The sequence below is a fragment of the Numenius arquata genome, chromosome 2 (assembly GCF_964106895.1).
Source record: "Numenius arquata chromosome 2, bNumArq3.hap1.1, whole genome shotgun sequence".
NCBI classification, from domain to species: domain Eukaryota; kingdom Metazoa; phylum Chordata; class Aves; order Charadriiformes; family Scolopacidae; genus Numenius; species Numenius arquata.
In genome coordinates this window covers 88,737,168-88,864,972 of record NC_133577.1, presented here as the reverse complement: position 1 = coordinate 88,864,972, position 127,805 = coordinate 88,737,168, and the positions used below count along the sequence as shown (strand labels likewise).

At 36.8% G+C, this 127,805-nt stretch overlaps 1 protein-coding gene across 1 annotated transcript; it reads left to right on the top strand.

Moving 5' to 3' along the window:
* The first annotated feature begins 17,204 nt into the window (after positions 1–17,204).
* Positions 17,205–126,182, top strand: PTPRQ (protein tyrosine phosphatase receptor type Q). Its single transcript, XM_074167564.1, has 45 exons — positions 17,205–17,258; positions 17,726–17,837; positions 18,659–18,885; positions 22,869–22,938; positions 25,022–25,221; positions 26,660–26,909; positions 28,893–29,021; positions 29,805–29,951; positions 31,664–31,836; positions 34,256–34,466; positions 36,192–36,344; positions 36,456–36,635; positions 37,409–37,516; positions 40,001–40,282; positions 43,165–43,347; positions 44,422–44,523; positions 46,921–47,041; positions 50,804–50,964; positions 52,486–52,631; positions 59,282–59,447; positions 59,913–60,203; positions 60,483–60,758; positions 61,542–61,693; positions 63,273–63,414; positions 65,365–65,634; positions 75,505–75,837; positions 82,380–82,501; positions 85,803–85,989; positions 88,180–88,424; positions 89,064–89,130; positions 89,722–89,880; positions 91,046–91,268; positions 91,664–91,737; positions 96,586–96,685; positions 97,519–97,647; positions 107,962–107,988; positions 108,661–108,742; positions 113,823–113,913; positions 115,334–115,410; positions 117,913–118,047; positions 118,160–118,285; positions 120,483–120,631; positions 122,456–122,591; positions 125,735–125,858; positions 126,145–126,182. The coding sequence occupies exons 1-45, from the start codon at positions 17,205–17,207 to the stop codon at positions 126,180–126,182; spliced, it is 6,930 nt and encodes a 2,309-aa protein (XP_074023665.1).
* Positions 126,183–127,805: the final 1,623 nt, after the last annotated feature.

Sequence of the window (127,805 nt, the reverse complement as noted above, 5' to 3'; positions counted from 1 at the left end):
ACAGAATGTAGCAGAAAAAGGAACTCTAAGCTGCCATGAGAAGCCTATATTAATCACAACAGGTGATGTATCCATTTTCTGGAGGTTTTATTTTACTAGAAAGAGATTACATTGAAAATACAAGGCACAAAAGTATTTTTAAGGTCATGTACAGATTGTGGTTTGTTGGGATGTATTGGGGGAAAGTCAGGGGAATTCTTTTCTATATTCTCTGTTTACTGATTCTAACCTTCACAACCTTCTAAAAAAGTGCATGTACCTATCCCCGTATTTATTCACTTACTTACAGCACATTAATATGTGCTAAAGAAGCAACATTCTATTTGATAAATAATTATGATTTGTATATTTAATTTTAGCAAAGTAGAAACTTTACCATGATATCTCAAATTATGTAGGTGAAGACAGATTAATTCATTTTTCTAATCATGATGCTGTGACTCAGATTGTGTCATCTTTGTTACTCTGTATATATCCGATGGAATGGAATATGCTTGTAAAATAAGTCCCTGTTATGAGAAAACAGGAAGCAGAATCTGCCTGTAACAGGTGGTTGTCTACAAACTATTTTAAGAAATAACTAAATGAATTAGTAGTTTTAAAATAATGAAATTTTTAGAAGAAGAAAATAAACCAAAAGGCATCATTGGTAACCGATTGTAAATTGATAGTAAGTTTGATCTATGGTTTTATACTGACATCTTTTTCTTTGTTCAAGCTGTGAGTCCACCTACAGCTGTTTATATTCGCCCAGAGGATGTACAAGAAGAGAGTGTGATCCTTCACTGGAAGCTGCCACAAGAGAGTCAGGAATCCTACATTCAAGTGAAACCTAATGCAGATATAGGTGACACTATGAAGTTTTTAGTAAACGATATAGAAGAATTTAAGATTGATCTCCTGATTCCTGGAATGGCTTATGAAATATCTGTGGCAAGTGTGAATAATGGAAATATGAGCGAACTGAAGACCATTCAATGCACATTAAGTAAGATATCTTTTACCAGTGGAAACTTCAGACTATAATACACACAACATCAGTCTTGTTATCACTACTATCATCTAACAGATTTGGTAGATCAAGTTGATTTACTTAATAGCCAAGGATCAAAACTATAATGTGAGATGTGCCGATCCGATGCCAGCTGTTAACAGTCAAGCAGATGCTGGTAACTTTCAAGGAGGTACAGCTTTGGGAAACACATTGGTAGCACTGAATGTTGTTTAACTGTGATGAGGACCATAGCAGGGAATACTGTTCCTACTGACAGAAGAAATCTAGTGAATTGTTGATTTGCAGTGAAATAACAAAATATTGGAATGGTTGAAAAAATGTTCATTTTTGGAGATGCATTAGGTGTTTTGTGAACCATGAGAGACAAATTAGCCTGCTATTGGTGAGAGAGTGCTGGAAGAAGATTCTCAAAGGTAGAAGTAGTAGTAGCTGAAAGGTAGAAGCTTTACATTGTTTATCAAAGGGTCTTTCCTGTTGGTCATATTTTATGAAGATAGTGAAATGCTTTTGGCACAGTATACATTTTTTGCATATATGAAAGGAATGGGCAGGATCCACTTACACATGTGGTATATAAAGGCTGCAGCTGTCAGGTTATAGATATATGGAATGCCGCGTTGTCATTTTTTCTAAGTGATTTCAGTATTTTGGAGGTTAGCAGGCTTAGTCTTTCCAGAATTTTTTATACAGAATTAGATTTAATACCTCATTCAAGACATGGATGACAGAAAATTCTAGATGAGATTTTTCATAGCTGTCAGAGCCAGCTGTAAGGGAAGAAAATGAAATACATCAATATTGCATCCATCAAATGCATCTCATTCTCCCTGCTTATGTCCCTGTCCACATGTACCTTTCTCTATACATTTTCAGTTATCCTGACTTACCTTCTTGGTGCAGTTGTGGTTGAAAAAGTAATCCACTGATACCTTTGGAAGGCTAACTTGCTTTAATTCCTAAATCATTTGTCAATATCTTTTAGGATTCCAGTACTAAACACCTAAAAAGATTGGATTGTTTATTATTTCTGAGCAATGACTTGTTTTAATATGGTAGCTATTGGTTTGCACTGGGCAAGCTTTTTTCTCAGATTTATTGTGTTGTTCTCACTGAATTTATTTTCAACTGATTTAACATATGGATTTTTGTATTCTTCTTTTAGAACCCAAGCCTGTTCAAATTGTAGTTCCTTATGTGCTATATAGCAATGCTGTGGTATTATTTGTTCGCATGCCTGATATTGGAGTATTTGATGGCATATATGTTGCAAGTAAAGGAGGATCTAATGCAACATTCATTTTAAAAAGTGACGGTAAAATAACATTTGAGAACCTTACTGCAGGAACAGAATATGATTTCTACGTCTCCACAAAAAGTGGAAAAATGTTGAGCTCCTTTTACCATGTATCTGGTGTAAAAACATGTGAGTATTTTAAGTTTATTTCTGTAAAATTGCACCATATTGAATTTTGATTTGTAAACTCTTTTAACATTTTTTTAATTTCAGTGCAGTAGAAAAGACAGCCTATTTAAAAATCACCTTGATATAGCTGTGTAAGGAATTAATAGTTAGACTAACACTAGCTGGTTTTTAAACAAGACTATAAGTATCCCTTATAATTTCTAAACTTTCTAAACTGTGGGTTTTTTTATATCAAGTCTATAAAAATGTCTTGCAAGTATTTCAGGAATTTAGGCTGTATTAAATTGTTGTCCTTGTGGGAGACAAAACACATTTTTACCATTTATTTTAGTTAAGAAGATTAGTATCAATTGAATTATTTCTGTGTCTTGAAATTAGGAAGTTTCTTCCTCCTGGTGCATCTTTAAGCAAATAATAAAAGCAGTGAGGTTCCCGTTTTTCAAGATAATAAATTCAGTAACAAAGACATTTTAAAAAGTATCATGGGACAGGGACTCCTTCTAGCAAGGACTTTAAAAAATGAATTTTAGTAAGAACTTAAAAAGTGTTTAAAACTTGCTGCTGAAACTCTGTGTTTTAACTTTTCTATTTTTTATTATAATTATGCTTCCAGAAGTTTTTATTTTCCTTTGAAATTCTTTTCTACTTTATTTCTTTCAAAGTAGAAAATTTATAAAAGGAAAAATAAGAAAGGATGAAAAGCAAAGAAGAAAGAAGAAGAGAATGAGGGCAAGACAGAAAAATTGGTCCCCAAATAGTGAAAATGTTGAAAGCTGCTTTTCTTAAATATAGTTTTAATAAAAATTTTGATCAATCTTATGAAAGCATTTCCTAAATTTAGCATGAAACTGCCTTAGAGAGCTTAGTTTTGTTCTGTCTCTCCTGGGTCCCCAGAAACACGGAAGAAGAAAATCGCTGACCCCTCATATGTATACAGTTTTTCTTAGAAAAAGTGTGAATTTTGGTACATTCTAGCCAGAAACAGCTGTAGTGGGATGAAAGATATGCAGAGAAGAATGGAAGGTCCTCAGTAATCCGAATTGTATCATACGAGGCCATACTTCTTAGGGATAAAAAGTATTTTTCTTGCCTGGTCTACCCAGTTTTGCTAACCAGTTTGACAAAATTTAGATGCGTTTGAGCACTATGGTGATGATATTGGAAGGATTTAACTTAATTCAGGAGGATTTTTCTTCCTAGGTGTGCCACCTCTAGCCTCAGGGAGAACTGCATGTTAAGCCCTATGTGAGTTTAAAATAAGCAAGCAAGCTATTTTCTTTGATTAGTCACAATATTATCTATTTGTTCTTTCTCCATTTTCCTATTTTGAAATGTCTGTGCGTTTGCATTCCTGAGATGAGATTTTCCCCTCTATTTGTTTGAAACTGTTACTGATTGTCTTTACTTTTCTGTCTCTGCAGGAGATCTGCAAAGTGTTGGATTGAACAAGGTCTTGGACTGAACAGTAGCGTTTTTTATGTTCTTCTGTAGGTCTGGCAGCTCCACTCAATGTACGAGAAGGTAACATTACGGACACTTCGATAGAGATTGCTTGGGACCGTGCTGATGGAGATTTTCATCAATACGAAGTCACATGTATAAATTGTGCAAGTGCTTTCAGGGTATGTTTTTTAAAAGACCACTTGTGTATAGGCAATGCAGTTACTTTTAAAAGTCTTCTATTAAGTAATCAGAGGTTTAATTAAGCGCTATGTCTCCTATTAGAATAAACAGTGTTACCATTTACATAATATAAGTAAATTTTGCAAATAGTTCTGTGAAAGCTGTATTTTTCTAGGTCCAGAAAGTCAAGCAAGAGATAGCAACGTTTTCCAGCCTTACTCCTGGTAAGCTGTACAACTTTACAATTCGAACAGAAAAGGAAGGTTTCAGAGACAGCATTTCTGTGACAAAGGCAATAGAGACAGGTGAGACCACAATGTTGTCAAACGCAGCATTTATTTTACTCCACATATATGTCTTGCTTTCTTCTACTGTTTCTTGAATTTTATTTTTGTCTCAAATAGAGAAAAGTAATTCAGTCATCTTCATAATTTCCCCCTTATTCTCTTTCATTTTTATTTTCCTTATTCTTTGACTGCTTGTGTTCTTTAAAAGTGCGAATTTGAATACGGTTACAGTGTACAATGAACTACCAATGTTAACTTCGTAATGATTCAAGCAGGTGTGCCCTCTGGTAACTGATACTTGCACAATGTCTGGCTACCAACGTTACAGAAAAGAAAATATTTTTGCTGTGGCTTCTGTTTATTTCTTTACTTGATTTCTTCACTTCACTTCTTGATTTCTTCACTTCAGCGAGTTTGAACACACTTAAGTGTTCAGAGCTAAATGACTTTTATGTTGTTCTCTCATTGGTCTCTCGTTACATCAGCACTAAATTTGGGGGTTTCTATGTGTAGTTTACTTTGGGTTAGTAAACCCATTTTATTCTCAGCAGCATAGTTCTGTTCTAGTTCTTCTCCTAGCTGCTAATAGCTTCCTTCCGTTATACATTTGAAAACCATTTTTTCCTTGTTATTTTTTTCCTTTCTAAATTAACATCCCTTGAAGTCAGATTTTTCTTCTCCTTTTTCTCACACCAGCAAGTATGTTCATTTTGAACGGTTCTCTCATTTTTGGTATTATGTTTCTCCGCTCTGTCCATATCAGGCTTTCACTCGTAACACGATTATGTTGCTTCTTTCTGATGGCACTGTGGATAAGTCTGTTCAGATACCACCAATGGCTCAGGAAATCCTTGGGCTGCAAACTGCATTCTGGGACATTACTGAAGGGGATTATCCCTCTATGCAAGTCTTGCGTTTCTATAGACATGCGCCTTTGGCCACTCTTTGAATACAAGATACTGTGCTAGTGGGGGCTTTGGTCTCAGCCCAGTATGTTACCTCTTATACTGACATTTCTTTTCTTGAGCAATTGTCCGTTTTTGAGGAACTCCACATCAGTGGTGTCAGAAGTGCATTAAGTAGCATTACAGAGCAGGAAGCAGTTTGGCTCTGGATCTTGTGGATAACGGAAGTCCCTGTACACATTACTGCAGTGCTATTAGTTTGTGTGTCCTTGAGATAAGCAAGGACATGACATAATTTTTTTGGCATTTTCATTGCATTCTGATGACATGAGTCCTATCATAAAGCAATGTATTTAAAATGTATTTTTAAAATAATGCATTTTTTATTGTTACACAGTACCAAGTGCAGTTAAATATTTGAACTATAGCAGAGACTCTGAATCAATAACTGTTACCTGGCCACCAGCCCAAAATATGTTTGATGGATATGTTATTTCAATAAACAGTAAGATCTTCAATGAGGAGAAAATGTTACCATCTGGTGTGAGGTATGCGGATTACATTTAAAAAATAACTGACATGAACTTAAAATTGATGTTTCTCTGTATATTTAAAATAAGTATCCTGCAGTGTTACTTATATGTGATATGTACTTGGTGTTTTAGTTGGTATACATTGCTATATGTATGTGAAAAAAGATTATTTTAAGAATTGCATTTTTTAACAAATTACAAATCTCATATGATATGTTTGTGCAAAGATGAGCAAACAAAATACTGCACTGGAGTGAGCAACAGTAGAACCTATTTCATTCTGGATGTTTAATTTAATCTTTTAAGACTTTCTACTTGAACTTGCTGTGAACCATAGTGTAATGCATCATATTTAAGATTTTCTCATACTAAAATAGTTTTTAACTAACAACATATACACATGTATACACACATCATGTGTAAATAACATCCAAAATACTTGAAAGAATTAACATATGAGGATAACATGCATTTGTAAAATCCTAAAGAATATGATCTCTTTTTTTAATCTTTGTAGAATGTACAAATTTGAGTGTCTTCTCCCAGGCACCGATTTCTTAATCAGTATTGTGACAACCAATGGATTGAAAAGAAGTCACCTCACTATCCTCAAGATTAGCACCTGTAGGTTCACAGTTTATTAATAACTTTTCATTATTTCATGTAATTAGAGTTGTTACATTTTAAGGTATTGTTTAAGAAAAGTTATTCCTTTTTAAATCAGTGCATTTTAACAATGTCTGGGTTAATATTTATGTCTTTCTTTTCAATTTAAACATCCTTGAAAGTTACTAAGTAAATAAAAGCTTTTAAAACACAAACAAGTTTTTTTATTGTGGAATTCTTCCAGTAACTGGAAGAATTATGAGAATTATACAACTTTTTGTACATATATAAAATATTAAAATTATACAACTTTTCCATAAAAATTTACAAACGTTCATTTTATTTCTAATAATATGCTATATTGCTAATAGCTAATATGTAGAGGTGCTAATATGTAGAGGTGAATTCAATTTATTTTATATTCTTCTTAAGTACAAAATGAAAGCTGTTTCTACGCTGAACTATAAAATAATGTATTACAGCGGTATCTTCTGTAGATGTTAATTTCCTTCAAATTAATACAGATTATTTTATATTTAATTTTGCATTAATTTTTCCTTTACCCCAGATCCCGATCCACCATCAGATTTACAGGTGTTTGGGCAAGAAGAAAATACAGTCTATTTTTCTTGGAAACTACCAAGAGGAGGATTTGATATGTTTCAGGTGAGATAAGAATGGGAAGAAACCAGTGCAATCCTTTACATCTTTTTTTTTTTTTTTTCTGTTAATTTCTCAATGAAATTATCATCCTGTATGTACTGCAAACCCAAGAATAAATATTTGTCTTTATAACCCAAATAAGTATGGGAGAGAAATCCTGCTATGGGAGAAGATCAGCTAAATACATACTTCATATTACATTACATTTTTTAAAAGATTACAAAATTATTCTTTTGGAAGCTTTCAAAAACTGTTTTTTCAGCTAGTGTGCAATAAAAAAGAAGATTGCAGGTCAACAATTGAATGCAACTGCAACGTAATCTTTTTTCTTAGCTTTCCAAATTTGTAATACAAATTAATTTCATTAAACTGCAAAATAAAAATTCATTATTTGTAGAAGGATGTAAATGTTTTGTTTAGAAAGTTCCAGGATAAAACCTTTTTTTTTTCTTTTTTTTTAAAAAAATGTAGTAATTTACAGGATAAGACTGCAAATATTTGACACCTCCCACATGCTTCTGGCTTGGGCACTAAGTAGTTTAGGGATTTCCTGAGTGATAGGTTGAAACTGGACATACATAAAAAAAAACAGCGATTGTTTCTCCTGAATTTGTTTAATCCTTTATACTTCACAATTTCTTTTTGCCCTGTTTGAAAGAGTACACTTTTTAAATTTTAAACCTGTTATTCTTTAGGTTCTTGGGGTATTCGAAATAGCTAACACTTCCCTATTCACCATACCCATACCTTTCATGATTTTATAAGCTTTAATTTCTCAGTTGCCTTTTGTGCAGCATTCTTATGTGGAAGTTGTTCTACATCTCTTTTTTTTTTTTTTAATTTTTCTATGCCTTTGATCTCCTTCTTGAGATTGGGTGCATAATAGAGTTTTCACAAGATAAATACTGTTTTCTGTTTTGCTTCCTATTCCTTTCCTACGCTATAGCATTCTGTCTACCTTTCTGAGTCCTGTCAGACTTTCTTAAAAACCTCTCCTGTGGACATTTCAATTTGAGACAACTCAATTTGACTCAAAATTCATAGTTCATTAATAATGATTCTGGTGTGGGATCATCCTTGGCCATTGAAACAATTCTGTTACTATTTCTCATATGGGCTTGTCTATATTGAGTGTTGCCTTTGTACTTTAGTCAGCCAGTGGCCTCCCCAGCACCCAGATAAGCTTACTGTGTTTAAATTATTGTTTTCATTAGCTGATATACCATTTTCAACTTGTTCTTCAGTGTCTCTCTTGGCCTGCTGACCTGTGTTTCAGCCCTGCCCTGTTTTCCTGTGCTTCTTAAGCTAGCTTGCATGAATTAAACAAGTTTATAGTTTTTATTTTTCTTGTTTTGAAATGACCTCCATTTTTTTAAGGATATATTTTTTTAAAGTAATCCTCTTTGCTGTTCAAATGTTTTTGCTATTTCTACATTTCCTCTACAAACTTTTTGAGTGGTATATTATGTATTGAAGTTACATTTCAATGTTTTTCATACCATGACACTTTTGGGTGCTCCTCATAATTTCCTTTTAATTTGTTTGTTCATTTTTAGTTATTTCTACTTTTCTAATTAAATGTCACTATGCTGGACTTCCTGTTCTTATAAAGAAGCTGAGTACTTCTTTTCTTACTTACAATATTTCATGGTTGCTATTATGGAGTGGCTCTTCAGCGTTTGTAGTTTGAACCATATCCTTTGCAACTCTTAGCACAAAACCTAGAATTATTTTTGTTCTTTCAGTTCTCTGGTCTGAAACAGCCTAAATACTTGGTCTGTGGATCATCTTTCACCGTGCATTCAACCAGTCTCTCTTCTGTATCCTGTCTTTTGCAGTCTGTCTGGTATTATCCTTTGGATTTTGCAGTCGCTGTATGAACATGGTCATGCAGTCACTAAAACTTTGTGAAAGTAAACTGGTCTTTTAACATGTCTTCTGTATCAATAAAGATTTCAAGGTATAGCCTTGTACAGTTAACTTACTTGACTAGGGTTGTCTTTAGTATGTAGCACTACCATAAGACAAAGTGCTTTGCTTTAATGGTCTTACACAGTTTATACTACAGTATTATAGCATCCAATTTTTTTCCTTCTCCTTTCCCATGACTTCAATTATATCCTGATGCAAAACTTGAAATCAGAATATCATTCCAGCTTTGGAGTCCTCAACACAGAAAGGACATGGACCTGTTGGAACGGGTCCAGCGGAGGGCCACGAGGATGATCAGAGGGATGGAGCACCTCTCCTATGAAGACAGACTGAGAGAGCTGGGGTTGTTCAGCCTGGAGAAGAGAAGGCTCCGGGGAGACCTTATAACAGCCTATCAATACCTGAAGGGAGCCTACAGAAGAGCTGAAGAGGGACTCTTTGTCAGGAAGAGTGGTGACAGGACAAGGGGCAATGGTTTTAAATTGGAAGAGAAGAGATTTAGATTAGATATAAGGAAGAAATTCTTTACAGTGAGGGTGGTGAGGCACTGGAACAGGTTGCCCAGGGAAGTTGTGGATGCCCCATCCCTGGAAGTGTTCAAGGCCAGGCTGGATGGGGCTTTGAGAAACCTGCTCTAGTGAGAGGTGTCCCTGCCCATGGCAGGGGGGTTGGAACTAGATGATCTTTAAGGTCCTTTCCAACTCTAGCCATTCTATGATTCTATTCTATGATTCTATTAGTATAGTTTCTTGACATTTCTTCTCTCTTCATTAGTGTAAAGCTGCATTGATCTGAATGAGTAAGAGTAGCCTGTTAACCTATCACAGCACAATTTGTTGATGTAGCCTGGAGTATTTTTTCCAAATTTTAAAATTGAATTCAGTTCTCTCGTTCATGTTTTGAACCAATTCTGATACACTTTTGCATGTGGTCAGGTTATTTTTACCATCCTGTGGAAAGTAATTGTCATCTGTAATATTGATCTTTATGGCACAGTATTATTGTTCAGCATCTCATAGAGCAAGCAGCCACATTAGACAGTTCTTTGTCTGAATAAATGAGCTTATCTTTAAATGTTTAATGAGAAAGGCTTCGGTAGACTGGTTGCTTAGTAAGGTGCACCTGCATAAAAGGGATCATTTTACTAATCATTTAAATTTAATTATCCCAGGTCACCAACTTTCTGTGCAATATATTGTAGTTTGTAGAGCAAAAAAGCACACAAAAGGTACTTTCCAAACTTGTTTATACTAGATGTAAATCTTTAATCTATAGCTCTGCTTCTAGCATTTTGCAGTGCTGTAATTCTAATAAGGTGATGACAGTCTTCAAGATTTAGCATGTATTAACAGGTACTGTGCTGGTAAAATACACAGAGGGGAATAGCAGCTGAACCAAAGTGCTTTCAGGTCACTGCCATGTGTAGAATATCCCTTTTCTGTCGGAGGAAATAACGGGTGGCAGGACAGGACAGACTGATGTAGGCAGTTGCAAACCATCTTGATCTCTTAGAAACCCATGTGTGTGTGCTAGAGATGCTTGTCTAGAGCCCTTCTCTGCAGGGCAGACACAGTGTGCATCTTGCCTTTCACTAGTCCGGGTATGAAACAGTCTGCAGCAACAGTTTTCTATGTCCACAGAAAGGACTATCTCAGGAATTATTATTTTTTTTTCTCACCTTAGAGTTATCTTGGAGGTCAGAAGGAATCCTCACAGCCTCTACGAGTAGGTGCCCAAAATTCAATTACTTGGTGTCTCCAGCACTTTTATTTTCTGCAGTGGCTCTAAACAAGTGAGTTTCCAAGATATACCAGTGAGCAGACCTAAGTGGCTTGGGACTCTTCTCAGAATCTCAGCTCTGAAAAGTGCATGGGTGCTTTTTGGTTGGTTGGTTGGTTTTGTTTTGATTTTGTTTGGGTTTTTGTATTTTGGTTGATTTTTTTTTTTCCTCAGAAAGGTACAGAGATTTCAGAAGTGTCTCCATTTTAGAATTAAAAAAAAAATAATAATTATCTCATCCTGTTGATTAATCCTTAGGCTGCTTTTCTCTGCCTTGTCTATTCTCATTCTTTCTATCTCATAGTTAATTGCACAGCTAATCAGTACAGCTGTGTGACTGAGCAGTCAGAGTACACTTTATTATCCTTCCTCCAAGAGCACAAATATGTCACCTGGAAGCCATGACCTAACTTCATTTCCTCCAACTGCTTTTAAAGGTTAAAGTCACTGCTTTCACCTCTGGGCTATTGAGGAATCTTAGAGTAAGCAGGAGATAACCATATGGTCGATCAACATAATGTAAAGCATAAGCCATGTTCTTGATTTATTTTTTTTGTCTTTAAAATGTGGAAAATATTGTGAATATTTTTATACAAACAGGTAGTTGGAATCTCTGAACATTACTTTTATGAAGTGAAATAGTCTGACAAAAGACATTATTTTTCTTCCATAGCTCTCGTATTGTCTGATGAATAATGAAAAGGTACTTACCAGAACTGTTAATGACAGCAGAGCTGTAGTGAAAAATTTGGCCCCTGGGACAGAATACTTTTTTGAGTTAAGGACAGTTAAAGGCTTGGATTCCTCTGTGGCTGTGGAGAAAAAAGTCATCACAAGTAAGGAAATAACTTATAAGTTGTCTTTATTTCTTTTTGAAGAACAGTAAATGTTCAGAGGCATTTAAATCGTTGCGTGTAAGTGACTCAAAAAGGTTACAAAGCTCAAAATGAAACTTAAACTTTGGGGGACAAGTTCCACTTTCTCTTATGATATTTTTTTAAACAGGTGCCTTGTATATAACTCGCAGGGTTGAAGTTGAGGAGTCTAGACAAAGTTGCAGATACTCGTTTGAAAAAAGAAGTGCACTCAGAAAATTCTTCCAGCTCTAGCAGAATAAGATCTTGATCCTATACTTTAAGAATTACCTTGCATTTTGTTTAAAATTGTTTCTGCATCTCTTAAATTCTTGCACGCCCATGGTCTAAGATTGGAGGATTGCTCCTGTACAAGGCTAAAGAATGCTTAAAAGAGTAACAGGAATTGTGCTTCAGGTGGTTTAACAAGGTCCAGAAAATTAACCTGTTCTTGCACTCATTTTTTGTCTCTGAGCAAACATGGATTTTCCAATGCTCCTGTTATAGAGCATAAAAAGAGGAGAGTTTGTTTGCAGCAGAGATTTGAAGGAATAGATTTATACTGGATTCTTGACTGCCAAAGCAGATAAAGAGCAGCTAAGTGTAATCAGGATATATATAATCTTCCAGATTTATACACATGCATATCATAGACCTCCTCCCTTCTTTGATGGATTTTATGTGGTTTATTTGGACTATAACTCCTTAAGCCAGTTAATAGTTAGGGAGGCTCTGCACTTAGTTGTTCAAAGATGAGTGAACCTCAAAAAAACCCACAGATCTAGTCCTGCAGATTATTGTTAATGAAAAGTGCAGCAGAATAACCATCATCATGGTCCTGAAGGTGCTTTTTATCCTCAAGAAAATATCTTCAAGAGTATTGTGGATGAGTCCAGTGTATGGCTAGATTATGGAGAGATTATCGTTTTAATAGCAAACCTTTAGGATTTTTTTTTCATCCTGAATAATCCAGCCCATAATGGGATTATGCTAATTAATATTTTTCAGAAAGCTTCAAGAAAGATAACTCAATAATCTGGAAGATTCATTTTTTAGGGGGAATGGAAACATTTTTATTTTCTAACCACAGCTGTGCTGTACAGATTAATGGCAGTGCTACTTGTAAATAACTATCTATGATTTCAGGAATCTTAATAAAACAAGAAGGAATATTTGAAAAGGAAAAAGGAGATGATCACTGAGACTGTGCATTTTACTGTATCCCTTGGTGAACAGTTTTCTAAGAATATATGGCCTATGATGTGTTTTAGAAAACTTTTAACTGAATGAAATCTCTACTTCTGTTTACAAAGTGTTCCATTCTCATTCTGTTTCACCAGTGAGTAATGTTACTGTTCTTACAGAAGACCTGATAAGTCTGGAATTTTCTTCCATAAATTACATAGTGCACGCAGGAGGTACATCTCTAGGTTTTACCCTGTCAGCATAATGGCACTGTTTACTATATATCCATACAAACTTCTAAAATTTGTGTGAATATTTCATGATGCTGTGACCTCTCAAATAATTTAAATAAAAAACATTTCTTTTTGAAAGATGGTACTTTTCTTATAGTTTAAGGACTATGCATTAATTTTTTCTTTATTAATCTGAATAATTTTCACTCTAGAACCAGCTGGGATATGCGGTCTGGCATTAAAAATGGTAAATACATCCTCTGCAACTTTAACGTGGAATCCAACCAAGAGTAACTTCACTTCTTATAAAGCATCTTTATCAAACAGCACCTTTATAAACAAGTTCAGGATTCCAGGAGCACTGACTGACTTCACTGTTACACACCTGACTGCTGGGGGCATTTATAATTTCACACTGCAAAGATTAAGAGGAAATATCAAAGGAGCTTCTGCTTTCATTGAACTTGTAACAGGTCTGTGTTGTTTCTTGCTTTCTCTCTTGCCAGCGAATGGTAACTGCCAATAACAGTGCACATTTAACTTTGTACATCTCACTTTGTAGAATAACGTTGGAATTTCAAGAAATCTTGCATGTAACGGTTTGCTGTGGTTGTGGACGTACATTACTTGTACCCTATTAAACCTGCATCTAGTGATATGTTACCAGAAACATAATTTCTTTGGCTCTGCTGCATTTCTTTTGACCATTTTTAGTATTTTCATTATTTTTCAGGTGTTATCCTGCAAAGATTTATGCACAAGCTGAGTTTAACCTCACCTAATTCCAGTAGGTTTTTTGCAGTGAGTGAAGTTAAACAGGTTTACAAAGGTTTGTAGAGTTAAGGCTTTAGGTTCTAAACTACTCCATTCAAGGACTGTTTCTTATTAGATTTGTGATTAAAACTTGGGGTAGAATCTCAATCTTGACACGTGTGTCTGCAGTTACGTAATAATGTAAAATACAGATGGAATTTAAAAAGCAGAAAGATGCACCAGAACTACCTCAACCAATTTCTCTTACTACTTCCTTGCACTACTTTTTATAGGAGTTTTTGTGGCAATGATATGGTTGTATGACAGAGACCTGAGCAGCATTGGAAGTTGTCGGTGATTGACTACTTTGACCAAATGTCATGACATTTGTATGTCTGCTTTTGGGATCAGTGCTTGACAAACTGTTGGTGCTTCTGCCTGAGTCAGGGGGACTGAAGCAAGAGGGCAAAGAGAACCTTTAAAATAAAGTGACATAGGGGTGAAAATCCTTACATATGTTCTGAGGTAATGTCTTGAGGGTAAAATTAATAAGACAAAATCTTGCTTGTCTTTTAGTGTTCAAACTATGACCGCAATGCTACAATACTTTAATTGCAATTAATATTTTTTTCTAATGCAAGGAAGATTTAAGTCAGTTTGGTTGACCTAATTGGGCTTCACTTAAATGTATTGAGATTACGTTGTGATGCTGACCCTGCTGGTTTACAATGGTTAATTTTTGGAAAAATTAACATGTTGTCATGTTTTGCACTCTGTATTCACTGATGTATCTACTCAACCTCAACTAAGTTTCAGTCCACTCACTCAGAATATATATTGCAGATTCAAATAGTATTTTTGTAGGTGAAATTGTGAAATTAACAGCAAATTATTCTGACTATGCTTTACACAAATATACTGGCTATATACTTTATACAGATATGCTGACCACTGATGGTGCGTGGGTATGAAACAGAGAGGAGGACTGTAGAAGGGCAGGTGCAATGAGGCTCGAGTGAACCGCACTCAGATACGCATTCCCACATACATGGTTAAATCTGCAGAAGGGTAGAACTGAGGCTTTTTTTCATCATCAGTGGGAAGAGTAATTCTCAGTCCTGGGATACTAGTAGAGAGAGCATTATCTTCATGGGACCAAATTTCTCCTTCTATGAGGACGTTTTTATGCTGTCTTCTTTATGCTGAGTCAGAAGTGATTCAGCTGAGGTAAAGAGGTGACTTAAGAATTGTGATAACTGTACACTCAGTGATTAAGCACAGTTCTGTATAAAAAGATCCATGGAAATAATAGTGCTGATTATTATAAGTCCTAACAGTAGGACTTAAAATTTATAAAAGTATACTAAAAGGAAGAAATTATGCTCTCAGTTACACTTGCACACCTCGACATGTATTATTATTTTTTCCTGTTCTGTTAAAATAAAGCATCAATTTAAAAATTATACAGATTAGCAAATTGCAGACTGAATGTAAAATCTAAGATAATATTTGGATATATTAATATTTCAGATTATTTTATGGCAAAGCTGGAGTGATCTGAAACGATTCTGCAATTTTAGATAGTCAATGGAAACAGTTCATGAAAGATATATAATCTAAGCAGATTTACGGTAAATAAGAAAGGAATGGAAATCTTTCAGGACAGAAGTTATATGATATTCAGGACAGAAGTTATATGATAGTTATATGATAAAAAAATTCTTTACCATGAGGGTGGTGGAACACTGGAACAGGTTGCCCAGGGAGGTGGTTGAGGCCCCTTCCCTTGAGATATTCAAGGTGAAGCTCAATGAGGCCCTGGGCAACCTCGTCTAGTTGGGGGTGTCCCTGCTGACGGCGGGGAGGTCGGACTAGATGACCTTTGGAGGTCCCTTCCGGCCTGGACCAATCTATGAATCTATGAATATTCAGATTGCATAGTATGATATTAGTGTATAAACAGTACTGGAAGATTTAGTTTGAATTCTGAAGAACCATGTTAGTAAGGGAGTCAGAGGACTGAATGCAAGGATAGTGGCAAATCTCAGATGTGACAAATAGCATCACTGACTGGGCTTGCTCTGGGAGATGAGCATAGGGACCGTAGTTAGCTGTGTGTACTTTCCAAAGTAGAAAGGAGACAGGTGTGCATGGCTATGGGTTAGACAGGTGGATAAATTATACAATATTAAAGGTAGATAATGTTTTAATGAGCTATTGAAGAAGCTAAAATCTGGTTCATTATGAGGCTTCTAGTGGATAATACAGATTTAAAGGTGCATTTAAGAAAAGAAGAAAGTGAGATGGTTTCAGAGGGGTAGGGTGAAAACTTGGCTTTAATAAAAGGAGGAAAAAAATCCAAATTTGGGGGACTTAATTCACCAGACTTCATGGAAGTACTGGGATTCCAATTACAGGAAAAGTGTAAAAGAGTTAACTACCCTGTGGTTAGCCACAGAACAGGCACCAGCTATACCTTGAATTTTAACAGTAGCACTAGTTATGACAGTAGTAGTGCTAGCCTTAAGGTTGAGGACAGCAGAAACACCAGGACTGTGCAGAGATTCTTTGTTAACTGAACACTGGGCAGAGATACTTGAGCTCACCCTCTGCGAATGGGGATGTCTGCACCGCATAGCTCGGAGATTATCCACCAAGTCTCAGAGGTAGTATAGCAACTATAGTATAATATACTGCTGTATCCAGGCTAATTAGCAATTTTCCTTCTTGTAGCAAGTAAACTATTCTTGGACACTTTTATATTCAGTTGTAATTACTAATATATTTGTAAAGAGGGTTATTTAAGTTAATGTCTTTTATTCCACAATTCTCTTTCAGAACCTGCAAAGCCAGAAGGCCTTAAATTCTTCAATGTTTCATCATACTCTTTTTCACTGTATTGGAGACTACCGTATGGACATGTAGACAGATTTCACGTGGATCTTATTCCTGATCATGGTTCTGTTGTTATCCTAGATCTTGGAGTTAGGGAGTATCAAGTATGTGCTTTTATTACAGGACTTGCAATGGCCAGCTTTTCCTTATGCACTGTGCTGATGAGGAATTCAAGCTTGCCTCTTTAGCTATTTAATGCAGGTGTGAATTTGAAAGTATTAATGAAAAATTGGTGAGAGCAAATTTCAGCATCCAGAGTTTGTTACCTAACAGCAGGTAGTGAATTTACTTTTTTTTAAAGTCTGCTAGAAGGATACAGCCAGTCACCCGAGGGTTCATGAATATTTTAAGAAAGGAAGGGCAGAGCTGTTGAGTAATACAGACTCATTAATTGCGTACTTGCCAGGAAGATCTGTGCTTAAATCATTAATGCAGGCAACACTGCTAAGCCATCAAAAAGAAATAGGAGCACTTTTTGATTCTGCTTTCTGGAAAATATAATAATATTAACAGAAATAATGGTTGTTCCGGTTCTTTTGCTTTTGTTTTTCATTGGAACTGCAAATATACAGGTATTTTATATAAATGCTTGCTAAAAGGTTGTTAAATATGTTTATTTCAAAAGATAGGCTAGCTTAAGGGTCAGAAACTTGTGTTTCAGGTTGCTTTTTTGTTTATTCTTTCAAAAAGGAGTTTTATAATGCTTTGCATGTACTTTGATAATAATAACAGAATAATCTCTATAGATACACTGATAGGTGATTCTGTGATAAAATTAATAGTTAATTTTGTTGTTCTTTAATATTGAATGTTATACAAATCTTACGGAGGGTAGTTAAATAAGATGGCAAAATACTGTACTGTAGATAACATGTAACCTGCTATTTTTACTGTCGTAAATACTGTTGTATTTCTAAAAGCTTATTGACAGATAACTTTCAGTAATAAAATGCTTAAACTTTTAGGTTTGGGGTTGGTTGTTTTTTTGATATTCATGATTTTTGGTAAAAGACTTAAATGAATCTATGTCCTATCTCAGGCTGATTTTTCTAATACTATTCCTGGAACAACATACAATGTTACAGTTTCTGCAGTTTCTTCTTCACTATACAGTTCACCTGCAAGTAGAACAGTGACAACAAATGTGACAAGTGAGTTAATGATGACTGCTGAAATTTTTTGGTTTTCTTTTTTTAAACCATGCTTTTTTGTATTTATTATATGCACAATAGTATCTGAGAAATTATAATCAGTTTTGAACACTCGTTAGAATTTTTCATCTCCTTTAACCATAAAAAAAAAATACACTGAATCTGAGGTGTTTTATAAAAGCATGAGATTTTCTCTCTCAGATACTTTTAAGAAGCATCCCTGGATATGCATTGTAGTTGTATTCATCCATTAGACTGGCTATTAAAGAAAAAAGAAAAAGGGAAAAAAAAAGCATAAAGGACAACAATATATAAGCTTTTGAAAAATTTACTATTGTGTCATGTAGTAATAACTATATCCCAATTTGTATGTATAGTGGTAGAATTCAGAGATGTTTCAGAAAAATGTGGCTATATCAGACATGTTTTGTAAGAAAGTGCAGTTTGGTTTGGAGTGGTTTCAGGGAAAGGGACTGAAATTAAGCATGCTGGACTATCTCAAATATTAAATTGGCATTAAACTTTGTTTTGTCCATGAAGATCTTGAGCATTCCATTTTTTTACATTCTTACAGAAGAATGTTCCTGGTGTTCCAAAATTCATTTAATCATTTTTGTACCAGGACTCTAGCCAGAAAAAAACCCTTTTATTCAACAGTACATTAATTTTCAGTAGTTTTACTGGTTTATGGTGGCAGATGATTTAATTTCTTTATAAAAGCTGTGAAGGTGTCTCTCTCATATGGAAACAACTAAAAACTGCTTTATGTATGTGTGTGTGTATATATATAAAACAATTACTTTTATTTTTTTTTTTCATAGATCCTGGACCCCCTGTGTTCCTTGCAGGTGAAAGGGTGGGCTCTGCTGGGATTCTACTGTCATGGAATACGCCACTGCATCCGAATGGGAGAATTCTCTCCTATATTGTTAAATATAAAGAGGTCTGCCCATGGATGCAAACAGCGTATACACAGGTCACAACAAAGCCAGATAGTTTGGAAGTTCTTCTTACCAGTCTTAACCCTGGAACAACTTATGAAATTACGGTAAAAACTTTATGAGTGCCTTTTAGTATTTTGAATTCTGATTTATTGTACATTGTGTGAGTTCGTGGTAGATGCATATAGTGATTTCTGAAGGACCTTGCTAATTACTATCACCATATAAAAAAATATATCAGCCAGGTATTTGTTTGCAATAGTGGGTTTTAAATCTACTTGAAATAATTTCCAACCAAAACTATACTAAACCGTAGTTTCTTGTATTGATATTCTGACATATGGCATTATGTGGTAGAAAGTTAAAAGCAGAGGATAGAATTTTCAAACACATCTAAATCCTTCCTCATCTTCATTGAGATGTAATCTTTCGAATCACTGATGCACTTTGGATATTATGCATAGATTTCTACATCATCTACGCCAGATCCAGTAGTTATGTACTTCTTTCTTTGATTTTAAACTTAATTAGTTTAAGAATGAGTTTTCTTACCTGAATATCTGTTTATATCTAGCTTGTAAATACCTTAGCCCGGTTTCCCTAAACCTAGGAGTTTTACCTAGTGTTATATCTCCTAAAATAAAAAGTGTCATACTTTTCCATTCCCTTCCCATAGATTTTATTGCCTAGATATCCACAGTGAGTATCTGCTGCCAAAATCAGTACATGTATTCTCAAGACTTCTATATGTGGAATTTGTTTACATTGAGATTAGGCACTCCTGATCCATCTCTGAACTCTTCAACAATAAATGACTCCAGGTGGACAGAAATGAATATATTTGCCAAGCGGTTCTCCACCTGACTTAGTCTTTCATAAGAACCTTGGAGAGGTACTTCTTTTCAATATCAAAAATGAAACAAAATAATGTATTTGATTTGCTTCATTCCATGTCATGTAAATTCATACAGTTCAAAGCTATAGTGAAGCAGTGAATAGTGAAGCTGACCGGATTAGGAATAGGGCTGTGCAGTGATTCTTTGTAAATGTTATGTCTGTGTGTGTGTGTGTATAAGAAAGGAAAAATGTAATTATGCCTGCCATTGTGGGAAAGTTGTTCACTGTGAATGTAGTTGTGATGACCATGCTGATAAAAGCCAGTATATCCACAGCTGCAGAAATGTTTATCCTTTGATCTCCTGCCTCCAGTCATCTGCTAAAAAAAACCCCAAAATACCAAAAAAAAAAAAAAAAAACCCACAAAAAAAAGTTCAGCTACTCTTTGAGAAAAATATTATCACTTAGACTCTAAACAGATAAATGTCCTCAGACAAATTAAATTATTAAGAGATTTCAGTTTGCAGTTCTGAGTACCTCAGTAGCACTTGTGTGGAATTCGGTATTAAGGGGTTTGCAAATTCCATTCTTTATGAGCCTTCCCCAGGAAAACCTTGGGCTATTTTAAATCATTTGTTTTACCAGTAATTTTCCTGTTGTTGCTATGTATGGGAGGCAATCCTTCCTATTGCTGGTGTTTCAGGCACGTTGATCTTAGAGCAGAATTTGACTCAGGACAGTGACTTGTGACCCAACAACCTCTGTCTAGCAGGGACCACACGGCTTTTCTCCTGAGTGAATAAAAGTCTGTTGGCAAGCTGAGCCCTGTTATGTTACCTACGGCTTTGGTGGGCACCCTGACTGCCTGACCCACAAGCAACCTCCCGGATTCAGTAACGATTCAGGTGGAAACACTTTTTCTACCTCACAGATGTGGCCAAAAAGAAACATTACGTGTTTTCCTTCTCTTGAGCAATTTCCTGTGGTTCTTTGGTTAATTTTTGGAGTCTGTTATGTCATTTAAAAGTAGCTCTTGGTTTTTGCATAGGTGAAAATTCTCTGTTGTTTTAAGGTACCTGACTGAGTCTTGTTGTTAAATTCTTTCTGGTAAATACTGTGACAGTAGAGTTCAACAAAGCTTGTAAGCTTTGAATATGGGGTTCCAGTCTGTTTGTAACAGCCCAGTCTTAATTTCTTACATCTAATGAAAAAAACATTTTGAACAAAATAGCAGTTACAGGTGATAATCTGTTAAGTGTTGGAGAGCCATGGATAATTTTGGACATATGATCATTGATAATTTTGTAAAGATATGCACTCCAGAGTTTTTTCTAAACTTAAGTAATGAGTGGCAATATTATATTTCAAAGCATAAAAATTAATACTCCTGAATGTGAACTGCAGCTACTTGAACTTTGGATAGTACTTAATCATCTGCATAGTAAATTTGTCCTTTTTAAATGTTTCCAAGCTTTTATTCTATAATATCTCTTGGTGGCAGTGATATCTAGAAGCTAACGGTACATTGTGTAAGTGCTTATTTTGATTTCTCTTCAAAGCTAAGCGGTGCATGTAGCTGACAACTTTACCATACCAATTTTTGCATACTTATCTCATAGTAACTTTGAGTTCTCTTGAAACTACACATGTGAAATGGGATTTTCCATGTCTATCTTAATGCTAGTTTTCCTTTCTGGGCCCTTTCTTCAATACCTGCTTTGAGATGAGATAAAAAATCAGTGTTCAGGTGAGGACATATCTTTAGATTTATATTATGTAATTTTAATACTGTCAGAATTTTCCGATTGCCTGTCAGTCCCCGGAAGATCTCCAGGTAGTTTCCTCAGCTGTTGCAATTACTGCAGAATTCATCAATGCTTAAGGACGTTTCAAGTCATTCTGTCTGTGAGGCAAAAGCAGGTAGGGTTGGCTGGAGGCATGAGATATGTGTGCATGGAGAGGGGGGTGTTTGTACAGCTTAAGAAGGAGCCGGCCAGTGATACACATTCTCTTTCACCAAGCAGAGCATACACTGCTTTGGGAAGTGGTCTTAAACATATACGTCCCTTTGCATCCTAGGTTAATAATGTCTTCCATGTTACCTCATATTTCTTTGCTGTAATTTGTCTGTCCTAGCTTAGTGCTTTTGTTTAAATAGCTTTACACTCTTCTGAAAGATGCACAGTTTAGTCCTAAGAAGTGATTAGAAGAGTTTTCCTTTCTGACCTGCTGGCTCCTTCCACACCCTTTGCCTTTCCTTACCTGTCTGTGTTGTCTGTCACTTCTACTATGACCCACACATAGTTTTGCACATCTGCCCCTTCTCCCCGGAATTTCCCCGCAGTCTGCACTGTCAGCTCCCTCAGCACCACTGCCATACCTTTATTACCTGACACTGGCAGGAGGGAATGAATGGCTCTGACAGCTTTAACCTTGCTGGAGAGCTTTTCACTTTGCTGCTTCTTTCACACGCTTCTCACCATCACTGATGGAATTTTGCTCATGTTTTACCTTTTGCTATCTCTGTCACTTTGCAAAATAAGGAGTCAGACCTCATTCCTCTTTCTAAGTATTGCATGCCATGGCCCATCACTGAGTTGAATTATCAGTAAGTCCTATATCGCAGAGCAAATAGCATCATTGTTGTGTTTATCTCCGTAAATTCTACGAAAGTCATAACGTACTGCCTTTCTGTGGAAAGACTCTGCTATAATCGTGAGCATTGAGGCCCAACCACCATAAAGTGCACTCACAGTTCCCTGACTGTTGTCTTTCTGCCAAAAGACATTATTTCCTTGAGTTTCTGCTATGAGGGAGGTTGGCCTGCTTTTGCTGTCCTTCAGGTCTTCAAGAAAAAAGAGAACCTATTTTCCTTTTTACTCTCTTAAGTTATAATATGAGTAAAATAGAAATAAGGAAGCTGCTTTAAGTGAATTGTGATAAGGAAAAGGAGTGTTACTGATGTAATTCTTGCTGTTGACTTTAGGAAGAATAGGGACTAAGGACTTTGGAAGTGTGGCTATTCACACATGGGTTTCTCAATTTCTTATACTGTTTCATATTTTTTCCACTTTATTTTTTCACATCTAAATGTTGAGTATAAATTAAGGAGTACAGCTATAAAAGGCATGTTCATTTCTGTATTTATCGTTTAAAAGCTAGAAGGTGGATCTCTGCATATCCTTAAGATTTTCATTGGCCCTGAAACTATATATCCCATAGATTCTCTAATGTGGCTTTTTTTTTTCTGTAGGTGGCTGCTGAGAACAGTGCTGGTGTTGGAGTATTTAGCGATCCTTTTCTTTTTCAGACTGCAGAAAGTGGTAATTTTAATAAAACTGCTAATTTTTAATTAAAGCTGCTCTAATTTGTTCAAATAAAGTATCCATAGCACATTTTATACTTGAACAAATTCTGATGCATTTAGAACAAAAATCTAATTATTTTCTTATTCTCTCACTCAGTGGAAAAGGTGCATTTTGTCTTATTTGCTAGTAACAGCAATTAAGGTGTGCACATTTTTTCTTATACATAGTTTCTTACATGCAGTCTGTTTCTGTTGGGCTTTTCCTATGCCAGTCTTGAGGTGGGCTGCCTCCAGAAAGCAAGGTCACAGGAGACTAGAGCTACCTATCAAATGGACCCATCTGCTGATGCCTGCAGCAGTAGCAGGAGACAGACATTGTTGTGGGGTCAGCTCTGACATTGCCTACTTATGTCAAGCTGTATTTGTTTAGTTCTGGAGTCAAGTGCCTTCTCTAGAAAGTCCAGTACAGAATGTATTTTACTAAGTTTTTGTTTCTTAATTCTGAAGAAAAAAAAAAAAGATTATTATAATACATGACTGAAATGAAAATGACTTCATGGTTTTGAAGATTAAAAAAGTACAATTATAGTCTGAATTTGCATAATCTTTATCAATTTAGTGTTTGTAGTCTTACTCATACTCCATGAGCAGTAGAGCGTTGGCTGAAGAGCTGGCACCAGGCCAGTTACGTTGGGGTGAAGAAATCTTAGTGGAATATAGAATTTGTGCTGCCTTGGCGGTGACCATCCCTCTGTGTTTAGGAGTTCTGGTTGGTTTCTGTAGCTGTGCAAACTGCCGAGTGCTGCATCTCAGTCAATGTCAGGAAATCATCACTCTGCACCAGATTTCTGGGATAATGCAATGAATTATGAAACAAAATATGAGAAAGGGTAGTAAATTGGCCATGTGGAGCTGTGCAAAATCATTATTTTTAGCTGTCCTTTGTATTGTGTTGTTAGTAGAAAACCTTATTTCTGTGAGTTTTATTTTTGACAGAGGCATCAGTGTTTCTTCATATGATAACATTAGCATTTTAATGCATTTCTGCTTACATTTTATTAAAGCTGAAATCCCTTATTATAAATGTAATTGGAAGGTTTCTTCAAATTCTAGGTGAGAGTTCTGTCACTGATACTACATTTATACTTTCACCTTCTCAACATCTGTTTTTTTTTTTTTTAATCTTGCTTTGATGGTTAAAGAAACCCCAACATCTTGATCAAAATGAAGAGGTACAGTTTAAAGTAGGGAAGTTAGACAGGAGATATAATTATATAATTATAAAGGCTGTAGTCTAGGAGGAGGAGGACGGGGGTGAAAGATGTGCAAAAGATTCAGCAGGGCCTAAGCAAGAGCTGAATATGAGGCTTGGAGGATCTGTCTCAATTCAGCTATGGAAGATCTGTAATTGTTGACACTTGTTTATGCGTATATTTTTAAGGCAGCATATCCCTTTTTTCCTTAGGACTAAGGCTAGCTATTGCAGAAACTGCTACTGCCCACGCTGTGCAGGCAGGACTAAGAGAGAGCTGCAGTGCTCTGACTCTCAGGAAAGTTCATATAGCTTGTAAAATCTTGTTTACATGCTGCATCCCCTTCCTTTGTGCTTTAATTAATACAGATGCTCTGACAAAAGGGCCTGGAAACTGTCAGTTAAACAAAGAACACCATTTCTGTTGTAATACTAAATATTCAAATTAAGTTAAGCTATTTAAAGCTACCAAAAATCTATATCCAGCTGAAAAAATGACACAGGTAAAATGAAATAAAACACCCAGTGCTGTCATATGCTCTTAAACAAACAAAGGTGGGCAAAAATTTGCTATTGATGAGTAGATGAGTTGCTTCTAGGAAGAAGTTGACCAAACCAATCACTATATTGCTATGAGACTGAAAGAATTATATTTCTTACTCAAACTAGATTGGAAAAGAGCTGGTTGTATATCAGCTACTTTACATGTGTTTGTGAATGGTGGTTGTTTATTTGCCTCAGAGTTTGGAAGCTAGAAATGGCATTAAAAAAAAAGTAGGTGGGATTTTTTTTTCCAGTGCTGAGAAGGAAAGTATGTCTCACTGCTTTTGTTTGTTTTGTTTTCAAGCTCCAGGTAAAGTAGTGAATCTCACAGTTGAAGCCTTAAATTATTCAGCTGTAAATCTGATCTGGTTTCTCCCTCGGCAACCAAATGGAAAGATAACTAGTTTCAAGATTAGTGTGAAACATGCAAGAAGTGGAATTGTAGTGAAAGATGTCTTGGTTAAAGTAGAGGACCTTCTGTCTGGGAGGTTGCCAGAATGTAATGTAAGTGCTATAAACCTTTTAAATTAGAAATAAACTCAAGCCGTAGAATGTAGTTTTACATTTGAATTTTGAAACATAAAAAATTTGAAGACTTGCTTTTCAGAACAATACCAAATACTTTACAAACTCAGGCCCAAGGCAGGATATACTGGTTGAACAAAAACCTTTCTGTCTAAAATAGTTTAAATGGAATACTTTTCCTTGAAAAGCTCAGTTTAATCAAAGTAAAAATGTTGAGAAAGAGTCAATTTGGTGTCCTTTTAGCAGAAAGTGATGAAATAGATAACTTAGATTTTTTTCAGCTATCTTTTTTTTGGCTGTTTTTTTTTTTTTTTTTTCATTTTAACAGCATTCAGTTAGAAAAGGCAAGAATTTCTCTTTTTTGGTCAATGCAGACATAGTGTAATGTTAGTATATTATTTTTATATATAGTATCAAAATGCTGTTTATGTTTTAAATGTATGCTTTATTCTGTGTATCACATTTTAACATTATTTAAATACTTTTCATATGAAAATAAAAAGACCCACTTGTAGCAGAGGGATTTTTTTTTTTTAGAAGTTTGTAGTCTGAGTTTTCTTAAAGCAAGCATTCATTGAAAAGTTTCTGAATTTTGACTATTCATTGGATTCAGACCTGTAACGAATGTATACCTTAAATAATTTCTTGAAGAAAATTCTCTTTTCCAGTGTTTATTCCCCCTTTCCTCTTTATTCTGAGCAGAGTGTTGTGACTCTTGGATGACAAGTTACCTAACTTTTTTTTTTTTTTTTTTTTTTTTTAAAGGATGGTAGGCTTAGTAATTGAATAAAAGTGCAGTTTTAAATGATAAAAGATATTGGGACTTTGGTTTCAGATTTTGTTTGGAAGACCATTTTGAGCATTGTGAAGGTTCCCAACATTGGGCTAATTTAATTCAGCACTGAGAAGGGAGACTGCCACCTACTGAATCATAAGCATTGGTTATTGTAATGCCTAGCAGTTTTTCAGAGGCGTCTCCTGACAGTATGGATTAGGAAACCCCTGTCTAGTTTTATCCATTATATATGGATATATGTATGCTATATATGTATATATACATACATACAACACACGTGACGTAGAAGGACCTCACTAGGGGACTTATTTTTGTTAAGAGAGAGACTGAACGCTGAGAATAGAATCTGGGAATAATTAAATGGATCCTAGAGAGTTGCTTCTGTTCAGTCAGATTTGAGAACTTTTGGGATAAAAGGAAACTATAATACTGTAATTAACAGGATGGACTAGCAATGTCAACTAATGAAATGATAGCCCAGATTTGGAGATTGAAGGATAAAAAGGAGAACCAATTTTGGGTGATTTTATTTCAAAGGTAGTCTGCTTTTTTTGATCTACATATATTTAAAATTATAAGTTGTAGATGCAGCTTATCATATTTCATATTTTGTCTTTACAGGATAAGAGTGAATCATTTTTGTGGAGTACTACCACTCCTTCAACGACTTTTGGCAAATCCACAATTCCATCAAGGACTACAGTTACACCAAGTACAGAGGCACCAAATCAAATGAGCTCTGTTTGGAGTGAACCAATTAGTTTTATTGTAACTAACCTCAGGCCATATACCACCTATCTTTTCGAAGTCTCTGCAGTTACCACTGAAGCAGGTTACATTGACAGTGCAATTGTCCGGACACCGGAATCAGGTATATACTGCTTTCAAATGGAAATAAAATTCTCAGATTTATATGAAAACTTCAAAATATCAGTTTGAAGTTATGTTGCAAGATACTTCAGTCTTAATCTGTCTTTGTATCACGCTCTTGTACTTACATGATTACTTAATTTTACCTGATATAATCAACTTAAAGTGTAATGTATCTAATGTATCTTATACGTAACCTAACATGTATCTAGTATTAATAATATTAATATAGAAATTATCAATAATAATATTAATCTGATAATGTATATAATATGTAATTATAATGTATCTAATGTTTAGGATGATTTAGGAGTGTTGCTTTGTAACAAGTCCCCCCTCCAATATCAAGCACCATCATCCAGTCTCTATGTAATTACTGAAATCCACTTCCTGTTTTCCAAATGTCTTTGTCTTCTTACAAGAATCCCTTTAGTGTCACATTAGCCACCCCTCCGAGTTACCAGTATTTGAATGGCCAAAACCACACATTTCAGTCCTCCACTGGAGTCTCTGAGATGAGGCTTGATGGAGAGGAATTGATAGTTTGTGACAACAGGTGGGATGATGGAGAGTGCGTTTATTTCAAATATCACATTCCAGCTCACACAGGAGCATGACACAGAGTTGTTGTCATGCCCATTTTGCCACACAGAGGAAGGTGATATATGTATCTGCTGTATAGCTCATTGGTGTTCCATTTTAAAATGCTGAAAATTATTTCTGCCCCTCCAACCAGAATTTTCTGAGCTGTGCTGAAGGTCTCCTCTGTTCTTGAAAAAGATGAAATTTTTCTTGCTATGATTTTTGAAAAAGAGGCTACTTCTTTAGAGCACTTTAAAATGCTTCATTATAAATATTTTTTGAAAACCCAGCATACAAATATTTCCTTTGCTGGGATGGCTGTCAAGGTGAGGATACTTTTACAAAGAGAAAAAGATTTAAACCTTGAGAAAAAGAAAAAAGTGGACTCTTAAGATGATACTTCAGAATTATGTGGAATTGTAGCTGATGCAATTTGCATAACTCAGAATGATTAAGTGGTCACTGCTGACCAATCTAGAGTATATCTTTTAGGAACGACAGGATTTTTCATTTCTTTCGTTTGTACATTAGTTTTTCCAAAAGACGATAGTACTTTTTGAGTATGTTGGTTAAATTGCATATTTGTTTACAGGAACAGTGTATATCTCCACATTAGCTTAAATCTCACACATGACATATTAAGACCTGATTTTCATAGAAATGTATACAAGTAGTTTCCATAAGTTTACTTGGATATGCAGCACTTCTGAAAATCAGGTTTGTTTTTACTCTATATGGATGTAAAAAAATTCCACCTCCTTTAGTTGTCTTTCAGATCTTCATCTCAATAGTAATCTCATTAATTTATCAGTACAGTAAGGTATACTTTAGAAAGGACAGGGATCAGATTCCATAATCACTTGAGTACAGGATTCATTTAATTTATGTGAATAGTTTCATGAAAATGGAAAACTGCTCACATATGCAATGTTTTTGCAAGATTAATTGTTTCCTACTCTATCTTTTTGGATACTAATGTATATCACTAGTGCTGTCAGAAATCTTCAATTTGAAGTATTTTCTACACGATAAAAGAACCTGTTCAAAGAAGAAAAATTAACCCGATGTGAGCTCTGTATCGCTGAGCATCACAGTCGTATTTGAGCATCTTCTGTATGTAATCTATATCATGATGAAGTCCCTGCTATACTTGGTATAATCTCTGCCGCCTTTGTCTTTTAAGGGTTATTTGCATACCACCAGCTCTCTTGATACCTTTTGCAAACATTACCTTAGAAAAGAAATTAAAGTAGTAATTGAAGTAATTTTTATGAGATGTGCTTAATAATGTAGCTTCCCTTCAGAATACTTTATGTTTACAGGGAGTTGTCTGATATGTGGTTCTTGGAAATCCTAATATAAATTATTTTATGTTCAAAGACTTTTTCCAATATTGTTTAAGTTCCAGAAGATCCACCACAAAATTTTGCCAAGAGCAACATTACAGCAAAGTCTTTCTCAGTGAGGTGGGACCCACCAACCATAGTAACAGGGAAGTTTAGTTACAGAGTTGAGCTGTATGGACCATCTGGTAAGTCTGAATTGATGTTTTTATTTATTTTTCCCTTTTGTTATTATTTCCTTACACTTGCATTATTAGTGTCCCTGCAAATCAAGAATGAATATTTGAAAGCAGTGCTATGTATCCTTTTTACTATTAGACTTTTTAATAGATTTTAGATTACTTTTAAGAGAAAAGGCTGTCCATCATGAGGAAGATTACACAATGAAGTTCACATTAGATATTCTTAGGAGTGGAGGAAACCAACTTTCCTCACTCTTAGAGAGATGATGGACTGAGCTCGCAGCTCAATTAGGGTGCTTATGTATCCAAATCATTCTGTATCTTACCTTTAGTCTTTTCTTGTCCTGTTAAAGATTTCTGGATTATTTTCATTCCTGTGTAGTATACAATCAACTGTATGAGTCTGTTTTGATAGTTTTTTCATTTTTTTAACTCGCACAATTTTTAACTCTGAAATTATATAACTGCCTGTAGTTAAGTAAGAAGTTAATGAGCTGTATACTAATGTTTTTATGGGACCACGCAGGGGAAGCAATATAAATTAATTTATATAAGAAAAATCCCCACCTCTTAAGACCCAGATCTTCTTGAGATGGTTTTGGAGGATTTTTTCAGGTATTCAGTATTATTTCAGGTATTCAGTATTATTTCCAATGAGGTTGATGCCAAACTAGCTTTTTCACAAATAAATTTGGCTTTTCATTGTTCTGGAATGTAGCTGTATTTAGTATAAGCAACTAATGGACTGTTTTTATTTTTGAGCTAGGATCTCTTAATTTTCCATTCCAGGTCATATTCTGGATAACAGCACAAAAGATCATAAGTTTGTATTTAGTAACCTTGTGCCGTTTACAACATACGACGTCTATGTTGGTGCTGAGACAAGTGCTGGGGCGGGGCCAAAGACGAACCTTACAGTTTTCACTCCTGCAGATGGTAAGTAAGCATAAAGAAGTGAAGTAAATGGGCTGTACGTGATAACTGGTTTCAGTTTTCCCTTCAAAGCCTTTTAGGTAGTTTGCAAAGGAAAGGATGGGTGTGTTATAACAGTCTTACAAGAGAGGGATAATAAGCTAATGAAAGAAATTACCTGAACATTTATTGTGTAGATTTATTTATCCATTTTTTTTCGAGTTCATACACTCTCACTAAATTTACTTGCTATCAGAAGCCTTCAGAGATTGTGAAAGAAACGTAGTTTCTGCCTCAATTAAATTAGTTATTTTTAGATACGGTAATTAAGATGCAGGCTTCCCATCTCTCCGTTAGATGGCAGCAAGTAGAAGAGAAAGAACAATGCAGGATTTCTGCCTCCACACCCCCACTACCCCTCCTCTGACTGGTTTCTTCAGCCCTGAATGTTTCTTATTAAAAGTCTCGTTTTACTTGATTTTCACCAAATCCAAGGCCCCATGCCAGTTTCTAATGGAGCCATCTTTACCAGGGACCATAGCTCTGAGGCAGACCCAATATCGAGATCTTGTCCTGGGGCTGTCAAGTGGTTTTGCCCCTGAGCTGTCTACTCTGTCGTTTGGGAGTTTGGCTCCTAATAGTCCCCTCACCAGGTGAGAGTACTTTGCTCTATGGAAAAGCAGTTTTATCTTACACGCGTGTGAGATTGTGCAGGATTATTAGTCTGCAGCTGAGGATGCAACCATAAAAACCTGAGAATCAGTGTGTAACAGGCAGGCAGTTTCAAGATAAGTTATTTTTGTGTTGTGTTTACGCCACACGGTACAAATCTGGAAAACCTTTCTCTCAGTGATTGCTGCAATGCTTGCTGTCAAGGTGTAACAGCAGGAGGAACACCCGTCCTTATTTATCGTATTCTTTCCTGAAGTATCCAAAGTATCTACTTTTGTCAGCTCTCAGAGACAATTTCCAGAGATGGGTTGCCTTAGTACAGCCATGCTCATCTTCTGTCTAAACTCACCGGCAGAAGCCAAAGGGGATTTTGGTGTTGGGTTAGGTATTTTGGGGGGTTTTTTTAAGAGTGATACAGAATGTCTCATTTTAACACCAAATCTACAAACCTTCATTATGCAAGTAATTTCAAGTTTGTATTTTTCTGTGGTGTATTAGAAAAAAATATTTTTCATATTAAATCTGAATATCATTCTATGGAATATAAGCATTTCTGATCTCTGGCAGTCCTATGTAAAGTACGGTATCATTAATGTGTAGTTAAAGGAGAAATTGAACCAAAGCATATTATAAAAGTAAAATGAATATGTATCATGTTCAAATTATTTTTCAGCTTTTTACTTCATTCTTATATGGATTTGATTAATTTAGAATTCAGCTTTCATTTTCAGTATACTTGAGGTTCAATATGGTAAGCTAGCAAAAGCCGCCTTGCTTCCATTGCACTGACTTCAGTAGAACTATGCTGATTTACATCATCTCAGGATTTGACCATATTCGTAGATATGTCATATATGTCAAAAAAGCATGTACTTATTTTCAGAACTGTGACTTGTTTGCTAAAAAAACACGTGTGAAATAACTCTGTACTTGAACAGGAGCAACTCAAAAGATAAGGATGTGAAATTTGATTAAACGCCTACTGTATTTTGCACACAGTGCTGAAAAAAGCTTGTAATAATCAGAGATCTTTAATTAAATCAAGTTTCTTCTTGAATATTTAGTCCCAGGTGCTGTGTCAGATTTACATCTAGCAGAAGTGGGAGCCACATATATAAAAATTGTTTGGAGGAAGCCACAGCAACCAAATGGAATCATTACCCAGTATAGAGTTAAAGTCCACATGCAGGAAACAGAGGTGACTCTGGAAAACACTATTCTCAGAGGAAACAATAAGGTATTTAGGTTTTTTTAATATGTATTTCTTTGCTAGATTAAATTTGCTTCTCTGCCTTATCCAATAGGTACAGAATGTGGAATTAGCCACCACAGAAGTGTTGTCAATGCTTCTAAAAGCCACCTTCCTCACCTCACCCTCTTTGGCTGGGTTTTAAAGAGATTCCTATAATGCTATTTCCACAACGCGGAAACAATAAATAATTCTGATTAAATGATCCAGAATTTCTTAGCTACTAAAGGCAGGAAGCTATAGCCCATAATCTCACTACCTCTTCTACCCCTGAGTTCTTTGCAGCATCGGGTGACCTAACAGTAACAGTACAGATTTAGGTGCCTAGATCGATCCATAGCCATTGAGGAAAACTCCTTGAAGATGTGGATAAGAATCCTATGGAGAAGGGAATCCAACATAAGTCTTCCAAGGCTGGTCAAGTGCTCTGCTTGCAATGAGAACACCCCTAGACTTTCTGCCCCCGTTTGTATCCTTGAATGTACATGTCTGATACTACATGCTGAGCTCCATACAATGGTTGTATATTAAGGATATCTGCACACTGGATCAAATCTTTTGGGAGACTTATGCTGTCAGTGAGTCTAGCTTCTGGATTTTGGGTGCTGATGTGCTCTACATGCTTAGATAGAGCAGCTCAGAGCGTGCAGCACTGGACTCTGGACCTCTAACACACATTCAGCTCAGGATTGAGTACTTTCTGAGGTAGGGCTTTTTGGTCTTAATTATGATCATAGGAGCCCAAAGTTTGAATAATTCCTTTTTTTTAAGACAATGATGTCTTTCTCTAGATCTGACACAGAATCTAAGTTTTTGATGAAGTGGTCAATGAAGGAGTTTGCTTTCAAGTTGAATGGTACACATTAAATAGAGCCCTGGAGCCAAACATTAAATAAGGAGTAAGTGGAAAAAAAACTGAGGATAAGCATCCATTCATTAAATCAAGTAGGAGTCTTTGGAAATTGAAAGTATATAACTCTATAATTAAAGATTGTATCATAGTGCAGACACAGAAAAAATCAAAATTGTCTGCACAGACATGTTTTAATGATGGGATTTCCTAATTTTTGAGTTCGTAGTTTAACATCACTGCTGCTTCATTGTAGTTTATTGAATGTAATTTTCTAATTAAAAACCAAAACAAACAATAACAAACATTACTTTAGGTAGAACCCCACTGACCCAAGCTTGGAGCATCTACAGGGTTTGAACTGTCGGATCCACTGTGCTAACAGTACTCAATAACTAGTACCAATAAAAAGGCTGTTATCTTGTAAGTGGAAAATCCCTAGGGGCAAAAAGTGTTTCCATGTGGGTTGCTCTTTTGCTATAAAATGGTGAAGATGAAGCATATATAGCTTTTACCTGTTGGTGCTTAGGTGAGATTGGTGCTGCGTGTCTCTGCCTGTGGTTGATGCCCCCGAGTTACAGCAGTAAAAAAGCTGCTTTGCCCTCTCTGCACCCAGAGTCTGTAGGGAGAGAGCTAATGTGTATTAGTTACATCACTGTAAAAGCATCTCTTTCTGGCAGTGAAGTGGGCCATATGTGTGAGTGGGGAGTGTTCACAGATGACAGCAGAACAATTTAGAGGCACTGGAGTCCTGGATTGGGTCCCAGATTCTGAAGGGGCATAATGATCTAGTGCTTACATACCATTTTGTACCTCTGCTCTAGGCTGTCTCTCTCTTTTGCTTTTGTTGTTCCTCTCTTTGTGGTTCTTGCTCCCTCTATATCTACTGCCATCCCCTTCCAACATTTATCTTTTGCCCCTTCTGTCCTGTGGACCTCTCTATCCCTTTCCTCCCTTTCCTTCTCCCTTTTCACGTACATCCTCCCTTATTTTCCCTTTCCTCTTTATTTCATTAGCTTCTGTTTTTCTCAAACTCCCCTTATTCCCTCTCAGGGATCTAGTCAACCTGTTAGTCCTTTTCTTCAGGTCCTAGTAGGATCATCTGAAGCTGTCCTGCTTTCAGTGCCTGCAACCTGTTTCAGAACATGCTTAGTGCAAATGGAATCTCCCAAGCTCAAATATGTGCTATTCAATATAATTCCAAGGATGTAGCATTGTATTATATGAAGTTAAAGGCCTTGCTCTGAAATTTCGACTTTACTATAAACCTCATATTTTAAGAAACTGTAAAAAAAAGAATGTGGTGTTTGTTTAAACAATAAAAATGAATAAAAGGTTGTAGGCTATTGGAAGCTGAGCTTTTTCATGAGAAATATTGTATTTTGTAAAGTAATTATTGTTGTAATGAAAGATAACGTTTGTATGCCAACATTTGTATATTGTGTGTGTATATATATCCACAAATATAAAACACTATTTATATATTTTATATAAATTTAATTAAATAATTTAGTGATGATGAGGTTTGTGATTTATTTTTATATTTTTATTTTCTAGTATTTGATTGATTCTTTGGAACCATATATGATAACTGAAAACATCAAACCTTCTCCCACTTGGAACTCAATGGAAATGGCCAATGAATTAGATGAAGGTTCAGGTGAAATGGTTTCCAGCGTTCAGACAGCTTCCCCAGTAATACTTACAAGTGTTTCTGGTGATAATTTGCCTGCTATACATGAAGCTGCAGAATTACATTCTGCTTCGGGTAAGATATTTTAGGATATTTTTCTACCTGCTCCTTTGTTCTGAAGGACCCTCCTCACTGTCCCAGATATGATCTTTAGCACATGGTTCAAGCAAATTATGAATGGGTCATTTGCTGGAGTCGGATTTTTTTACTACCAAATAACCTTCTGAAGCAAATGGGAATGCCACACATGCAGGAACCAGCCCCTTGTCACCCAGCTGACCTTCTTCCTAGTGAAAGGAGCACCCGAAAGCCATCAGCCAAGCTGCATAGACAATCAGTTATTACAGTTGCCAAAGCAGGTGTGATTGTCAGGGATTAACATATCTCCAGGCCCTTCAGAGACCTTGATTTCTCTAAGCCTTTTGACTAATAGGTTTTCAAATGTCAGTGAAGGTAAATAGGTCAAAAAGTTACAACTTTGCTATATGGGTGACAAACAGGTGGAGGTGACCCCATGACACGGTGATGTCATTAGTGTGTACACTTGTTCTGTATTATCAATGGAGCAGTGTTTCTTTACCAAGTATGGATATTTACAAATCATTAAGCAGGCCTCAGTTGACAGGCAGGGACTTAAAATACCACTCTAAATTTTTACAGTGAGACTTTTGAGCAGCAGGCAGAAAGTCAAGTTTTTACTTTTTAATTTCTTTTTTAATTAAAGTCACTGAATTCCTCCATATAAACCAGTATCTAAGACCAGAATTTAATCCATTGGTTTAAACTACAGTGGATCTTTTCTGTGCTATATTAATCCTGAAGAATCTTCTTTTTCATACAGAGAAATGTACAGTGCTTTAAATGTGAATGTTATTTTTACATCCTCATTCAGCTTGAGGTATTGAGTTGCTAAAAGATGTCTGTGTTGCTGAAAAAATTATTTCAGACAGGGTATGTTGTAATCTAGCACGTTTATTATTTTATAGTAGTTATTATAGTAGCTAAAGTTGTTCATGGCCAAATTTTCAAGAAGACCTGCTGATTTTTACATGCCTCCATTTTAATGCTAGTGTTGAAAAACTCAGCCTGATACTCGGTTATGTGAAGGACCCACACTTTTTCATATTGCAGTGGCATAATGGCAGTTTTGTAACAGTTGTGTTGCTGCTGACTTTGAACTTTATTCTGCTGACCACAAATCTTCTGCTAAGAAAGACCTGTGTGAAAGGTTCTATGAGGGGAGCCATTTCAAATACAGTCATTATAGCACAGTTAGGAGGGCAAGGAAGAGGGAATCTGTCTTTCTGAATTGAAAAAAAAATAAAAATAAAACAAACCCAGAAGTCCAAATAACGTAGGAGCCACAGTTCTGAAGTCACTGGGGAAACTAGGCCATCTACAAGCCTTTTCTGAGTTCCTAGGACATTTCTCTCAAATTTTTTTTGGAGATAGCTGTCAGTATATACCTCATGTTTTTAGTTCTCACCCCTTCATTCTTTCACCTAGGCCAATCTATCCATTATTCCTATTGACTGAATTCCATACTACGTACAAGACTTCGGAAAAGCAGAGAGGATTGTACACATGCAAGTGGATCTATAATAGCCTCTCCTATAATGGACCTCTCTTTGATTGAGTTAAAAGATGAAGTGTAAACTTTTCTTTATATTTTTGTAATTGCTGGAAAATTAATTCTTTTGCAATAAAATAGTTCTAGGCTACCATGTCAAAGTTAGTTTAGAATGCAAAAGAAAAAAAGAGTTTCTGAGTAAGTAGCTATTTCTCTCCATTTAATCCCAGGTAATCGGTATGCCATTAACATTTTGGCAGAAGAACTGTCATATGTTATAAAGGGCCTTGTACCTTTCACAGACTACATAATCAGTGTGTCTGCTTTCACTGCTGTTGGCGAAGGGCCTCTATCAGTTCTCATGGTCAGGACATGCGAACAAGGTAAAATGTAACTCTAATGTAAGTTAACGTAGATGACATCTTTCTCTCAACATTTTAAATTTTTTTAATCATTTATTTGCTTATTGACATATTTTTCTGTTTTCCTTTAAGTTCCAAGCTCAGTACAAAATATATCTTACAAGAATATTAGCTCCTCCTCTGTTTTGCTATATTGGGATCCTCCAGCAAATCCCAATGGGAAAATCATTCATTATACTGTTTATGCGATGGAACTGGATACAAAAAGAGCATTCCACACAATAACTTCAAACAACAGCTTACTTATGACAGGTACAGTGTCATTTGATTAAAAAAAATAATATTACAAGTATGTTATACAAAATTATTTTTTCCAGCTTTATGTACATTTGCAAGGTAGGTGGGCTGCAAAAAAGCAAAGTTGGGACACTACTGCCAGACTTGTCTACTGGGGATGGGTATGTAGGGAATGTGAGATGGGAGGAGAGGACTAGGTAAGACAAGTAGTAATTGGTGAAATGTGCCAAGTAGTAATTTGTGAAATGTACTGAGTAGTAAGTTGTGAAATTGATTTCTCCTTGGAATTTTTTCCACAGCCTCTTTTTTCCACGTAGAAAGATGTTCCTAAATTGTCAATTCTTTTTCAGCTTAAATTTTTTTCACAGTATTTGTCTGACGTTAATAATAATTTTATTCTTTTAAGGTGATAATTTTGATAGTAATTGAAGAAAATGCATTCCTCATGAGGTTTCAGGCATTTATTTATGCTATTTGGAGTAATGCATATAGAATAAAAACATGTATTTGGATGTACACATATGCATCCTTTGTTTTGAAAAATAAATTCCTAAAGCTATTTACAGGGTTGAAGCTGGTTGACTTATTTCAAAATCTATTGATTTGACTGAGTGCCTGTTTGTCTCTCCCCAGATAAATAGTATTATACATATTCTGTCTTTTAGGTGACAAATGTGCATCAAACCCTCTAGAAACAGTAACCACTTTTATAGTTTTGTAAGTAGCTATGAGGGAAAAAATATGTTTAGGAAGTCAATAATCAAGATTTTTTTACATAATCTTTTTAGGTTTAAAAAAGTACACGAATTATAAAATGAGAGTCGCAGCCTCTACAACAGTTGGAGAAAGTGCTTTGTCTGAAGAGAATGATGTTTTTGTGAGAACCCCTGAAGATGGTAAATATGTTGTTTGCAATGATGATTTGATTTCTGTATTGAAGTTTGTGCTTCTTCAGAAGACTCATCACATACATAAGGAGGGGAAGAAAGTGTACAAATAAAATCAATGTTGAAATTATTAGTCTTCAATCAGTCAGTGACTTCATTGAGCCCAATTTTAGGTAGGTGCTAGAAATAATGATGAAAGCTGCAGCGTGATCAGCAATCAACTAATTTCAACTCTGATAGGCAAATGGGAAGAAAGCTGCAGAACTGAGGTTCCTGCACTGAAAATAATGTGTTCCTAGACACCATGTAAACCGTAATCAGATATCTTTTTTTTTTTTTAATGTTATCATATGGAAATTAGGTTGGTTTTAAAGCATCTGGAAATAGCAGCTTTCAACAGTTCAGAAGCTATATTGGTCTCTATAAGCAGAGCTGCTGATAAAGTGAGGTTCTTTATAGGGTATGATAATCATATGCAGTTGTTTTTATACAGGTTTGGGGCTTTATTCATTTTAAGACTGAGTTTAAAACATTAAAACTGACTTAAGTTTTAATGTAGGGTATAATGCTACTTTATGAAGATTTCTACCTTTCTTGCTTGCAAGGTAGTCTCCACCCAGGGACAGTACCTGGATTTTGCCTTCACAAAGAGAGCAGAGGATTTTGATTTACAAAGCAGAGTTATGAGTGTTAAACACCAATCTTTCTCATTTACATCAGGTTTTTATTTTCACTGGTTTCAGAAAGCTGTTTACAATTTTTGCCAAAATAATAAAGAAGGTAATTGTCCAGTTGACATTTATCTCTCTCATTTCCAAATATGCTACAATACAGGAAGAGTAATTAAGTGGGAATAAAAGGATTACAGGATTAAAAATTGTGCTGATTTATGAAGCTTAGATGATTTGAATAACCAACCAACCAAAATATCAAATTAAACAGTTAAACTCCAAGTGCTTGTAAATTTTTTTAAAAGTTGCATGCTTCTATGCTGTTAGGTTTTTTGCAGAGGAAAGGCATATCACAAGAACAGAAAATTACCTATCTTTTTCTCTGAAAGCTTACAGTTTGCTACCTCTGAGCATGGTAGAAATTTGTTCAGACGGAAGTTTCGGTCCATTGGTATGAGATGCCCTCAAGCCTAGATGAAACTATTGAGAAAGCCACCTGTAATTCCTACTTTTTTACACGGCTATGTATAGTTAGTCTTGTCTTGATATTCTTGTTCCTTAATTTTCACATGGTAATTCAAGTTGAGATTCATGTCTCCTAACTCTAGCCAATCTAGGAGTGAAAACTTGTTTGATTCTTGATTAGTTGAAAAGAGAGAGGCCTCCAAATAAAAGATTCACTACATATATATAACTTATGTTAGTTATGTTAGTTATGTTAGTTATAAGTTATCATAACATGTTAGGATGGAAGATACTAGGCTGTGGCAGTCAAATATTGTTCCATGTCAGATAAACTGCAAAATGCTTTTAAATTGAAAATTAAGCTTCTTCACATGGGAAATATCCATGTGGGCATTCCTGCCATCCAGAGTAGTGATCTGATACAGTTAACACTTCTCATTCATGGGCTCAGAAATCAGGAAGGAAAATGGTTTGTGAAACCTTTAGGCCAAAAAAAATTCAAGATAAATTCCGAAAGATCTGCATATAGGTATTTGTACACAAACTGAATTGCATAATCCTGGGTTCTTATTACATTCTTTTAAAATTTTATAGAGAAGTTATTTCAGGGGTGAAGTGATGAAGGTTTTCAAGGAATCAGGGTTTAAAGTCAGAGCTGATTTTAATCCTAAGTGCAGCCCATTTACTCCTTCAACACTTCCATGTGGTTTTGGCTCACTGGAGTCACATGAAATCATGTGTTGCCAGTAGATTTTGCCAACACAATACCCCAGAACTAGACTTGTTTTGTGTGTGACCTTCCCACCAGTGCATGCGAGATTTACACTGGGGTCTTCATGGTCATCAATTAGCAGCTGTATCAGTAAACTAAAGGGAGTTTAGTTGCAGTGTGTACAGTCCGTTTCCTGGTTCAGTGGTTGGTTGGGTGAAACAGTAGGGGTGCTTATTTAAGTAGAAACCAGTAAGACAGCATTCAGACAAGGTTAAAGAACTTAAATTTGAGGAAGCCAGTTAGAGGATTTGAAGGATCAGCCTGCATGAGAGGAGTAGACAGAAGAGATTTTTTTCTTAATAGATGCAGTTTTGGATAGATTTGTAAGTGGATGAGAAAAGAAATTCCAGAAAAGGTAAAGTGTCTGGGATGCAAAAAGATGTTGGCTAGTTTTATTAGTGAAAAAGAAGAAATACAGAAATTAACCAAGATAAAAAGTGGTAAAGCTTTGAGAAGGATAGTGGGTGTGCATAGCCCTTCCTTCACGATATCTAAAAGTTAGGATCCAATAGGTTTATGAGATCAGTCCTATAGTCAATTAATTGAAAGTCTCAAAACGTTTTTTCTTTGATTTCTGTATTGCAGAACCAGATTCCCCACCCCAAAATGTGGAGTTAATAAACGTAACTGCAACAGAAATAAACCTGAGATGGTTACCACCTGAGCAGCCTAATGGTCTCATAACTCACTATGAAGTTCTGTACAGTGATTCCAATGATTTATTTATCAAAAATGCCTCATCTACAAGTATATCACTAAGTGAAATGAAGCCATATACTCTCTACAACATCTCAGTAAGGGCGTTCACCAGACTGGGCCATGGGAATCAGTCATCTTTCCCACTTCTGGTGAGAACTTCTGAAACTGGTGAGTATAAAAATGTAAATTTTCCACAATCAGCTGCTTTGTGGTGACATTTAATGCCCAGGAAATCAGTGTAATTAATTTTAAAGGTATGTGTTTGCTTTGCAAAGCAGTAAGTTTGAACCCTGTTTTTTCTTTTATATAGAAAATAAAAGTAAGGAAATAGTAAGGAAAATTAAGAAGTAAAGAAACCAGTGGGAAGTTGTATGCCTGATGGCTTTCATGTATTTTACTGTTTGTCCTTGAAGATTCCTTGTGTCTTGGAGGAAAATAATTTTTTGTAGGAAAGGAAGGGTTTCAAAAAGCAAGTGTGACTTGGAATTCAAGTTACGAACTAAAATTTTATAAGAATTCAATCCTAACGTGCTATTTTGTAGCAGACAAAGTTGTTTATATTACTACAAGTATTTTGGAGAGGTACAGATAGACCAATATAGCAGAGAATTAGGTAAAGTTTTTCCAAGAAAGGAAAGTAAATTTGCAAGTGAGGGTTGGAAAGGGTGAGCATTAAAGAGGTGTAATAAGGCACAGGAAGAGACTTGAAATAAGTAAGCAGCTGTAAGGTAGGACAATGTAGGGAAAGGGATATAAAATACAGGCAGAGGATCATTAAATTTTCAGTGGAGTTAAACAGGAGAAAAAAACCTGAGGGTAATGGTTTCCATGGAGGAATAGATATTTGGGTTATGTTGTAGGCTTGGGAATGAAAGGTGACTGGGGAGACAGACATGAAGGTTAGTTTCTTTTAGGTCTCAGTCATATGCAGGTAGCACTCATATGATGATCATCTGTTTTTTGGGGTCTTTTGCCATCTGCATCAATTTACTAACTCAGACAACTGCCTACTTTCTCTACACCTTGAGCTAGCCCTGGAGATAAGCATGCTCCGGTTGGCACATTTTTCTCAGTAAGGAAAGACATGCACATTCTGATGTCTCTCAGAACGGGCAGGGAGATTCTCTGGCTCCTTGATTCTTAAGACACAGTAGAATTGCTATGAGCTCCTTCTCACTGTTTCTGAAATGAACTTTGATTTTTTTTCCTGTGTGAAGTAGTTGTGGTTCAGGCCTGCCTAACAAATCAAGCTCTTAAGGAATGAGGTCACAAACACCTAGTTCTTAGATTGCATGAAACAGTAGTCAAAATAGAAGCACCAAGCTAGCTCTGCCAAGACGTTGTACTACTTTTGAGGACTTTTTTTTTGGTCAGATACCATCGGTATGTAGGCATTTACATAATAGATACAATGTCCTTAGATATAACCTTTTTTATTGCTGTCCATCTTTTGTCTAAGTTGTATGTTAAGGTGGTTAGTTCTTTCTGAGTGCCTAGCTCCCCTGATGCTCAAAACAAAAATTTGAATTCCAGCTGCCTGTGATAGAGATGAGAAGCTGCAGATACATCTTCTGAGATAAGAAGAATAAAAACAAGGCAGGATCTGGAGGACAGAGCATTTTGAGTGAAACAACCTGTTAATGGGCTGGTGTGTTTGAAGAGCTCTTGGGAGTTCTCTGTTACCATTCTACCATGAAATTAGACAGAATTGTGCGTTGATTTCACTGCCTTTCATGGCATTTATTCCCTTTTTGGATGATGCTTAAGCAGAAATTGTTTATACTTTTGAATGTGGAGTTTCATCAAATGTCAGTACATTTATAAGAATGTTTAGGGCATCCTAAAGCGTACCCATGCCTTACTTGACCTTTTGAGCAAATTGTGCTGTCATCGTATGGTTATGATTTTCTGGAACAAGATATATTATACTATCAGAAGAATTTTGGATAATGAAAAACATACTTGTGTATTTTTTGGGGGACAGACACACCCACACAAAACCCGGTTGTGATGACAGAGCAAGGACCGGCTGCTCTGTAAGGGATGGGGAGCCGAGAGCCGAGGGGTCCCTGGGCCAGTGGGGTGGGGGCCTCACTAGCCAGGAGTTGTCCCACCAACCTTCAGTGAAGGGAGCAGGGAAGGTCTGGGGGTGACAGCCAGGTGCAGCCCAGAGTCCAGATTGACAAACACTCCACGGTGATGAGTCAAGTCTGAGGTCAAGCCAGCAAAGTGAGTTAGCAGGTTCAGTGATACTAACCAAGTCAGACATAGCCCACCGGCAGCTGGGCAGGTCTGTAGTGATGGGGCCAAGCTGAGGTCAGGCGGCGACATCAGGCTGCAAGTCAGGGACTAGTGGGTCCATGGCCAAGCACAACCATGGCAATGGTGTAGCAGGAGATGTAGCTCAGACAGGGACAAATCACGAAAGCCCCAGCTGAAAGCAGCTCCCAGAGGCCAGTGGTCAACCCTGGCTGCAGCCTCACTGCAGCATTGCCTGGGAGCGTGTCACCACCGAGGAGGAGGAGGCAGCCCTTGGCTACACTATTGCTATGATGGCCCTGAGCCCCAGCAGGAGGGGAGATGCTCTCAGGGCCCTTACGACAATATATTATGCTCCCTTTGTTTTTCCATACTTTCCATACTTTGTTTTTCCAAGTATTCATACAGTTTGTACAGATAATGCAGGGAAAAGGAAGAAAATGTGGATTGCTGATAAAAAGTGTAAATTATGGCAGTACAGTATGGAAAATAACAAGAGCTAACTTGGAAGATTGCAGTAATAGCTATCGGGTGTTAGAAGGAAAATACAGTGCCATGCTCCAGATTTTTTTATCTGTCATGTTAAGGTGATTTTCATTAATATTTTTTACTTTGTTGCAGTGTACATCTGTCATGTGTTTTTGATCTTCCAATTCAGCCTATTTCAAAATTTATTTTGTACAAGAATCAAAATGTTTGCAGTGTGTTTCATTTAAACCAGTTTAAGAAAATGCTTAACAAATCAATGAAACTGACTGGAATCTTCTATAACTCTAAATTTTGTCTTCTAGTTCCTGATTCTGCACCAGAAAATATAACCTATAGGAACATCTCATCCATGGAAATTGAATTATCATTTTTTCCACCATCCATTCCGAATGGAATCATACAGACCTACACAATATATCTCAAGAGGACTAATGGAACTGAGCAAAGAATCATAAACACTACACTTCTGACGCTACGTATTTCAGGCCAGTATATAATGATTTGGAACTTATGGCAACTGTAAATTGTTCCTTATTGCTCTCTACAACTACCTGAAAGGAGGGTGTAGAGAGGCAGGGGTCGGTCTCTTCTCCCAAGTCACGGGCGACAGGACTAGAGGAAACGGCCTCAAGTTGTGCCAGGGGAGGTTCAGGCTGGATATTGGGAAAAATTTTTTCACTGAGGGGGTTGTCAAACATTGGAATGGGCTGCCCAGGGAGGTGGTTGAGGCACCATCCCTGGAAGTGTTCAAAAGACAGGTTGACGTGGTGCTGGGAGACATGGTTTAATGATGGTGTTGCATTTTGTTGTTTTGTGGGTGTTTATTTTTGTCAGTTAGGTTGATGGTTGGACAAGATGATTTTGAAGGTCCCTTCCAACCTAGAAGATACTGTGATTCTGTGATTCTGTGATTCTGAGAAGGGATCAGCAGACTGAGGCAGATCAATTAGTTTATTGGTTGGACATGATGCTTCTTGTCCTTACATAAAGTTATGTGTCCTGAGAAGTAGCCTGTTGTGTCCTGCAGTAACGTGGTGGAATGGGCCACGATCAGTATACAGTCTAACATTGTATTTTAGATGTTTAAAGTACAGTTAACCTCAATAGATTTCTTTGCATATCTATCATCGCAACAAAGTAAACACTGAAGTGACCTACGTGTCTTTCTGGTCTTATTCTGGATAAAAATAAATACTTCACTTTCCACTCACCTTTGCATCTTTTTCTATGTTCTGTCATTATTACTGAGGGATGATACAGCAGTTAACGCTGGGAGCTTGGTACCTTAACCAGTAAATTTTCAGGGTACAGCCAAGGGCAATATGTAAAGTATTCTAGGATTATTAAGTATAAACTGCAAATTAGGGCTTTGCCCCTTCTTTTATTCATGAAGAATACTTTGTGTTCAAGTTTTCCTAATGCTTGTTTCAACCTCTAAAGTCACAGATCATTGAAAGTGATGGGCCTGTCCAGCACTTCAAAACTACTTATGGTCCATTAAAAAAACCTAATTTGGCCCACTGAATGGTTGATTTACTGAATTATTCTTCTTTGTTTAGATTTAAAGAAATATACAGAATATACAGTAGAAGTGTCTGCTAGCACCACAATGGGAGAAGGCCTTCGTAGTCTGCCTCTGCATATACTGACTGATGAAGATGGTAAGTCAGAACAGAAGTTGCAATGTGTTATTGTCTGCCTGTAGTCTTAAACTAATCTTATACTTCATGACAGATATGTGTAGGTTTTATATACTTTTTTTTTCAATTATATCTCTGTATTGATATCTGTATCTATCTACACACAAACATACACATCTATCTATCTATCTGTTATTTAATATATTTATCAGTACATCCTAAGTGAAACAGCATAATTGCTGTGCATGGACATTTGGTCTTACCAATATCTTATGAATTTAAAGAATCTTAATTTACTAATATTATTTTAATCTAATACACCACATGGTAGAATTAAATATTGCATCTGGTTCTGCAGATATGTGAGAACTGGAAAAAGGGAAAACCACTAAAAGGCAGCTTGAGTGGTCCAGGGACATTTCTGGTTCGGAGATTTTGTTTGGAGATTTTTTGATTCTTCTAAACAGATGCATGTATAGATACACATATATAAATGTAAAATTATTAATGTTATGAAAATCCTCTAAGTCCATCAACTGTAACTGGACTTCCAAATTGAGCAGGGGAGTGTTCTGCACTGCAGGGTGAGGGTAGAACACACTCTTTGCATCCTCTGCTAATTAGTATAGCAGGTCACAAAACAGCAGAAGAACCTTAAAATTATATTTGTACCCAATTCAGTTGTAGGAAGTTGTAGGAATTGGCCTCCTCTATATAGTTTCTGGAGGAGGAATCCTGGAAAAAATTCAACGCAGAATCTTAACTTAGTTGCTGTGAATCACAGTTTGGAGGAAGCTGTGCCTGTCCCTCTCCATTGCGTAGGGAAGAAGTCTCTGGGAACCTAGACTAAAGTGGTATTGACAGAAACATCCCACCAGCCATTCTAAAATTAAGTCTCTTTTCATGTCTTAGGGAGCACTGACTTGCCTAAGATCTGGCTTTTGATGATAATGGATCTTTGCAAATCTCCAAGGTGTTGATGGTCTTACATTCACACTGTCAGTAATAAACCTTTGCTCAAGAGCAATGTTGCTGGAGCACACCGGGAACAGCTAATTTGGATAAATCCATCTTTTGCATAGAGTATTTTTATTTAAAGCAACATAAATTGTATTCTTCAGCAAAAAATATCCTCTGAACAAGAACTGTAGAATGAACCAGACATGCCAAAAAGACATGACATTTACAGTATGACAGATCTTTTATTATATAGCCACTGAGGATAATATAACAAGTAAAACACTAAATACAGCTGTCACCATTTTTCGCTAGTAAATACAGACATTCACTGAATTCAGTGAACCTTTGTTCATGAAAAATATTGTTTTTCTTAAATGTAGAGTTCTAAAACCTTTATGCCAACTTTTGAGATGGTGAAAGAAGGAACAACAACTGAAAAACAACAATATTTATAATACACCACATGTTCTTTATTCACAGGAACACAGTGTTCCAAAGTTCAGACCAAATGTTTCGTAGATTTGCTAATAGCTATGCTCATATTCTCAATTTTCATGCATGACTACAGCTATGACCTGAATTTTTAGTGCATGATGCTCTTTGGTTTAATTTGAGAAAAACAAAAGTAATTCTAATATTACTTCATAGTCATACATATATCTGTGAGTCAAGATGAAGAAAAATATTTGCTTCTCAAAAACATGATAACACAAACCAGTATCACTTATGCATACCTGGGTATATTTTTCCTCAGCAATATTTATACAAACTTTAGAATGAAATCAGACATGGTCTACTATTTTCATTTACTCATGTTGTTTCCCTACACAATTGTGATATGGTGTCATGTAGGCTTCATCCTAAACTGGATTTTAAGGCTCTCGGTCAATGCCTATCTTTATATTTGCCTTTGTGACATGTTAAATATATGAATGTGGTGCTTATTTGATGGAGTGGATAGATTTTACCACTGCCTAGTATCCCACATTTTTATCATTTCTCAATGCCGTGCTTATCCATTTTTCCACCCTTTGGTGCTTTGTAAAATTCTTTACACCACCTCTTTTTCCTCAGGGGAACTATTTTGCTATATTTTACATGTGTTCATACCTATAAAGCTCTTGCTTTTATTAGAAGGGGAAAAAAATCCCTACAGCAATGTACTTGGACAGTAGGTGAATCAGTGTGACGTATCCGTTGCTCTGTTTTCTCATGAAGTACTTTTTCCATTGAATCACAGAAACAGATGTTCTAACACCACCATGCAAAATCTTCTTTTATCATCTGTCAGAAAAAGGAAAAGAAGCTGCGCCTCAACATTAGTTGATGGATACTGTCCTGTTGTAGTACAAAGTTCACTTTCCTCACAAATAATTAAAAACCTATTTAAGGATGCTGCGTATCCCATCGATCTTAGCTGATTAACAAGATGTTGTGTCCTGTTCTCTCATTTTATAGCTCCGAGTTCTCCTCCAGAATCCCTCTCCGTAAAACAGTTGTCGGGTGTCACTGTGAAGTTGTCATGGAAACCTCCGCTGGAGCCAAATGGAATTATCCTCTATTACACAGTTTACGTCTGGTAAGATTTTCTGGAAGTAGTTCTGAGGATAAATATTAATCTGTAACCTATCAGGAATGTTAGGTTTTTCTTACACAATGTGTTGATTGCACATTTTTGGAGAATGAATATTCATCCAGCACTTAAAATACTAGCCCTTTGTATCTACAAATTCAGGTATAATGTAGTAGCTGAAAATTGAGATATTAAATATTTTGTAAGCTTTTTCAGATTTTTCTCAAGGTTATGTTATGGTAAATGAATTCAAATTTAAATTAGAACATGGTGGCTATTTTCATTATATACTGATTAGGCCTATTTGAAGACAGGGCACAAGCCTATGCTAAATTGTCAAGGAGATTTGAAATAGGCTTAAAATAGAGAAATATTGCTTCCTTTTGTAGAAAGCGTGTGAAAGCAGTGTTAAGAGTCTTAACTGATGTGCTATCAGTTATGTCTGGTGTTATATTTTGTATTATATTCATTGCAAATCAGTATTTTTTTTTAACAGATATTTCTCATTTGCTGTATTGGAGATTTTTCCATCTAGCCTTTCTTTTTATGTTTTTTTATTTTTTTCTGTCATTCCTCGTGGGATCTTTTTTCACCTTTAAAAAAGAGTTTTGTCACCTTAAAACTTGCATCTTCTGTCCTGTTCTCTGCATAATATAGTTGGGTCTAGGGATGTGGCATCTTTTCAAAGATCTGTGTATAACTTCTACTGGGAGTGAAAATATTTTTTTGTTGATCTCTTTTAATATACTGTATTTATGCTGTACCATTTTATTGCCACTATTAAGATGCTGGAATCAAATGCTAACGTTCACCTTAAGAGATGTGAAACAGATGTGCAAATCAGCAGTTCTTATAAACACACTGCTACTGAGCTTACATTTATTATTTTAATGTTACTTGACATGAAAATAACTACCTACTCCGAGGTAGGGTTTGGCCTCAATTCCTAGTGAATTTTTTTTAAATTATAGCTTTTAGTTAAGTTGGTGATAAAGTGAACAGCAGTGAGCTCTTCTTTCCAGAAAACTTAAATTTGGCTTATCTTGTTGGTTCTACTATATTCGCAAGCTCTGGTTCCCCTTAAACACAATAAAAACCATTAAATTAAAGACTATCCTCTTGCTAGGAAAGAGTTACTTCGAGATAAGGATTATGGTTTTGATACAGGCTGTGTTCACAGACTTGAGGTTATAGAACCTTTCATCCTTATATTGCCTTAAAGTTCCACTTTTGTTATTTTGATAAATTAATTAGTAAGAGTTATTTTTTAAAACCTGTTAATTGATCTATCTTTCTAAATATTTGAATTAAGCAACCACATAATTTTTGAATTGTCTTGTCCTTTTTCTTTCCACATTCTGCTTGTTCTCTCTCATCTGACCTTACTGTGCCATATCTAAAATTAGAGAGGCATTAGGTATCATCTTGAGGCAAGGACACTGGATAAAAGCTCCCGTTGCCTTCAAAGGGGCCACAAATTCACTCCTTCCTTGGAGGGTTTTTTTTTCTGGGGAAGGGAAGAGGGGAAGGAGGGGAATTTTCAATATTTAACAGAATTGTCTATACAATTTCATGAAATGCATTGCAAGGTGAGATTTGACAAGGCAAACTGCTGTGCCATAGTTGCTGCTTTTGGGAGGCATTCAATATATTTTGGGAAAGATTGTTAATCCTAGAGCTTCTCAGTAAAGCAGAAAGAGGAAGGTTAATACAGATGTCAAATAATTGTTCCTTCTCTTAGATATATTGCAACAGTTATAGTTGGTAACTTAATTTGGTAACCTTTCTTTAATGGATTGGGAAAAAGAATCCACAACTACTAGAGCAGAAATCTGTAATGTTTTCATTGTTATTGTCTTTCATGGAATTTGCTACAGGACAGGGTGGGTTTGGGTGCTAGCAGGTAACAAAGCCTGAGTCTGCAATTCTAGAGTATTAAAGGCATACAAACAAAATTGCTGAACTTGTATATATAACTACTGGCTTTGGCATTGTCCTCTTCAGCAAATTTTTGTGAGATTATTACTGACTAGATCTACTTTGAGGTACAGATTTTTAAGAAAATATGGTACCTGTCTTTTTCAAGGGAAAGTATGCAATTTTTTAGAACCTCCTTTGTCTGCGTTTCTGAAAGTTCTCATTTAAAATTTAATATTATTATTCTTCATTAAAATTCCTTGGCTTAGATTATGCTGCTAGGTACTTTCTTTCTTGTTGTCTGTGAAGGCTGCACTCACTTTGATCAGTGTTTTCTTATTATTTTGATTGCAATCTCAGTTGTTTCTAAACAGAAAATCAACTTTTCTTGAAACACCCCAAGCTTTTGTTCTTCTTCCTAACTATGCCTGATTATGGAAATGTTTTTGGCAAATAAGATGCTATCAGAATGCAATTACTCAGACTAGAAGTGTTTGCGGCACTAAACTGTGGATTTTCTTCTTACTTAAATTATAACCAGCTATGTTTTTCCATACTAAGAATATATCAGGCAAAGATCCAGGAAAAGATGTCTTTTCTTTGTGTAGAATTTGATAACTGCAGCTGCAACCTGTTGTATCCTATTACAGACTATTCAAAATGTCAGAAGTTTGGGAAAAATGAAAATGTTGTTAACTTTCTCTGTTACCAAGGGTGTTTCCCATATCAAGAGACATTCCACTCAAAATCTGAAAGGGATAGGGAGAATTCGGTTTTTTCATTCTCATACATTTTCTTATTCCAATTGTTTGTTAATATAACAATTTCAGGAGCATCAGATGGTGATCTTTGCTAATGGGACATTCATTCATTATCAAAGGATGAAAATTCAGCCCATCTAATAACTTTCAATCAGCCTTTCCCTTTTTTTTTTAGAATTAGAACTCATTCTCTTTTTTTGTGAAGAGCTCCACAGTGACTCCTGGAGCAAGATATTCGGTTTTACTTGTGAAATTATCATCCCTGTATGAAATCCCATTAAAAACACAGGGCACCCAGTCATACAGAAACCTTTGCAGGAATGGAACGTTGGGTAGCTTATTTTTTCTTCTCTCTTTTTTTTTTTTCATAAAAGATTAAAGTAATTTAATGAGGAATAGCAGACTTTTTGAATTCAAGTTAGTTATTTCTGTATCTTATTTTACTTTCTGATAATCATTTCATACCTATGCTAATACCAGCGCTTTATTAATGTTACATCTCACAGTCTTTCTAGGCGGGTTTTGACCTGACTGGAGTTCCATTCTGATCCCCTGCTACATTCCACCAGAATTAACTCAGCACCAGCTAATTCCTGTTCCATATCATCTTCTATTATTCCATTTATAACTTCAGCCTTCTGACCAATTTCACAGAGTCACAGTAGGGCATGCTCCCTGCTATAATCTTTTTATATTTCGCTATTCCTGTCCAGGGAGACAGTTTAGTTATGCCCTACTGTGTCCTTCCCAAGGGTACCACATAACCATTTGATAGCAGTTACTAGATGGACATGCTCCTCCTTGATATTCCATATAGCCATTGTCTTTGCTGATGTAACTAAAAAATATATTTCTGTGGTTTTTTTGATTTTTTTTTTTTTTTAAAGCAAAATTAAGAGCCCTATTGTGATACAACAGTACAAAAGTCGGCTTTTCAGCATATAAGACAAAAGTTACCCCAGTCTTTTCTAAAGCCAAAAATATTTTTATTTACCACAATATTACATTTTTCAATTTTATATTGTGTGCCACAATTGTAAGCATACAGAAATAGTGTATACATATAATTAATAAAATACTTTTTCTTTAGGAATAAAATGTCAAAAAGGAGTGTAAATGTAACAGAAACATCACTGCAGTTCACAGACCTGGAAAATAACTGTGACTATAGTGCTTACCTAACAGCAAGTACAAGATTTGGAGATGGCAACATAAAAAGTGATACTATAATATTCAGAACTTCTGAAGGAGGTAAGCTTATATATAGTATGAATCTTCAGTTTCATTCAGGCTTACATTTTCATCAGCCTTATTTAACTTAATAAAGCTACTGAAGTAGAAGTGGCATTTGACTGGTCGAGAACACACATTCTAGCTGTTTATTTGTGTGTGTCTCTGTCTTTGTATGTACACATATCTATGGCTCTATAAAATTATGGCGGGTATTTCTGTTAATTTACTGAGCAAAACTTTGCATTTCCCTTCAAGACAGGTAAGGCAATTTAATTTTAAATTTGGAAATAAATCAAATTATTTTTATAATATATTTTAATAGCTCTTTGCTTTATCTTACTGTGACACAAGTTCTAAGGGGAAATACACTTCAGAGTCTGACATGGTTTTAATTTGAAAATGTAATCTGTAAGTGTACACTGATTTGTTTATTCTATTTGAATGATTTTACTTCCAACATGGTAGATGACTTTTATAAATGATCGTGCTATGTACTGTGCTTTGAGAGTCATTCAGTTTATTGTATCTGATTTTCCCATCAATTATATTGCTATAATCTGTTCCAAAATGGGCAGTATGCAGGCATATTTCAGAATCATCCTGCATAGATGAACTGACTTCCCAACACACAATTACTGGCAGGATTGGTGTATATCCAAGCCATCTCTCAAAAGACTGTCTAAATCACCAGGTTATAGATATTCCCAATCTTTGCTATTGAAGCAGTTATGGAAACATGAACTGACTTTTTAGGGCAGGATTTTTAGGAACTGATCCCGGAGTTCCCTCTCCAATTAATATTTGAGTATTATATTACAAACTAGAACATCACAAAGCAGGAGAGATAAGTTACAGTGTTCAGGACTCTATTGTGTGTTGTGTAGAGCACTTTCTTGGATGGCGAGAAATGTGGATTTAAATTCTCTTAAGCTGACTTAAGAAACTGAATTTGAGTCTCCTACATCACTGTGCTACTGAGAAGGACCTTATGCTGCTTAGGAGGAGAGGCTAATTGAAGACGACTTACGGAGTCCTTCTGGCACAAGTAATAGACTGAGGAAAGAGGAAAAAATAGAAATGATCATACTGTCCAAGCTTAAGTACCTGGTTTTCCTACATAAATTGGGAGCCTGAATTCTACTTATCATGAGCAAAGAGAGAACAAGGCTTTAATTTAGGTTGTCTGAAGCAAATCCTTTTTTTTCCTATTAACTATATATGGAGCATGGAGGCCTAACTCAGTCAACTTCTGTGTCTGCAAATTAGACTTTCCATGTGCCCAAACCAGTAAATACAGGACAAATTCTATGAGAAAAGAGTATCTGTTTACAAATGCAGCTAAATACAAATGTGTCTGAAAAAACAAGGTTTTAAAAAATTATTTATATCTACTATTTTATTTCACCAATTCCAGAAGTAGTTTTTATACCATAATCAGAAATGCATTTCACTTGACATAGGATGTTGTCAAATCTGTAATGGATGTTTCTTGGGCACTAAAATGTACAAATCCTGTGCTAAAACTTAACATTTTTCCAGCACCGAGTGATCCACCGAAAGATGTTGTGTACAGAAACCTTACTTCCACATCAATAATGCTATTCTGGTCCCCTCCTCAAAAGCCTAATGGAAATATACTGTACTACTCAGTTTATTTCAAAAATAATTCGGGAATATTCATACAGGTAAGCTTATTTTTGTATATTTCTTTTGTAGAATTCAACAAAGTGTTCTAATAATCGAGTAAAGATTAAACCAATGTTATATTTATCGGTATATTGCTTTTTCATATTTCCTTCATCACAAGTCAGTTTTTTAACTTATGAAGACAGAAGCGCATCTTGAAATCATATGTGTTGCATTTTGCATCTCATTGGACATTCATAGCATTAAGCATTAAAGAAAATAACATTTGTGTAACATTGCACATTGCAAAGTTTATATGTACATGTATATACACACGCTTACATGTAATACATATGTAGATAAATAAACACAAGACCCATTACATTCATTTTACATCCTTAAGACTATTTATTTTAGTCTAATTTATCAATTTGAATAGTTCTGGTGTTACATTTTTAATCCATGCTTATACAGTACTGAAAATAAGAAGACAATATCAAATTAGTGAGTACATTATTATTTCATGTTTTTGTTACTCTCTAAAGGAAGTTACTGTTTAGTATGTTGAAACAAAGACATTGAGATTCCTAAGTTAAAGCACAAAAGACAAATAAAATTTTATTTATATTTTTTGGTGATCCACACATTTCCATGTAGGGATTTTTGGTGCTACTTTGATCCTTAATTGTGCACCACATTTATAAACTGTATAGTTTTTCTGTTCTCCTTTCTAAGAATATTTTACAATACAGAAATATAATAAGAAGAAATAAGGTTCCTTTACAGTTTTTTGGTTACAAGCTTTACACATGTGGAAGAAAAGAAAGAAATATCAATTAATGAAGAAACTAATGCATGAAAAATTACCTCTGCTGTATAACTTTATACTCGATATGTCTAGTGCAAGGTACATATGTGTTTGAGGATAACGAGTAAAACAGATTCACAAATTTTACAAATACCTGTGCCTGAATAATGCTGACATACTTCAGTGTATACACTCTCTGACTTCTGTGAAGCTGTGTGGCTGCCAGGCTCTGTCTGCATAGTTTCAGATGCAAGGAGGACTGTGCCATGAATTCCCATTCTGATGAGACTATCAGAGCTTCAGCCTCTGCTTGCACACAGTGCTGTACCAGTAGCCTTTTTCTTAGCCTAACAAGTCCCTGGAGAAACATTTACACCAGTCCATTACCTGAACGAGCTCATCCTATGAAGAGTGTCTACATTTATCTAATTCCTGGACAACTCAAGCAACTTTAAGAGAGGACTGCGGACTTGGGCTATTCCTGCCTTTAGGAAGGTGGAACTCTGAGGTCAATGAATATGGTGAAACTGTTACACTGAGAGCTATAATCCCTCTGGATGTGCCCAGGACTCTGGAAATGAAGGAGCAAGATAGGGAAGATGGAGCACAGTAGCATTGGCCCAGGAAGGTGAGGGTCCAGTTTCATTATCGTGTGACGCAGTTGGGCAAGGACACGATGGTGGCATGGGTGGAAGTTGCTGCTGTTTTGGCATATTATGTGGTGGATGGCAGAAAAGTGCTGACAGTAGCTCTACTTCTAGGTGTGGAAACTACCATTTTCACCCTTTCAGCTTGGATTATTAACCCATTCCACTGCAGAAAGCTACAAGAAGACGGGTTTCAGATGCTGTTGCATCTGTCTCTTGGGAGATCACCGTTAATCTCTCAAATCATGATCCACTCCTAATCTGTCTGCTTCCCTTAACTCCCTCTGCCCTTCACAGGCCCCTCCATTCACTATTTGGCATGGCAACTACTGTATCTACATTGCACTCCTATTCTGTACCTTGGCATTCCTGTAGGTGCAAGACAGGTTTCAAACACGAGAAGAAAACATCTCTCCCCTTCTCCCTCCTATCAGATATTTTATATTAATCTTTTCACAACAGAGAAATGCATGTGTGGAAGCCAGCCTGATGTGTAGATATATTATGTATATATGACATTTACAGACAGTTGTAAGCTCTATGAGTGTGGTTAACATACAACTATCTGTAACTTAGAAGTATAACCATGTAGTTGCAGTATCTGTTGATAAATTTTGTATTTCACACATTTAGAAATAAATACTCCTGGGCTGGAATATTCTACACCTTGGTCACCATTCTGCTTATGTTTGTCCAAACTGTATTTTGAATTTGAGAAACCATACAGGAGAATTGGAAAAGTAGGTGAACTTTTCACATTTCTAGGAACCCCACTGTCTCAGACACACAGCTGGAGGCAGCCATTCTTTGCCAGTCTCATCTGCTTCTTTGTCAGGACATAGTAACAGACGTCCAAGTCTTAAAGCATGTCTGAAAAGCAACCCAGCTGAAGAATCTCGAGCTAATCAACATCATCCAGTGTTGTCATAATCTGACATACATATAAAAGTCATACTAAAACTTCTATCACTTCTTTCACTACTATTCTGTTGACTCAAGCTGTCCCTTTTCACATGTTCTCAAACTCCTCAGGCATAATAAAACCTAATGAATATAAAACACTGATTATGAATAGCAGTGTTAAAACTGGGAGATCAGTAGCTGCAGAGTAAAGCGTTCGGGGGGAAAGCAAAAGACCTGAGATAAAGAATGCAGTTTACTCCTTGACATGATGCAGAAGCTTGCAGAAAAAACAGTTTTCCTTTAAAAAGAGAAAAGAAACCCAGTTACATACCTTCCTAGGGCAGAAAAATAATGTATAGTTTCTTTGCTGTACAGGTCTACATGAAAAATCACACTGCAGCTGTCCAGTCAGAAGGCCTGGGATGCTCAGACCTAGGATTGTGATGCAGAACCGCAGAAGGAAAAATTTAGTGATGGAGATTAGATTTGAGGATTTTGGTAGATGAGTGGGCTGTTTCTATGGGGATGTTGACAGGTTGTAAAAGTGTCAGAGAGAGCGCAATGACTGGTAGGCAAATAGAAGAAACCATCTCTCGCACAAGGCTAGGTTCAAATTCAGCTTTATCTTTCGTCTTCTGCTGCCACAGGTCTAGGGAAAATGCTACTTTTTGGTTTATGCTCACTCCTCTGCCCCAGAGCAGTAAAGATATAGAACCTACTCTGACGATGGGCACTTCTTACACAGCTGACATGGCACTGTACCTCTTGTTCACTTCACTTCTCTGTGACACTGCTGGAGTCCTTACAGTTTGAGCTTTCACTATTTGCAATAGCAGCTTTGCAGTTTTTACTCTGTGTTTTCCTTACATGGTGCTTGAAGTAATTGTACTGTTCAGTCTTATGGAGGAAAGAAGTCAAAGATTCTATGGAAGTAATTGTCTCATTGCTAAATACTGATCTATAAGATATATCATTGACTTGAATAAACTCATTCAATCTCTTTATACTTGTGTTTTGATTAGCGAGAAAGTGGGAAAGGTGCTAATGACAAATATATATTCATGCTTGGAGAAAGTTCTCCAGTGGAGGAATTTCAGTACAGATGACAACTGTCCTGCTCTGCCAAACCAGACAGGAGAACCAGGAGCTAAATAGAGAAGAAAAACCCACGACGCTTCCGGAGTCTGAACATTAGACTCCAAATCATCCAACCTCTGTACTTCAAGTGAACCTAAGCAAATATGACTGAATACATTTCAGAGTGAAATTTGGCTTTGTCTGCCCTCAGGATGCACACAAGGGATGCAAGCAACGTGCTATATTAACTTAACAATCAAGCATTTTCTTTCACCAATATGGCCAAAATACGGATAAAAGGGGAACTTCCCTAAAATACACTCAAAATTTTTTAAAAGATGACTTCTGAATGGTAGAGCATGCAAAAAGGAAATATCTTTACTTAGGTTGGTACTGGAACAGTGTGCATTGCACTCTTTGAGGGATGGCTTGGATTAGCCCTCAGTGTGACCGCTCTCACCCGGTTGCCAGAGTCAAGTATATGATGCTCTATCTCAAGACAACAGTGCAAGACAATGAACCTGAAGAATGAAACAGAACAGGGGAAAATGGTTAACACTGAAGAACAGCAGCACTGTGTTGTCTGTGTACAACTAATTACAGCTTTACGCCACTGGAAATTTCTGCTGCTTCCTGAGGTGAAGAAGATACTACTTTCTGCTGACACTTTCATGGCCTGTGTGTATTGCTTACACTTAGCTGCTTTTAATAATCTGATACTTTGCTATGTCAAAACTTCTTTCATGTATGGATGAAGAAGGGGACAGAAGGAAGAATTTCTTCAGCTGTAGCCAAAGATCCTGAGCTGTTTGCTTTCATCTGCAGCCACAGTTAATTGTAAAACTTCCTATAGTGTTCTATCCCCAGGGTACAATTAGTGCAAGTTTCATCTTTTCTTAGTTTGTACCCACACAGTTCTTCTTGCTCACCCTTAGTCTTAATTATGCGTTCATTCTTCTCTAATATTTTGTCATATCAGAAGTTTGAGGTAGTCCCCAGGCCCCCAGGGCTCCTCATAGTAAGGGGACTACCTCTTAAAGCAGGTTTTGTTGAAGCACCAAAAAGCCTGTTATAGCATTCACGTTGGTTCACTGAGTCCTTAGCTGCCAGACAGCTGACTAAATTGTAAAGGTATGCTTTTTAAACTAAGCATTGGATTTTCAGCTGTTCATACCAATAAACTCCCATTCAATCTAGAATCAAAACCTGATGCAATACCTTTGACATTTTTATCTTGAAAACTCAGAGAATTGAATTCATTTTTTTAATATTATTATTAGATATTATTAGTATCAATTACTAATCATCAATATTTAAAATATCTAATAATAACAATAACAGGAGGGTATTACAATGATGCTTCTGGGTCAGAGGTGTTTTCTGTCATACTGTGCTTGAGCACCAGAAATTAGAATTAGAATTTGACCCTCTGTTTTCTGTATCTTATCCTACCAAAGTGTAAAGCAAAACTCTTCCCAGCCTTTTTCAGTTAGTTACATGAAGATAGTGGGAGCTTCCATCTATGTTTAGAAGAGAGTAATATATTAAGGTGGAATTTTACTGATGCAGTCAAAACAAACACATTTTCATTGCCAAACAAACTGTTTACTTATTTATGCTATGTGAGCACTAGTGACTGTAGGCAAAACTAGGTCTTCAGATACTGGTGTAAAAATCTCACGGAAATGAATGAGTGTCACCTATTGTTTTCTGCAGTAATAAAACAATTTTGCCTGTACAAAAAAAATATTGGTGGTTATGTTAGATATTTAAATTGATAGATATTGGTGACAAACACCACGATTGCATACTGAACTATCAACTTGCACAGTACTGACTCAACTGTTTGATAGAGTGTACAACAGTGACTTCTTCAGTAGGAACTTTCAAGAGAAATATAACCCATTTTTTAGTATGTGGTTTTAGTATGCTGTGTTTATATGTCGTATTTCTGAATTTAAATATGCAAACATTACTGTCTCCTTCCTCCTGTTTTAGTAAGTCTGCTGTATCAGCCTGTCTTTTTTAGGAAATAATTTAATTTAAAGGCAGCTTGATTTTAAGGAGATGGAGGATGTGAATAAGATGTAATACCAAAAATAGTTGGCAGGCCAAATAACTGAATGTGTACTAGGCAATTCATCAGGGGATTGGACAAAATCGAGCTCACCATGAAAATATTGCTGTGTAGAAAAATTAGGAGGACTTCTTTGGTCCTGAGAAGTGCTGCCCATGCCATATGCTCAACAGGGCAATGTGGCTGCTGGAGGGGAACGATACTGACTCTTAAAGCTTTGTCTTCCTACCCAGTGCTTGACCTGAATATACGTATGGGGTACATGACCTCTCAACAGGTTTCAAATCATGAACCAAACAGCTTTGGATCATCTAAGTCAGGTTTCCATAAAGCAGTGGGTTATTTGACACATTTGGTTATGTGGTATAGCTGGCCTTACATAATTAACCTGATTTTTTTTTTTTTTCCTTTTCAGTTTCCAAAATGGTTCATTCCAAACAGGGATGGCCTCCTCAGAGGGGCTGATCTAGAGCACTAACCTACTGTAACAGTCACAGTTTTAGTGGAATTTTTTTATATAGTTCAAAAGAAAATGGGAGTTGGTTCTCATGCAATCCTTTAGTTAGCAAGTAACTGCACAAGGAAAATAAATTCTGTCAGTTCCTTCAGTTTAACACAATCCACTGGGTATAGACGTGTGCGCTAGAAATAATGGCATGTTTTTAATGTAAAGAACAAATAACAAAAGGAACAGTTTATCAAGTGTTGTGGTGAGATCTCTGCCACTGAAGTTTTAAATTCAGAATGAGAAAATTTCTCTAAGATCTACTCTCATAAAAATGGAATAAAGTGAGAGAAGTCCTTTGATTTGCTTCATGCAGATCAGGCAAGGGAATCACATGTGTGATCATGTAATCTATGAACAATTAACAGCTTTTTTGTTGTTTTCTTGATGCAATATGGATTACATTGTGCCATATTTAACGTGTTTTAAAAAAAGATGGACTGGCATTTGACAACTATGATCAACAAGAACAGAATTAGGTACTCGGTAGTACTTACAAGAAGTAACAATAGACATCTTACAATAAATTGAGTATTTCAGTAAAAATCAGGACCCATTGGGAGTCAGAGTTAAGGTTTATGTCTCCTGAACATTATGGTGAATATCGCATGGTGATGGCTAAATGGGAAACTAGAAAGATAAATCAATGAATAAATAACATTTTCAGTGACAACACTTTCTTTTTTCTTTAGAATTTCACAAGTTATGGTAACGACAGTGATGTCAATATGCCCCAGTCTGCAGTTCTGGATGACTTGGCAAAATACAGCCATTATACTCTGTGGTTAACTGCAAGCACAGCTTTTGGAGATGGAAACAAAACCAGTGAAATAATAGATGTATATACAGATCAGGATAGTAAGTGAATACCTTTTTTAAAGTTCAGTGTGTATCAGTACTTCCATTTATTAGCTTTAAAATTATTTTACTGTTATGATGGCAAAGTTTAAAAAAAATCCAGTAAGTACTGTTTTCAACACTGCAGTGTTTTTCTTTGCAAAGAAGACATTTTGACCAGAGTCTTTGCTTTGTAGTACTAAGAACATAGTTCACAAGCTTCTTATTTGGATAAGAGCAGTAGAAATACTGTCTTAAAACATCATTAAGAGTATTTTATTAATCAAATTTAAAATGGATGATTTTTCATATATGCCTTCAAAATATTTTGCTTTTGAAAATGAAACATAAACGAAACAAAGTTGTACAAATATTGCAAACAAGATTTAAAAACTAATCTTACTTTGGGCATTTATTTCTGGTTTAGTTTTGGATTTTTTATTACTATAATCCATGTGTTTATTTTTTGCTTATTATCTCTTGTAGTCCCAGATGGTTCTGTTGAAAATCTGGTCTATCAAAACATTTCCTCATCTTCTGTAAATGTAAGCTGGCTTCCACCATTGCAGCCAAATGGCTTAGTCTTCTTTCATGTTTCTCTAAGTTTATTGCAACTGGGAACCAATAAGATATTGTCTTTCCTTACATACAACACAAGCATCATTTTTGACAATCTGGAGAAATATACTGATTACATTCTGAAAATCACACCAGCCACTGATAAAGGATCTTCTGAACTATACGCTCTAACTCTGCATATAAGAACTGATGAAGATGGTAAGATAAGTATTTTATTCATTCTTAAGGAAACATAGAAAAAAAAAAACTAAATCGCTTTATAAAATAAAAAAAAAATTATTACTTTTCTCATGTTACTTAAAGCTTTTTTGTTATACAATGACACAAACAACTGCTACGCATTTCAGCATTGAGACCATGAAATAGAATTTTCCACTCAGGGCACAACTTTAACTGATAGTTAAAAGACATTTTTCATTGTAACTCATATTTTTCTGAGGTTATCCTTGTTTCTCTCTTTCTTATTTCTTCCTGTAGTCCCAGAATCAGCACCTATAATCAAAACGTTTTCCAATCTTTCAACTACCTCAGTTATGCTTTCATGGGACCCTCCTGTTAAGCCAAGTGGTATTATAATAAGTTATGATTTAAATTTATTTGGGCCAGAAAGGAATAACTCATTCTCTACCACCAATAATTTTATCATCTTGGAAGACCTTCTACCATTCACATTATACACCATTTATGCAGCTGCAAGAACAATAAAAGGACCTGGTCCATCTGCTGTGCTTCAATTCTACACAGATGAGTCAGGTGAGCAAATTCAGTTGTAGCCAACTTTGAAATTTTGGCCCTATCCATCTTAGATCTGAACATCAGACCTTAGAGATTTGAGATGAAGGATCAATTTTCCATTGGTCTGTGTGTGAAAAGCTTTCACAAAAAGGAAAACTGCAAGGGAAGTCTTTTCTGAGTTTTCCTCCTCCCACCACAGTGTGCAAGAGGAGGTCACATTCTGCATAGGAATACAAAAATAACTAAAAGGAGAAATGTCTTTTGTCTTTGGAATGGGTTACAGTTTGCCAAGTGTCAGGGGCTTTGAAGCAAGCAACAATACCTTTCTTTTCATCCCCCCACGTAATTGAATAATAATAAAACATGGAAATATTTCTTACACATTCTCAGTTTTCCTTTACATGGACCTCCTTTCACCTGCATGGTAAATGACGTATCTTGTAAATATATATTGAGTTGCACTCAGTATATCATGTAGGAAGCGAAGTATATCACATTCTAGTAATATACGTAATACAACCTCCATTAAATGCCTTAGTTCTAACAATGGGGATGTTTAAGTGATGAATAGATTTCTTAGCTCTCTAAGAAGATCCCTTGCTGACTAAACATGTATTCCAGATTAATGGAATTTTTCATGCCAAAAAGAAAGAAAAAGATTAAAATAGCAATGAAGTACCATTTTGTTGAGTTCAGATAAAAATGGTAACAAATGTACATATATTCTCTTGCTTCTCCAAAGTGTTTTGTTTTGTCTGGATTATTTGAAATTTGGAACTCAAGAGTGTTTCTCTTTTGCAGTGCCGTTAGCTCCACCCCAGAATTTGGCCATTACCAACTACACCGCAGATTCTGTGTGGCTAAAATGGGATCCAAGTCCTCAGCCAAATGGTGTTATTATGAGATATAATTTTAAGATCTATCAAAACAACACTGAAAAAATATTTTATCAGGTATGTTTATAATTAACAGTGTTTAAATTTTTGGGGGGCAGATACACACTTTTTTCATGCTTTAGGAACAAAATATATGACAAATACTTTAAATGTCTGTCATGGTCCTAGAATTCTGAAGCTCCTCTAAATTCCTGTGTGTTAAGACAGTTTATTTACCCTCTCACCATGCCTGTAATTAAATTTTTAAAACTAGACAGAAAAAAATTGTTAGATTTTAATTTACTTTGACCTTCTAATATTTCTTTAATGATGAGCCTTATTAATCTTTAGTTCATATTTCAATGTATGTTAGAAAATTACAGAAGTTACTTATTTTTTAGCTGCCTTTGGTTAACTATTTAGCAACTGTGGATTTTCAAGATTCAAAAAGGAAGACAGACTTTCCTAGTCACTTTGAAAAACACTTTAAAATACTTAAAAATTGTTTAGAGGTTTGCTTTTTTTAAATTTTTACCGAATAACTGAAAAAAAATTAACTGAAATAGATGCTATAAAATTATATACAAAAATTGATTAAGGCATTTATGTCTGCTTAAATCTGATTGCTTGGATGGCATCAAGAAATGCACCATGAGCTGTAAGGGCAGCAAGCTGAGACCAGGGTTGCGTCTCAGGCTTAGAAACTATGCACTCAGTTCTATTCACCCAAGATGTGTAAAAACTGCAGGAAAAAGGCATTTCTGCAGTAGCTATGAGTTTAAGACATATAGTGTACACTGCACGCAGGACTGTGAGGAGCTCCATTACTGCCTTTGGAAACACATTCCTTGGGTGCTTGTGGAGGCCACCAAAGATTATTCTCCACTGTCCATCTGAGGCAGATTCAAACCAAATTAGAATACACAAACTGGCCAGGACACTTGAATGCATCTGCTATGCCCTATATTTCTTCATGTTTTGTAATGTTATATGAGCAAAAAATTAGATTTAGGTTGTGGCAGCAGGACAGGCAGAGCAATTTGTATAGACATGTTGTAGTTAGGCACCAGAACTTGGATCCCACAAGATGTTCACCAGATTTTCTTGCTGAAATTCAGCTCTTTCCCTGCTACTATTTTAGCCCTCTCAACGTTTACACAAAATATGCCTTGCATGCTCTGGGAAAAACAGCTACCAGGAACTGAACTGTGGTTTTCAGCTTTTTTCAAAACTGTGTGTCTGGCTCAGGTAAACTAAAAGAAACGAGAAGCTGTGACCTCTTCCACTGCAGAGATGTAGTAAGGAAGTAGAAGGTAACAGTGGGTTGATGTGGTGATGTGGAGGTGACAAAAGTTTTCAGTATTGGTAAAAAAAGGCATGTATGGAGTTAATTTGCTCTAACAACGCTATGGGAATTACGATACCATCCTTTGGCATGTCTTCCTCACAAGCCACAGTGAAAGGAGGAGAGGAGAAAGGAAAGGAAGAATTTGACCCCACATTCTTTTTCGTTGAGCTCAGGAACTACTTTGACTGAAAGCTACTCAGAGTAGCAGAGACAAGACTCTAAATCTTCCCTTCATTTCAGTGGGTTCAAGGTGAGGCCCACAATGTTTACACAGATTAATTGCGTACTAATAATTTTTCCTTCTTTAAGAACGTTTCAGGTTCAAACCACGAGGCAAGCCTTGTTGGATTAGAACCATTCAGCCCCTATTTAGTCAGCGTCTCTGCATTTACCAAGCTTGGGAATGGCAATCAGTTCAGTAATGCTGTCCAGTTTACAACGATGGAATCAGGTTAGACGTGACTTTTTCTAAGCTGGAATTCTGTTTATATATATTTTCCTTGTATGGTTGAACAACAGCCTTCCTCTTCTCTCAAAAAAACCCGTAACTTAACACTATCTCACTGTCTTCTGCCTGTGTAACGCCGATTCACATTCCTATTGTACCGGATAGGCTGGGTTTGAAGTTTGATGTCGGAAGTGTAGAATTAGAAATGTCCTCATCTGAAATGAGAGGCTTATATGGCTACTATAAATCTTTTAATAGCATCACAGATAAAGGGAGGAAAATTAGATAGATATCAGTCTTTGTAGATCAAAGCAATAATTCAGATCCCTGTGAAAAGAACTGAAACTTTAGCAGTATCAAAAGCAGCTGGACAAAGGATTGGCAAATGAACTGGAAATTGTATTAAACAAGTATAAATTTTTAACCTTTTTTATAATTTATTTTGGGAAGGGAAGCTAGCCACTAATTAAATATCCCAATTTGTTAGATCTTATTCTTCCTGACAACTGGGGAGGACTATGCAATATAGCTGGCTTAATTAATTAATTATGTACAGTTTTGTCTTGTGCCTTCTATATGTCTCTTCAGGTTGCAGGTTGTTTCAAAATAAAAAAATTTATCATGTGAAAGTGAATATTCAACATTCACTAAAGAGAGCCCAGGAGCTCTGCAGGTTTGCAAAACTGGCCTTTGTGGAACACTGTAGCTCATTTGCCAGGTCAGAGCAATCCCCAGGCTCATGTACTTTGCAAGGTCTGCCAGTGTCAGGGAACTAGCATGGATTAGGGGGCTGTGTCTGAATTCCTGGATTCCTTTATACTGACAGAAATGGGAGCAAACGGTATCAAAAGTTCCCATATAGTGACTACAGCTTTTCAAGACCACACTTCCAGTGAGATATTCTTTCCAGAGGTGATAAAACAGGGGTTGTTGGAAAAGTTATGCTGTTTATTGTACCCAGCAGTTACAACACTATAAGAAATCCAGACCATCACTGAACTGGTTCAGGTTGGCTGTTGGATCCCTGCAGCTGGAGGTTGTCCTGCCCAAGAGCCGTGGTCATCCATCAATTGTCTCATTTAATCACTGACATTCCATACCGGTGGTACCTTCTTCAGAAGTGCTGGACAGACATTGCCCACAGAAGCATGTCCTAGTCATTTTACCGTTTTCTCAGATTTTATGCTCAGCTAGTTGCAGCATTGTTTCGATAGAGGAAGTAGGTTGCAGGACCCCTCACTATGTATTAATTTTATTCACTTCAGCCCTTTCTGAAATACTTTAATTCATTGTTATATTTAACCAATTGTTCAAATAGAGATAATTGCTCTATTTTCAGCATGAGTATAGTACTTGCTACCTTTTATTGAATATTTACGAGCATTTAAAAAAACTTCTCCTGCTGAAACCAGCAAGGAGGTGGGGAACACTAAGGTAATAGCATTGACATGAGAGCTCTGAGACCTGCACAATTACTTCTGCTCGGGTTGTGCCTCTGATGAAAGGACAGAGATATGATACAGTGCCTAAAAGAAACAAAACTAACATAAATTAGGAACTTCTGCTGTTGATGCTCTCATGGAGTATGTATATGGGTTTCACACTCCTGTGTATATTTTATTACACTTTGATTAAAAAATCATGGGGAAAATATGGGCAGATGTGAAAATAAAACTGGAGCACACAACTAGGATAAATCCAGATATATGGCTGCTTCTGTTTCAAGTACTAGCATCAATCATGTTCATAGTAGTTGGAAATGAACCATCTAATGAGCACAAAGATACATTTTTGTTCTTTCAATGTGTTTCTTTTATAGTGTCAGTTTTTCTGCCACTGGAATGTTTGACCCTTGCTATGAAGACTGGGTCTGCTTCTCTGACTATATTGTTCTGTGATTACTGTTTTAATTGTGTGGGAATGTTAATCTTTGGTGCATGTGTATCTTTTAAGTACCAGACGCTGTCCAGAATGTTCATTGTATCGCAACGAGTTGGCAATCGATCCTAGTGCAGTGGGACCCTCCTGCTTCATCCAACGGTGTAATTACTCATTACATCATAACAGTTGAAGGAAATTCTACAATTTTTTCATCTTATGATACACTGCATACTTTTAGAAATCTGCTTTCCAATATTACTTATCAATTTAAAATAAAAGCTGCAACATCTGCTGGTGATGGTGAAGAACAGTTATGCAATGCCAGTACGCTTCCTGAAAAAGGTAACAAATTATTCAAGTTAATTCTTTTGTTTAATTTAAATGATGACCATGAAACAAGCAGGCCTGAAACACCTACTTCAATTCAGGCAGCTAAATCCTTCTGTTGTTTAAATTTCATGCTAATAGTGGACGAGGAGAGACAGGGCTTCCTCCTTCTCCTGTTTTAGAATACACTTGGTAATGAGAATGAAATTAATTGCCATTTAAAAAAGCACAGAGAGAGTACCTTTTTCTGTGGTGAGAACAATAAAACTGTTCAGAATTTGTGCATGTAACTTCTCCCAGCAGTCTTTCATCCTAACTCTTGATGAATAGGATCAACAACAAAGAAAACTGTGAGCTAAATCCGAAGAAAAATGTAGGCAGTTTTTTTGGCATCGGAATCAAAAATTGTCACCCAAAATCTATCTTCCTTTCTTTCTCCATGCACACTTCACACTTCAATCCTGGCTAGGCTTTCATCTGGAATCTGAAACTTCCTTATGCACTCGGAGATGAAATTCTGTGCAAAATACAGAGTTGCTTCTGTGTAAATACCTATGTACCTAGCTTCTAAACTGGAAGTGGAGAGGAGCCCAATGCCCAATCCAGGAAGTAAATGCCTGTTTCAGTTCTCTTCCCCAGCTAGGGGCAATTTCTGCTTGTGGGATTATTTCTCTTGTTTTTTTTTTCTTCTTCAGTGATAGTTCAGTATAAAAATAATAAAAGAGGAACCAAACCTAACTTTCATAATACTTTAATTACTAAGTTATTCAATATCTTAAAAGATGAGTGGCAGCATTCATTCATATATCTCTTTCGAGGGAGTTCTGCTCAGTTCTGTCAAATAATAGAAGAGTCTATGTCAGTGATGGGGTTTAGGTTCTGGCTGACAAGTGGAGGGAGGGGCAGCTCTAATATGTGGACTTGAATCAGACATCTAAACTTGGAGGAAATCAAACTTACCCTTATGCTTAGACTTCCTATTGGTAGCTTCCTGATCAGCATGCACCTCTTCAGGTTCAGCCTTTGGATCTCTCCTGTTCACAAAGCCTTAGTGCCCCACTCTGAGCTTTGATTTCCACATTTCTTAAAATTAGACTTGCAGATGTGCATGTCTGAATGAATCTAGACCACACCTGTACTGTCAGCTGAACTACTACTGCTTTGGTTCTAGATCAAATGGCTGAGCTCCAACTGAGGACAAGGAAAGCAGCCCCTTACAGCTGCAATGTGGCCAACATTGTGAAAACAGCCAGGGCTATACTGTGATGACTGCCCCTCCTCATAATAAGGTCCATCCCACTAAAGCCTGGCCACATCCCCCATTTGAACAATGAGGTGGCCCATTCATACCTGTTCCTGGTAAAAATGTCCTCTCTGAATTGGCTTCCTGATCAACAACAGCCCCCTTACAAATTCTGCCATTTTCTGATCGCTGTTGGTCCCCTCCAATCTGGCTTTTAGACAATTTAAGACTTCTGCCTGGGTCATCCACTCTCTTGTTTGCTCAGAAACTTCTGTCTATCAGCAGGTTCAAAATCCACTTCTGAAGGAAGCATTGATTAAATACAAGAGATGAGCATACTCGTATCTTACAGTATTGGATGCAAATAGTGTAGTAAACTTAATGGTGGTAGTGAACGTGCATGTGTGTGAGTGTGCACCTAGGTGCACTTCTCAACTGCAGTCATAACTCTCCACCCTTTCTTTTAAATCAGGGTAGCTGAACAGCCAGCCCTGACTCAGAGCTCGAGTAAAACTGAAGCTGGGAACGGGTGTGCAGACAGGTGAGCCAATGCACAATGAAAACTGGACTCATCCGAAACTGGAAGGTTTTGGAGATAGTCTTATAGGGGGCATGTTACCCTCTGGTACAGAGGAGACCAGGAGATTTCCTAAGTACCTCACTTCTTGGAGGATGGGGGAGAGGCTTCTAGGAGTGCTAAAGAAGCCTGGAACCTGGGAAAGTTAATTACAGGGATTTCTGAAAAAATTTGGGTTGGCTATGAATTAGTGTTTGAGGAAAACCTGGAGAAACTGTGGATGTGATATTAAGCCTGAGCTTGAGAGACAGACTGCTAGTCTGTTGTGGTCTACGTTACATAGAGTCGTGCTAGCTGGAGAAAACCCCCAGGCTTTATTTTGTAACAACATGTGGGTTATGTATCTTATCACTGAGAGTTTTCCTAAGGGTTGATACTACAATACATGGGGTTTTTTTGCCACAAACACTGCACAGACCCTTTCTTTCCGTTTTAGCATTGGCTTACATGTTGTTGCTTAGTCATATTTACAACAAACTAGTTATTATTAGGACATTTCCTTTACTGTGTGTTTGCAGGAATTGTTTTGTGGTGACTGGGTACTAGGAATTGGAGATTCATGGTTGGGAATGGAAACAGTTTTATAGCTGTTGTCAGTTTCTTATTTATGGTGGTCTAAGATTAGTCACAGAATATGTAGCCAGCACTGAGTCACTGACAATGCATTTATTTCTGACATAAAGTGAAATCGAATTTGGCTCCGTGTCTCACTGCATAGTGTTTGACCTTTACATTCTTAGCAAGATTATTTGCCTTTTTTTTTGAGGTAAATTTGTTCCTATCTGGGTACAATTAAACATGAATCATGAAGATTAAATTTATGAGGAGATTAGTAGTGTTTTGTGTCTAATCTCCGTTGGCATGGTAAACCACTTCTGCCGCTTGCAGTACGTTATAAAAATTGTCAACTTTGTAGTGGTAATATTACTCTGTATTTAAATATTTCATAAAGAGTATGAAAGACAATATAGCAAGTACACATGCATAAATGAGTTAGAATAGCTATTCTTTGATTATTTTCAAGAAAATACACATATTAAAATGAAATTTCATTAAGGTTGAGTGAGCTTTTAGAAGGGAGATAGAGCCATAAAATGGTAGGAAACTTCTCCAAAAGGCATACTAAAGCTGTGAAGATTCAGTTCACTCACAAGTCTGGGGCAAGTGTAATAGTCATTCAGTTAAGAACAGAAATAAAACAATTAAAAACCACTTGGGGGGTTCAAAGCATGAATAATCAAAAGAAAACAGTTTCATGTTTTTTGGGCTTAGATTTTTCTTCATAGAGTTTTTATTCTTCTCTGAAAATATTAATCATATTGATTATAGTATTAAGACATGCTGAGCAATTTTTCCCTCTTATTGCTATTATAGCTGAATACAGTCTTGGAACAGGTCGAGGCCCCCATTGTACTGCGGGGACAGTCCTTGCCATTTGTTTTCTGCTAAACAGAGATTCATTCATAACTTAGATTTAAAAGAAATATGGCTAGGAATTTGCCCAGGAAATATTTTTTTAATTTAATCTGTACTTAATTTTGCTGGCCAATACTAACTTGCAGCTATACACAGAAATGTGCCTTGTGCATGAAGGCGAGTAGCACCTAAAAGGACTGGTAATGGGAAAATTTCTTAGGTCTTTTGGTGTCGAGGTAGAAAATTATGATCATCTGTTGTTACTTGTGCACAAACTGTGTTTAGTATCTGCACAGCAGAACCTTTAAAGTTTCAACGTTTGTACCTGCCGGATGGATGTGCCCATTGGAAAATGTGGGTCTTTTTTTCATCCAGGCCTGTGAGGAGCAAAAAACATAGCGTGAGCGTAAAGATTTCTTCGTATCCAAGGAAATACTCTGTTCCCTTCACCATAAATCCTTTTCTTTGGACATGGCAGCTCATGGCAGTTCTATGAGTTGGAGTTACATGAATTTCCTCATTAATTTGTGAAGAGAACTACAGATGACCGTAAAGTACTGGAAGAAATATTTAAGTCCATACCCTAAAGCGGTCCTTAGGGCCCCAAGCATGATGTGCAGTGCAGTGTGCACTGCAGTGTGTTGCCCTGGTTATCCAGAGGAATCAAGCTACTGCAGAGCCACAGCATTAGGTATGGAAGAGCTTCAGTGTCCTTGTCACTACTACAGATAAGAGCAGTGTGTTTCATATGTTCTGTCCATGCTGCAAGTTCATGTTTCCAAACTGTATTAAAGTAAAAGCATCAAAGAATTGTGGAGTAAATCATAAGACTCTTTGGAACACTTCTTTCCAAGATGACTGAAACTGATTTTTTTACCAGGTATCTATTTTCTTAATGTAATGTGGATTTTAATTTTTTTTAGATGTTTTCTGATTAATTGGTATGTCCAAATGTCAGTTAATGGCTTTGATGTTTATGGCAAATCTTCACTAGACAAATGCAATGATCACTTTGTTGCTGGCAGTGAAATTGCATTGAAGTTATTTTTATAAGGAGGTAGATAAAAATAGAAGAATCTTATAGTGTAGGGTGAACGAAATATTTTTTTAAGGACTAGGTCAACTCTAGATTAATGTATAGAAATGGTGGTGACATATACTTACAAAGCTGACATTGAAAACATTTTCAGGTAAAATAAATTGTTTGCTGAAAAGCAGACAATGGTCCCATTTTTCGGAAAGCTGAGCATTTTTATTTAATTTCAGACTGGAATACTAACAGCTTTTCACTACTTTTATAGCTTAGCTTCAAGGTGGACATTTCTCCTTAGATATGTAGAATTTGATTTTTCAGTGCTTTGACCCCAGTTAGAGACTGAAATTTCTAATGTGTTAAGGACTAAGAGACATAGTCCAAGGAGACTTTCTTAAAACGTGTTCTCAACTGTGCAATTTCCTTTAAAGCATGTCTGATAGTATCAGTCCCAAGTCATGGGAAAAATAGTCTACAGGATTTTTACATTTTCATGTTAGCAAAATCATTTGGGACCTGTTTGTAGTGTCCTTGCTCATAATGAGCAGGACTTTTCTATCATGATGAGTCTCCCTGAAATTAGCAGTCTATACTAGAGTACTGTTTAGTATGATCAGGGATATCAGTTTAACCCAGGGAACTCCTTTGGGTAACTAAGCTTTCAATAAAAAAATTAATAGAGATAATCAATACGGAATATTCATTTTCTTTTCAGATGTCTCCATATTCTGAAGACTCTTGTTGTGTGCCCATTGCTATCTGTTCTACTTTGTTCTTCACTTTCTTCCTATTGATGCTCTTAATACCACCCAACAGACTTCTAGACTGCCGCTGTTCTTTTAATCCAAACTCCAGCTACAAGCAGCTGTTCTGTAGGCAGACTTTTTTTATTAACTTCGTTAGGAACTATGCCATATCATATTACCCTCTTCTGTTCCCCAGCCCGTGCAGCTGTAGTCATTGCTTTCCACAGAGGTCTTTACAGAAAGCCGTAACTTCTCTCTTTTCTCAGTAGATTTTTGTGTGTGTCCTTTGCTGCCCTTAGGTTATCTCTGCATTGTGACCAAGATTTTTTTCTACCCAGTATTTCTGTTGAGTTAAGCCAGTTGCAGTGGCCCAGTTCAACTCCATCTGAATCTTTGCGCGGTCCTGGTGCTTTTTCTACCAGGAATTTCCTTTCATTTTAAGTTCTCAAATGAAAACTTGATCTCAGAGCAGTCCCCCAGCTTTGGAAGGGCTGATTAGCATTGCAGCCAGACGGGCGTAGGGAACCGGGGCCAAGATCTGTGAAAGTAACTTCTATTTAGGTGCTTAGCTTCCTGTTAACTTCAGTAGGAGTTCAGGCACGTAAATAGGTTTTAGGAGCTTAAAATCCCATGTGGATCTGGCTTCGGGCACTTTTTGTTGGAGTTTGGCCATCGTGTGAACAATGGTGGATGAACCTGAAAATACCTCATTCCTCCTCCAGTCCAGAAACTGAATTCACCAGCATTTCATGGCCAGCCTCTGTGCCAGCTCCCTGGCTAGCTTTCAGAAGCTGAATTAAAAGCTACTAAATGGAAAACGATAGAGTACATTGCACCAAAAATTTCAGACTTTGAAAAACTCCCTACTCCCAGAGCTAGCTGAATTTTAGCAAAGGCAATATAATTCAATAGGGAAAGACTTAAGTAGTCCTACCTGTGATTCCTGGGAAATTTAAATATGGGATTAGCACCAGAATGCCAGTTAGCTAATCAGAGCACAGTTCGAGACAATCAGTGTCCTACCCCACCACAAACACAGCCTTTTTCATGCCTTTTCTTTAAGTGCACCTTTCTGGAAACCAGGAATAATAACACAGTTCCCGTTCGGCACGTATCAAAGCAGCAGTGTGTAACAGCAGATACATAAATCTTTGTCACAGTTCCAATTTAATCTGAAAGAATAATTGTCAAAGATGCGATTTTTGGCTTTAGTTGTTTTTAGTGTGAACAGTGATCACTTCATCATTGTTGAGTCATGTTTAGAAAATTTACACAAGCTGCATGATTACTCTAGGAAGCATGGAATGGTTTGTTCAAATCAGTACCATCTGTGGACAGAAAAAGTTGGGGGAATTTTAGTCATTCTTGAGGAATGGAAACCTGATTCTCCATGCCAGAGTAATTGTAATCCTCTTTGTATCTGTAACCCAATAGCATAGTTGTCTTGAAATTGTCTCATTGAACGCAATCATCAAGTGCAAGAGAGGCTGTGCCACTGGGTGTCACTGCTCCTCACTGCCGCCTTCGGAGCAAACCTTTGATTTGCTTCGGATTCAGGTCACATCTTTTCATTTGTTCTAATGAGGGATTACATTTATATTTGATTTGTCTATGTAAGCAATGAGGTAAAATGAACTAGATTTTAAACTGAATAATGTTTAAGGCTCTGATTTCATTTTAAAGATCCGTCTAAGCACTGACAGAAAATTTTCCTACATCTTCTGCTGACTGACCCTTTCTTCTGTAGGTTAGAAATATTTTGCATGTATGGCTCTTAGTAAACTGGAAAAATGATGAAATAAAATAGAATAAAAGCTGTTGTAGGAAGGAATAAGTACTTGTCTAATCTGTCTCTTACCTTGATACCTGCAAATTTATCTTTCAAAATGGTGGTTTTGATGTAGTATTCCTCACTGGGATGATGACGGACACTATCTTCAGCCTTGTGAGAGTAATTTGCATGGATTCCCTCTGTAGTCATCAGGGAAAAGGACACTTCTCCAGGGGAGTGATGGAAAGAGAAACTTCCTTTTTCCTGCACCCTGTTCTTTCCCCCGCGCTGGGAGTTTGTCTCTTTCCATCAAATACAGAGAGAGCTCATGGAGGCTGCCTTAATTAGATTCTTCTTGTTCTGTGTGAGAGCCCACAAATCAGAGTCACTGTTATTTTTCCTGATATCACTTCTAGTTCTGTAAAGCTGCCAAGCATCTTTTCCATTTTTACTGCAACATTGCTAGCTCTCATTTCTTTTTGATGGCATCATCTGTGTTGAAACTGAGGGAACAGAGCACTCTCCTTGAGAAGAGAAGCCCACCATGCTGGCTAGAACAAGGGCACTGCTCTTTCTGCCTGTGACTAGCCTCTTTAACCTGCCTTGGTTTAGGTGATGCAAAGACTACATTTGTGCCAGCCATGGCTCTACCAGCTGCCCATTTGAGAAAGTGAAGGTGTTTTTCCATGTTCTTCCTGGCACCCAGCAAGCAATCAGTTGCTATCTACTTTATTCCAAGCCCCTGTTTCAGTATTTGATCCAGTCTTTCATTTAAATTGGAGTATAGTGCAATAATCAGTTTTGAGCAGATGGAAGTTTGTAATGGTAGACTAAGAGGCATTAGAGCCAGTGGTTTCCATCTCCATATTGCATACTTTCACCCTTTTATTCCAAACCTGCCGATGCTGGCTGTTCCTATCGCAGCAAGAGTTCCTGGGGTCGTGTGCCTCGGAAGGTGAAGTCATATCCCTTATCAAAAAAAGAGTGTTCCCCTCTCAGTGAGAAGGAGGAGAATTGAATTTTCTTAAATTCTTTTAATTTTTATCTGTGCTTATGTCTTTGGAATTGCTGACTCTTTAATTTTTTTAATTTCTGGAATATATAGTATTGGGTCTTAAAAATACTTTAATTCAAGTTCAGAGTGCGACTAGGTGGTAACTTTTATTTCACTCAAATAGTTTTATCCATTTTATCTCACATTTTATCATCATCATAATTAAGTGTGTAAGATTCATATTCTTTGCAGTACCTTAACAGATATTAATAGCTTATATTACACTAGAGGATTTTTTAAGAAAAAATACAGATTTTTTTTTTTTATAGTAACTATTGAGCATTTCTCTGCATTTATTTTCCATTAACTACAGGTCAAACTAAACCCTTTCTTGTAATTTACAAAAGTAGCAAATACAGTTTATAGAGCTATTATGAAAATATTGCAGCATTTATTTTTTTGAAAGTGGATAGAGTATTGCATCTCCAAACTGTGATCAAGCAAGATTGTTGCTGCCTGATTGGTTTGTTTTCTTATAGTTACTCCTTTCCGTACTTTATGCTAATAACAACAGAGCAAAACAACCTTAATTCTAATAGCATGGAGTATAATGATGAAAGTTGTCTCTAGCAGAGATTTTTTTCTTAAGAAATTTTGCTCTTGTTCTCTGTCTGGTTAGAGTGTAGCAGGGTGGGAGCATATGGGGCTATTGCTTGCTGCGATGTTATGTATATGTGTTTTAGAGCTGAGGGGAAGGACAGGGGAAGCTTCATCAATGGTTCTTGTTCCCTGGGCCCTCTCCTGCAGGCTCCACCTGCTTTGGGCTCATTTGAAGGGATTTGAATTTTCTCAACCTTTTCATCGTCACAGCTTAGTTTGATTCAGAATTAACATCTCTTGTTAAATATCCATATTTAGTGGAGAGGCTTCAGCTTGTTATATTATGATTATTTTTATAAACAAATTGTTGCAGATGAAAGCAGAGATCAGATATTCCCACAAGGCTGAAAAAAAAATGAAGGGTTTTCTCTTTCTTCCCCAGTAACATTGGTCTGGGATCCTTTTATTCTTTACGTAAGCCTTGGGGCTTCTTCAGTTTCAGTTTGAGGGTGTATCATGTGTTTTTCTTTTACCAGCGATACTTCTTCCCCCAAAGACTCTAAAGCACTTTTTAAAGTTAAGTGCACAAAATGATTTCTGAGCTGATTTCCCTGCACAGTTTTTGCCACAGAAAGTATTAGTATTATCTTACAGAATCTTAGCGATAATATTAGCTTACTGTATGACTATGTGATATAGCACAAAACCATATGTTGCATACAGTCTGCAAGAGCTGGAAGTACAGTTGGCTTAATATAGATATGGATAAATGTGCGTGCATGTGTGTATGTGTATGTACATACATGCACTACTTTTGTCTCCATGCACATGAATATAACCTGTGTGTACCCGCATATATGTATATAAATACATGGGAGCAAAGTTTATCGGAAGTTTCTTTTCTTGCTTTGTATTGCCATATTATTTAGCTCTTCCTGTTGGTGTTCCTTTAATTTGTTGTTTGATGAACAGCTTGTAAAGCGCTTATATAGAAAAACATATTGCATGCATTGAAACTTTCCATTCAGAAGGTGAAAGAGGACACTTACGAAACCTTGAGGTGTTGCTTGAGGATTTCATATGTTACCAAGAGAGAGGGAGACAAAAGAGTATTTCTAAACAAGAGGTGAGGAATCCCAGTTAGCAACAGCAGTAAAAGATGCTATGGGTAGACCAAAAATAACTTTGCTCGATATTCCCTCCTTCAGTTGAAACATAGCCCCAAATGTAGCAACAGCAATGTCACACCTCTCAAAGCTGCCCCTGCATGACACACCTAAAAGTATTTTTCTTTATTTCAAAAGCTATAGTAAATGTACGCCACATCTATATGTACAGTGTGATTTATGCCAATGGAATTACTCCTTATTTACCATATGAATTTGAATCTTGGTCTTTAGACATGCTTCTTAAAATTTTATTTTTTTTAACAGTGGATAAAAGGGTTATAGTTGCAATCACTTTTCATTCGAATGAAGATATCTTACAAATGTTTTAATTTGTAGTTCCTAGTGCTCCCAGGGATATTGTTTTTTCCAATGTGCAATCAACAAGTGTGACCTTGAATTGGAGATCGCCGAAATCTATCCTTGGCTACTTTCAAAACTACAAGATTACTACACAGCTACAGTCGATCCACTGCAGTGACTGGGAAACTAAGGAATGTATTGAGTATGAGATGCATCAATATTTATATGAAAATGTAGTGGATGACTGGATAGAAGAGACAGTGTATGGACTGAAAAAATATAGGTGGTACAGATTTGCAGTTGCTGCCAGTACGAATGTTGGTTATGGCAGTTCTTCACCTTGGATTTCTACACAAACTCTTCCTGGCTGTAAGTAAGGATTTTTGCCATGTGTCATAATCAATGTGATGTTCACCTAAATAAGCAAAACCACTTGGTAGAAAGTTATTTCTTCATAGATCTACAATATTGGTGAAGTTAATAAGGATTTATTGCAACTCTTCAAGTATGAAATATCATTATATAAATCATATGGGAGGTATGCATACTTGGCACTACAGATTTTAATGCCTTTTGGATGCTCTACTATATTTACTGCTTACCCAACAGCAATTTCATTCCTCAGCCCTACTCCACATCTAGAATTGGTAAGTCTGAATTTTGCTTACTTTGGGTTGATACACCATTTTCAATCCAAGACCATGTGGGGTCTGTCAATGAAAAGTAGTTCTTTTTTCAATTCTTTGACTAAAAGTCGCTTCTCTAATGTCATAACACTTTCCTGAAATTTTCCTGTACATTCCTGGCAATAGAATTTAAGTCATAGTTTCTGAGGAATTCAGATTTCTTTCCACCATATCCACCTAAAGAGATTACAAATCAAGTAGCTGTGTAACACCTACGGGACTGCCGAGACACATATTAGAACTGTCATGCCCCAGCTGAGGATTTCAGTTTCCAAGTACGAGAAGAGTTAGTTGTCACAGATAAATCATCACTAGATATTTGAGAGACGGGAACGTGAAACAAATTATTTAGGAAGTTGTCCTGTTGACATATGACCTTCCCTCCCAGTCCACAGCCAGCTGAGGTCAGAGCACATCTGAGATCCAGCCTCTGGCCTGTGCAGAACAACTGAGAACCACCATGAGTGGCCTGACTAAATCACAGCTCCTTCACTCCTTTCCCCTTCCAAAGTAATCATAATAGAGATACCAAGGACTTAAACAGCTGCGTACCAAGGACTATTCAACGGTCCACAGACTTATTTTGTTCCATTCATGTTTTTACAGTCACATGATGTAAATCCAGGAGGCTTGTATATAATGCTACTCATAGTATCTGTGTACTATCTGTACAGCAATCCCGCCATATATTCTTAAATACCTCACAATTTTTCTACTCAGTAAAGAAGTATTATCGTCTTCATTTGCAGATAAGAAATTGCAATAGAGAAATTCTAAGTCCCAAAGGGCAAAGAGATTTGGACACTGTGATAGTAAGCATCGCAGCAGCCTATTTTTCTCATAAAGCACGGAAGCAGTCCTTTGGAATGAGAAGCACTGAAATCATCTGCAGAGTGATTCTCATTTGCACTTACTTTCTTTGTCCAGTGGTTCTCATGGGGATGCCATGCCTATAAATTAATGCAGTATTTTAAATGAAAGTTAAAAAAAAAAAATCAAGAAAAAATATAACTGCAGATGGAGCAGAAAATAGCTAACAGAATTTGTGCAACTCTTGAGCCAACAGCTCTAGGGAGATTTCTTACTATTAGATAGATAGATCTCAGCTGCTGACATATGCAAATACTTCTCTTCAAAAAATTGTTACTGAGTTTAGAAAGTTAGGGAATTAAACTGGACAAAGCGGCAGATAATCAAAACACATATAATCGCATAAAGGTAGGAACCTGTTTATGATTTCCTTTCTGGACAGCGATAATTTAGATTACATAAGACCTAGTTTTCTTTCAGTCCCAGGAGGAGATGGTAGTTGAAAGTATAAAAATCTCACTAGACTGCACAAGCCCTTTCTATGTCAGTACAGTGTCGATCTCAGCAGTGGGTCCTGTCTGCTCTATTAGCTGGTTTAACAAACGGTGATGGGGTAGAAGTTAAAAAAGTTCCACCAGTTCTTCCAGCCCAAGTGGCTGGGGCTGCTGCCCTGTGTCTGTGTTGAGGGAAGTGGGCAGCAACAAATTTCCTGTGAGCTAAATCAGCGACACATCAAGGGATGAGCTGCCTATAAAACGCACCACTGTGGAGTCAAGGAAGCGTGGGCACTGTTCCAGCTATCGTGGCTGGGTGGTGGTCTGTTTCCTGGGGTAATGGCAATCAGCTGAGGAGGAAGACAAAGAGGAAGGTGACATGTCACAGCTGGGTAGCCAGCTGGCAGCTCCAGTGTGCTTCAGCGGTGCTGGGAGCCTCCCTGAGCAGCGGCTGATCTTTAGCAAGGGCAGGTCTCTAGCTACCTGAGCTCATACTTTCCAAAGAGTATTCCTTAGAAATATTGTTCAACAGACTAAAAAACCTTCATTCCCCTCTTTCTTTCGCAAAGGGTACTGCCTGTAAGCAGGGAAGAGAAATTCAGGATGCACAAAAAACTGACCCGTCGCTCTGGGCAGCCTTGTGGAGTGTACCCAGAGAACAGGTGTCGGTCGCCCTCTCCTTTCCCTCGTGGACAGGGCCAAGCATCATCTGGATTAGCCTGCTGGTACACAGCCAATAGACATGGTCTGTTAGGGCTTAAGGGCGCTTAGCTGCTATGTAAAATAGCCCAAGTACTTAGCCCATAAAATCAATGGGAGTTGTGTTTGCAGATTTGAGGGCAGAAGTTAGCCACTGTTTCTGATTTTCAAGAAATGCCTCTGTAAGACATTGCTTCTGCCAAAGGAAAAGTTACCTTAGTTGTGAAATAACAGTCAAATGATTTTTCTTCAGAAGTAATTGGGTTCTCAGAAATGTGTGTTTCTCTCAAGCCTAAGAAAAATACTATAATTGCTATAGTCATATTCAGGAAGTTACAGCATTTAAGCTGAAAACCGTTAGACTCAGTACTCAGAATATAAAGAGATGAAACTTCAACAACAGCAAAAAATATATAACAGAAACCCTAAGTATTCTTACAATTGCTGAGGATTTGACTGTTGTGCTAAAGCTGAAATACTTAATAATTCTGAATATCCAGTGACTAAAGTGAGGATCTTAGGTTTTTATTTCAGTTGCTCATTATGAAGGTAAATTTAAGGCTACAGGAATTCTTTTTAAGATTCTTTAACTCATTTGAAAGTTTCAAACAAAAAATAATGGCTGTGTTCCATACTGAAAGTGGTTATAACGTTACTCCGTGGAAAATGTTATTGGTTGGTCAGTACAATGCAGTTCTCACATGACACAGATAAACTATTCAGCCTCCTGTCTTGCAGATTATCCTTGCAGGAATTGTCCTACTGTCTCATAAAGTAGTTTGATGGCACTGTTATTACTTAGCTGATGGATTACCCAGGAGGCAAATCTACTCTGCAAGATGAAATATTTTCAACATAACCTAGATTTATATAGTTACCAGCACAGAAGATCACAGTGTTGTGTCACAGTAAGGAAAAGGGCAAGAAATGTTTTCCATAGCTAGGGAAACTTTTTTTCCTTCACACCTGCACTTACCCTGAGTTTCACTTTTACATTTATAAGGAGAATAAGATTGGGCAAACTTGTGCTTTCTAAGAGAAAAATCACTTTGGAGGGTCAGTGTTAGGTGGAAAGTGAATGACAGTGAGATCATTGACCTCATTTTGGATCTTGTACAGTTACACAATGCAATGCTTTTTGGAAAACTGCCAAGTCTCCTAATGCCAGGATATACAGAGATACAAAGGAAAATCCCAGATGTTTGAGTGTCCCATGAAGGCTAGGACATAGATGCATGGGGCAGAAGGTTATGCTTCTCTTTTCAGCACCTTCTTTCCCAATCCTTGCTGATACCCAGTTGCTTGGTAGATTTAAAGAAATGTTTCTGTGTGGTGGAAAGCAATGAGATTTCATATCTTGTTGTATGCCCTTTCTTCTGGCAGGTTTTGCCTGAAACTTGTTTTTCTTTGTTCCTTTCATTCTCTCAGAACTAAACATTGGAAAGTAAATATGGCCTAATTTAAGATATAAATGTTTACATATCGGTAAAAGTAATCTAGGTGGTTATAAAATGAAATGTCTGAAACTCACACTTTATTTTTGTTGGCAAAAGAGAAGAAAAGAGCTGGTCTTAAACGAACTCACAAGCATGAATTTCTGTTAGAAGACTGGAGTATTCAGTCCTATTTTTGAGGATTACGCTAAATGATTGGCTATCCAGACTTATCTTCAAGCTAACACACTTAACTGCTGCCTTAGCATCAGGACACAGATGGATGGGAAAGATGACCCTGACCTCCATAAGACCCACATTCCTGTGCAAGGATAGAAGCATGATAATCAGGAAATGATGGTTATTAGTTACAGAAAATGCATTATTGTGAAAACCAGGAGAAAAGCGCTTATGAGAGGAAGTGATTGGATTATGGGGGAATGAGAGAATAAGGCTAGGTCATTTCTACTGAGTAAATTGCCGTGATTTATAAGAGAAAGGGTATAGTGATATCATGGCCTCGTATTGACTAGATTCATTTCACAAACAAACCTAAATCAGAACGTGGCAGTTACCCACTGAAGCAAACAGTTTTCAGAAAGATGGGTTTTGTAAGACCTGAGACACATTAGAGACATTTCATTTTCTAGTTTTCTTTCTAATTATACTGGTTATTTCAGAAAATATTCCTAAATTTCAGTATCGTTGAGTTAATGACTGATATTGCACTTTTTGTGATGAAAATAAACAGGTATTAATGCTTAGTTATATTTTAGATAAGTATCTTAAATACAGCATACTCAATTAGAATTTTCTTGCAAAGATCTAAAAATTTATCAAATATAAACTGCATATCAGAATTATCCATACAAATAACTTCAGGATGGATAATTTGTAGATTAGATTGTGCTTTAAAATTATTTCACACCATTGCTGTCTAATGCATAAACCTAAAGTGGCTTCTGAAATAAAATATTGAGAGATTAAATGCTCCATTAATGCCATAAAAAAGTAATGGAAAATTGTCTTGGGAAACTTGATGGGTTTGGAAACTAAGGCTTGAGAAGCTATATATATAATTTTATACTGTTTTTCAGAGATTTCAGCTGGCGATATAAGTAATACCACTGCCATAGTTACTGAAATAATTGTTTACACTGAAAGACACTGAGCAACACACGTTACCTGTAAAATAGACTTAATTTGTGTTAATTCTAGGTTTTAGGGAGCATGCTTGCCCTTGTATTTTGTTGTATCTGTTCTGGATCCCCACTCAACAGCCAGCCTTCTCTGACCCTCGTGCTTTAGTAGGTCATTCAGTTACACTCTTCATTCAGTTGTTCCATGCTATTCAGTATTTTTGGGGATTGCTTCCAATGATTGAATTTGATCCTGCCTACAAAGTCTAGTATATTCCTGCTAATCTCAGCACAGCAATCTACCTCCTGTATCCAACACCATAAACTCTCCATAGCACCTTATCAACTCCCAAATCTTCATGGTTTATTCTGAAACCATGGTGTGAAATTTTCACCTTCACAGTGCAAAATTTTATGATTTCTCTTCATTAATCATTCACACATAATTTCAATAACTACATTCCTCCTTCCATGCTATTTTCCTTTTCCTAACCTGTTTTCTACCTGAGAAACTAAGTAGCCTTATATACACTCCAATTTTCCTCATTAAGCCCTCATACCTGATGATTAATGGTGAAAAAATACATATTCATGCATTAATCATGTTTGAGAAAAGAGACTGCATCTTCTGATTAGGATAGATATGATCACCTTTATCATTTTATATAACTGCTGATATGTAGTACTCATAGTTGTATTTTTTTGCGGGAGATCGAAAAAAAAAGGCGCCATGAAGCCAAGTTCTGGAAATATGTACAAATCTGTTCTTGCTTCTAGAACAGGTTTTTCACCAATACGTATCACAGTTGTCTTTTTTTATAGTAGACCCCAAAAAAAAAGGCACCATGGAGCCAGGTTCTGCCATTATCTACAAATCTGTTGTCACTTATATTCCAAATTTTTTTCCTGAAATTTACCACCGTCATTCTGAAAAAGTAATACCACTTACTGAGAACTGCTGTGTTGTTATTATGATTCCATTAATTTCTCATTCATGAATAAGAAATAACTAGGCTAATTCACATATCACCTTGACAAAAGGAAATTTCAGGAAAATACCATTTCTTAATGTGAACTTTCCTGCCTGCTTACAATTCCTATCACTTGTGTTTTCCAAAGTTTCTCAACATGTTAAGAATAAGTTGAAATGAAACCTAGAGAATATTTTTTTCTATATGAAATTATTTGCATCAGTACTTTCCAACATTGCTGGAAATTTTTTATAGCATGCAGAAGACCTTGTGTTTTCACAATTTCTTGTTCTTTGAAAGATTCGTTTGACATAAGCAAATATATTATGCTTGTTTATTTGTCTAAATAGTTGTATATATTTTGCTTGTGTCATGTAAAATACATATAAATAACTTGTAACTTAAAAACCCTATAATTTCATTTTAAGGAAAAGTTGTAGGCATTTCATACTCTAGAGAAGTTGCAGTAATTGCAATGAAAGATGTGTTTCTAAATCACACTGTATGCTTTATATATGAGAAAGAAAATGTTATAATTATTTAAGCAGTGTATAATGGTAAATGTGAGAAAAAGTTTTGTTTTCAAATTGAAAAATAATCTCTACTGGCCACTAAAAGTACTGGGTTATTTGTTGTGAACGTCTTTGGCCATGATTCACATACATACTTTTTCCTGCAGCTCCAGACAGTCCTCCAGAAAATGTGACTGTTTTAGCTACATCTCCTCACAGTATTAATATTAGCTGGAGTGAACCTGTCGTCATCACTGGACCAACATGCTACCTCATAGACATTACCTCAGTAAGGCAACTCTGTTTTATTGTCGGTAGTAATGCAGATGTTTGGTGACACAAATACCCCAGCAGATGTTCTTATCGAAATTACAGGACAGACATAAACTGGATTGAAAAACAGTATGACTGTTTCTATTTCCACATAAATTCCACATAAGAATTGATTGTACATTTATAAATTTCTTGATGGGAGATAATTACTTGGTATTAAAAAATGTGTGCTAATAAGAGATCTTGGAGAAAGAAAAGTGTAGCTATAAATGTATGGAGGAAAACAGAAGCTGAGCTTTGTGGAGGTGTACCTTGTTCTAACAATAATGAAGCTGTTTGCCAGTAAAAATGATAATGAGATTTTTTTTCTTTTTCTTCAAAGGGAGGAAAAAGTTCATTGTCATGATTTTACAAACCACAGTGGAAAGCCTAGCAAACGGAAGTGACTTGTACAAAGTTACACAGCGCATCAGAGGGCAAACTTTAAAGTGAAACTAGATTTCCTACTTTCCACTTGTTGCTCTGTCCATCAGATTAGCTGTATTTTGGTAGCACATTAATAACACTTCTTTCTCCTTGATCTTTATAAGCAAAAAAAAAAAAAAAAAGGCTGACATAAGAGAAAAGCTCTAGTGGCCTTTCTCTTTTCATCCTTTACTAACCTTATAATACTCCTTAAAACAACCATTAATAAACCTCATTTCCTGCCCTGTGGGAAGATATGAAACTTTCTAAGTTCGAGCACATGAGAAGATTTAAGTAGGATATAGGTTCCCTGTTCTTCCAGAAATTATACAAACAGAGCTATCAGTGAAAATGGGAAGCAGTTTACCAGACTTTACCCAAGAAAACTTGCTGTTTGTAGCTTCAGAAATCCTGAATCAGTTTGTTAGATAACAGGAAAAAAAAAAAAGACGACTTCAAACTGTTTAAAGACTTTAAATAGAAAGTTCTTTCAATTTTCAGAGAAGAAAAGAAGACTATTATGTATGTATTTTCAGTGTTTCTCGGTCATAAGAATTACAGATATTCTAAAATATTAATGCTGAGGTTTTTGTGCCATCAAAATTTCTAGGTAGATCAGTAAAAAATACCAAATATTTTTAAGCTCTTCAGTAAAGTCACAAGAGAGGCCTATGTGTAGTCCTGCTATTTTCTCTTCCTCTAACTTCATTGTACAATATGTAGAGTGCAATGTGTTCACTTCTGAGCGCGCTTACCACAGCAGTAATATGACAGGGTGAAGGAAGTACAGTAACGAGGGGAATACTACCAGGGAAGAAAAAGTGCTTTCTTGGCCTGTTACGTAGGTTGCTGGAAACTACATAACAATTTTTATTTCTCTTTTGCTAAAGTTAGAGTAGACTTATTCCTTGTGAAAAGTTCCTGTCTTTTTTGAGTAAACAGCATTATAGTGCATCAGCAGAAAAAAATCCTTTTCATGCTTTTGATAAAACTTCCAAATTCAATTTTCAAAGCATGATTTTTTTTTCTGTGTAATATTTAATCACCTTGTATTTAAACTATTTTCTCTAATAGCTCCTAAATTATAAAAAGTTTGTCATCTGATTCTACACCATGAAAATACTATAAATACCTTATCAATGTAAGTTACAGTAAAATTCCTAAAGTGAGATGAAGTATGGAATGTTCCAGGTCAGCCTGCCAGCATTCAGAAGGAACTTAAAAACCTGTTTTAAACGTTTAGTTTGGAGGGCTTTGGTTTGGTTTTCACAAAGTAGGGCTTTTTTTTCAAATATATTTCAGCCATGTTGCTTTATGTTTAGGGATTTCTTGTAATTAGATGTTGTCTGTCTAATGATCAGTAACTACAGGGGTCAGTTCTGTAGATAATCATCTTAGCAGACAAATCTATTCCTTCTTAAAGGCCAATAAAGCTGTCACAATCTTTTTTCAGTGAAAATTTGAGTATATATTTTATTGTCCCAGTGGGAAATTTTTTATGAAGACTCCAAATTCCACAAACTTCCTCTATGTATAACTTTACTCATTTTAGTTCTCAACTGAGTATCTTTAAGGGCTCACAGAAGTAGAATAATTTCAGATTTGTACTCTGTGATGTCTGTATTCTTAAAAGATAGTAATTAGTATTTATTAGTGAATCTATTAGGGTGCTGTTTAAATTGTTAGGATGCTCCTTGCAGTTTCATAGACAGAAAAACTAGAAAGTACTCACTCATTATTATTCCTCTAAATCATATTTTAGTTTGTCTTGCTGCCTACTATAATTAGAATAAAATATTCCTGAAAATGAGTAAGGAAGATGGAACTGAACCATTAAGCTTCAGGAAGAATACAAATAAATTTAATGATGTAGAGCTGTGATTGTATTTTAGCTCTTGTATAAATATTTATATGCCAGATTTTTGACAGTCAGATAGGAAAAAGTGTTTCAGCTCTTCATGGCCATCCCAGGAAATGAGTGTCTGTTTAGTCCATCAGAAAGTTTAGTTCAGGTTAATTCTCAGTGGGGATAGATGCATATCTGTCAAATAAAAGGTATGCTTGAACTATTCTAATGTTTTAGCAGCTGCATTTAATACAGATTTCATCCAGTGGGAAAACTACTGTACAGCTACCTAATCCTCTTTTCAAATTACACACTGAGGAAACAATAATGAAAACATCATTAACTGAAGTAATGGGAATAGACATAAAAAGAATTTTGTAAATGATACTTGATCAAACACTAGAAAAGCTCCCATTTTTTCCCTTTTTCTCCTTTTTTAAGCTAACATTAGAATTGATTAATTGTTTATAAAGCCCAACACTGTAGATTTTTTTACAGAACTATGGATTATTTAAAATGTAGGGATGATAGGGATCCCAAGAAGTAATCCAGTCCATATCCTGCTCTAACACAGAAACAAGTGTACCTAGAATCTTTCTCACAAATGATTCGTTATCGTGTTTTTAAAAATTTCCAGTGCTGAAAATTGTGAATTTGAATTGAATTGAATTTGTGGCTACTTTGATTCCCATTTCAGGTTGCTGCATCTTCCCTGGCCCAGTGTCTACCAATGGGTTCATGTTTGCTTGGTGGAAGACAGCACCAAGCGAAGAGCCCATTTATTTAATCTCATACTTCACAAAGTGCTAAAGAGGCAACACATGGGTGAGATGGGAGTGCGCTCCCCTGTGCAGCTTTTTAGACTTGGTAGCTGGAGACTTCTTGTGAACTTTTCTATGTAAATGGTTAGAAAATTGGAAAGAGAAATAAGGTGTTCAAATAATAATGCCCTGATTTTGCCTGTTTCAAGTCTTGTAATCGTGTTTTTTTAATTATTATTTTACAGGTAGATAATGACAATTATAAAGCTCAATTTCTGAAGACAAATGATGAGGGTAAAGTCTTAGAAATTTCTGATTTAAAAGCCTTTACAAGGTATTCTGTAGTAATCATTGCCTTTACGGGGGATGTTAATGCTGCGCTCCTTGAAGGCAAGGCTAGTTCTCCGGTAATTGTCTCCACTTTTGAAGCAGGTTTGTATTATTCTCTACTTTATATGGATCAAACTTTGCAGTTTTTCTTTCATCTGACAAATCAATGAGAGTTTTGAGCACATGGTGCATTTTTAATGCAGATTTGTTCTAACAATATTTTTTCAATATTTGAAAAGGTGACAGTCAACAAAAAAAAGTGGTGGTGATAATAAATACTAAGATTTACCTTTAGTAATGCTGACATCTTAACTTGCTTTATGGAAAATATGGATGTGTGGAACACAGCCATCTAGATTACTTCTATAGTCAATGAAGAGAGGTCCTATCTATATTAGCATGTATATATATAAATATATGATACCTGTCTTAGGAAGGGATGACTCCCCCCTGTGGAGGTGCCTGTTTCCCTTAAGAGGTTATTGAAAACTCTATACAACATCCTTGGTCTTGATGCAAAATTCAAACATAAAAATTAAGTGAAGTGAATACTACCGTTTATAAATGGTACCTGTACTGACTTGAGCACACAACCTATGTGTTCTCATTGGAAGGAGGTTGCTAGTGAAGGCCCACAGGGATCTGTCCTTGAGTCAGCTGTTCCACAGATAAAAAAGAATCTGGAGAATACGGTAGATATGAAGGTGACAAAAGTTGCCGATGCTATTAAGTTACTCAGAGAAATAAGACTGAGAGATGAAAGTGAGGAACTGTGTAAGGACCTCAGGACACCAAGAGACTACATCGCAGAGAAGTAGATAACACTTGCTCAGGAAAATATAAACAGATGTAAATGGGGAAGAATTTTTCACTAAGGGTAGTTAAACAAACAAAACAACCAGAAAATATTATCTGAAAAGATATTGAAGTTTTGTTTCATTCAAACTAATTATCAACTGTGTATAAACTACAATTGCCTTATCTCTAGTGAGGTTAGGTGCAGGTCAGCTTTTTTAGCTGTATGCTTAGGTTAATTTCAGATTCAGACGTATTACACAGTGATTGTATTTATCATTTATCTTTCTTTTCATGTATGAAAATTCAGTGTACCTAATGATATGATATGATGATATGATATGATATGATATGAGTGTGTGTAAATCTCTCTCTCTAATGCCTTTAATATGTTAAATTCGAACAATTTCATGACCTGTGTATATCCCTAGAGGCTGATATGGTCTTTTACTATGGAAAAATGAATGAAGATTAAATTTAGGTGGTACCTGAATCTGTCCTGTGAGCAATCTTTTTTGGTAGCCTTTTCTCTTATGTAAAAATGTGATACATTAGGAGGTGCAGTAACCTGTGAGAGGAACATTTTTTCCATCTCATCTGGTTTGTACAGTCTAGCATATGGCTGAGTTAGGACCAGTTTACACAGACTTCCAGAGAAGCCTGAGTAAGCATTTGTTGGCTGATGTAAAAAACCTGGAAGGGTATGACAACTGCATCTAAATCCTTGGCTGAGGGAATGTGTTTACCTTCAGTTGCTTGATTTCACTATTTAGAGGTCACGCTACATACTTGTCTGCTCAGGTAGAGCAATAAATATTTAGCTGCCTGGAAAGAATGTTACAGCCTTTTCTTCCAGATAGGGACATTGGGAAAATGATTTATACCTTTGCTGTCTTGAGAATAAGCTACTGGAATAAGCATTTGACAAAAAACTGTCTTTGGGAAAAACGCATGTTGTGTTTGTGTCTGGGCATTGGCTAGTGGAAAGTTTTTTTCCTAAAGAGTTATCTGTGACAAGCAGTGACTCTCAGGAGCACGGTGGGTTGTTTATATGTTGGGAGGGAGCTTGCTGTTGACAGAGAGCTTTCAGAAAGGGATACTCAAGACTAACACTTGCTTCTTGCTTGTCAACCTGTGCAAAGATTTGTTTACCCCAGACGTATTTGAAGGTATAATGATGACTTCAGGCTTTCTGAGTAGAAAATCAGAAGAAACTTTTTTGAGTGGAGACTACTGAGGGTAATCTAAGCATTATTTTTAATATTCGTAGCATTAAATGCTATCATTAAGACTAGGATTTCACTAAATATTCAACTTTTTATTGTTTTTATAAATATCTACATATGCAATAAGTATTTGAGATGTTTTTAATAGAACCAGAAAATACTAATGAAATAATACTGATATGCAAAAAAAATAATTTGTAATTTTTCAGGTTTTACTCTAATAGTAATAATAGTAAACTAATTAAGTGGATTATTGAAATATTTATTCCAGTGCCTGAAGACCCACCTAACAACATAACATTTCAGAAGATACCAGACGAAGTAACAAAGTTCCAAGTGACATTTGTGCCGCCGTCTGAACCAAATGGAAATATTCAGGTGTATCAAGCTATGGTTTACAATGAAGATGACCCTGCTGCCATCCAGATCCACAACCTTAGTGTCATTGATAAAACAGATCAGTCAGTCACTGCCATGATAGAAGGACTAAAAGGAGGACATACCTACAATGTCAGCGTAAGAATTGATACTTTTCCTTTGGATTTTTTCTTTTATATGAGTGAGAAATTAGTCTGAACAGGGAACATAAACCAAGGCTGAATATAAGGTTTCATGCTGAGAATGTTGGCTGGGGTGTGAAGAGAGACAAGTCTAAGGAACGAGGGGACCAATGAAGAGAGTGGAGTAAGTGGGAGCAAGACACATCACCAGTGGTTAGCTTTGTATTCTGGACCACCATTTCAAGTGCTAGCAAAGCAGCCTGTGACACATTGTCATGGGTACAAGTCTAAATCTCTGTCTTAATTCCACCACTTGCATCTGTCATTTGGCTCAGATGAAAGGTCCAGTTCTGCCAAGGGAGCTTGCTAGAAGTATGTGCATGAAGTCCTTTCAAATAATCAGAGACTAGGACATGAGAGGAGGCGACATAACTGTTTAATTATGGGCTTGTTTTTCTCCTTTTTGTAAGAGCTAAATTACAAGCGATGAAGTGTTACTGTACTTAGGATCATAGAGAAATATGAAGTAAGTTCTAGCAAAGTGTGAATGACAAAATAAGTGTTTCAGCATTCATCCTTGCTTCAGATATGTCCAGATTTGGCCAATTTGAAGCTATTACAGATACTCATTAAAACAAGTGTTTGTTTTTTTAAGGTCTATGCAATTAATGGTGCTGGTGCAGGGCCAAAAATTCAATTGAAAATAACCATGGATATCAAAGGTATGTCTCATAAAGCACCCTTTAGCTGAAATCTCTATAAATGCTGAAGAAGTTGCTGTTCTACCTGTGAGTGCACAGCTGTGTGCCTTTGTCTATTATTTAGAGGCGGCATAATGTAGGAGCAGGAGCACATATCTGATAGCCTTGAATTACAGTTCTTAATTTTGCTATGTATCACTGCCCATTTGCTATTCATATCTGAATGATAGTGTAAACCATGTGCAGACTCAGTGAAGTAATCATATTGACTTCAGTATTTTAGTTACCATCAGCTTAGAAGAATATCACAGAGGTACAGCTAAGTATACAGTATCACAGTTGTGGAAATGAATACAGTCGTTGATTGGAATTAATTGAAAAACTAAGACTCAGTCTTTTTATTGTTTTTCTCTTTTAATTGAAAACTGGTATGTGGAGGCATTTATCAGAATACAGTTTTTAGAGGCATAAGGCATTAAGTAGAACATTAACTTGTCCCTGAAAATATGCTGAAGATTTGTCTTGCATAACACAGCTATGTGCCTGAACAAAGTACTTGTACTGAAAAGATTTTAAAACAAATCTCTGTGGTATATCTTTGTTTAAAAACAGAACCACCACGGCCTAAAAAGAAACCAGCACCAGTTTATGATACCAGTGGGGCGTTACTCGTCACAGCTACAACAATTACCATCAGAATGCCAATATGTTATTACAGTGATGATCATGGCCCTATCAAGAAGATACAAGTTCTTGTTGTGGAAGCTGGAGGTAGAATTTTATAAGTTCTCTTGAAAATTGTTTTCAGTTTTTTTCATTTCTTTATTTTCAGGCTGTTTGTCTTATATGTCTTTTATAACAAAGTCACTTTAGCTGTGGCAACAGTACTAAGAGCAAAGTATCTTTCGCAATACTTGTGGGCTGGGCACTGAATTTTGGGAACATTTGCCAATGAGTCTTCATCCATTCTGTTTGAAGCCATCAATATTATTCTGGCCCCATTGTTATAATTATATTTCTATATTTTAATTTGATATTTGTGAAAGGTAAAAAAATCTGAAACTTTTTTTTGTAAGGTTGTTGTTCTGTTGCTATTAGTGTTGCCTGTAAAAGAATGCAGTCATGTGCAGTTGATAGTCCTATTTCATAACGGGGGCAGAGGGATTTATATAAATCCCTTCTGTAGAATGTGTATTCCCTTGTATGGACTGATGAACATTTACTCATATGAACAGTGCCATGATACTCTTTTGAGTAATTGCCTACTAATGTGAGTGGGAGTTTCAAGATAGGACATCATATGGTCAGGCTTACTTTACCTAAGAAGGACAAATCCCAGGTATTTAGTTCCCTTGTTTTGCTTGATTTCAGTGTATAGAAATAAAGCATTCCCATTAAATCTCTTAGCTTTTTCTGAATTTTGCATTTTAGCACTAATCCTACAAACATTTACTTCATAGCTATTGCTGTGAAGATTCTCTTGAACTGATAGATATGCAAATACTATGTTAAGCAAAATTTTGAAGATTTTTCTCCTGAGTTTTCTGGGTACTGTCCACTTATGGAAACCTAGTAATTTCATTTATGAAACAGTCTTTACTGTCTTTAGAGTAAACACTTTTTACTGTCTTTGCTAGCCGTGCTCAAAGTCAGGTGGCTTGCATAAGTTATATCCTCTACAGGCAAAGCTCATGTGTGAGACTGCCCCATAAATTTTCTAGTTGTGATTCAGTTGATTTACTCTGAGTTAACAAAATATAGATAGTGTGGATAATAGGGAAATTTGGATTCAAGTGCAAATACAGTTATAGACTTAGTTGTGTAAATGGCACCAAAAGCTTTTAAAGATTAATTTCCTATTTAACTTCTTTAATTACAATCTGGTTAGAATTGTAAATTGTAAATTGTTTCTGATTATTTCTTTTCTTGATAATAGCTCAGCATGATGGGAATGTTACTAAGTGGTATGATGCCTACTTCAACAGACCAAGGCCTTATTTTACAAATGAAGGCTTTCCAAACCCACCATGTATAGAAGGAAAAGAAGATCTGAGTGGCAAAGAGGAGATATATGTCATAGGCGCTGATACTACGTGTATGACACAAGGCAGTCAAAACAAAATATGTAATGGCCCACTGAAACCAAGAAAGCAGTACCTGTAAGTACATTTGTCTCTATATTTGTTCAAGAGAAAAGTTTAAGTGAAATATACATATATACAAACATACAAAATGTGTAGTTCAGTTATGAAAAGGTGAAAATTATCTTCATGTGTCTCTAATTTTAAATTGGGAAGCAAATCTTTTTAAAAGATGCTTACTGATTTCTTAAATTAAATAAACCCAAAATCAAGATAAGTAATTAATATAGTTGGATTACACATTTAAAATATTGAGTCCTTGATGTCTGTCATAATGTCACTTTAGCAGGTAAATGATTCCAGCTTATATTATACTAAAAGTGAAAAGTAGTTTTTAGTTTCTAAGTGAAATACTATTTAAGAAAATGCACATAAACTTTCATTTCATTAGTTTTCTTGGTTTTATTTCACAGATTTAAGTTCAGAGCAACTAACATTAAAGGACAATTTACAGATTCTGACTATTCTGACCCTGTCAAAACCTTAGGTAAGGAGAGTATCATTTACTAAAGTATTTATCTATTTCCAAAGAATCTAGACAATTCCATGTTTCTTTTTAGTACAGTGGTTTCCCTGGAGTAAATAATCTCTATTTTTGTTGGACCTAACTTAACCAGAATGGTTGAGGAAACATACCCATTCCCTTATATGTCCTTTTGAGGTTGTCAAGAGGTTTTACTTTAGCCTGGACTGTTAAATGAGGAAGCAGTATTGACAAAGTTCATCAGCAGAGATTTAGTTATACCAAAAAAATACAATCTTGCTTGGCAAACTGCCAGAAGCTATACTGTTTCCCTCTATGTTGGATGTAGTGCTATTATTGCATACTCTTTGCTTGTTAAAAAAAAAAAAAAACTAGCTGGATGGTTAGGCCCAAAGAATTGTGGTGAATGGAGTTAAATCCAGTTGGCAGCCAGTCACAGGTGGTGTTCCGCAGGGAACAGTGGTGTCCCCCAGTATTGGGGCCTGTTCTCTTTAATATCTTTATCAACGACCTGGACAAGAGGATTGACTGCACCCTCAGTAAGTTTGCAGATGATACCAAGTTGGACGGGAGCATTGATCTGCTTGAGGGTAGGAAGGCTCTACAAAGGGGTCTGGACAGGCTGGATTGATGGGCCGAGGCCAACTGTATGAGGTTCAACAAGGCCAAGTGCCAGGTCCTGCACTTGGGTCACAACAGCCCCAGGCAGCACTCAGCCTTGGGGAAGAGTGGCTGGAAAGCTGCCCAAAAAGAAAGGACCTGGATATATTCATTGACAGCCAGTTCAATATGAGCCAGCAGTGTGCCCAGGTGGCCAAGAAGGCAAATAGCATCCTGGCTTGTGTCAGAAATAGTGTGGCCAGCAGGACTAGGGAAGTGATAGTCCCCCTGTACTCAACACTGGTGAGGCTGCACTTCAAATACTGTGTTGAGTTTTGGGCCCTTCACTAGAAGAAAGACATTGAAGTGCTGGAGCGTGTCCAAAGAAGGGCAACAAAGCTGGTCAATGATCTTGAGCACAAGTCTTGCTGAGGGAACGGGGGTTGCTTAGCCTGGAGAAGAGGAGGCTGAGGGGGGAAACCTTATCGCTCTCTACAGCTACCTGAAAGGAGGTTGTAGAGAAGTGGGGGTCGGTCTTTTCTCCCAAGTAACAAGCAATAGGAAAAGAGGGAATGGCCTCAAGTTGTGCCAGGGGAGGCTTAGATCAGATATTAGGAAAAATTTCTTCGCCAAAAGGGTTGTCAGGTACTGGAACAGGCTGCCTAGGGAAGCGGTTGAGTCACCATCCCTGGAGGATGTGGCACTTAGGGACATAGTTTAGTGATGGAATTGGCAGAGTTATGTTTATGGTTGGACTCAATGATCTTAAAGGTCTTTCTTTTCCAAACTAAATGATTCTGTGATTCTATGATTCTATTCCAGCGATCCTAGTGTAGGAAACCTCTTGGCTGCTGATCATTCCTTCCAGTGGCAGCTCATCTGAGGAGGACGTGACCCTTTAGCCGTTCATCCTTTAGATACAGACAAAGCTCCATATTCTTTTATAGTTTAATAAAGTCCATCCATAGAATCCATCTGGTTCTGATGTCACTGGCCAATAGGCCAGCCATTATGGGGTCTCAAATCCAGCATAAATTCCTACATGGCGGTGTTGATCTACCCCCAAAACTAGGAATGAAGACTCTTATAGCAGATAGCAATAAGATCTGCAAGTTCTTTTAATATATTGGTAAACCAAAACTTACTTAGCTAAGCATTAGCCCTGTCTTTCTGAAAAGGGATCCCAAGACAACTGGATGAGTATCCAGAAGAATTTTAGTGGGCACATATTTTTCATTTGGCATTCATCTTCTGTGATATGAGCTCCCTTATTCATCTAATCCATGTTAGAAATTTGTTACATGATCTGATACTGAAGATCCTGAAATGTTAGTTCACTACCTGAATATTCTGAAAGGATCTGGCACTATTTCTGTAGCCATGAACGGTTTCGAAAGTGCAACGCAAAAGTTGTCTTTATACATTCTGAGTTTAAAAGTTCTAAGCCAATGAAGACAATAGTTTGTCTTGTAAGGGAAAGACAGTGTCTCCAATCAGGGAAAAAAGTCTACTGGAAAATAGTCCAAATGTATCCAGTCCTCTGGGCAACTTTCTCCTTTCTAACAGAAAAGTTCTGCAGTGCTTAAAGAAATCATGCTTTAGTGGCAGGCAGATAGTGTAATTCGTCTGCTTCTGTACTGTTACTGAAAACTTGTGACACATTCTCCTTTGGTGCAGATCATAAAGAATCAAGATCTATTTGTATGCTGAATAAAATGTAATAGGAAAAAAAATATAGACCTGATAAATTCCTCAGATATCCATGCCTTCTGTGCTAAAGTTTAATATCAAGAACTGCTTTTAAAATGGGTACTACAGCAAACTCTTTTCTGTCCTTAACTTCTAAATTTTAGAGCCTACCCAACAAGAAAAAAAAATTCATGTATCACAAGAAGCAGAAAAAATCTATATATAACTGAAGCAGAAATTATTGGAACACAGCTGCAATAATGGTTTTTTAATTACAGTAAAGGATACATTTTAATATGGTGATCCCACTCAACCATACTTGGAGTACCACAACTCTCCTCTTGTGTTGGAGAAGTGGAGTTTCTTCCTCATAACCCATGACTGACACTGCAAAAGTAATGTCCATACTACAATGAAAGGTCAGGATTTTTCCACAAGATAATTAAGATGTGGTGACAAATACTCTTTAAACTTCTAATACATCAAGGCTGCTTATAATCTTTCCATAAACTCTGATAGCTGGTTCAGCAAATCATTGTGGGGCAGCTGGTAGTCCTGTGTAAGTGCAGAATTTTCTACGTGAAATACAAACCTGATGAGACAGGAAATAATCAAAATGGGGTTTCCTGACACTGCCTTTTTCATAGAAGCTACCTTGTGATATTCTGTTATTGCAGTTTGTTATCAATTGATAACAATTTATAACAATTGTTATCAACAATTGATAGCAATTGTTGAATTGCTGCACCTCAGAATTATACAACATGATGTCTTCTGTTTTGTCTCCTTTCCCTTGCCCATTATCGTCTCTATAGACATGTGTAGTCCCTCCCTGTTGCAAAGAAATAGGAGAAAATGTATTTTTTTATTCCTGGTGGGTATTCTGCCAGCACAGTTTGGTTTAATAACATCGGCAATGTTTGGACTGATAACCATAGGGTTTAACTTTAACTTCACTATTTAGTGCAAAATAGATAGAACTGTTGTAGAGGTTTCTCTGGAGATTCTTCAGTTCTTCTTCCACGTTACTAACATTTGTGCCTTATCACAGAGATCAGTGAGTGGCAGGGACTTTTTCATTCCTTTTCTCCTTGCAATATTTTTTTATATACTTGCTTTTCTTTTCTATAGTCTTTCCCTGGCCTAAATTGTTCTTACCTTATAGCGTCCAGTGTTGCATCTGAAACTTTACTAATGCAGCGGAAGAATCGTTTCATACAGGCATGATATTGCTTATTCATGCTGGTTTTGGTCTACAATAATCTCACACTTTCTTCTGATAAATTTCTACCTAACCTACTGTTTACTGTGCTGTATTATTGTAGGTGATTGTTACTGCCTACGTGTAGAACCATGCACTTGATCTTTAAAATTGCATCCTACTGTTTTAAGATGATTTCTTCAACTAAATCAGGCTCAGGTTTAATTTTAATCATGTTCTCCAATTTACATGCATTCATCTGCAATATACTCTCTAATCCAAAAATCAGAGGCTTTTGAGAGAAAAAAAGCCAGGACTTAAGTGTTTCTCAGTGTGTCCTTGGGAGGATGTTTTCCCTTCAGTGGGAAATCTGAGTTTCATAGCTAGGATCTAGGTTTTCCACAGTGGATCAGCAAGTGAAGGTGAATGTCAGCATAGGTGAACAATACCATCAGTAGTAATCTGTTGCTTTTCTTACTTTCACTGTGTGCCTAAGGAAGAAGGAGGCTGAGGCTTTTGAGATAGGGACAGGATTACCAGGAAGGGCGAGGAATTAAATGAGTCTTAAAGAATTTAGCGCCAAAGAGGTTCAAAAAGAGGTCTAGAAACTATTAATCTAAAAGGTTTATCAGTCTCTGAATGAGCCTTCATTCTCTCCTGGAAGGACTGAGTAGAATACCGGCACATTTACATTTTAGTATAGAGACCTTTATGATTACTTTTGACCTGCTGATGGTTATTCCCAACAACATCACCAATTCCCACATAAATAAAGAGTATGAGTTAATGGTCAGTGAGGCAGATTAATCCGGAAAGTTCGGATCCGATTACTAGGTGGATTCCTTCAGCAGCCGGAGGAGAGGATCTCCAAAAAAGCATCTTTTATTTTGTGCCTTTGAGTGATGGCTGCAGGCCTCATAGCCTTAGAGTTGTGTCTCTTCCCCTTGTGGAGTTTGATGGCTCCTACCTGTTAGAGCAGCGTGTTAGAGCAGCGTTCTTGGCTGCACAGAGACTGAAGCAGGAGCTTGGCTCGGTCTAGTGTTCAGACTGATGTTACTGCAGTGTAGACCTACCTTAACCTCTTTAGCAGGTAAAACTGAAATGACTGCACCTATAGCTGTAGACATGTACTGTTGGCGCTATGTATTACATAGATCAGCAATGTTTAGGAACCTTTACATAAATTGTTTCTAGGTTTGTTATATTTTCCTTTCCTGAGCAGCTCTTCGACTGACACAAATTGGATGCAGTTGTGCAGACAGAAAAGTATCTCTCTGTCATCACTGCCTGATTTCACTCTGTTGGAAATGTAAAAATTGCAATGAATCTATGAAATATTAGATTTCCACTTTCTGTTGCAGGTGAAGGACCGTCAGGAAGATCTGTAGAAGTTGTCCTTGCTGTTACTTTGTGTATACTTTCAGTTGTTCTTTTGGTGGCTGCAGTATATGCTTTTGCAAGGTGAGATTTATGCTTGCCATACCATGTTTGCAAGCATTCAAAAATGGTTAAAGAAGAGTTGAAACAATCCTATAAATGGAATCAATCTGTCATTTCAAAATGTATTGCATTTTCTTTTTTTTTTTCTTTTTTTTCTTTTTTTTTTCTTTTTTTTCTTTTTTTTTTTTTATTTTATGTAGAAACTTAGGGAGGGATTCACAAAAACTTTAGTCTAGTGAGAGTAACCTCCATAGATGAAGGAGAAAAAACAGCTTCTCCAGAGAGTAAATCAGAGCAAGTAGCCTATCGTACCCTTTCAGAGCCACTTCTCTACTGACTTAAGGATACAGTTCAGAGTGTCAGCTGGCTGAAGCTAGTGTGATGGCTAACCCTATTGATAGCTTGATATGAAGTAAATACTCTAAATTCTGTTTTCTCTCTTACTAATAAATTCATCAGTTAAATACATTGAAGTCTGACATGTGAAAAAAATCAACTTCTAATTCAAATTGTGAACAAGATGTCCATGTAAAGAAGAATCATGTACGGCATACATGATGTTAAGCTTGCTCATTCATCAGAATTTCTTCCTCAGCTGCATCATTCAGGCATTGCCAAAGAATTTATGAAGGAAAAAATGAAAGAGTATATAGGCTAGATTCTTTCCGTATGAATTTGAGACAACATAACTGCTGGATTTGTCTAAATTACTCTGTAGGAACAGAGAGCAGAATAAAGGCCAAGGAAGGATTCCCGGCAACTATTTTGCAGTTTCAGCCTGTCTAATCAAAGTATTGACATACATATCCTTTAATCTTTTGCATGTTTATTTTTCACTATTATTTTCTGTTTAGAATTCGGCAAAAGCAAAAAGAGGGAGGCACATACTCCCCACGAGATGCTGAAATTATTGACACTAAGTTTAAACTGGATCAGTTGATCACAGTGGCAGACCTGGAGCTGAAGGATGAGAGATTTACACGGTAAGCGTACTCCTTAGGCAAAACAGTAGTCCAAAGGGGCTGTAGCCATGACCCCTTTCTGACCTTTGCTTGTTTGGAAGTGTTTGTGGTGTTCTTATTTACACAGGTCACTGAGATCCTCTTTCAAAGAATGACCTCCATCCTCAAGACACTTCTCACTAGCTTTTAGAAAATCACTTAATCTTCAGCTCTTTTTACAACAAGATAGAGATCTAAGTGCAAATCACTGTTAAATTGTGTTAGGAAAAAAAAGGGCTACATATTTTTAAACATGCAGAATTCCTGAGTTTTTTTGATGGCCCAGTGTTTTGTGTAGACCGCAAACCTACATAAGCATTTTGAAAGAGTCAGACTCCCAGAAGTCCTGGTCAACTAATTCAAGAACAAATCTGTCATTGTTTAATTGACATTTAGGGATTTGCATAACATCTGGATTTTTGTAGAGCTCAGCACACCGACTATCCTGACATCTACTCCTGTAAGGTGTATGCAGCAATTCCAGGCTATTCATTTTTTTTCTATCTGACAAAGAATCTTGTCACAGATATTTATCAGAAGGAATCCTGTTCTTTATGACTGCCAGAAATATGGATGTTATTCACTGAATAAATATAGTGCTGATTCTTAATCATATATGACGTCCAACTGAGTTAGAAATGTTGAGTGAACATTCTTTACCTACCTGTATTTTCCCTGCTGTGTCAGATGGAACGCTGTGGTAGGCAGTCTCCTTAAAGATGAGAAGCCTAAAATAGTCTTGCCCTAGCAGTCAGGCATCCTACTGGTGCAGACTAGGAATAACTGGAAGATGAAAGGTTGTGGCTGTTGACCTGTTTTGTTTGAGTGTGTATATGTCTATGTGTGTGGTAGGGAGTAAGCTGGTTGCATGTGCAAACCTGTTCAAAATAGTGCACACAGGAATGGCTGCTTGTAACAGATGAGAAAACATACTATGAATCATCTGGAAGTCATTGACGTAATGGATGCGGTATGTTCTGTGTGGGGCACTTGTCATTCACATAGTGTTGTTAGTACCTGATAATAACAGCGGAAAATGTTCTCTGAAGACAAACCTATTGCCAATGCACTGTGCTAACTGTGACTTGAGTAAATGATCTTGATGGATCTTCAAAATGGCCTTGTTTCCAAACTGTTAGCTGAATATGAATAGTACTAATTTTGTTTATGTACTAAAGTGTTAATGGATTTTACTTCCAGATACTCTTCATTTTTCTTTAGACGCAAGGAGATATTTGTCATCCAGTAAGTTTTTGTATTATTGAAGCAACACGGTGTGTTTTCTATTCTGTTCTCTTAACCTGTGTGCTACCATACTATATTGAATGATATAGTTAATCAAAATGAAATGTCAATCTTTGCAGCTATACTAATGACAAACAGTACTATTTGTCATCATGAAATCATGTTTATTTTTAGTTTCTAATGTTAAAGTACAACAGTTCCAAACTATTTTGAAATAAATGAGGGCAATTTTTACACAGAAATTCTAAGACATTATGACAATATAGCACTGATATATACAACGTATCCTTAAAGCAAATGCAGTGCAAATGTGGCATAAGAAACATGCCGTTTCTTTCCTTTGGCAATTAGAATGTATGTACTTAAGAGAAGTTCCCTTTTTTCCTCAACTGCGTTTTGTAGTCACACTGCAGCTGTTTATACTATGCTGCTACCGTTCTCAGCAACATATCCTTGCAGTCATATCCTTTATCAGTTTGCAGAGTACTATTCTGCCACTTTTCTGTCTAAATTATGTTTGGATTTGTACAGTCTCAAACTCTACAGGGTAATTGGAAACTATAATATTTCATACTTACATGCACTTCATTGTGATTTATGCATAGCAAGACCTTTAATGAACAGTGCTTCAGCAGTTTTAGTGACATCACCCTTGTTTAAATGAGTCAGTCTCACATTTCAGTTTGCAGTTTGTCATGTCCTTCCATCTGTATTTTCCTCTTTCCTCCTTCCCCAGTCCTTTAATGGCCAAAAGAAAAGACTCTGTTCTTCTGCCATTCTTGTAAGGTACATGATGCAGCTGTTAAATTTGGGATTATTATATTTCAAACAGTAGCTGCACTGAAGCTACAGCAAGCTCCTTGCCCAGGTCCTTTGTTGGATATTATGACACATTATTGAAGTTTGAAGTGCAGGCACTAACTGAGAGCTCCTCAGGCCAGGCTTCATGCCGTCTTCTCAACTGGAAGTCAGTAAATATACTGTGAGACCCTACTAGATAACATACGTATAGTAATGAGGGGCAGGATATCCTTTATCTCCTCAAAATCTTTTAATTTTTATGGCTTTTTTTAAGCTTTAAAGAATGTTTCAATAAGTGTAAGATTCTGTTCTGTCAATGTCAGTGACCAAAAGAGACATTTTAGAACCACAGAATGCTTAAGAGTTGGAAGGGACCTTAAAGGTCATCTAGTTCTAACCCCCTTGCCATGGGCAAGGACACCTCCCACTAGACCAGGTTGCTCAAAGCCCCATCCAACCTTTCCTTGAACACTTCCAGGGATGGGACATCCACAACTTCTCTGGGCAACCTGTTCCTCACAGTGCAGAATTTCTTCCTAATTTCTAGTCTAAATCTACCCTTTCTCAGTTTAACACAATTACCCCTTGTCCTATCACTACACTCTCTGATAGATGCCCTCCCCATCTCTCCTGTAGGTCCCCTTTAAGTACTGGAAAGCTGCTATAAGGTCTCCCTGGAGCCTTCTCTTCTCCACGCTGAACAATCCCAACTCTCTTAGCCTGTCTTCATAGGAGAGGTGTTCCAGCTCTGTGATCATCTTCATGGCCCTCCTCTGGACTCACTCTAATAGGTCCATGCCGTTCTTATGTTGGGGGGCCCCAGAGCTGGATGCAGTACTCCATGAGTGCAGAGTAGAGAGGGAGAATCACCTCCGTTAACCTGCTGGCCAAGCTTCTTTTAATGCAGCGCAGGGTATGGTTGGCTTTGTTGGCTTCAAGGTCACATTGCCATGTCATGCTGAGCTTCTCATCAACCAACATCCCCAAGTCCTTCTCCTCATACCTGCTCTCAATCCATTCTCCGTCCAGCCTATATTTGTGCTTGGGATTTCCCTGACCCACATGCAGGACTGTGCACCTGGCCTTGTTGAACTTCATGAGATTTTCATGGGCCTGCCTCTCAAGCCTGTCCAGGTTGCTCTGGATGGCATCCCTTCCCTCTAGCGTGTCAACTGCACCACACAGCTTGGTGTTATCGGCAAACTTGCTGAGGGTGCACTCTATCCCACTGTCCATGTTGCCAACAAAGATGTTGAACAGCACCGGTCCCAATACCAACCATTGGGGAACACCACTCATCACTGGTCTCCACTTGGACATGGAGCTGTTAACCCCAACTCTTTGAGTGCAACCATCCAGCCAATTCCTTACCCACTGAGTGGCCCATCTGTCAAATCCATGTCTCTCCAATTTAGAGACCAAGATGTTGTGTGGGACAGTGTCAAATGCTTTGCACAAGTCCAAGCAGATGATGTCAGTTGTTCTTCCCTTATCCACCAATGCTGTAATGCCATCATAAAAGGCCACCAAATTTGTCAGGCACAATTTCTCCCTAGTGAAGCCATGTTGGGTGTCACCAATCCCCTCCTTATTTTCCACATGCCTTAGCAGAGTTTCCAGGAGGATGTGCTCCATGATCTTGCTGGTCACAGAGGTGAGACTGACCGGCCTGTAGTTCCCTGGTCTTCCTTTTTTCCCTTTTTTAAAAATGGAGGTTATGTTTCCCATTTTCCAGCGGGAATGTTAGCAGATTGCCATGACTTCTCAAGTATGATGGGTAGTAGCATGGCAACTTCATCTGCCAGTTCTCTCAGGACCTGTGGGTGAATCTCATCAGATCCCATGGACTTGTGTACTTTCGGCTTCCTTAGATGGTCTCAAACCTGGTCCTTTCCTAGAGGAGAGGGTGGCTCTTCATTCTTCCAGTCCCTGCCTTTGCCTTCTGCGACTTGGGCGGTATGGCTAGAGCACTTGCTGGTGAAGACAGAGGCAAAAAAGTCATTGAGTACCTCAGCCTTCTCCATATTCTGGGTGACCAGGTCTCCCATTTCGTCTGCAGAGGGCCCACATTTTCCTTAGTCTTCCTCTTATGACCAACGTACCTATTGAAGCTTTTATCATTGCTCTTGACGTCCCTTGCCAGATTTAATTCTACAAGGGCTTTAGCTTTTCTAACCTGATCCCTGGCTGCTCAGACAATTTCTCGGTATTCCTCCCAGGCTACCTGTCCTTGCTTCCACCCTCTCTAGGCTTCCTTTTTGAGTTTGAGTTTCTGCAGGAGCTCTTGTTCATCCATGCAGGCCTCCTGGCTTGTGAATGTGAAGCTGCTCCTATCCATCTATAAGACGGTCTCATCCACCTGTTCTTCCTGGTTGGGTGGCCTTTAGCAGACCCCCTCTGTAACATCATCTGCCCCTGAGTTCCCTTTAATCCTGACCCATATGCTCTCGGTTGGCTCCTCATCCATCCTCAGGCAGAGCTCCATGCATTCCAGCTGGTCATTGACACAGAGTGCGACATCCCCTACTTGTCTCCCATGCTTGTCCTTCCTGAAAAGCCAGTATTTTAGGTGTCTCTAATGCTGTCTTTCACTTAGATACATCCTTCCTGGTAATGATGAGTTATACCAAGAAGCAGACAGAAGCATGGCAGCATGCACCAAGGCAGCTTACTGCAAAAACCTAATGTCCAAAATATCTTTACTGCCTCTTTTCAAATTTCCACAGCTACACCACAAAAGAACCTTTGTACCTGTTGCCTTTGGGGAAAGCTACGTAGAAATCATCCATAGTTCCAGTTCCTGTGTTGTCCTTATCATTCTGACTGTGGTTAAAGCAGTGACAAGTTAGCATGTTAAATTATTTGATTACAAGTTGATGGCTACAGTGCAACCTTTACAAATTTACCATGCGTTTGGAATGGGACTGTGCATCACCGCATCTGCATAACCTACTGACATATGTTGGCTGCATTTAGTCAGCTATCTGTCTATCTCAGCTGCAATGGCAAAGCTTGCTGTATTGCAGAATGCTGGTTTCAGTTCATGGCATCTTGTACTTGTATGAGGATAACACAGATGGGCAGACTCCTTTCCCAGGCTTGGCTTGTTTGTATTTCTTAGATAACAGCAGATTAGCTGAAATCTGGTCCAACTAAGTATACTTTCTACCCTGAAAGGGTAATGGGGAGTTTGTGTGAAAATCTTAGGTGACAAAAGAGCAGTAGAGATTTTTTCTGTTTGTACCAATCACCCCATTCAGTGCTCATTTGAAGGAGATGCTTTGGAAACCAGGTGTTTTGTCATTTCTCAGCCAGTGTATTATTTATCACATTAGCTACTATAAATCAGTGAAGGCACGGACTTGCAGCTGACACAGTTCATCCACAGAATCAAGATACTCTAGCCTGCTCCATGAGGTTCTTGACTGTCTCTCATACATAGTCTCTTCAGACATTCTCTCATACTTAGTGGATCGTGGCCTATGACCTTTGCTCATATTCTCAGAAAATTTGTGCAGCTGGTATCACATGAGAAACAATAAGAAGTAGGAAAAGGTTTTCCTATTCTGTAAGAGTATGACTGGAAATGTTTTTTATCATTCTTAACAGATGGAAAATTCAAAAGTTTGAAAAGTTAAATGAACCAAAACTCAGCAAATGTTCATTGTTGTAACTTCTTTACTATGAATTATTTTGCATTAAAAAAGTCAGCTTAAGTAGAAAAAGCATCAAATTTAAAAGTGCTAAGTCCCATTTTGGCAATTTTGAAACTTTTTATGGCTCAACATTTTTTTCAAATTAGGAGATTCATGGCAAATCCCAGTTCCCAGTAGTAATCTTTTAATGTAATGGTCACCAGAAAAAAAATTTACTTCAAAAAATTCAGTGTCTGAAAATTAGCTAATACACAGACACCATCTTTCAGACACTAGCAAGACACTAGCAAGTCTTTGCTAGGCAATTAATTAGTGGGATGTATTTTCTGAGGGCATGCAGGGAGTTAAGCCCTACTGAATTCAGTGGAAATGAGATCCACTTTATGAAGCCAAAATGCTAACTTTGAATGTTGATCTCCGTGATTGTGGAGATGGCAATAACAGAAAAAACAACCCGTGTTTAAAACATATATGGCCCATCAGTCTAAACTGGATTCAGTGTTCATTCATTAAGCACACTGAATACCTTTAATAGGGCCTCTCATCACTTACTGTTTGTAACATGTCCATAGGGTTTGGCAAGTCGCTTTTCGAAGCAGACATTCATCTGCTGTGAATAGATTCTGCCACTAAATTTTCAGGGTGCACCAGGTTTGGCAAGAGACAAGTAACTCTTCCCTGTTACAGGTGCTCACCTTGGAGACTTCTTCTTTGGCACCGTACTTTTGCAGTGGTTTCTGCAGCAAGGATAAAGCCACATAGGTGGCCCATTTCTTAGAATCTTTCCTTGAGAAGTTACACCTTGTGGTGGACGTTTTGAGGCTTTCGTTTCATACTGTGTGAAACAGTTTGTCAAGCAAATGGGGCACAGATTCAGAAGAAATATTTCTGAATTACAAGCACTGTAACCCTTGCAAATACCAGGTAGTTAGAACTCTTTAAGCAAAAGTATTGTATATAAAATTATTGTCTGATCTTGCCTTTCCTATATATTGTGCATTCAGTAGCTGTCTATATTTGAGGTAACTCTTCTGCACACGCATTACTTTCTCTAGACTAGCCCATTTCCTCTTTCTTTGAGTGGGGATAAGCGTGGCTCATGTCTTGTCTTTTTCTTCAAGTTTCCCTTTATCAAACTATCAAATTATCTATCAAAACCAGCCTTCCTGAGTTTTATATCCCAGGAGTACAAGGTTTATGAATGTACGTGTCCTGGTACAATGGAAGAAATGACCATGTGTTCTTTCCTTAGGCCTTTAATATTTAGGAGGGGTTAAGCTCCATATTGCTTTCAATTAACTTGCTAAAAATTAGTTTCTCCGTTGTTCCTAGGAAGTGTCAATGGTGCTTATGAGTTAAGCCTTTTGCCTACATACTCATTTCTTTTGTTTTCTATTTGGACAAAGTTTTAATGCCCTGTGGATTTCAGATGATTGACCCAGAGAGAAAGCCGAGTCTGTGTGACAATATGGTCTTCAGTTACCACTGCCAACACAAATAAATGGCTTCTTTCGAGCTCTATCATAAGTAATCTGAGTGGGATTCAGATTTTTGATAGACTTCAAAAAAAATCCCACACATGAAACAATACACTGTTTTAAAAGAAAATCAGATTTAAGGCAATAAAGCATTCTTTATCTTAGAGAATGTTTTTCTTTCCTAGTTTCAAAGTCAGACAAGTGGGAATCTGGAATTGTCCAGCTGAAATAGGGAAATTCACAACTTCATGGTTTGATTCATCAAGATCTAGTGATATCTGCATTCTCGTGTTTTATACAAAAGAGTAGGAAATGTGGAGAACAAGACTACAGGTAGAAGAGTTTCTGTTCATTGATGAAAGATTATTATCACATATTCCAAGTCAAGAGACTTGGAAAAAAGTAGTAATTTTTGGAGTCTGAGGATGCTGAAACTGAGCACAGCTGTAAGTCTTCAGTGAACATACAAAATTCATCCCTTCTGAAGATTCTTACACAACAAAGCCAACATCTTTGCCACAGTCTTAAATGGACATTAATTCTCATATAAGCATTTAAATTAAATCATCTTATTTTATGAGCTGCCGAGCAGCCGCACTTGCTACCAACAGAAGTGTGAGAGTCAATAGTTCTAAAAATCAAGTTCTTTACTTAAATGCCCACAGACAGGTTAAAGTTTCAATCTGTAGGTGCCTTCTATAAAAATGTTTACTGCTTGTGAAAGGTAGTATATGATTATGCCTTAAAAAAAAATCACCTGTTATTAATATTAAAAATTAATTAGAAAGCAACATATGTAACACTGTTTAGTTCATTTGTTCATTTCCTGAGCCATTTCAGTGCTTTACTTACCTGCTTTGAGTTAAAGTAAAAAAATGAAATATTGTTGAGTAAGGTAGTGTTAATGGCGCTGCTTGTCTCCTATGTTCTTTGCTGTTGGATCCATGTACCTTCAGCACTGAGGCACTAAATGACATACCGAGGTTGCTTATGTACAGCATAGATGTAATTTTCACTCCCTAATGATGAAACTATGTTTGCTTACTGCAAATTAGACACAGAAAGCTCCAAATGGGGAGAGTCTGTTTACAAAGGCCTGCAGCGACAGGACGAGGGGCAATGGTTTTAAGTTGGAGAAGGGGAGATTTAGATTGGATATTAGGAAAAAATTCTTTACCATGAGGGTGGTGGAACACTGGAACAGGTTGCCCAGGGAGGTGGTTGAGGCCCCTTCCCTTGAGATATTCAAGGTGAAGCTCGACGAGGCCCTGGGCAACCTGGTCTAGTTGGGGGTGTCCCTGCTGACTGCGGGGAGGTCGGACTAGATGACCTTTGGAGGTCCCTTCCGGCCTGGACCAATCTATGAATCTATGAATCTATGAAATTGCTATCAGTTCAATAGTGGGAAAGCCAACAGTATTCAAAAAATTACTGGGATGTCAACTGGGAGATGACTTTTTTCCTATAATATGGTGAAGATAGGTGAATTCAAGGGAAAAACAAGTGTGTAATTTCCTTGCAGAGACTGCTTATAATTTTGACGTGGAAAAGGCCTAAAAAATGTTTACTTTCTGCTCAAAGACAAATCTGTTTGCATGCAGTACATTGGCAGAGCTATTAAGAATACTTTTTCTTCAGGAAACTTTAGCTCTATAATGGTCCCAATATTACTAGAAGGTAGTTTCATCTGCCATGTAATGCAAACTAGTGATATGATAAGCACTAGTTAGATGTCTAAATATTCTGAGTAGACTTGCATGCTTTGTCATCTGATTGCCTTCTTTTTCATTCTAAAGCTCTCCTTCGGTCCTAGTAAACACTTTGAGCCTTTTTTCTGTGACTTCTTACACTTCTTTTTACTCCAGTGAGAGTGACCCAAGGCTTTCAGAACCAATTTGCTTTGTTTGGAGAGAACTGTCATAAAGAAGTATATACCACAAAGGCATCTTTAGTAGCTTTGAAATTGACTTCTCTGATGCTTAATAATAAACAATTCAACAATTTTATTAATCTCACTTTATTATCTAATTTAAAATTTAAATATTTATGTATAACTTCGTAAACCGAATTATTGTCAAAGCAAATTGTTGTCTGTTCTACTAAAATTATGACAGCAGTAGACATTTGTATTTGTATTATAGAATATTTTTTGTAAAATTTGCATGTAAGAATGTATGAATTTTGGAGAGACAGACACATAAAAGGTATCCTTAAAGCTTTTTTGAAGGGGCAAGTTATCTTTTAAACTGTATTAATTCAGACTTTTTGGCTTGGTCTTTTAGCCAAGCTTTGTGAGTCTGAGTGCCCAAAGTTTGGCTTCTAAATCCATAATCCTGAGGCACTCTTAAAATGGGTTCAGAGGCAATGATGATGACCAAGTTTCAAGGCCATCTGAAGATCCCCTGAGTATTGATGCTAATGTAACATCTTCATGATCCTGCTGTGAAATCAAGTTAAAGATTTAATATGTAGCACAGTTTCTAAAATCACCATGTACCAGAAAGAGCAGTGAACATGTAAAAATGAGCATAGAAACAAGCACTTATTTTAAAGATCTTTAGAAAAACAGCCATAGCTGTTTGGTTTCTGTAGAGGCACACCAGTAGTGTGATTCATCTGTGACTAACTTTAGATATCTGCTTAAAATGAGATGAAATCACACCTATTTCTCTTTATTGATTATACAAGGAATCTAGAGGGACTGGCTCAGAAATAGGTGTCTGTATTCAGTCAGATGAATCCTATCCTTATGCTCTGAAATGCCCTTAGAAGAATGATATTGAGTACATAGTGTAAAATGAAGCCTGTCGATGTATATGAAGTGGTTGGTGTGCTGGAAGTATGGATTTCCCAGGGCTACATGAGCCCAGTGCACTGTAAAATGATCTGAAGAGAATGATAGAAACTGTAACTACAATATCCATATCTGTCGATACCTGAGGTAAAAACAGAGCAAGACAATCACCCAAGATATCTGACATATAATAGTATTTGAACCCATGAGAAAAATAAGTCTGGTTCTTTAGTTACTTGAGTATTTCATCTAAAACTTATTAACATGCACAATAGTGGTTAACTATCAGCTTGCTACATTTAACAAAAAATCTCTGTTGCAGGTTACTTAGTTATAGAAAATCCATCAAGTAAGTTGATTAAAGATTTTTATATTGTGGTCATCGGTGAGCCTCAATGTGTGGTTCCCTCCTCTATGTTTATTAGAAAAAAACTCCAAGCTGCGTATAAATCATAAAAGCATGACTAATTGCATGGTAACTGGAGAAATGCTTTCTCTCTCTCTGGGGTGAAGTCTGCATGTCTGTGTTTTAGCTTGGGAAGTAATACAGGGATATTTAAACTCCTCGGGGTTTAAAAACCATGTCATTATGAGAATGAGGTCACTGCAATATTTTATATGTCTAAAACCTTGCATTGTATAAGATGTTTTCTGTGCGACAAAGAAGTATTATGTACTTTAGAATGCAATGATAACTTTACAAATGTCCATTAATGCCAAAACCTTGCCTTGGAATGCTGTTACCTATAAAAACAATCCTACCCTACAGTACTGTTAACAACAGCAACATAAAAAATTTGGTGAGGGGGGAACAAGGGGAGAAAATGCTTCTATTTTAAGTATGTGACTGAAAACAAACCAAATTATCATGCTGTAAACAATTTATAATTTTCTGCCTATCGGTATCTGTTTCTATTGAGCTGAAAAGCATTGTTTATTAATAAACTGAAGTTAAATAAGAATAAAAAGAATGACAAAGAAATTCCCTATAGGTTTCTAATTCTTCTGTCACTACTTTCAGGCCAATAAGCAAGAAATCCTTCCTACAACATGTTGAAGAGCTTTGCACAAACAACAACCTAAAGTTTCAGGAAGAATTTTCGGTATGTTGCTAGCAGTTGTCACAACATCGCAAGACCTTCAGTCGTTTCATGTGTCACATTTCATGTCCATTTTAAGCAGGCAAGGCCGTGAAGGACTCTGGCCTTGATAATCAATACCCAATTACTAGGTTGATTGTTTAGAAAGTAATTTTACACTGATTTGGATTCTGCAGTCTACACTGCAACCTGATCAGAATTATTCACCTAAGTGACAGCAAAAGATGATCTTCTTTAGACTCCGATCTTTGCAAGAACACCGTAATATTTACGCTTTTACATATGTAGTGATGCATATGTAGTTTACCTGAGGATGTTGTTTTTAGAAATACTTTCCTAACATATATACAGAGGTACATTTAACTGCTTTAAATGTTTGTTTTCCTGAGTGATGGTGACCCCAAAAACACAGCTAACATTTATTCTGTGAAATGTTCAGTTCCTAATCATACTGCCATAGAACTCAGAAATGTTTCTCTTTCATAGGTTTCAGTGTGTAAAGTAAAAAAGTTGTGCATGGTACTTTGCTTTTTGTTCCTCTACAAATAATAGGTCATACTTGTCCTGGTCTTGAGAATACCCTCCATCTCCTTATGTGAGCAGATGAACACAGCAAGCCTGATTATCTTTCTGAGAAGAGACCAGCTTTCAAAATATACATTACATATAATATAATGCATATGTACTTTCAAATTTAAATCTCAAAAGTTTTCACTAGTTTCATTAAGTAACATTTTTACGGCTATCATATTTTTTTCTCAACAATATCTTCTCTTCTTGTTATTTCAGAATCTTTATCATCATCATTTTTAACACATACAGTCATTTGCCCTCACAAAAAATAATTTGTCAGTCTCCAGTGACTTTATTATTTGGGATTTATAGATTTACCATGAATTGCTTACCAGTTGGATTAACAAAAATGAAGACTCAACAATTGGCTTTTCTTCTGTGAGATTATAATATTTCAGTCTCTGAGGGGAAACCAACAAAAGTGTGAAAAGATTAATGGTATTTCCTACAGCTTTTTTGCTATGCTCCTTAGGTAAAATTGGTCTGGATTTAATAATAAAAAGTACCATAAAATTCTCTGAGCAATAAAGTAAGGAGAACCTTTTTTTCCAAGAGCAGAAGTGTTATTTCACTTGAACAAGAGTGATTATAGTTATATTATGCATGACTGAACAGATGAAAAGTTTTACTAGCAATAACATTTTCACATATTAACGTTCATCACTGCAGTTTCTCGTATTGCTTTCTTTAGGTGTGACACACATTGGGGGAGCCTTACAGCATTGTAATGCCTGAAAACTTGAACAATAGTGTTTTATCAAATAAAAATCTTTGCAATCTATTTCAAATTTAAAGAAATACAAGTAGCTGAGGCCTCATTCAACTCAGTTATATAGTCAATTTATAATCAATGGTTTTATATGTTGTTGGGGCTTCCATTTTTTTTTTTCTCTCTGAGCTTCAGTTTCCATGTTGCAGAGTGTAGTGATATCTTCCCAGATTACTTGTCTGAGGATAGGCAGAATTGCAGGATAGGTCGGATCCTTGATTGAGAGTATATTTTATAGTATCTGTAGCACCTGTTTTATCAAACGAATAATAGGATTGATGATGCACAGAAACAGGCAAGGCACACAAAAAACAAGCAGACCTCGTGACCTGCATTGTTTCCATCCGCGTTCATCATTTTAGTTTCACATAAATGGCTCAAGGCTCCTCCAATGTGTGTAGGAGAGGTGACCTCAAAATATAAACCCATGGACCATTGTGTCTGAAGCACATAACTAAAAGCATGGGCTTACTTGGGCTCTCTGGCTGTCTCTGTACTAGTAAATTCAAGTATACCAGGAACTGGATGTGTGAATATGATAATTTGGACTGTTTCAGCTAGCAGTTTCATGGACAATTCCAAGGTATGTTTTGGTAGGTAAATAGCCTAGGGAACATTTACAGTAGGCATTTTGTAGACAGCAAACCTGGTTTGGAGTTTTCTAACATAAACATGGCTCTTTCCATTTCACTTAGTCTTGCAAACTAGGGATGCTCCTGCTCTCATCTAATTTGCTGGATTGACCAAGCTGCTGGGCCTGGAGATCTCCAGGGTTCAATCTCGGTCCACATGTCGGTATGGCCTGTGTGTAAATGTGATGAGAAGAGAATCTGGACCTTGGAATGGATCTGGATCCATGTATTTTTATAAAATACAAGTTTAAAGAAACCATAGGGAGCCACAGTAACTGATGGTGGGCACCACCTAGCTAACATTCAAACTTCCAGCTTTCCAGATGATTCATGTATCTCTCAATGCCTTTGGGAAATCAAGTTTTTTCTAGTAACTGGCAAATTACTGAAACAGAAATACTTCTGTAAGTGTTTTACAGTAAGTTCTGTTCGTGAATTAAAAAGCAAAATACCTCCGAATGTCACCACATAACATAAAAGTATTACAGTAAAAAAGGTGGAAATTAATTATTTCAAAGTTTTATGAGTCTGCAAAGAAATATGGTTTCTGTGATGAATTGTGATTGAATCTGGGAATCCAAATAGTCTTTCCCCAGTTCTGAAAATAATCATTTAGAGTGAAGTCCTACTAATGCAGAGAATTGGTACCAGGCTTTTGAGCACTTGTTCAGATATGGAAGCATCATTTCAAAAATAACATAATCTGCTTCTGTTTCATCTCTACTACAAAGTACTGTACAGCAGTGCTACTTCTATACTAGTTAACTGGCAAGCTAGGACTCAGAGGAGTGAGGCAAATGAGGCAAGTTAAAGTTCACATGACATGTACGTGATACGAGATCCCATGGTCTGTAACGCCCACAAAACACCATAGGATTTTATCTGTGTTCTTCCTTCTTGCACAATTGAATGACAGAAATTTTGTGAGAGAGTTTCTGCTTTCTGAATGAGAGGAATTTTAACATCACCTTTAGCTGTGTTTTACTGGTTTTATCAAATCCTCACAGGAATGCACAGAAGTCACCCTACTCTGTCTGAGAACAGGGATCTTTCTCTAGGTTCGGTTATAGGATTGGGGCTTTACTTCTCTAAGGGATTATCGAGACAAAAGGCAAAGGCAACTGAATGGCTAAAAAAATATGCATTGAGTATGGCAGAGGTTGATTCAAATACAAGATTTTAAAATAGTAAGTGCCTTTAAAGATATTTTTCTACATCATGTTACAGTTCTTCATTTAGTTTTTTATTTACTTCATGTCTGTTAACCATGTTTTTTAATTCTTTAATGTATGGATATAAATGGAAAGTCAGCCATTCTTTAAAAGGTTGGTTTAAGTCAGAAACTTTCTTTTCAGAGGGAGCATAATCATAGACTTTTCATCCCTAGGAAACATAGATATTAAGAGACATTTTGAAGGGCATGGATGGTATCTAGTCCCTTGTCAATTTTCAAAGGGAGATGAGCATCTTAGTTGCTCTCTGCAATTCTTCCCCTAATTCTTTCCCCAAGGAAAATGTGTCAGAGCTAGGAAGACAAGTCAGGTCCCTTGTCTGAAAGTCCTTTGCTTTTATCATGAAAACATCTTTCTCCTCCTGTTTAGAAGCACCTATAGTTCTATTATTGAGGATATAATTATAGAAGTGAAGTAGTCCTCATGCTTGAGGGCATAGGATTTTTGTCAGATGGTGAAAGAAATTTCTTATGGGATAATATTGCATATAATACAGTTCAAGGGTTTCAAGCTCTTTTTTATGATGTGTCAAACCCCTTGTCCAAACCTTTTGGACCCCTTGTCCAAAATAGGGTATCAGATTAGATGAATTATTGACTTGGTTTATTACATCAATTTTTAAATTACATCATTTTCCTAATCTGCATATTAAATTATTCTTAATATCTGAACCCATCAAATAAGACCGACAAAGTATTTTAATTAACAATGAAAGTAAGACACCAGAATAAAAACCACTCCTGCTTTTTCTGTTTTTCATTACCTCTTTAATTTATTTATTTATTAATTTGCTAGTAGTTGCCCATTAAATTTTATTTATTGAAGAAAAATTGTCTCAAATACCTAGACAAAAGAGCGTTTGAAAATAATTAACTTGGAACCTGATATTAGGGCTATCTGCCCCACTTTTGGAAGTAGCCCCTGTAGAGTGTAAGTGTTAATATGAAAAGACAAATTTGAAGGGATTATTCAGCGCAAGTGGCAAAATTGTGCATTGTACTCATTCAAAGCAATAGGTAGATCTCTTCATTTTTATCTTAGCTACATATTGAAATACACTTGCATATAACATTTGTCAAACAAAGGGAAAATCTATTACAGTTAATGTAGTTATTAACTTAGAAATTCTGGCTAAATTCTGGCTTTTGTAGAAGTTGTCTATTCTCTTATCACCGTTATGAGATCATCACATTAATACTTTTTCTCCATTAACAAGTTATGAAGTTGTCTCCACTCTTTTACTGAGCTTTGGAAAATATACCTATTTATGTCCACAAACACCTCCTTCAAATAAGTTCCTCAATATGAATGATTTATCCATCTCTGCCCCTCAGTAATAGAACTAATGACCAGTTATGAAACTGCAGTGCAACCGAAAATAACTCTTCCCACCCCTTTCTCTAACAGTCCCGTGAACAATAGCTAATTGCCAGTTGTCTCAACTTAATTAAATTCTCATCAGTTCTCATGCTGTGGCAAGAACTCTCCCAAGCTACAGGAGTCAGGAAAAGGCATTATTCAAGAGTGAGGATGAGTCATTAGGGCATGGTAATGGAGCATGCGACTTCTTGAAGAGACAGGAAAGAACTACCAAAGGTGATGGGCTGACTTTATCCAGATTTGTAAAGGTGAAAGTTCACATAAGCTTTAATTGTTCAACTTGACAGCATTGTCTGCAGCGCTGCATCTAACGGTGCTGGTGTAACTGGGGTTGACAGCAAGGTGGAATGCTCTGTAGTGCTTCCAGCTGTTCTTAGAAATGCGCTCTGTTGCAGCACTAAAGAATTCTTCCCCTTACTGGAGTGATTGTGTCATTTTTTTATACTTGCTGAAGGTGAAATGCAAAGGTTTGCCAACGAACATTTATTCCTCTACAGGAACTTCCCAAGTTTCTTGAAGACCTTGCTTCAACTGATGCTGATCTGCCTTGGAACAGGTCTAAGAATCGTTTCCCAAACATAAAGCCATGTATGTGTGTTTACTGATACCCGTTTTGCTCTCTGACTCAATAGTGCAGCATATATTTGGAATGCAACTGTATTTTTGTTTTGATCTGTCTTTGAAATGGCAGAACAATCCTGTCCACATTATGAAATAATTTTCTGACAAGTAATCTGTCTTTTCATCGTGTTTTTTTTAAGGACAGTTTTATTTGCAAGTAGCTTTCAACCTGCTCTCGCAAGCTTTAATATGCAGGTGCAAGAAACTGTAGCCTCAGTAGTTTCTTAGCTTTGTAATTCAAGCCATGTAGCAAACTTTAACATTCTTCCTTGAGTTTTTTTGCCCTTTAGTGAGAAGTAATTTTTTAAAACATATAAAATCCACATGTTTGTGCATTCAGCTACCTCAGGAGCCTGGGTATGCTTTCTTGTGGATGTGTGTACATGTGCTGCAAAGGTTCCACAGAAGATCAGAGTGACTGTATGATAACTTGTAAGCCAAGGCTAGATTTTATCACAGGAGACAGGAGTCTGTCTCTCTGTACTCAACACTGCTTCATTTTTCAGTTAATAAGACCAGAAATGTCATTATTATTTTAGGCATTAGCTGTGATGTGAGATGGGGAGCATGGCATTCCTTGGTTAATAATGCTACATTCTGTGCTATTAACTTTTCAGAGCAGCTGTTCCTGCTATCTACTGCCTTGTTCAAGACGTAATCTAGGTTACAGTCACTAAAAAAATGATATTCGTGACACACAATGAAATATAAACAGATGAGTTTCAGAACTCTTTAACTTTGTGTTCTATTTTTCTTCTGTTCTTCTATTTTTCTAAGCTGAGGACCAAACATCAAAATTTGGAAAGTTTGGTTGCAGCATTTACATATTCACATACAGCGGCTTGCCTGTTTTTTGTAGTTTCTCCATACACACTGTGGGCCCAAATCAGAAACCCTTAATCGTATCTTTTTTCTGCAATAATGAGCTTACCTTATGCAAAAGAAGTAAAAATATGTAAAAGTGCCAGGATCTGGCTCAAAGCTGTGACCTGGACCGCAAGTATACAGGAAAGGCTGTCAGCCCCCTGACCCTGCTGTCTGATTCACACGGAGGTTGTCTATGCTAGAACAGCATGGCTTAAACCACACTGGCTACCTTTAGGCAGAAGATCCTCCCATACTTACACCAAATTTGACAGTTTGGCACATTCACCATTTTTATTAGAAAGTATTATATTAAAATATATCTGGAACATTAAAGGATGACCACACAGTAATGGAAATTGGTTAAATTGCCTTTATAATTAGTGTTCAACTATGTCAATTATCGTTAGATTAACAACAACAACATTACTTATGATTTCTTAGCACTCTAGAAACACTTGTTAAATGCGTCTCTGGTTTTTGAACAAATCTTTTAGTTAACTAGACTTTGTTTCCATGATAGATAATAACAACAGAGTAAAGCTGATGCCTGATGCTGGTATTCCTGGATCTGACTACATTAATGCCAGTTATGTGTCTGTAAGTAGAAAGTCTCTCCCATTTTTACTATATTTGTTTTCTGGTAGAAAAAAGTGTCAAAAAATAACTTCCAAGAACAGGATTCTAATCTTTCTTTCATTCACTACAGCTACTGTTGCCATGGCGTGGTTCGAGTGACTTCTGTGCCAATGAACACGACTACATAAAAATATAAATTATTCTATTTTCATTGCTAAGCAATAATTTTCAGTAGTAACCAAAACTGTGTCCAGTAAATTACTTTCTATAAATTGTCTTATATGATTGTCATTAGACAGTAGTGAAACTCCCACTGAGGTTAGTTGTTTAGAGACAGGCATTATTTTGTCTCCTAGTTCAGCATCTGGAGCTATTGTATATGAACAGGACAATGTAAAGATAACAACTGAAAAGTTTCATAGAAATGGCTAACAATTTTGGGGAGCGGGGTTGGTATGCCCCTTACTATGTTGTGAAAGTTATGATGGAGGAAAGCCCAAATAGGCTTCTTGAAGAAGAAATGAGTATTATACTTCTAATCCTCAGCTTTCTTCTGAGACCTTCCATTTTCTAATTGTGTTCGCAGTAAATTCTTTGTCTATTTTTCTGTCTTTAGTCTTGCCTATCTCATTTCTTTCCCATTGAAGCTCCAAGTATCACTCATAATTATGAAATTATTTTTTTGTAGAAGTGGCTAGTGGTCTTAGGTGAGGTCAAGACTCGATTTGCACTAAGCACTGTTCAAACACATAGCAAGACATGCAGACTATACTCTAAACAGATGGCACAATGGCAAGTAGAAATAGTTATTTCCAGGTAACTAGGAGACATTCACAGGGAATAAGCAATAGAGGTGAGAATGGGTGTCTTAACAGCATCTTCCTTTCTCATTAGCAAAAGCTATTTAGTCGCTTTATATGGAATGTCCTGATTCTAACAGGGAAAAGCAGAGCCATGTCTCGTTGTTACTTGAGGCTGGGACTATACCCAGAACTGCTGAGGAGACGGGGCAGCCTGGGGCATGGCTTAGCCTTTACCCTTCCTCTCGCTGACATGCTGAGGCTGAGCAGGGAACAGGAACAGCCACTTCCAAAAAGCTGCAGCAAAAAAACAGCTGCACAGTGCTCCCTGCTAAGATTTTGCAAACCTTTACTGTATACAGGCATCTCACTTTAGGTCACCATTCATCAGTGAATAGACAACTGTAATGTTACCATTTCTCAGGGTTAAAGCTTTGCCCTTTATATGGCCTCACTTGCCGTATTTGTGGATGTGTAAATATATACATAGATATAGCTGTAAATATGCAACATATGTGTGTGTGTATTTCCCTACCTATTTATCTCAGTGTGTATACGTATGCATACATATAAAGAAAGGGAAAGAGCAATCTGGTATATAGTTTTAAAAATGGGAACCTGGATGCTACTTTTATTTTCATTGGTTAAACAGGAGAAAGTCAGTAACTGAACCATGAGCTTTACATCCCTGAATTACAGTTTCTCACCTCACTCTTAAACTAGGGAGGATTAACATAGTTTCTCACCGCCACCTGTTCTTTATATTATAGATGGAATAAGTAACAGGCAGCTGTGAATTATAGGGCTATAATTCCAAGAAGGAGCTTCGGTGGTGCTATAAACCACCGTGTCAGTTGTTTTGAGCAAAAAGCAGAATTCTGTGATATTATAGACTGCTAGCTCTACAGCATAAATTTATTGCTATTATTGCTATTGTTGTTATTTTAGACCTTCTGTAGTACATAGAGTTCCTGCAGGGTACGCTTAGTTTCTTTGAGAAAACAGATCCGTGAAAGCACATGCACTGACAGCATTTACACAGACTTTTTTCAACCAATTTCCTTCTCCCCAAGTTTTACATCAATTTATAAATGAACTAAACCACAGAATTGGACACTAAAATAAAAGTCAATGTCTACAGTAGGTTTCCTAAAGGTCTTTTGTCAGAGATCGTTTGTTTGATTAAACTCCATCCCTGAGTTACAGCAGATCCCTGAGGCTCACTGAAAGGACGACGTCATCAGTGTGGTGTGTAGCTCGCACTAGCCCTCACAACACTCCTTAGTTGCTTCCCTGGCTCCACTGCCCCTTAGCACTATTTAATTCTACCTTGTTGGCCTCTTCCTGACACAGTTCTTGGTAGCCTCTGGCTAGATCTGCAATAAGGCTAACATGAAGGCTTAGATATTTTTAAATGGGAGTTACGGACCTGATGTCCCTGTAATTTCTCTGCTAAATGCGTTTCTATTAGGATGGCATTTCCCAAATTTTATTAGGGCGTTGGTTCATAATTGATCTAGACGGTGGAAAAAAATGCCATTACTTCTTTAGGTTTCCAAGGCCATCTGCCATGCAGTGATTAGCCAGGCCGATGCCAATTCATTTAGTCTGTCTAACAAGGTTCTAGCCTTAGGCATGATAGACACAGGCGCAACTGTGAGTCACATGTAAATTCTTTTTTTCCTTGCCAGTCATTATGCTTTAAGTATTTTCTTTTCCTTAGGGTTATTTATGTCCAAATGAGTTTATTGCAACTCAGGGACCATTACCAGGAACAGTGGGTGATTTCTGGAGAATGGTGTGGGAGACAAGAGCAAAAACACTTGTGATGCTTACACAATGTTTTGAAAAAGGACGGGTAAGTTACCAGTGCACCAGTTAATAGCATTTGATATAATTGGAAATTCTGTATGTAGTTTCTGTGGAGATTATAATATGATCATTGTTAATTAGTAATCATCTCCCTACAGATAAGATGTCATCAGTACTGGCCAGAAGATAATAAACCAGTTACTGTGTTTGGGGATATAGTGATTACTAAATTGATGGAAGATATTCAAATAGACTGGACCATCAGAGATCTAAAAATTGAAAGGGTAAGCCAGAACTGAAAGCTGATATAATAAAACCCATCCAACACCTTAAAGAACGTCAGATGTCTCCATCCCACCCAACTATCCCTCAGTATTATTCTTTTACTCTTTTAATGCATATGCATTGTACTGCCTGGTTTTCCTGCATTTTTTTTACATTCCTGATCTTGGGGTCTTTTTCCTGAGAATTTTCTCCAGTTTCTGTCACAAAGAGCTCAGATATGTGGCTGACATGCTATGAAGGGCCTATCAAGGTTACCAAACCTCTGGTCTGGTGGGAGGTGAAGTTTCTATTTGGACACCTCAGTTGTCCCTTCTAGAAAGGAGTAATCCTAACCATTCTGGGATCAGACAAATCCTTTTGAATGTATCCCTCTCAGATTAAAGGGCAAGATTCTCTGGTGCAGCGCAGCTGTTTTTTATTGTACCACCAGTCATATTGGCCTCCACCCCCAGGAGATTCACCCAATATAAATGAGAATCATCAGTATTACTCCCACTCTTTGTGCTGGGAAGGGGGGTGTGGGGTACAGCAGAGATGTTCATCTTTGTCATGATCCACAACTACAGTTTCCAGTCTTTGGAAAAATTGGCACCCAGTGTTAAGCCAGACCAGTAGGTGGGCTCAGAAAGCAATCATGTGGACATAATGACCCAAGATGAAGTCAGTCTTCTTTTGCACTCCCAACATTGAGCTGTGTTCTATGTAGTGCAGCCAGATCCTAGGACCTGCACTCGGCTATCCAAATAACAAGCATTACCATCCTGTGGCATGCACAGGTGACAAACGGAACACAGCAGATAGCGGACTGCCTCTGTGGTCACCCCATAAGGGTATGTTGTGCACATAGGACAGGACAACCGAACATTTTAAAATGAGTGAGAGAAGATAAACTTTTTTTTCAGCTCAAATAAGACCTAGAGTAAACAAGACTGGAAAAGGGACAATTTAGAGTAAAAATGCATAATGCGAAGTCACCTGTGTTAACCAGGATGAGTCTGAAAAGAAAACAAAGCATAACCTGAATTGACGAAGTGATCCATTTACTACGGCTGAATTAGCTTGCACAAGAAGCTATGTCCTTTATAAGCATTTCATTAAACACGCCATATTGCTGACTTTAAGATTGTACTTCATCTTCCATTCACAAATGGATGGATTTTTTTATGATCTTCCAGTGAAGGTAAAAAGCATATGTGAGGGAAATCATTCAAAATTATTGCCATATTGCATCCAAAGTCCCTTCTCTCTTGTTTTTATATTGATCAATTTTAAAAAATATAGACCAGAGTAGTTGCTACACTTAAGTGTTCACAGTTGTTCAATGTTTCTTGCAATATGAAAAGAGCAAGTGGTTGGCTCAAAATAAATTTCAAAAAAGGAACTGGTTCATTACACAACAGTTGATTAAACTGTGGTATACCTTGCTGTAAGATACTATGAATGCTAAAAACTTACAGGGCTTCATAAAATCTGGGGAAATTAGTAGAAGAAAACTCTGACAAGTACTATTAAATGTCAAGATACCATCTCAGTTTGACAGAGTCACAAACTATTAAGAATGGAAAGGATATTCTGTGGAACTATAGATACATTGTTGTCATGTTCTATAATTTTCTCTGAGATTTTTCCTTCACTACTGTTGGAAACAGGATATTGGTCTAGACAGGCCTTTGGCATGATGCTGTGCTTTTTAATCTTGTCCTTCACGGTTAATTTAGATATCAGACCATAATCAGCTCTTTTCTTTAATATTGCTTCTGGGGCAATATTGAGGGCATCAAACACTTAGAAAATATATCTGTGCTTACCAACATATGTGTGTTTGTCTTTATTACGTTAGATCAGTCCCAGAATGGTTGCTTTTCCCTAAATGAGTTTGTCGTTCCAGTTCACTAAACTTCTAAACGAACTATAGAAGCTTCAACCTGTAATCTACAAATTAGACTGATATATTGACTGAAGTCAAATGGAGAGTGACTGCTGAAGTCATTAATACTTCAAGAGAAATGCCATCTCTCAAAAAACTGCCATAAGATCTGTGCACAACAAATTATCCCTTGATACAAATACATCTTATAATTATTATGCTACTCTGCCTTTCTTTTTTACATGAAATTGCTGAGAAGGTTACATGCAGCTTACCAGATCTTCTGTCACATTTCTTCTGCAAAAACTGCTTTACTTTATATTTTTCAGCACGGAGACTGCATGATGGTGCGGCAGTGTAACTTTACGTCTTGGCCAGAACATGGTGTCCCTGAAACTACAGCACCAATTATCCATTTTGTAAAACTTATCCGTGCAAGTCGAGCACATGATAATACACCAATGGTGGTTCACTGCAGGTGAGCATATTCACCAAATCATCATTTAGTATCTTAGGATTTCAATTGCATATTAATGCTCAGGGAAGATGCAAGAAGAACGATGAAAATTGAGTGCACAGGTATGGTTCTAGTACGGACAGCAGTGAAGGTTTTTCTAACAGTGCTCCTCAGTCCTTTCCAGGAGGTAAAATGCCAAAGTGTGTCTGTTCTTCCATTCATGGAAATCCCATTGAGGTGACATCAGTGGAATAGTTACTTCAGCAATTGTCATAAGGCACTGCTGGACTTCTCTCAATTTTCCTCTTTATCGTAAGAAGAGGAATAGCAACTGACATGTTGGTTTTAATTACTTCTATTATAATTATAGCTCTTCTTAAGAAATAAGTATTAAAAATTGTATTTTAAATGTACATGTCACATATCAAGAGGAAGAAACTACTCTGGAGCCACAGAGAATAGGAATAAGGGTTTGCATATGCCAGATTTCAAGCTTGGATGCCTGTAAACAGCTAAAACCTATATTTAGGCTCTTAAATAGATGGTCTGGTGGTTAGAGGTGTTCAGCTGTCATAGTTCCCATTGATTTCATACTCAACACTGTTAAGCAGCTATTTCAAAGACTAAGTGTGTGGGCTAGGCTGAGTCTTCAGGAAGGTGATGAGTGTGTCTGCATTTTGTGGGCAGGTCAGTGTTCCCACCGAATGAGTGCTCCAAATAGTGATCGGAACTCAGAGGTCTGTGATTGATTCTTTGCCTCATTCTAATTCAGTGTGAGTCTGGAAATATGTGGAAGAAAAAGCTGGGTTTGGTGCCACAAATCTCTTCCCTAACTGTCTGGTTACAGGATCATTTAGGTTGGAAAAGACCTTTAAGGTCATGAAGTCCAAGATTATCATGCATGGGAGTTCTTTTTATTTGTCGTTAGTGTCCCACAGGTGCCACCCCCAATGACAGATAAAGCCTCATTTTATTTGATATCATTGTCATTGACATTTCCCTCTACTGCAGGGGCCAGAGAGACTATTACAGGAAAGAACTACACAGCCTTCGTGTTTTGAGGATGCTCGTGTGCTCTGGGGCCCTACTGCAATGAATCCTATCACCTTTTCACTAAAACAAATACATAAAGGGGCCAGCATGTGCCAGATACTCCACCTGTGCTCAAATTCCTGGTGTTATCAAGCAGCGGCACGTGTTCTCCTATCCAGAAAGATCATTCATTACTTTCCGCTCATTAGATCTTGCAGGATCGAGAGAGTTTTTCTCTACATTTCCTGATTATCTACCGTGATATCGTCTGCATTTATTGCACTAATTGCAAAGAAGTCTGATAGTGATTTGGAGAAAATCCTATTTGTTTTCAAACCTTGAAATAAAACAATACTAGCTGCCAGTGTGTCTTGCACACACATCCTTCTTTTAAAAATGTTGTAAATGTTTTGCTAGATCCCATGTTGTTTTGTCACAAATACCAAAAGCATTACAGAATCCAGGTATGATTTCAAAAAATCTTGTGGGTTTTTTTTTCTTTGAATTAGAGAGCTCTAGAAAATTCATAGAAAAACTGTAGGACCATCTTTCCACTTATAAAGGTTTGATTTAGTTATATCTCATTTGTCCGACGCAAACCCTTGTAAAATCTAAGTCAGAACATGGCTCAAATCCAGATTTCACTTGATCTCATTCAGCAAGGAGACACACACACAGTGAAAAACATTTAATTTTTTTTCTGAAGTTTTTTTTCACAATAATCTTAATTTAACCAGAATGTTCTAAGAAAATATTTTATACTAAAAAAATGAACTTTAAAACTTTATTTTGTCTTGCATATTATGTTTGCAGTGCTGGTGTTGGAAGAACAGGTGTTTATATTGCACTTGACCATTTAACCCAACATGTAAATGACCATGATTTTGTGGATATCTATGGTCTTGTAGCTGAGTTAAGAAGTGAAAGAATGTGTATGGTACAGAATCTGGTAAGATTTATATATTTATATATTCTGTTATCCTGTTAAAAAGTTAGTAATCTGATTATCTGATCTCCTACAAAGCAAGACTTGAAAGGTAACAACAATCAGCTGCCTAATACATTTTCTACAAAATCCTGCTTCTGTTTGGATTTCAAGCATTGTGCAAATGTGTTCTTTGTATCTATTTATTTGGCCAGCGAAGTCTTGACAAGTGAAAAGAGTGCTGAGATATTTAGTTTTTAGAACCTAAATCATAATTTCTCAGACTTTGAGAAAGTTCATTTCAAGTTTTGAGTGAAGAAGAGTCATTAAATAAAAAATTGTTTTGGTCATGCACTACTTAATTTTACTTTATTTACTACTTAACTGTATTTTTGTGTGTGTATATGCATATGAAGCATGGTCCAAACTTTTGAACATTCACTTACCTTTAACTTCATTAAATATTCCTCGAGTCTTTTAAAATTACTTCAAATAAAATAACACGTATCAGTAGAATTAAGCACAACTTCAGAGTTTGCAAAATCAAGGCAGTGGTGGTTTTGGGGTCTAAAAAAGTGCCTTTCTGGCAGACTTATTGAGTATGTATATGTTAGTGATGCCCTGCTAGTACCTGGAGATCTGGGTATTTGTAAAGGAGTAATAGCAGAATTTAAAGCTGATTCTAAATGCTTGGAATGGAAGCAGTGGAATGGAAATCCAGCTGTATTTGCATAAGGCTTCTGGCCGTAAGCATCCTGCAGGCCAGATCTAACCCAGGGCTGCCACCTGAAGCCTTTGAGTCTGCAGCATCACTTACCAACTTCTCAGTATGGGTGAGCAGTCTCAGGATGAACTTCCACATGACCGGTGGACTTAAGCTGATTTTAATGTAAGGAGACTTGTTCCATGAGGAATGCAATTCTGCTGTTCTATATCATGTCAGAATATACAAAAAGTGTGTCAGAATATACAAAAAGAGGTTAACCCCTCTTCAGCAACTACATTTCAGAAGATTTTGTAAGACCTTCTGGTGATAATGTGTCATGCTCTTTCTTGTAAGGTGCTGTCTGGTTACCATTTGCTTTCAGTTTTTCCTTTTGAAGTCTTGATGCAGCTAAACAATTGCCAGGACTTTCCTGTGATGGTGAATTCTGGGAATACTTTTTTGGGTTGTTGTTTTACACTTTTGACTAGAAAAAGAATCATCTGAAAATAAGGCAAAGGCTGGAAGGCAATTTAACGGGAGGTGCCCCAAAATATCATCTTAAAACAGTAAGATATTTGATAAGATCAGTGTACATTTTTAAAATGTGTATTATTTTTGTGTACCTCTTTATTTGCATATTTTGGCAGAGGCTAGAAAAAGATGTACCAAAACGCAATAGGAGACGATAGTCTTGTAGTTTTGACTTCCAAACAGATCAAGTATTGATCTATACGCTCGCTGCAAAATCCTGGGACAGGTTGTTCTCCTTCCAGGCCATTTCTAGCTCATGTTTGCAAGACTACAAAATGCTGAACAGCACTAAAACTTACCCAGAGAACCACATCTTGTAAAGTTTTATGGCGGATCCAGTAGTCAAGCTATTCTGACGGTTCTGCTATAAAACACTGTTTAGCAGTCTGTAATTCAGATTTTATGTGACCAGCACAGAAATATGAAGAGAGGAGCAAGTCCTTCCCAGAACTCAGTTTAGAGATCCCTCAGTCAAACTGTCTCTAGGAATTATGAGTGAAATAAATAAAATCTGGTTGCTCTCAGACCTGTTTTTTGCTTGATGATAGCTTCAAAATAATTTTCCCTTGCCAAGAGAGTCACTCTCTGTTACTGTAGCCAATGGGCTCAGAATGGCCCACATCTGTGCAATAAAACACCTCTGCAGTTACCACTCTCTTCAGAAAAGATAGCTGCATCCAAGCTCTCTGGAGGGAATGACCCATAGTCTGTAGTATCTCCTGAAACACACTTGGAAATTATTTGAGATAGTGCTGGTTCACATGGATCAAAACTATGTGAGGGACTATCCAAACAATTTGACGCAGCTTGAATAATCGAGTTGCACCCGTTGGCGATGTACCCAGGCACTGCTTAATTCCCTAATGTAGCTATAATTTCAATATCCTGGTACTCTGCTTGGTGCCCTGTACATTACCAAGGCCTGCCCTTGAACAACAGGTAAAATGCAAAACCTAATCTTCAGTGAACTTCTTTGTTCTCTTATCTACCCGTGCAAATCAAGGAAGTTATAGTTATTTTGGTCATCTCCATCTGTGCAGATGTTCAAAACCCCTCTGGACAAGGTCCTGGGCAACATGCTTTAGCTGACTCAGCTTGAGCATTGGCAGTTGCACTAGGTGATCAGAAAGAGGTCACCTCCAACTGAAACGAATCTGTGATTTGGCTCATTTTTCTGCATCTACATACCCAGAGCTTCTCCTATGTGAAGATACGCTTAATCCATTTATTTTCTTTCTGTCTGCTTTCATTCTTTTATTTCATTCTTTCTTTCTTTCATTCTTACATTATCTTTTTTTTTAATTTTTCTTGTTTCAGTAATCATTACCCAGAGTTACTTCATGTCCTTAGAAGTGTCAGATGAGCTTTAGTTGCCCACTCTTTGCATTACAGTCTGTTAAAAATGATACTACATTCTGAGAAGTATCACTAGCAATTATGTGGATTTTTGCTCTTAGCAATAGTGGATGCAGCTAGAACATGTAGATTTACTTGAACTTTTGCATTTGAGTGCACCCTGCTGGTTTTCTCTATGCTAGAAAGAGGAAAAATTTCTTATCTAAATATTACATTCGTGTGGTTCAGTTTCTTCAATCTGAATCTAGTGGCAAAAAGTAATTATCTTTTGGTAGATGAAAACTTTACAGAATATTGTGGAACAGCCTATTAGTCTCAGTTATGCTTGGTCTAATTTCATGTATCTTACTGAGCATAAGAATCAACATGTTTTGACAAATTTTAATGCATTATGCCTCATAATGAGTGAAATCAGATCAGGCATATATGAGATCATCAAAGTATTGAGATTGCTGAGTCAAACTGCAGTTACTTTGAGAACACCTCAACGTTATACAAAAAATTGAAAAGCTTTTTTTGGGATTAAAATTACATTTTTCTTCTAATTAAGCATCTTTATATTCACATCTTACAGGCCCAATATATATTTTTGCATCAATGTGTATTGGATCTGTTGACAAGCAGGGGAAGTAGCCAGCCCATATGTTTTGTAAATTATTCAGCACTGCAAAAGATGGACTCTCTGGATGCCATGGAAGGTACGGAGATACAGATTGTCTCAAATACTATTTTTGTCACAGCAGGTGCACTGACTTGTCCAGACTAAGAAGTAGAAACAAATACTTTTATGTGCATTTTTTGACTTCAGAAGTGTAATTTTCCAGCATTTTGCTGCCCTTTAGTCTCCCTTGTGGTAATAGTCATTGCTCAAGCCTTCCACCTTTTTCCTGCAAGGTCTTTTAAATTCAGCCAAAATAGTTATCTGCCATTAGTTACCTTTTGTTTACATGGCAAGTTAATGTAATGTATCTGTTTCTTTTGTAGGTGATGTGGAACTTGAATGGGAAGAAACTACCATGTAAATACTAAGACTAAATATTAAAGCTAATGAGATTTTGAAAGTCAAAGTCATATTTTTCTAAGCACAGGGGCCAAAGTGAATTCCCCTATTTTGATGATTAAAACAAACACAGATGATTGAAACAGCCTTTCTTCTATCAACGTGCCTTCATAAATATGTTAAAGTATTTTATTCAGGTCACTGAGCAATAATGATTTGGAGTACTTTTGCACAGACTGCACTTCTGGTGTTATATGAATACTGCATTCAGTATGTATTTAAATAGAAAGTGTGTTTAAATATAGTCCCTTTTTCCAGCTATCTTTGTAAAAGAAGAAAAATGAGCCAAATATGATGTAAAAATTTAATATTCCCATTGAACTTATTTTGGTGTGAACTTGCTGTGTTCTTTGTGTTATGGTTTTAAGTAAAAGCTACAGATCCTTGAATCATTCTTGCTAGATTGGTTTCAATGTTGTCAGATTAATTCCAATACCATCACAGTGATTTTTACCTAAATGTATGTTCTTGTGTTTTGAATCTTTTTTTTTAAAAAGTGATAGCATATCAGCTCACGATCCTGAACAGCTGAAGAGTCACCTTCTGACATGGGGAGGATTATTGAGCTTTTACACAGCACACAGTAGCTTTTCAGGGACACTTGGGGCTGTTTAAGCTATCTTATAATCAGCGGGTTGTTTTTTTAAATATACAATGGTGATTACATATGTTCAGTGCTGAAGAAAGTCTTCTACTTTCCTGCTAATTTCTAAAGCAGATAAAACAAAGTGAAACTATAAATTTATTTTATGTTATAATGCATGTTAGGTCGACTTGAGTAATAGAATGTTTATAATTCATTCACATTTCTTGAATATAATACTGTTCAGTATTTCGAAAGATTACTCAAAATTTAATGCCAATATATTTCATAACACAGAGTTGTCAAGTAAAAAAAGTTGCTCCTTTCTCAGGTTTGGCGAATCACTGTAGACACTGAAAAGTATGGGAACTAATATTTGGAGATTTAATAAAAGAAAACCTCTTCCACTCTCACTGATTATCATTACTGGAACTAAATCTGAAACAGGAATGAAACAAGCAGGAATCTCCTATGTGAGAAGCAAAGCAAAAACTGGTAGAGTAGGAAGACTAGACAGAGATAATTAAACTGTGTGCCCAGGTTTTACATGGAAGTGACAGTATTCAATTGATATTACTGGGGGGAGAGTTGATTGCTAAGTTTTTCTCTGTGTAAAGAAATGTATCATTCGGAATAATATTAAAACTGTGCCCTTAATCTGAGGTGCAAAACATAACAGCAAAGAGGCTTTGGAGTTGCCATCTTATATTCTGCTCAGACAGAAGAAATCTATAGCCTTGTTGAGGCATGAAGCTCAGGAAAAGCCAGACCAACTTCTTTAGAAGCTTGAAAGATGTATACATGTGGGTGTACACGTACAAAACTTTTCCATCTCTTAACTGTAGGTACCAGACAGAAAATACTATACAGCACGTAACCTTGTATTTTTTCATAAGTAAATGACGGTAGGTGTGTTTGATGTCTTTTTAGAAGCTGGCAAGGATGGTGCAGTGAGGACTCTTTGTAGTTTAGCAGAAAGTGCCAAATATCTAAAATGAAAAT

What these genes read in the sequence shown, in the direction of transcription:
- PTPRQ (XM_074167564.1), top strand. Translation starts at nt 17,205, where the DNA reads ATGGTTGTTCCGGTTCTTTTGCTTTTGTTTTTCATTGGAACTGCAAAT. An exon ending in TGTCCGGACACCGGAATCAG is followed by an intron (nt 26,910 to 28,892) that starts GTATATACTGCT and finishes ATATTGTTTAAG; the next exon opens with TTCCAGAAGATCCACCACAA. An exon ending in TGTCTCCACTTTTGAAGCAG is followed by an intron (nt 85,990 to 88,179) that starts GTTTGTATTATT and finishes TATTTATTCCAG; the next exon opens with TGCCTGAAGACCCACCTAAC.